At 37.4% G+C, this 144,179-nt stretch overlaps 2 protein-coding genes across 5 annotated transcripts; one reads left to right on the top strand and one right to left on the bottom strand.

The window, feature by feature from the left end:
• Positions 1 to 39,553: 39,553 nt before the first annotated feature.
• Positions 39,554 to 120,055, bottom strand: LIPI (lipase I). Of its 4 annotated transcripts, none has more exons than XM_061429775.1 (10): positions 119,996 to 120,055; positions 97,441 to 97,826; positions 95,041 to 95,149; positions 86,047 to 86,148; positions 74,678 to 74,767; positions 73,324 to 73,491; positions 71,488 to 71,592; positions 63,986 to 64,097; positions 59,259 to 59,435; positions 39,554 to 40,800 (listed from the first exon to the last, which is right to left on the bottom strand). In XM_061429775.1, exons 1-10 carry the CDS (start codon positions 120,024 to 120,026, stop codon positions 40,713 to 40,715), a joined length of 1,368 nt encoding a protein of 455 aa, XP_061285759.1. In that variant the 5' UTR covers positions 120,027 to 120,055; the 3' UTR covers positions 39,554 to 40,712. The 4 variants fall into 4 exon arrangements, with proteins under 4 accessions (XP_061285759.1, XP_061285714.1, XP_061285840.1 ...); XM_061429730.1 differs by lacking the exon at positions 119,996 to 120,055 and adding an exon at positions 111,484 to 111,624; XM_061429809.1 differs by lacking the exons at positions 39,554 to 40,800; positions 119,996 to 120,055 and adding exons at positions 53,065 to 53,696; positions 111,484 to 111,628.
• Positions 120,056 to 120,181: 126 nt separating this feature from the next.
• RBM11 (RNA binding motif protein 11) lies at positions 120,182 to 140,678 on the top strand. The gene is made up of 5 exons (XM_061429901.1): positions 120,182 to 120,277; positions 125,239 to 125,401; positions 126,733 to 126,805; positions 134,837 to 134,933; positions 138,029 to 140,678. The coding sequence occupies exons 1-5, from the start codon at positions 120,182 to 120,184 to the stop codon at positions 138,338 to 138,340; spliced, it is 741 nt and encodes a 246-aa protein (XP_061285885.1). The 3' UTR covers positions 138,341 to 140,678.
• The last annotated feature ends 3,501 nt before the right edge of the window (positions 140,679 to 144,179 follow it).

Here is a 144,179-nt window from a genome sequence, read left to right as displayed (position 1 = left end):
GTGGGTTGGGCAAATGGAACCTGATTCGGTAACACTTGTGCCTTAAATTTTGTGAGTTGCTGATATGATGTTATCTTTTTTTAAATGAAATATCCTTTTTTAAATAAAAAGAGAATGGAGAATATACTATAGTGTTTATATCATCAAAGCTGTAGGAAGGCTATCTGTATGTTCATAAGGCTCCATCACACACCTGTTGGCCATTTACCCAAGTTAAAATTCAAATACCAAAAAAAAAGAAAAAAACCCAGTAAGCAAAATTTGTGTTGTCTTGACTTTACAAGCTTCCAAGCCCAAATCTATAAAATAAGAAACTTTCTAATTACTCACACTTGCTCTGTGAAATCAAAACAGATGGATTATAAAGATGATTCCATGATAAACAACTAAATGTGATTACTACCTTCTGTGCTTTCTTGGTTTATGTTTTTACTGTTTTTTTTTCCCCCCTTTTAAGAAGATAATGCTTTTCTGTAGCCGTGTAAAATTTGCAGCTGCATTGGAAATGCCAGTATATTTTTTTCTTTACTGTAGGTGTCTTTTCAAAAGGTATAGAAGACAAATGGGAAAGTCTGGTGTTGGAAAGGATAACGAAAAACAAAACTTGAAAAAAAGGAAAATTAGTCATTTGAAAACAAAAGTTCTTGAGATAGGGGAGCTAATTACTTAGATTAATGTTCTGTTCCTGTTTTCACTGCTTGCTCCTCTCAGGAGATTTTTCTCTTTTTAAACCTTTCTTTTTTGTCTGCTATCAATAATTGTCTCTTAGGAGAGACAAGGTTTAAAAAGAAAATACCAGGGTGTAATGAGATTGGTAATTTCATAAACATGTTGCAAAAGATGCACTTTTTCTAACAGTACTCAGTGTAATATTACATACATGTACAATGTAGAGAAGAGTTCACACACATTGTTGGATGGGTAATCAGAATCATAAGATTCCATAATCTTAATATCAAAAGCTGAAAATTCAGAAGAGGTTGAATATATTCATGAATATAATCTTTGTAAAATGAAAAATCAATAGCCAGATAAATGTGTTTTGTTTCACAATCGATACTTAAGAACATCATAGATTTAAACAATGTATGTATAGCTAATATAATCCAATATTGGGTGTATAACGTGACATACAAAACATTTTATAAACATGCAAAGTGATTGTTAAAGCTATTGTCATGGTAATTTTGCAGGTAAAAGGGAAGGTGTGGGAAGATAGGAGAAGATGCACCACAGTAGTATAACTCTGACTTTTACTCACAGCAGAGTATCCTGGGGAAGAAGCCACCTTGAGACAGAAAGGGAACAGGACCTTCATAGCAGACACAGATTGGCCAAGGAGACCTAGCAGGCAGAGAGCTTCTGGATAACCCCTGACCATTCTCTCTTCCTTCTCACTGATGTCTTGAACACATATAAAAGTCAAAGAGCAAGGGAGCTCACTGATATATTCAATACAGGTCATTCTACTTGGATGGAAATGGAGTAGAGTGTGAAGTACAACTCAGAATAAGGAGCACATAGAATATCTCACAGGTGCCAGTCCAGATCAGTCATGTCAAAAATACAGATGGAAATTTCGGTTTTTGAGTTCTCCAGTGAAACTTAGATGCATCACTATATTGTATTGCATTCACAGGGATTCCAGATATGGGTATAGGCCGAAGACTGCCCATTGAAGCACATGGTGTCCAAATCTTATACAAAATAGGAATTCTATTAACCAGAGGAATAGAGAATGTCTCTTATGAAAGTAACAAGTATATCCTTAAAGGGCCTCCCCTTGGTGGCTCAGACTGTAAAGAATCTGCCTACAATGCAGGAGACGTGGGTTCAGTCCTGGGTCAGGAAGATCCCCTGAAGAAGGGAATGGCTACCCATTCCAGTATACTTGCCTGGAGAATCCTCAGGGACAGAGGAGCCTGGTGGGCTACAGTCCATGGGGTCGCAAAGAGTCAGACATGACTGAGCGATTAAGCAAAGCACAGCCGGTATTCTTGGGCTTCCCTGGTAGCTCAGACGGTAATGAATCTGCCTGCACTATGGGAGATCCAGGTTCAATCCCTAGGTCAGGAAGATCCCCTGGAGAAGGGAATGACTATCCACATCAGTATTCTTATCTGGAGAATTCCATGGACAGTCCATGGGATCACAGAGTCAGAGAAGACTGACAGCTAATACTTTCACTTTCATCCTCTATGACTTATCACCTATGCATCTCTAATAACCAAATAATTAAAAGTTAGAGCCTCATAACATGAAAGACATTTAATAAGTACTTTGAAACAAAAAATATAGTCTGTGTTTTGAAGTAATTGGCAGTCTGATTGCTAAAGCAAAATAACAGATCTCTTGACAAACAGTAATCAGAAGAGAATGTAAGAAAATCTTCTCTGTTTGTCTGCCATCTGAACTTTTTTTGCTTCCTGTTAAGGCACATTTATATGATCTATAACAGCATAGAACAGCTTAAAGTTTATTATTGTATTTATTTGCCTACCAACATAGATTTCTAGATCAAAAAAGTCAACTATTCTTTCCTCAGAAATCAGCTCTAGAGAAGCTATGGACAGGGGCAGAAGGCAATTGCAGCCTATCTAACTTAACTTTACTCTGAAAATATTCAGGCTGTCAATATCTAAAGTCTACCTTTTTCTATCAGTCAGGTAGTGATGTAAATGAGGTAAGCTTGGCGTGACTCACTCTTAGTGAATCTCTGCTGCCAGCTTTTTATCATAAGTGCTCGCAAAACACCTATTTAATGGACCTTCCTGAAATTGCACTCACAATCAATATGAAGTTTACTGATAGAGCATTTTTGGGATTCACCATTTGCTTCTTCATTAAACCTGGGATACTTAACATATCTTCAGGGTTCTAATAGCCTAAACCCTCTCCTTGAGGCTCTCAAAATCGCCAACACTTTTTCCAGTATGATTCTTAGAAGATGTCTTGATAATGTATTTATCTTCTATTTGAATTATTTTATAGCAAGGAAGAGAGAACACTATCTTTCCCCAACCTAAATTCACAATTACACAGTTTGTATCATCATTGAGGACCTATCCTAAATACCAGAGATCTTGTCTTAGCTCAGCTGGTAAACAATCTGCTTGCAATGCCTGATACCCCCGTTCAATCACCTGGAGAAGGGACAGGCTACCCACTCCACTATTCACAGGCTTCCCTGGTGGCTCAGATTGTAAAAAATCTGCCTGCAGTATGGGAGACCTGGATTTGATTCCTGGGTGGGGAAGATCCCCTAGAAGAGGGTATGGCAACCCACTCCAGTATTCTTGCCTGGAGAATCCCCACGGATGGAGAAGCCAGGTGGGCTACAGTCCATGGGGTCGAAAAGAGTCAGACACAACTGAATGACTAAGTACAGAACTTCTTTTATAAAATTTAGTCTTGTAAATAATTTCTGGCTTCTCTATGAATTTAATCAAAATCCTTTACCTTTACTTGTATTCTGCTATTACGAGAATTATATATATATTATATGTCAAAGACTAAAACCTGCCAAATCTTCTGATTTGATTAATTTGAGAATAGAATTTTTTTTTTCTTTTCTCGTAACTAGGCGAAGATCCTGATTTTTCATGCAAAAATCCAGGCATACTCAATCATTCAAGATCCTAAGAAACTTGCTGCAACAAGTTGGCTTTGAGTAGTTCTAGTTTGTAAAGTATGTTGTTGTGGTTTAGTTGCTAAGTCATGTCCGGCTCTTGTGACCCCATGGACTGTAGCCCACCAGGCTCCTCTGTTGCATGAGATTCCCCAGGCAAGAATACTAGAATGGGTTGTCATTTCCTGCTCCAGGGGATAGTCCTGACCCAGGAATAGAATCTAGGTCTCCTGCATTGCTGGCAGATTCTTTACCAACTGAGCTATGAGGAAAGCTCATTTCTAAATTATAACATGGGCATATAAACATAAAGAGGAAAATCAACGGATTATTTTGTAAACTTCCTGATATCCAAGGGAAACTATGTGTCCATGTGCTTGGGCTCACAAAGCAAGAGATTTCTTTAGCTAGGATGTCACTAATGAAGTTTTTTTTGTAACTATTCATAGGATTTGAATACATTTAAGCTATCTTAGGCTTCACCTGTGGCTCAAACCTTAAAGAATCTACCTACAATGTGGGAGACCTGGATTCAGTCCTTAGGTTGGAAGATCCCCTAGAGAAGAGAATGGCTACTCACTCAAGTATCCTTGCCTGCAGAATCCCATGGACAGAGGCTACAGTCCATGGGGTTTCAAAGAGTTGGACATGACTGAGCAAGAAACACAAGCCATCTTGAAAGTAGGACCCTGGGGAAAAGAACATATGGGAAGCTAATTGTTCTTCGATTTGGCATTTCTCTGGATTAATTTAGCACTTTCTTCTAAACTCTCTTCCTTTGCAGGTGATGTGTAATAAACTTTCTACCTGTACAAGCAGAGCTACTTCCATAGAAAGGAATGGAAAACCCAGTATCAAACAGGGATAATTTGCTTGATACAGCCAAGCTAGAGCAATCTCTAAAGATGTGTCCAAACAATGTTCTTTCAGATTCATTTATTCATCCAAGCACACCCTGAAAATCCTGTTTATAAAGCTAAACTAAGAGGTTACAAGTGTAACATTCACAGACTTCAGCATCTAACAAAAAATAATTCTACCCAGTTCAGATATTATTTTTTTCTTGTCTGTTTTATGCTTCTGCACACAGTCATAATGCTGTTTTGCTAACTGCCCTCTGGAAACAAATTCATACCAGCCACAAATAGAGACCCTAAAAGAGAGATGTTTATTACTCTGCTATGAATTCTATCTCCTATTATGCTTTAAGAATGCTACAAACTTGAGCCATTACTTTGTAGATGACATTTCTAGCAAGTCCCCAAATAATGTTTTATTAGATTTCAAATGTCATGATTATGAGACAGTAAAAGATTTAAGGAAATAAAGGAAAGCACAGTATATATATACATATATATATGATTTATATATACATTTGCAGTTATAAAAACATATAATAAGTAGTAAGCTTTATTTTAAACACCAATTAAATCAGAACCACCCCACAGGTAATAAAAGTGAATATTAAACCACTGTGCCAACAGTAACAAAACTTTCTCCTATGTGATGGAATTTAGCATTTACTAAGGAAAGTCTAAAATTAGATTATCTAAGAATTCATCTATCAAACTTAAGAATTGCATAGCCTGGAAAATAAGTAAATAAAAAGAAATAGAAAATAAGTATTAGTCAACAACTAAATACATTTATTACCTTTATGTTAATAATATGTTAGCATCATTAAGCATTAACATTTCATTCTCTGAGCCAAAACATACGTAACACCAGCCATACACAACAGTAATATACTATTGAGAAAACAAAAGATTACCATCTTCCAGCTCCTTCTAAATCTTGTACATATTATTTCAGGCAATAAATTACAATAAAGCTATGAGGTATACACCAACTTTATACAGAGTACATTGTAATGATGTCCAGATAACCAGTGGCATAGTTGAGGCCTGAAGTCTTAGGAAAGAAATACAAATGATGGATAAAAGTGTGGGTTCTGGATTCAAATTCTAGACCATCTCCCTTAGTATCTGTGTGATTTGGGGGAAAGTTCCCTTACCTCTCTCTGTCTTAGCTTTACATACACATTGTTTGTGCCTCTCCTGTGAGCTGGTGGGTATTATACTAGCTGATGCTTACGGGACACTCAGAGCCGTGCCTGGCTCTTGATAAAGATTAACCACTTGTACCATTTTCTTTACCTTGAATAGTTTATGGCCTGATAGAAATCAATGTCAATATGGATAAATGCTTATAAAGGCAACAGGAGGAAATATAAAACCATATAAACAACTACATTTTACTGGAAAGGCTATTGAAAGCTTGTTAAATTGAGAAGGGGAAGGGAAAGCCTCTAAGGATGAGATCACAGTTGGGAATCAGTGACTGGAAACTGACCAGGCTTGTCTGGAATAATCTCTTAGAGACCCTGAGACTTAAAAGTTTTGACAGAGGAAAAAAGATGATTGAACAGTGTTGGGAAAGGACATTTCTGAAGTCAGCAGATATGACAGTTCAATAACAAGACAAATGCAGTAAAGGGAAACAAGTAATAACATACTTGAAGTGCTTTCTAAAGGGTAACGTGTGCAAAACCTGTTACATGTAAGTTATTATGATTACAGGATCATTTCCTGGCTGATACAGCTACAGCTATGTCACCTAGCCACGTGAGATCAACTGCCTATGCCTCAGAATACCAGTAACATCTAATCAGAGGTATCAGTAATATCTGTCCAGGGCTGAGGAGATCCTTACAGCTAAGGTGAAATCGTCTTTAAATGCCACTTTTAAGATTTAAAAATCTGTTGTCAGTGAGTAAAGTGGGGATTACCACCAACACCTTTACCTTAAGTGGGTTCTCAAGTCATGTGCATGCTAAGTTGCTTCAGTCGTGTCCAGCTCTTTGAGACCCTATGAAATGTAGCCTGCCAGGTTTCTTTGTCCATGGAATTCTCCAGGCAAGAATACTAGAGAGGGTTGCTCTGCCCTCCTCCAGGGGATCTTTCTGACGAGGGATGGAACCCACATCTCTTAAGTCTCCTGCATTGGCAGGGGGGTTCTTTACCACTAGCACCACCTGGAAAGAGCGCTCAGATCACATTACAGTGCATAACAGTGTAACTATTTATCTTCTGTCACGTTCCAGACATTCTTTTTCCTGTGCAAAACGTCTTCTGTGAAGATCATGGCATCTCTACACCTTTTAGGTCTGTCATCACAGACCATCAGCCTCTTGCTTGATCTTCTGTTTAACCCTGAATTCTGTTTGTCCTGTGTCGGTCCTCTCCCCCAAAGCATGTTCTTGACTGTATTTCTCGTAGTGACTGCGGTTACTTGGTTCTGTTTCCCATTCCATTTCCTGAGCTATGTCTTTAAGTATTTCTCTCTGAACTTGACCTCTAAGCCCCTAGAATCAATTTCTTGCTTTCTGACTATACTTTCTTTCCCAGTGTTCCACATATCACCTATTATCTCTTTTACTCCTGCTTTTTACAAATGCAAAATTTATTGACCCTCTAACTTATCACATTTTTTTTATTTACTCCAAGCCATGTGTCCCTACAATGTGTACATGTCCCCAGGAATTATGGCCCCACAATGTATTTATGACAATAGACCCTATATTAGGCATTATAAAGTAAGAATAAATCCTAGCCTCTGCCTATAAGCAGCTAGTTTCCAGTCTAAAATACTGACAAGAAATGAAAATGCAAAATGGTAAGTCTCCAGAAGCTGACGAGCATGTACCCAGTTGAGACTGAGAATATTAAGGAAAAATTCTCAAAAGTGATGATAATGCACTGTGACCAGAATAACAATAAAGACAGAAGTAAATGGAAATAGAGGATTATATGGACATGAGTGTAGGGAAAGGACATCCATGTAGGCCAAAGGATCTTGGAGATGAGACAGGTGTGAGAGCATATAGGAAAGTTCATTAGCATAATATGGCTGGAGAAAAGCTTGTGAAAGGAAAACCACGAGAGGAGGATATACAGATAATTAAATTTTATGACAACAGGGTTTACATAAAATACCAAGCTGTTTGGACTTCTTTATGGCTGTAAGAAGACCTAGAAGAACTTGATATACAAGAAAGCCAAGCTTAGACATGTGTCTTAGAGCACTCACACAGCAGTGTGGAAGATGCTGAGGAAGGAGGAAAAACTTCCAATGATTTGAGATTCTAAAATCAGGTACCCTCAGAGGAGATGGAAAAAACAGGTCATAGAAGCTAAAGAGTTGAAAGAGATGGGCTATGGATAAAGTGCATAGGAGAAGAGGAAAAAATGCTGAGTATGACCGATGGCTAGAGGTGGATAACCGAGTGTCTAGTAGTAACTTTCACAAAAGATAGAGAGGTAACAGCCAGAGAAGTAAGGAGAAAATTATTGGAGTGTTATATTTCCTTTTTAGTGGAAATCTAAGTAAAACTTTTATGTTTTAAAAAGGCCAAATACTTGATCTTTTAACTGATCTTTGCTTATATAGCTTCTGAATTAACATACATTTCAGTCTGAAAAACTTAACAATTTTGGCTAGCAAGTTTGCTATTATATCCACATATTTCTGCTAATACCAGCTGAAATGTAGGTTTACCAAGGATGCCTAACTTGTTCTCTAATATATGCAGTATTTTCTCTTGTCATTGTATGTAGAGATGTATTTAAATATTATGAACAGCAATAACATGAGTATAAATTTAGTTGTAAATACTGTAAAGGTTAAATTGATATTTTTTAAATGGCTGTCACACCCTAGACACTGAGTTTTGAGTATGTGTTTCTAATAAATAGAATGATTACACAAACTATCTGATTTATGACTGTCTATAAGGGAGAGACTCTTGCCTGGAAAATCCAATGGACGGAGGAGCCTGATAGGCTGTAGTCCATGGGGTCGCTAGGAGTCAGACACGACTGAGTGACTTCACTCTCACTTTTCACTTTCATACATTGGAGAAGGAAATGGGAACCCACTCCAGTATTCTCGCCTGGAGAATCTCAGGGATGGGGGAGCCTGGTAGGCTGACATCTATGGGGTCGCACAGAGTCGGACATGGCTGAAGCGACTTAGCAGCAGCAGCAGCAGCATAGGGGAGAGACTTAATATTGCTCTGAAACTTAGGAAACAAAGGACCAGAAAATGAGTAAATGGTGATTAAGAGCCTGTACAACCTTAGCATAAAACACAGTTCACCTAAGTCAAACATTATTGCCTTAGGGATTTACACTCTTTAGTCAGTTCCCAAAATTTACAGTTTCAAAAATTGGACATTGGTCTGGGAAAATTACCATTGTATATATGAAAAGGTGTAGAAATCTTCCTGAACATAGAAATTCTAATTATTTCCTTCATCAGTTGTTTCCAAATGTAAGCCCATGGAAAACATACATAAAGGTTATTTGGAAAGATGTAAAAGAAATACACATCCCCAGCTCCCCAACCCAGAAATCTAGGAGAAAGGCTAAAACCCTGCCCAATCATAGATAGAGATCTCTATGCTATAGTGTTGCTAGTAAAGGCCTCTAACCATGCCTCTTGGTTACACCAAATTTAACAACTGAAATGACTGAAAGACTCTCACAAATGGTACTTAACTATCCACATGATATATCAAAACAACATTCCTCAAATCAAGCATTGTCTTTCATGATAAATAGCCACAAAGTCATGACCCAAGCTTAGTCCATAATGACTGCCAAAACACTCAAGAGAGATCAATGCCTCCTCTGTTTAGAGATTAAAAAGAAAGTGCACACTCTTAAAATGCAAAATTTTATCTTATTTGACAACAGGTAACCATTAGGCAGCAATAGAGAATTCTAGACTGTGTGAGATTCCAGTTTCTCAGGAAGCTGACATTTCAAGAGGAAGCCATGAAGGAAGGAAGAAAGTCAACTCTCATTTCAGGTAATCAGAACTTAGCAAGCACCCTTCCTTTGTTGAATTTGCAATGGGCACTTCAGTGCTATCATTAATTATTTCATTATAAGATAATATTATGGGAACTTTATGGCAAATGGTCACTAGAGGTCCATCACAAATAGAAACAAGGTCTTGTTTATGAGAAGAATCCCCATAAAAGCACAGTTGTAAGATCATATCTCCCAGATATTTCACTTATTACCTCTACTGATAATGAATTGTCTGATCAGCTTTCCTGTATGTTCACCTGTTCACATTTAATTCCATCATTCTGTGAGTTGTTATATAAGCTTCTTACATTAGTGTCCTAACTACTGATTCATGTAATGTCACCATGCCATCTTGAGCAACAAAAAATGGGTCTCACTCATTGATGTGATGCAGGCGCTGGCCAGTGAACTCTTGCTTATATATGACACCATATTCTACCAACGCCAAAGGCAGCCATACCTACAACCACCTAGAGAACACTGAAATGGAAGAGTCCATAGATAAAAACGCAATAATAAAGGGTTCAGTTCACTTCAGTTCAGTAGCTCAGTCATGTCTGACTCCTTGCAACCCCATGAATCACAGCACGCCAGGCCTCCCTGTCCATCACCAACTCCTGGAGTTCACTCAAACTCATGTCCATCGAGTCAGTGATGCCATCCAGCCATCTCATCCTCTTCCATCCCCTTCTCCTCCTGCCCCCAATCCCTCCCAGCATCAGGGTCTTTTCCAATGAGTCAACTCTTCACATGAAGTGGCCAAAGTATTGGAGTTTCAGCTTTAGCATCAGTCCTTCCAATGAACACCTAGGACTGATCTCCTTTAGAATGGACTGGTTGGATCTCCTTGCAGTCCAAGGGACTCTCAAGAGTCTTCTCCAACACCACAGTTCAAAAGCATCAATTCTTCAGCACTCAGCTTTCTTCAGAGTCCAACTCTCACAGCCATACATGACCACTGGAAAAACCATAGCCTTGACTAGACGGACCTTTGTTGGCAAAGTAATGTCTCTGCTTTTGAATATGCTATCTAGGTTGGTCATAACTTTCCTTCCAAGGAGTAAGCGTCTTTTAATTTCATGGCTGCAATCACCATCTGCAGTGATTTTGTAGCCCAAAAAAACAAAGTCTGACACTGTTCAGTGCAGGATAAATAGGCTACCTGGCCTTCTGCTTAATCCAAAGCTAAATAGATGCAAAGTGCTATTGTTATTTATGCCTCGTCAACAGTTCCAGATATATCTGGGCTAAACTTTCCGCTGCTAAAGTTACTAAGTGTAGAGAAAATACTACTGAATTTTGATAACTTCATTCTGTACTTTTGACTGCCCTATCTATAGTTGTGTGTTCCAATTATCTAATTTAGGTTTAAACCCTAACTTTACTTGCCTTGATAAGGAACAGTTGTTAAGATTCTGCTTATTTATTGATTCTTGTTAGATCAATACTTGATTTACTGAATTCAATAGTGAGAATAATACATTTCTTTTGTAACAAATAAATGCGTCTTGTAAGCTGGGCACATCTTAACCAGGCATATTCCTTGGTATTGCTTTGTACAGAAGTGTGCAGAGATAGATAGCCTGCGTTGTTGTATTTGTTGCCTATGAGATCGAAATGCTGGCTACAGAGGTTTGCTTATGCAAGGCACATTTCCCACCAGCAATTTGGAGAGGTTTTACCCACAGTGCATATATCTTTTGATATGTGAATTACTTCTAAGGAAGAAAAACTCTGAACACAAGATCAACTTTACATAGAGCTGGACCTGTCCCAAAGCTTTTGCATAAATTTGCTTATTAAACAACTGTTGTACATGGGCACATTCACACCATCAGACTTCAAAACAAGAGACCAAAATGTATATTTTGTGTTTTATAAAATTTGGTAAAAATATTTTTAAGCTTTGTGGTTGTTGTTCAGTTGCTACGTTGTGTCCACCTCTTGAGACCCCGTGGACTACAGCATGCCAGGCTTCCCTGTCCTTCACTGTCTCCTGTGGTTTGCTCAAATGCATTCATTTTTAAGTTTATACTCTTACAAATGCTGTTATTAGATTTTTATGGCATATTAGGATATGTCAATTGGGAGATTACTTTCAATTTAATTTAACCAGTCCCTGGAGGTGGGCTAGTTAGTATACATCACAGTTATATTGCTGGCCATGGGTCTCACAAAAAGGTCTCATAAATGTTGCTCCACCTACAAGACCATGAATGAATAGACTTAGGAAAATTAATAATTACAAAGGAAGAATTTTTGTAACCTAGCTTTTCACTTGTAAGATCCAATTAAATTTGCCCCTTAATATTTTATTCTGGTAGGCATTCCTCTTAAAAACCTGTAAGAATAGTAGAACTTGAAACTTGCTGAAAATCCAACTATAAGTGTGATATACACTTTGACAGAGGTAGCTGTTTCAAGTTGAGCTTTTGCAAATTAGATATCCCTCGAAAATCGGTTGGGGATATTTTCAGGAGGTCATCACACCACCTATAAATCAAGGTTACTGATTTTAACATAAATATAAATATAACCTAAATATATATTTAACATAAATATAAACATAACTTCATTCACTATCAACCACTTTGAAGAGTCTAATAAACAGTGCTTATTGCTTGTTGCACTGGCATGATCTATATAAAAAGACGAGCCATCTTCTGTGGTATATTCAGAAAGCCCTACCTGGTAAAGTCATTTTGAAGTTACCTTTCCTCTGATAATTTTTTATAAGAACATATCCATTTGGAGGCCTATTTCTGTTTTTCCTCATTTTCACCTCCACCACATCTTTTGCCTCCTGCCTTTACCTCATAATCTGTGCCTTACAGCCTTAAATATTCTGCAAACCCTTCAACATAAACATATTAGATATAGGGAAAAAAGCACTTTATTAAACTCTGTTTTATTCATGGATGTCTGGACATGCTCACCTATAGATAACTATTTAGAGATTCCATATGCTATTTATATGCATTTTGGAAGAATTTCCTTTAATATCAAAAGTTTTACAAAATTTAAATTGCCTGCTATTGTTACTATACAGTGTTTCCACTTGTATTTCAAAGTTTAGAAATTGAAGGAATCAATGTCCAGTTGCATAGGATTTATAATATAGGCACAAAGGTTGCTACAGAAAGCCATCTTCCATATACATGTGCCTAATGACTGTTTATATAATTTCATATATACCAGTAACTCTAGAGGCCTGGACTAGTCAATAATTATATTAAACAAAAGAAAGAAAGATTGCTCAAATTTCAACGACCAGCCAAACTGAAAAGCTTATCCCTTTGACTAAAAATGCTAGACAGCCTTTAAAATTAAATATTTTAACTATTTTAAGAAACTATATAACCATCAGAGGATGAGGGGAAAAAATGAAGTAATCTACTTTAACTTTTTAAATTTCATTAACCAGAGAGTGCTTATACCCTAACTACATTAGTGTCCTTTAGAGTTAAAAATAAAACTTGTTTTTGAAAATTCACACAAATAAATTAATGTTGGCATTCATTTGAGGACTGTTTAACCTCTCAGACATCATTTTGAGAACTCATTAGCCAAATACCACCATAATGCAAGCAAGTAATACATGGAAATAATGATTTAACTGTAAAGTTTAAATCAATGCTAGTATGATCAGGAAATTTCATTAACCCAGAATTCTTAATTAGCTCTAGAGGTGAAAAGAAAGATAAAAATCACTTCACATACTAGTAAAAAAAAACAAATTAGAATATAACTTTATAAACTACTGCTGTTCCTTTGCTATTAAGAATCAATGAAATCTATAATTAGGGACCATTATGAAAAGGTTAAAGATGAGAATACATGCAGTCTATCTACAGGAAATCTAAACTATTTAGGTTAATGAAATGTCTGTAAAAGTCATACTAATTAGCAAGTTCATGGGAACCTAACTTTAATTTTACAAATGCCATGATGGGAAGTATTATGGCTCCATGCACACCTGTGTCCCAACTAGATTACTGCACAGTGCTACCTCGTTCAAATTTCTCTTCATTTCCCCCTCAGTGATCTGGATGCTACTAAGTATAACACCACATTTCTGAAAATTCTCCATGATTTAATGGTATAGATTTTAGATGATGAGAAACAGAAACTTTCTATTTTTTAGATAAGAGGATTGTTGAATTTTCAATGTGGCACTAACATAATAAGATGACATATTTCCTTATTTTCTTTTATTATTTCTAATGTCAACCAAAACCATTTTTTTCAAAAGTGAAAAGTTTGCCCATAAATATCTAGTGTAAACTGGGAAACAAAAAGCTAGAATCGAATCATATGTGAGGGATTGATTATATAATAAGTAGCAGGGATACAAAAAAGAAAAAAACAATGTTACCAAAATCAATCATTACCACAAAAACAATTTCAATCCTGTACCATGAAGTTAACCTCTTGTTCACAGTCACTGAAGACAGAATTCTTGGGTGAAAGTTGGTTATTGTTGTCATTCCAGGTATCAAGTAAAACATTATCTATGAACAATATCTTTTATCACTTTTCTTACTTTCAAATGTATGGGCATATCTGATTAGCTGAGCCTAAGTTTCATGTGCACATCTGCCTCCAAGGGATGTTGGTAATTCAAACCTTGATTATATTTACAGAAGGATTGACAACTTGGAAACTTTTTTAAATTTTAGAAAAATTGTTCAAAATGTTCAAATGTTTAAATTACAATGATGTGGTAGTAGCTCATATCTGACTAACTCAAATGCAGATAAAAAATGATAAACTCTGATCAAACCATTTAAAAAACACATTTGATGCAACAGAATGAAAAAGAAAATAGGTAGAGATCAGTTTAGTCAGTTCAGTTCAGTCACTCAGTCATGTCCAACTCTTTGCGACCCCATGGACTGCAGCACGACAAACCTCCCTGTCCATTACCAATTCCTGGAGTTCACTCAAACTCATGTCCATTGAGTCGGTGATGCCAACCAACCATCTCATCCTCCATCGTCCCCTTCTCCTCTTGCCTTCAATCTTTCCCAGCATGAGTCTTTTCGAATGAGTCAGCTCTTCATACCAGGTGGCCGAGTATTGAAGTTTCAGCTTCAACATCAGCCCTTCCAATGAATATTGAGTACTGATTTCCTTTAGGATGGACTAGTTGGATCTCCTTGCATTCCAAGGGTCTCTCAAGAGTCTTCTCCAACACCACAGTTCAAAAGCATGAATTCTTCGGTGCTCAGCTTTCTTTATAGTCCAATTCTCACATCTATACATGACTACTGGAAAAACCATAACCTTGACTAGATGGACTTTTGCTGGCAAAGTAATGTCTCTGCTTTTTAATACGCTGTCTAGTTTGGTCATAGCTTTTCTTCCAAGGAGTAAGCGTCTTTTAATTTCATGGCTGCAGTCACCATCTACAGTGATTTTTTAGCTCAAAAAAATAAAGTCTGCCACTATTTCCACTGTTTGCCCATTGATTTGCTATGAAGTGACGGGACCAGATGCCATGATCTTAGTTTTCTGAATGTTGAGTTTTAAGCCAACTTTTTCACTATCCTCTTTCACTTTCATCAAGAGGCTCGTTAGTTCTTTTTCACTTTCTGCCATAAGGGTGGTGTCATCTGCACATCTGAGGCTATTGATATTTCTCCCGGCAATCTTGATTTCAGCTTGTGCTTCATCCAGCCCAGCATTTGTCATGATGTACTCTGCATATAAGTTAAATAAACAGGGTGACAATATACAGCCTTGATGTACTCCTTTTCCTATTTGGAACCAGTCTGCTGTTCCATGTCCAGTTCTAACTGTTGCTTCCTGACCTGCATACAGATTTCTCAAGAGGCAGGTCAGGTGGTCTGGTATTCCACCTCTCTAAGAAATTTCACAGCTTTGGCATAGTCAATAAAGAGAAACATGTTTTTATGGAACTCTCTTGCTTTTAATGATCAAAGAGATGTTGGCAATTTGATCTCGGCTCCTCTGCCTTTTCTAAATCCAGCTTGAACATCTGGAAGTTCATGGTCCACGTATCATTGAAGCCTGGATTGGAGAATTTTGAGCATTACTTTACTAGCATGTAAGATGAGTACAATTGTGCAGTAGTTAGGGAATTCTTTGTCATTGCCTTTCTTAGGGATTGGAATGAAAACTGACATATTTGAGTCCTGTGGCCACTGTTGAGTTTTCCAAATTTGCTGGCATATTGAGTGCAGCACTTTCACAGCATCATCTTTTAGGATTTGAAATAGCTCAAGTGGAATTCCATCACCTCCACTAGCTTTGTTTGTAGTGATGCTTCCTAAGGCCCACTTGACTTCACATTCCAGGATGTCTGGCTCTAGGTGAGTGATCATACCATCGTGATTATCTTGGTCGTGAAGATCTTTTTTGTACAGTTCTTCTGTGTATTCTTGCCACCTCTTCTTAATATCTTCTGCTTCTGTTAGGTCCATACCATTTTTGTCATTTATTGTGCCCATCTTCACATGAAATGCTCCTTTGGTATCTCTAATTTTCTTGAAGAGATCTCTAGTCTTTCCCATTCTATTGTTTTCCTCTATTTCTTTGCATTGATCGCTGAGGAAGGCTTCTTATCTCTCCTTGCTATTCTTTGGAACTCCGCATTCACTTCTCTTCTTTTCACAGCTATTTGTAAGGCCTCCTCAGGCAGCCATTTTGCTTTTTTGCATTTCTTTTTCTTAGGGGTGGTCTTTATCCCTGTCTCCTCTACAATGTCATGAACCTTAGTCCACAGTTCATCAGGCACTCTGTCTATCAGATCTAATCCCTTAAATCTATTTCTCACTTCCACTGTATAATCATAAGGGATTTGATTTAGGTCATACCTGAATGGTCTGATTTGACCATATTTTCTTCAATTTAAGTCTGAATTTGGCAATAAGGAGTTCATGATCTGAACCACAGTCAGCCTCCGGTCTTGTTTTTGCTGACTGTATAGAACTCCTCAGAGTACAAAGGGAGATAACCGTGTTGGATAAGTTTGCATTAATTCAGTTTTATCATCTAATGATGCTCTGCAATCTGTGGAGAACTGAATGACTATATGAAGCAGCAATGTTTTTCCAGTTTGAGGAATAAGCACATAGTTCCAGATTAAAGAACAGAAGAGCTGGGAAATTGAATGGGGTGGGAGAGGATACCATGCAAATGAAAGTCACAAAGGAGAATGAAGATTTGAACTATGTATCTAAGCACCATTCAAATTATGAGTAACTTATAAATTGCACACCCATAGAGGAAATGCCATTACACCCCAGCAGAAACCAATAGCTCAGAAATTAGAGCAGAGACTCCAATATTACCCACTACAGAGGAATGAAATCTGATGTTTGAGTACAGATAGATGGACAATACTAGAAAAGGATCACTCTTCAAGGAAAATAACAGAACCCAGAGTCTCTACAATATATAAGCCACAAAATCTAGTATATTATTTAAAATAACCAAATGTAAAAGAAATTGGAAAATATATTTTAACAAAAGCAGACAGTAGAAAGAGACATTGAGATGGTGTACATGTTGGAATTTGAACACAAGAACTTTAAATTAACTATTATAAGTATGTTCAAAATTAAAGGAATGTGTTGTCATACATATACATATATGGGGAATTTCAGGCAAGAAATAAAAACTGTGGAGAAATAAGGAAATATAAGTTCTAAAACTGAGGAATACAATATCTGATATGAAAATTTTACTTGATGGGCTTACCAGAGATATCAGAAGAAAATATCAGTAAACTTGAAGACAAGTCAAGAGCAATTTCCAATATGAAGAATACAGAGGAAAAAATACTAATTAAATTCTACACTTTCTAAGTAATGGAATGTAATTTCTTAAGTCGACTGGAATGTTCATTGTCATATCATTTGCAACTCTCTTCACTTAAAATCCAGTGCTTTTCAAACCACAGCAGATTTGCTTGAAAATTTTAATATATCTGTAAGAACTGAATTAGTCTCTTGGAGGGTAACACCCAGGCTTCTAAATTTTTGTTGTTGTCAGTTCCCCAGTGATTCTACTATGCCGTCTAGCTCTGCCTTATTCAAGCACATGCACCTTATTAATTTTTTCCAAATTCAATTTTCTTTTCTACGTGAAATTCTGTTTCGACCATAAACTTGACCATTTAGTTACTTTGCAACTACAGTACATCCATTTATTCAACCAATATGGACAACTGACTATATTTTCAGTTATATGCTAGACCCAGAAATGTAGTTGAAAATTATCTAAGTTATTTTGTCTTGGTTTAAAGAGACAAAGAGAAGTATACTCAATTATCAAAAAGAAATGTAAAGTTCCAAGAATAGAACTACATTATTCCATGAAATTCCCAACTGCTTTTATAATATGGGCTGAAGTTCTGCTAATATACAAGATTATGACTACACCATGTCACATAGAAATGGTTTAACTTTTAGGTAAATAATCTTCAAGCTTTAAAAAATTTCTATCAATGCCTTTAAAAGATATTTTATTTATAGATGCTTTTTTGGAGTTTGCTTGTCTAAAAATCCTTCAATCATATGTTGATAAATGATTATCTAATTTCAAGTTGTGAAATGCTGCTTAAAGGGGCACAGGCTTGGATTATAAAATAGAGATTTTTAAAAATTAATCAAATTCATAACATACATGATATATACATATTTAAAATTATTATCATTAATAATTCTCTTCTGCTTTAGTCAAATTTGTTCTAGTTTGAGACCAAAGTTGACTGTAGTGATTAGATTAAATGCTTTACATATTTCACAGATATACTATCCAAGATCCCTCATAAATTATATTTTAACTTTCACTTTTACTTCTTCCAGAATTTAATGAGTTTTCCCCCTAATACAAAATAAGTTTAATGAAGCTCAAAATGCATTGAAATATTTATATTTTTGATTGAAAATTGATGAGTTACTATGATTTTTATCATCAGGAGATAAAATGTAGATTTTTAAATCTTAATCGTTTAAATAAGTTCCGCTCTATCTCACATAAAGATTAGCTGTGTACATGGCGTCAATCTTTAGAAGTAAAAAACATCCTGTGCTCTATGCTTACATCTGCCTTGACGAGTATGTAAAGTTTCCCATCATTTTTAAATTTATAAAGGTGAGGGTCACATTATACTCAGAAAGTTATTTTCTCCTGGTGACAAGGCTGAGAATTGCTGTAAATTGCCACCAAATGGTGACAGTGGCTGATGCAAGTACAGTCACGTGCACATAGGAAAATTCATCAATTCGTGTTCTCCTTCACCCTCTCCCCAGAATGGAACATAGATTCCAAGGACCGTGGAAGGTGTTTTCTATATTGTTGAGATTTTGCAGTGGGTGGGAAGTAGTACAAAGTGTTAACCTTCGTACTTATTAAGAGATAGACCTATTCTTACTGGGTTTTCAGTCATTAGTCCATGAAGATCACTGCTGTGTCCACTTTGTTCCAAATGCAACCATAAGACCTCTTCAGACCTGCCAGGTCAGTGGAACACGCATTTCTGAGATCAGGTCCACGGGCTCCTGATGAAGCCCCCTTGTCATTCCACCGACTGCAGCAAGTGCACCAATTTGACTGAGATGCCTCACTTTTTCTTGAGAGCCAGTGTCCAGAATAAGGGCACAAAGTGTCCTCAGGCCAATCTGATTCCACCACATGGCAGATATGTCTCCTGCTCATATAACAGCTGATACAGGGGAACTTCAGGAAGTTTCTGAATTCTCCAAGTCCGTTTCCAACAATCACTCCTGAATACCAGTTTCAATCTGAACTGAAGAGAGTTTCTCACCATCCATTTCTAAGCTATCTTAGAAACTGCTTTCTATGTGGTTTCTCTTCCATCTTTTCTCTTCCTTACCCACAACCTAACTCAGGGAATCAAGGGGAAGACATCTATCACACCAAAATACTTGAGTCCTGACCCAGGTTTTAAAACCCAACAGCCTGACAAAAACTTGACTATTGTATTTTTCCTTCTCTGTGCTCTATGCAGTGTCATCCATATTCAAATTATATAACATTTGCCTTCACAGTTATGCCACATCACCAAACAATTGGTGTTTGTAGTGTATTTCTGTCTCCTATTTTGGAAAAAGTCCATGCCTTGTATTAGTCGCTCAGTCCTATCTGACTCTGTGACTCCATGGGCTGTAACCTTCTAGGCTCCTCTGTCAATGGGATTCTCCAGGCAAGACTTTTGGAGTGGTTAGCCATTCCCTTCTCCAGGGGATCTTCCCAACCCAGGGGTCAAACCCTGGTCTTCTGCATTGCAGGCAGATTCTTTACTGCTGGAGTATAAGTGGTGATAATATTTAGTTTCCTCTCAAGGAATGGATATTTTTTCTGAAATCCTAGAGTAATACTCAAATTCTTTCAAACTGGCTTAGTTGGTATCAAGGTCATCTACAATTTCCACTTGCAATCCAAAAAAGGAACATTAAGAGGAAGAATAGTTCTTCACTAATTAAAGGAAAAAAGAAAAAAAGTTTTCAAAACTCACAAGCCAGTGAGTATAGTTGAGCAATTAAAGATCTATCAGGAAAGAAAAAAATAATTCTTTCCCTCTCCTTTACACTACAATTCCATATATAAGGCAGGCTTATTTCAGTTTGTATTAACCCCAGGAACTATGTAGACTCATGAGCATTATTTTGGAATTTTGTAGGACAGATCTAGTTACTGGGAGACAAGCTAGATAAGGAGGGAAAGGCCTTGCTCTCACGTAAAGTCCACACAAGGAGTAGGTTACATGCTATTACATAGACACGTTCCCCCCCCACCAATCCTCCCCACTTTCAGAGTTGGATTCCCAGGGGACACAGTGGTATAAAGAATCTGTTTGCCAATGCAGGAGATATAAGGGACTTGAGTTCGATCCCTGGGTCAGGAAGATCCCCCTAGAGGAGAAAATGACAACCTACTCCAGTATTCTTGCCTGCAGAATTCCATGAACAGAGGAACCTGGTGGGCTACAGTCCATAGGGTCGCAAAGAGTCGGACACAATTGAGTGACTCAGCATATACACTTTCAGGGTTTGGGAAAGAAGGTCCTCTCTACTGGAAAATGATACAGAGTAAACTAATGAATTACATCCAAGAAAAGTGGATTAGCAACAGTGTCTCAGATGAAAAAGTCTATCTCCCACAAAAGGACATTTAAAGTGACTAATACTTGAAATTCAGAAAGAGTTTAGATCTTTAGGTTGAGTGAAACATGCAGGAAAAAAGCAGAGATCCAGCTTTATAATAAAAGCTAATAAAATTAAAAAAATAAAATTAGACCCTACGAAGATGTATAATTCAAAAATTTAGAAGCAGCCAAGGCAGAAGGCTTTCTGTTGGGCTTCCAGGCAGTGAGAATGACTGGAATACCAAGCCAATTACCAAAACAGGAGTGCAGAAATATAGATTCTTTGGAGACAGAAACTTACTTGCCAAATTATTCAGATAATTATAATTATAAGGTATAAAGTGGTAGAGAGGAAGAGAAGAAGACTGGAAATAAATGGGGCAGCCTAAGAACATCACTGGAAAACTCCATAACTGTCAGAAGTGATGCAGAAATAAAATCCCTGGATTGGTCCTAGAGACAGGGAAAGAGAGAAAACCTATGGACAAGTGTGTATTAGCAGCAGAGACCAGGCTATGGATACATTCAGTTCAGCAGCTCAATCGTGTCTGACTCTCTGTGACCCCATGAACTGCAGCACACCAGGCTTCCCTGTCCATCACCAACTCCTGGAGCTTGCTCAAACTCATGTCCATCAAGTCAGTGATGCCATCCAACCGTCTCATTCCCTGTTGTCCCCTTCTCCTCCTGCCTTCACTCTTTCCCAGCATCAGGGTCTTTTCCAATGAGTCAGTTCTTTGCAACGGGTGGCCAAAGTACTGAACTTTCACTTCAGCATCAGTCCTTCCAAAGAATATTCAGGACTGATCTCCTTTAGGATTGATTGGTTTGATCTCCTTATAGTCCAAGAGACTCTCAAGAGTCTTCTCCAACACCACAATTCAAAAGATTCAGTCCTTCAGCAAAGAATTTGCCAAAGAATTGAGGCTAAGGATAGGAGAAAAGTATTAAGGCTAAAAACTCATGCAGTCTTTAAACCCCACGGGGCTATATGGTCTTTGTTGCTGTCTGCCAGCAGCTTCCAGTAGTTCTCAATCAGAGTTACCTCGAGGGCTTGTGAAACCACAGTTGGCTGGGAGAGTTTCCAGTTCTGTAAGAAGCCCAAATTGGAGCAAGTTGGGGCAAGATGGACATTTATAGCACTGTGGGCTGCTCTTGGAAAGAACACTGACTTTGAGAGAAGTAACTGGTCAGCCTCGGACAGGGTCAGACAGCCTGGGAGAGATGTGACACTGCTGATCTGAGGGTGCCCTCTCTGTGTCTTACAGACAAGACCAGCCATTACCAAGAAAATGTACTTGTTATCAATATGTCCAAATAGCCCTGTGTCTTTACGCAGTTTCTAAGTTAAAAATTAGAAACATACATCCACTGACATTCATTTGCTTGTGGGTAATATATCAGTCTGGATCCTTCCAGCTTGCCCTTTCTTGGTTAGAATTTTGGGTAGCTCAGAGGAGAATTTCACATTTGATCATATGAGATTTTGGTGCATTCAACCCAGCCACTGACCTTCAGTTGATATTTAAAAGATACAACCTATATAAACCCTTATTTCTACATGAAACCATTCAGTTCTTATTTTCCTTGTCGGTTTTAAATATTTTTATTAGTAATAATACAAAAAAAACATGCAGAATGCAAAATATCTGCTTGAATATTTTGTATTGTTTTATCATTATTTGGTTACGTGGATTAAAGTAACTGTCTTAAGTTACCAAGGAATGGCTTCAGGTTGAGGAACAATCCATGTTAAAAGGCTGCCCTCTTGTGACAATGTGTTTTATGTTTTATTGGTAAAACTGACCTTATACCCTTTAGAAATCAACTCATAATAGTATTAAAAAGAATGAGGTGGATGAAACTGGAGCCTATTATACAGAATGAAGTAAGCCAGAAAGAAAAACACCAATACAGTATACTAACGCATATATATGGAATTTAGAAAGATGGTAACAATAACCCTGTGTACAAGACAGCAAAAGAGACACTGATGTATAGAACAGTCTTTTGGACTCTGTGGGAGAGGGAGAGGGTGGGATGATTTGGGAGAATGGCATTGAAATACGTATAATATCATATATGGAACGAGTCGCCAGTCCAGGTTCGATGCATGATACTGGATGATTGGGGCTGATGCACTGGGACGACCCAGAGGGATGGTACGGGGAGGGAGGAGGGAGGAAGGTTCAGGATGGGTAGATTCATGTTGTATATGGCAAAACCAATACAATATTATAAAGTTTAAAAATAAAATAAAATTAAAAAAAATAATTAAACTTGATTGTAGTGGGGGATATTTTAAAAATATTTGTTTATATGGAAATTTTGGATAATGGATAGTTCTGATTACATAGATGTTCCAGGGAACTAAAGGTTTAAACTTCTCTCATTATTTAACTTAACTAATGGATATATGAAAGTGAAAGAGGAGAGTGAAAAAGTTGGCTTAAAGCTCAACATTCAGAAAACGAAGATCATGGCATCCAGTCCCATCACTTCATGGCAAATAGATGGGGAAACAGCGGAAGCAGTGTCAGACTTTATTTTTCTGGGCTCCAAAATCACTGAAGATGGTGACTGCAGCCATGAAATTAAAAAACGCTTACTCCTTGGAAGGAAAGTTATGACCAACCTAGAGAGCATATTCAAAAACAGAGACATTACTTTGCCAACAAAGGTCCATCTAGTCAAGGCTATAGCTTTTCCGGTAGTCATGTATGGATGTGAGAGTTGGACTGTGAAGAAAGCTGAACACCAAAGAATTAATGCTTTTGAACTGTGGTGTTGGAGAAGACTCTTGAGAGTCCCTTGGACTGCAAGGAGATCCAACCAGTCCATTCTAAAGGAGATCAGCCCTGGGATTTCTTTGGAAGGAATGATGCTCAAGCTGAAACTCCAGTACTTGGGCCACCTCATGCGAAGAGTTGACTCATTGGAAAAGACTCTGATGCTGGGAGGGATTGGGGGCAGGAGGAGAAGGGGACGACAGAGGATGAGATGGCTGGATGGCATCACCGACTCGATGGACGTGAGTTTGAGTGAACTCCGGGAGTTGGTGATGGACAGGGAGGCCTGGCGTGCTGCTATTCATGGGGTTGCAAAGAGTCGGACAGGACTGAGCAACTGAACTGACTGAATGGATATATTTCTAACATTGGTAAACCACTCTTCTATTTAAAAACAAATAAATAAATTTCATTCTAGATCATGTATCAGTGGCACACATCATATAATTTAATAACTTATCATCTATTTTACTGTAACTGTAAATACCACCTCCAGATTAAAAAATCAGTTAATCAGTAAACATCACTAATGGAATGGTGAATGGTACCTATCTCCTGGCATAGGTCTTCTTCCCCAGTTCTAGAAGCAAAACTATTTTGGGCTCACTGATTTAGACAAAAAGCAAAGAAGGAAGAATTTCATTGAAAGAAATAAAAGCCTGCAACTCTGTCTTTTGACATCTTGAAGCCTAAGCCTTAGGGAGAATGTAGAAGCATCAAGACACTGGTGGAGATAAGTATTTTGCTGAGTGAGAAAGACTTGTATAAATGTGGAAGGAGAAAGACTGTCCCCAGATTAGGAAAAAAACTCAGTTTTCATATCTCTATATTTTCTCCCCATAGTTCAGATGAGGGAAAACAGAGGGGCCTCTTGATGGACCATAGAGATCTAAGAGTAGCTCTCTAGAAATATCCTAGGATATGTAAAGGTCCCAGGAAAAAAAAAAAAAAAGACAGCAATAAGGTTGAAGGGGTAGGTAGAAGAGGCCATGGGGTGACTCATGGAAGACTTTTGCACTCCAAGTATGATAAACTGAGCTGGTTGTCCTAAATGTCTTGTGCAGGAATGGACAAAGAAAGGCCATCAGACTGTGAGGACAGATGGCCAAGCACTAAATGCCTACCCACCACCCATCTGTTCCCCAAGGCTATGTATGCTCTGCCACCTCATGCCAGCTTCAGGACTAGGGCACCATTCTTCTGGCTCCTGGGAGTGTTGACACCTGACTCCTTGCAATAATAAAAAAAAACTCCAGATAAAAAAAACGATCTCATCTAAGTTCATAGCCCCTTGCCATGGACCACCCATAGCCAAGGACTGGTCACGTGGGCCTAAAAGATGTGACTTCTTTACCCTGATTTGGAAGAAATTTTTGGCCCCCTCAGAGTCAAAAGAGGAGTAAATTAATTTTACCAAAGACTTGATAATTAATCCTAATAGTGTAAATCAAAATTGCAGTTTAACATGGCACTTCATGATTATTGAAATGATTAGCTCTAACTCCAGATACAAGATAGCTTGATATATAAGAAATTGGTAATAGTTTTGTCTCTGGAGCAAGGAATTGTAAATATATGTCCCTTTAGTGCACTTTTATTCTTCATCATATTGAGAGAGAAACCCTTAAATGAGCAATGCAAAATTCCCTATAACATTTCATATAGGTTCCAAAAGTTCTGCAGCTCAGATGACTTAGATAAGACAGAAAAACCATGGCCTAGAGAACCCTGTTAGGTAACGTTAAAGAGGGCCTAATTGATTTAAAAGATATATTTATATAAAAAATGCATGTGAAGAGCTTGGGTAAATTGTTCATAAAATGTGAGAATTTTTAAATTAGCATGTCATTCTACATAATGTATATAATTCATAGATCTTAGATATTAAACTTTTCTGTACAGTGTAACTTCTATATTCAATTTACATATTCAATATTGTTCACATGAAAAACCAGATTTTCTCAGTGGGAAACTTTGGGAGATCTCTAATGCCTCTAATACCCTCCCTTTCCCCACACAGGGACATAAGTGTGTGTGTGTATGTGTGTGTGTGTGATTTTTTAATAGGAAGAAAGAGAAAATAAAAATAACACTTAAAAAACTAGTATAGCCACTATGGAGAACAGTGTGGAGATTTCTTAAAAAACTGGAAATAGAACTGCCTTATGACCCAGCAATCCCACTGCTGGGCATACACACTGAGGAAACCAGAATTGAAAGAGACACGTGTACCCCAATGTTCATCACAGCACTGTTTATAATAGCCAGGACATGGAAACAACCTAGATGTCCATCAGCAGATGAATGGATAAGAAAGCAGTGGTACATATACACAATGGAGTATTACTCAGCCGTTAAAAAGAATACATTTGAATCGGTTCTATTTAGCTGGATGAAACTGGAGCCTATTTTAAAGAGTGAAGTAAGCCAGAAAGAAAAACACCAATACAGTATACTAACACATATATATGGAATTTAGAAAGATGGTAATGACAACCCTGTATGCGAGACAGCAAAAGAGACACTGATGTCTTTTGGACTCTGTGGTGGTGGCAGGGGGTGATGATTTGGGAGAATGGCATTAAAACATGTATAATATCATATAAGAAATGAATTGCCAGTCCAGGTTCGATGCAGGCTACAGGAAGCTTGGGGCTGGTGCACTGGCATGACCCAGAGGGACGGTATGGGGGGGAGGTGGGAGGGGGGCTCAGGATGGGGAACATGTGTACACCTGTGGCAGATGCATGTTGATGTATGGCAAAACCAATACAATATTGTAAAGTAAAAAAAAAAAATAATAATAATAATAATTTTTTAATTAAAAAAAAATTATCAGGATTTCTTTAAAAAACTGAGCAAACAAAAGTTACCCTGTTCTGGAGAAGGAATTGCAGAGATATGATGCAATTTTGACCTAGAGAGTATAGATCTAACTCCTTTGGGATCTCCATGTTGGGCATGTGCCGGGAGCCAGCACGGGAGTTCCCACCCATGACAAAGGTCATGTGGAGAGGACCTGACATGCAAAGGCAAATCAGGACTCAAGGGGCCCCCTGGATCTGCTTAAGCATCTACCCCAAAACCAGAATCTGTCTGTTTTACTATTTTAAGACTTTCACCAACTCCTCTGACATTAACAGAGGGATATCCCCGACCACCTTTCTCTGAAGGAAATCAACTTAGAGCTCTAGTTAATAAGCCTCCTGGGCATAATAGGAGTATTTCAATCCAAACCCCTCAGATGGCTCTCTAACTTGCCTGACAGGTTTATCTGGACTCCTACAGCTATGCATATGATTGTTTACAGCCTCCCAACCACGAGAGGCATGGGAAGCTTAAGATATTCAAATAGTATAGAGCCTCTCGGGGAGTTAGAAATTATTAGAATAGAACTAGTAGAAGATTTCATTGTTGAGCTAATGCTTGCTGCCAAGTTTCCATATCCCTTACCCACTGTGTCCTTGGGAGTATATTAATTAATATAGTTAGTATGTAGAAAATTTAAGTAATGGCCTTGGTGTTAACAACTTTAGACCCTTGAGGTAGTAAATCCTTTCCTTGCTACAGCCCACTGCACCTTTGCCCTATAGGAATGCAACTTTATCTAGTGCTTTCAGAGAGTGGCACCAAACTTCAGAAAAATTACTTTTAGAGAAAATAAGTTTTCTGGTTAACTAACCTTTATCAGAACAAAGAGTCATAAAATGTTAATAGGCCTCCTGGCCAGAAGATGATGTAAATCACCTAAAGCATTTGTATACGTAAGTTTGCAGAAAAGAAAGCCTGGTCTCGATAAGGGTCAAGGACTGCTGACTTTGCATGACTCTGCATCCCCTATTATCCTCTATGTACAACTTAGGGTATAAAAACTCCTTTTGAAAATAAAGCTATGGGCCTTGCTCATCAGTCTTGGTCTCCCCATGTTGTTCTTGTTTCCTTTTCTCTCCTTTTCTTCTCTGTTCTTCCTTCAGGAGGACTAATTTGGAGCGTGGGGGCCCTCTGAGACCACTTACCAGCCCAGGCTTCTAAGACCCACTCGAGAAGGCGCCTAAGGCAGGGCACCTTCAGCTATTCGAGAGGGCTCCTGTGGCCTCCGTGGTCAGAGCAAGTTCGGCGTCACGAATTTTATTGGCTTTCTGGGTAAACCAGTTAGATCAAGCCTCTGTTCTCTCCCCTTTTATCTATCCTCTTTTCATCAACGCTGTCCTCCTGAGGGAATCCCTGGATCCAACCAGGGCTGGACCCTGGTAGGCAGGCATGGATTTTCAAACCACTGCTATTAGTGGCCCTTCAAATAGTAGGTCCCATCCAGACTTTATTATGTAAGTCAACTCAATCTGCCATGTTCCTCAAGTCCCTGCTATTGTCAGGAAAAAAAAGAAAAAAGCCTATGTGCTCTTTCAGATTAAAACCCATACAATTTTCAAGTGGCTGGTATACAGCAATCCTTAATCATTTCTTTTGTTTTTACTCATTACATTTGAGGACATTTAATAGAATTCCCTGGTGGCTCAGATGGTAAAGCATCTGCCTACAATGCGGGAGACCCGGGTTCAATCCCTGGGTCAGGAAGATTCTCTGGAGAAGGAAATGGAAACCCACTCCAGTACTCTTGCCTGGAAAATCCCATGGACGGAGGAGCCTGGTAGGCTACAGTCCATGGGATCATAAGGAGTCGGACACAACTGAGTGACTTCACTGTACACTATCACTGTAATAGAACTCCTACTAGGTTTTCCCTTTGGAGCTCAAAATGGGGGTCTCAATATGTTTTAGAGAAGGGATGAATAAAATTATGTCACATTAAAGGGACGCATCTACACAACATATGAACTTTTGCTTTGTTTTTGCCCGGCTGTTGTAGCAAAACTCAAGTGCATTTCTGTGCTGAGTCTCTCCATCTTATTCCGCTTGTTTACCTAGTGTCTCCTTTTATTATCCTGCCTTGGTATGCTCAGGACACCAGCAGAAGGGTTGGTAACATCCTCTCCAATTAGGCATTTGAGAGATATCTCTTTTTAAAAACACAAGTATGCTCATGCCCTGTTTTCACTTGGTAATCTTAAATAGCTCCTGACTAGAATAACTCCTTTCCACGACATACACAACTTCATATAATTTGACCTACATGTGTCACGTCTGTTCTCCCTTCTTCCTCATACTCAACATCTATAAAAAGCTACATTCTCCTCTCTAGCTCCCTCTTTACATGAGCTAGTCCCTAAACATCCATCCAGAACCAATATCATCTTTATCCAGTCAAACCTTCACACATCTCCACTGCAGCTGATACTCAGCCTCTGTTCCATACCAGCCCTCAGAATCATCATAATTTCTGCAATAATCATGAGGTATGACAATATGTGTTCAACCAGGTAGCTTTCCTAATAGAATATAACTTCATTGAGTCTAAGAATTCAAATTATTCTCTTTTCTATGTTCCACATACCTGTCCTACTTGAGCAAGGCTCATTGTCAAATACACATTAATCTCATTCCTTTTGGACAGGTACATGATGAACACATGAGTGTTTACAAATATTTTAAAGCTGAAAATATAAGTCTTAAGGGGTATACTCTCTCAAACCTGTTTCAAGGAATAGCTAGCACAATACTGAAGGAAATGGACAGCATTGGAGAACTGACTACTCTACTCAGAGACTTACTATCAAAGTGTGAAGTGAAATTCACTCAGTCGTGTCTGACTCTTTGCGGCCCATGGACTATATAGTCCATGGAATTCTCCAGGCCAGAATACTGGAGTGGGTAGCCTTTCCCTTCTCCAGGGGATCTTCCCAACCCCGGGATCGAACCCAGGTCTCCCACATTGCAGGTGGATTCTTTACCAGCTGAGCCACAAGGGAAGCAAAGACTTTTACTATAAATCGACAGTAATCAAGAGGGTGAAGTGAAAGGATGGACAACTAGATTGATGGAATAGGATAGACATCCCAGAAACAGACCCACTTAAATATAGTCTACAGATGTTTGTCAGAGGAGCAAAGGCAATACAATGAGCAAAGGTCAGTTTTTTCAACAACAGTGCTGGGACATTTGGACATCAACATACAAAAGAATTAATTTAGACAAAGACCTTACCCTTCACAAAAATTAACTCAAAATGGATCACAGACCTAGATATAAAAGGCAAAGCTATTAAACTCCTCCAAGATACATAGAAGAAAACCTAGATGACCTTTTTCATGTCCATTACTCCAAAGGTATGATCCATGAAAGAAGTCATTGGTAAGCTGGACTTCGTTAAAATTAAAAACTCTGCTCATCAAAAGACAATGCCAAGAGAATTAGAAAATAAACCACAGACTGGGAGAAAATACTTACAAAAGACACATCTGATAAAAGACTTATCCAAAATATACAGAGAACTCTTAAAACTCAACAATAAGAAAATATGGGGAAAAGGACGTTGACACCTCACCAAAGAAGATACAAGGATGACAAATAAGGGTACTGAAAATGCTCAACATCATATGTCATCAGAAAAATTTAAATTGAAACCATGATGAGATTTTACTACACATCTACAAGAATGGCCCAAATCCAGAACACGGACAACACCAAATGCTGGTAAGATATGTAGCAACAGGAACTCTCATTCATCACTGGTAGCAGTGCAAACTGGTACAGCCACGTCAGAAGGCAGTTTTATGGTTTTCTTACAAAACTAAACACATTCTTACCATATGATCCGGCAATTGTGCTCCTTGATATTTACTCAAAAGAACAGAAAACTTATGTCTACACAAAAACCTACACGTGTATGCTTATAACAGTTTTATTCATAGTTGCCAAAACTTGGAAGCAACCAAGATGTCCCTCAGTAGGTGAATGGATAAATAAACTGTGATATATTCAGACAATATAATATATTTTTGGCACTAAAAGGAAATGAGCTACCAAGCTATGAAAACACATAGAGGAAACATAAATGCATATAACTGAGGGGAAAAGCCAATCCGAAAAGGCTCCATACTGTGTGATTCCAACTGTATAGCATTCTGGAAAAAGTACAGCTATGGAATTTTCCCAAACATAGAATGTACAATGCTAAGATTGAACCACAATGTAAACTACAGGCTTTTGGTGTTTATGACGTGTCAATGTAGATTCATCAACTGTAGCAAATGTTCCACTCTGGTGGGGCGTGTTGATAATGCCGTTGGCTCTGTGAGTACATTAGCAGGGAGCATGTGGAAAATCTCCATACCTTCCTTTCAGTTTTACTGTGAAGCTTGAACTGCTTTTAAAATTTTAAGTCTTAATAAAATTTTCAGGTAATATTCAAATTGAGACCACCCCACTTATGACGAAGCCAAACGACCAGCTTTCAGTGATGTCTGAGCACAATCTCACCCTGACATATATTGACCACTACTCCATAGCTCCTGCAGTAGCTGATACCAATGACCAAAGTCCTGCTTCTGGTCTCTGCTGTGCATACAGGTAACAGTTGTAATAGTTACAATATTTATGTGAATTCTGTCACTCTGTTCTAGACGTTATACTTATTTAATCCTCACACCAACCCTGTGAAGAAAGTATAATTAATACCACCACTTCTCAGTTAAGGAAACTAAGACACAGGGGACTTAAGTAGTCAGGTGAAAAGCACCCAGATGGCAAATGGTAGATCCAAGATGTGAACTCAGGAAGACTATTGCCCAGGCTTGTATTTGAAACCACTCTTGAGCACCACATCCCTGTTGCAGGAACCATCTTCCAACAAAGTCAGATACTCTGGTTCTGCGAAATGCATTCAGAACTGCTCAAGACATGAAGGTCCTGAAGGATGCCCAACATCTTTCTGTAGCTTATTTTGTAAGATGAGATTTCAGGGGAGAAAACAGTGACAATGAGAGAGGCACTGCATTGTTTTCTCCCATACATTTGTTCATCACAAGGTTTTATGGCTAAACACGTATCTGCAGGTTAATTCCATAGACATTTTCCTAATTAAACATCTCTCCTACCCAGTGTTAAAAATAAACATAACATTAAATATTAAAGAATTTTAAAAATGCTTTGAAAACTGATGACAAGTTCCATTGACAAAGTTTCAATGATTTCAGAACCTATGCCTGTGGTAGACTTTATTTTTTTAATCTTCAAATTGTTTATTTTCCCAGAGAATTATTAAGGAAAAGCCTGAAATTTATAATTCATCTGTGTTTAGAATGTTAACATTTTAATACTTTAACAATATATGTAAAAGAAGTTTCAAATTTTATTATAAATGCAAATTATTCTTCAGTACTATATCTGTCTTGACTAAAATCATCTAATATTAAAATCATATCTGGTTTTACTACATTCTTAGAAAATAATGTAAGACAAAGAAAATCTTAAATTTGCTGTACTGTGAGAGCTCTCTGATCTCAAACCAGAACCACCTGAAACATTTTGTTCTTCTAAATAGCCAGCAATCACTGGTATCTGCCCACCCTTCCCCAGCTAAGCCAAAAAAGAGGCTGCTTAATTTTTTTAAATTTGCATTTATCATTCAACAAATGTTTTTGGAGCCCCTGGAATAGTCCAGGCATTAGCTAGACCCTGAAAATACAAAAAAAAAAAATGTATATAATACAAAATTTCTTACTTTCAAGGAGATTATGTTTTAGTGGTGGATACAAACAAGTAAGCAAAGTGCCTTAACAGAGACATGAAATATTATCTTTAAGAAGCAGAGGAGGAGCAAAAGCAAAGTGAGGAATGAGTTTGGGAGAGATAAGTTAACAACAGAAAAGGCCAAGAAAGGGCCGAAGTGGGAAGGAAGTTGGGAGGGCAAACCTGAGTTAAGAACTGTAAGGCGCTGCCAGGGATCCATAGGAAATCTGGAAGAATATTCAATAGAGTCCTGGTGAATCTGGGTGAGTGATCTGTTGCTTTGAATATTCAAACACTTCCTGCAATGTTACGTCCCAGTGAAAGCACTTTAATCATGACTGCTAGTCTACATGCAAACACATTCATCCATGTCCCTGTGAGATACATAATCCTACCCCTAGCCAAGAGACCTACATTCCAGAAACTTAAGTCATGGTACAGAAATCCAAATTCAACTCATCAACACCATCTGCATAACCAGCTGTTCACCTCCCGTATTTCCTTCTTTTTTCATGTAACACATGTTCATAGGGAAAAAAGAAATCATGAATGAAAATGTTATCTGTGCTTCGAAGTCCTACATTTCATAATGCCAACGTCATCCCCAAATGTTCTCTGACAATGTTGCTTATGCCACCTGAAGAGGCAGGGTATATTATCTTGGGGAAATTTTCAGGTATTTGGTAACTGTTAGCAGTGTCTTCATCCTCAGATCCTGCCAGCGCAGAACAGAAAACCAGCACATGTGTCTGAGGACTTGCCAAGATGTTTCCAGGTTACTGCTCCAAGGCTATTGGCAGGCATTCACTAACCACATTACGGTTTCTCAGGGCCAGGGTCTGCCTTTTGTCCTGTGCTTTTTATCCAGAGGAATTGATTTCCTGTTCACCCATCCATCCCTTGATTTATTCGCAAGCATTTGCAGAATGCCTAATATATATCCAATAGATAACTATCAAAACACAACAAACATATCTTTCAGGTATTGAAAGAAATAGTCTGACAGATTTTCTTCTCCACTTCTCCCCTCTGTCACAGAAGGTGGAAAAGCTACATACCTGATGAGGCATTTTTAAGGACTAAATGAAATTTGAAAGTATTGAAAGTCAAAGACTTAAAACACAGATTGGCACATCGTAATTACTCGTTATGTATTTGTTGTTACTGTTATCATTATTATATGAAAAAGCAGGATTAAGGCCATAGATGTTATGACCCACAACAACACTTACATGATTATAGCTGATTATAAGCATTACTACATAATTGTGCCTCTCTGCAGCTTTCTGTATCTGACCCAGAGTTTCTTCAAAGTAGCCTGGTGTAACCCATTTTGTGCGTAATGGCTATCTGTTCATTCTGTTGTCGTACATGATTGCTATAAAATATCTGTGCTTCATCAGTCCTCCAGAAACTGCACTTTTCCCTCTCACTATTATTTTTGATCTATAATTTCTACAAATTTGGAAAAAATGTGATTAAAAACATTGTTTGAAAACTATGAACTTGTGAGTCAGAGGAGTTTACTTCCTCTCATCCTCAAGACAAGTTCCAAAGTCTTCCTTTCATTGTTCATCATGAAAAAAAAAAAAATTAGAGGGAATTAGGACACTGGAGAAGATATTGCAGTATTGTTGTCGTTGTTGAGTTGCTAAGCCGTGTCTGACTTTTTACGACTTCATGAATTGCAGCACACCAGGCTTCTCTGTCCTTCACTATCTCCTGTCGTTTGCTCAAACTTATATCCATTGAGTCAATGATGCCATCCAATCATCTCATCCTCTGCTGTCCCCCTTCTCCTCCTGCCCTCAATCTTTCCCAGCATCAGGGTCTTTTCCAATGAGTCAGCTCTTCCCATTAGGTGGCCAAAGTATTGGAGCCTCAGCTTCAGCATCAGTCCTTCTAATGAATATTCAGTATTGACTTCCTTTAGGATTGACTGGTTTGACCCTTGCAGTCCAAGGACTCTCAAGAGTCTTCTCAGTACCACAGTTCCAAAGCATCAATTCTTCAGTGCTCAGCCTTCTTTGTGGCCCAACCCTCACATCTGTAATGACTGCTAGAAAACCACAGCTTTAACTATATGGACCTTTGTTGGCAAAATGATGTCTCTGCTTTTTAAAACGCTGTTTAGGTTTGACATAGCTTTTCTTAAAAGCAGTGTATTTTAATTTCATGGCTGCAGTCACCATCCACGTTGATTTTGGAGCGAAAGAAAATGAAATCTGACACTGTTTCCACATTTTCCCCATCTGATTGCCCTGAAGTGATAGGACCAGATGCCTTTATCTTAGTTTTTTGAATGTTGAGTTTTAAGCCAGCTTTTTCACTCCCCTCTTTCATCTTCATCAAGAGGCTCATTAATTCCTCTTAACTTTCTGCCATTAAAGTGGTATCATCTGCATATCTGAGGCTGTTGATATTTCTCCCAGATATTGTAGTATGGAAACCTATAAACATTTCATAAGTTTATATCTCCAAGTTATCCTTGAAGGATCCCATCACCTACGACAAGGAAATTTTGTTATGAGAGTTATGGGGTCCTTTAATAAGCTATGAGATGGGTCGGGTACTGTTTCTCTGTTATCCAAAGTCCCTGCTGCTGCTACTGCTAAGTCACTTCAGTCGTCCGACTCTGTTCGACCCCATGGACTGCAGCCTACCAGGCTTCTCCGTCCATGGGATTCTCCAGGTAAGAACACTGGAGTGGGTTGCCATTTCCTTCTCCAATGCATGAAAGTGGAAAGTGAAAGTGAAGTTGCTCAGTTGTGTCTGACTCTTAGTGACCCCATGGACTGCAGCCTACCAGGCTCCTACATCCATGGGATTTTCCGGGCAACAGTACTGGAGTGGGGTGCCATTGCCTTCTCCCTCCAAAGTCCCTAAGCAGTCTCAAATACTGGAATAGGAATTCTCCCTCTAGGAAGATACCTCTAATGCACTTTATTTAATTTTAAATGTCATTAATATCACAAACTAAGATTCAGAATTTCTGGAGCTATCTGGAAAACTAATTGAGGGGTGTTGGAAAAGTGAAATTACAAAAGGGTTTCTAGTTTTGTTTTACAATATGGGAAGTTTGTGAGCAAATGCCTAAGTGACAGAAAGGACAGCAAATGTGTTTCTACTGATTGGAGTCAGAGGCCTATGGACCAAACAGCTGAAGCAGACACTGAAGAAGGAATGTCCGACAGTAGAGATGCAGGGAGACTGCTAAAATCCCTAAGCAAAATGTGGAAAGCCTTCTACAAGTTTCTGCCTGGAACACATATCTAACATATCGAGTCTTCACGTATCAGTTTTTCAGGTAGGTATCAATAAGGGCCCCAGTTCACCTTCAAATGTCACATTAGGCAAAGACTATCATTCCAGTCTTTCATACAGTTCATGACGTTCTCACGGCAAGTATACTGGGGTGGTTTGCCATTTCCTTCTCCAGTGTCTCATATTTTGTCAGAACTCTCTGCTATGACCCGTCCATCTTGGGTGGCCCTGCATGGCATGGCTCTTAGCTTCATTGAGTTATGCAAGCCCCTTCACCATGACAATGCAGTGATCCATGAAGGGGATAAATGCTGAAGAGATCAAGAAGAGACAGAATACATGGAAGGTGAAGGTGAAGTCACTCAGTCATGTCCAACTCTTTGCGACCCCATGGACTGTAGCCCACCAGGCTCCTCCATCCATGGAATTTTCCAGGCAAGAGTGCTGGAGTTGGTTGCCATTTCCTTCTCCAAGAATACATGAAAGAACTGTATAAAAAGACCTTAATGAACCAGACTACTACGATGGTGTGGTTAGTCACCCGGAGCCAGACATTCTGGACTATGAAGTCAAGTGGGCCTTAAGAAGCACAGCAGTTCATAAAGCTAATGGATGTGAAGAAATTCCAGCAGAACTATTCAAATCCCTAAAGGAGGATGCCATCAAGATTTTGCATTCATTATGTCAACAAATGTGGACGACCCAGCAGTGGCCACAGGACTGGAAAAGGCCAATCCTCATCCCAATTCCCAAGAAGGATAATACTAAAGAATATGCTAACCATCAGACAATTGCATTCATCTCCCAGGCTAGTAAGGTTATGCTTAAAATCTTGCAAGTTGGCTTCAGCATTATGCAAAACAAGAACTTCCAGATGTCCAAACTGGGTTTAGAAAAGGAAGAGGAACTAGAAATCAAATTGCCAACATTCACTGGATTATAGAGAAAGCAAGGGATGTCAGAAAAACATCTATCTCAGTTTCACTGACTATGCTAACACCTTTGTAGATCATGAAAAACTGTGGAAAACTTTTAGAGAGATGGGAGTACCAGACCATCTTACCTGTCTCCTGAGAAACCTGTATGCAGGTCAAGAAGCAACAGTTAGAACCCTGTATGGAACAACTGATTGGTTCAAAATTGAGAAAAAAGTACAACAAGGCTGTCTGCTGTCACTGTGTTTGTTTAACCTATACCCTGAGCACATCATGAGGAATGCCAGGCTGGATGAGTTACAAGCTGGAATCAAGATAGGTGGGAGAAACATCAACAACCTCAGATATGCAGATGATACCACTCTAATAGCAGAAAGTGAAGAAGGACACAACATCTTCTTGATTATGGTGAAGGAGAATGAAAGAGCCAGTTTAAGACTAAATATTAAAAAACCTAAGATCATGGCATTCAGCCCCATTCAATTCAGTTCAGTTCAGTTGCTCAGTCATGTCCGACTCTTTGCAACCCCATGAATTGCAGCACGCCAGGCCTCCCTGTCCATCACCAACTCCCGGAGTTCACTCAAACTCACATCCATCGAGTCAGTGATGCCATCTCATCCTCTGTGGTCCCCTTTTCTTCCTGACCCCAATCCCTTCCAGCATCAGAGTCTTTTCCAATGAGTCAACTCTTCACATGAGGTGGCCAAAGTATTGGAGTTTCAGCTTTAGCATCATTCCTTCCAAAGAACACCCAGGGCTGATCTCCTTTAGAATGGACTGGTTGGATCTCCTTGCAGTCCAAGGGACTCTCAAGAATCTTCTCCAACACCACAGTTCAAAAGCATCAATTCTTCGGTGCTCAGCTTTCTTCACTGTCCAACTCTCACATCCATACATGACCACAGGAAAAACCATAGCTTTGACTAGACGAACCTTTGTTGGCAAAGTAATGTCTCTGCTTTTGAATATGCTATCTAGGTTGGTCATAACTTTCCTTCCAAGGAGTAAGTGTCTTTTAATTTCATGGCTGCAGTCACCATCTTCAGTGATTTTGGAGCCCAAAAAAATAAAGTCTGACACTGTTTCCACATCTATTTCTCTTGAAGTGATGGGACCAGATGCCATGATCTTCGTTTTCTGAATGTTGAGCTTTAAGCCAACTTTTTCACTCTCCTCTTTCACTTTCATCAAGAGGCTTTTTAGTTCCTCTTCACTGTCTGCCATAAGGGTGTTGTCATATACATATCTGAGGTTATTGATATTTCTCCCAGCAATTTTGATTCCAGCTTGTGCTTCTTCCAGCCCAGCATTTCTCATTACTTCATGGCAAATAGAAGGGGAAAAGGTGGAAGTAGTGACATAGTTCTTTCTCTTGGACTCCAAAATCACTGCATATGGTGACTGCAGGCACGAAATCAGAAGATGATTGCTTCTTGGCAGGAAAGTGATGACAAACCTAGACAGTGTGTTGAAAAGCAGAGACGTTACTCTGCCAACAAAGGTCCATATAGTCAAGTCTTCCCAGTGGTCATGTACTGTTGTGGAGAGCTGGACCTTAAAGAGGGCAGAACACCAAAGAATTGATGCCTTTGAACTGTGGTGCTAGAGAAGACTCCTGAAGTCTCTTGGACAGCAAGGAGGTCAAACCAGTCAAACTTAAGGGACATCAACCTGAATATTCACTGGAAGGACTGATCCTGAAGTCGAAGCTCCAGCATTTTGGTCATCTGTTGCTCACAGATGATTCACTGGAAAAGTCCCTGATGCTGGAAAAGATCGAGGGCAGAAGGAGAAGAGGGCATCAGATGATGAGCTGGCTGGACGGCATCACTGATGCAATGAACATGAACTAGGGAAAACTCCTCCAGGAGATGGTGAGGGACAGGAAGAGCCAGCCATGCTGCAGTCTGTGGGGTCACAAAGAGTTGGACACAGCTGGGCAACTGAACAACAGCAACAATCATTGTGGTGCTAATGAGTTATGGACAGTATTATGAGATGAATTCCCAGTATCTCAGTATGTGACTTTATTTAGAGACAGGGTCTTTAAAGAAGTTATTAAATTAAAATGAGCTCATTAGAGTAGGCTGTAATCTCATAAGGACACCTGCTGCTGCTAAGTCACTTCAGTTGTGTCCGACTCTGTGCGACCCCATAGACAACAGCCCACCAGGCTCCTCTGTCCCTGGGATTCTCCAGGCAAGAACACTGGAGTGGGTTGCCATTTCCTTCTCCAATGCATGAAAGTGAAAAATGAAAGGGAAGTTGCTCAGTCACGTCCGACTCTTTGTGACCCCATGGACTGCAACCTACCAGCCTCCTCCGTCCATGGGATTTTCCAGGCAAGAGTACTGGAGTGGGGTGCCATCGCCTTCTCCACAAAAGGACACCAGTCAATTCTAATTTTGTATGAAATCCTGGGTAAGTTAAGTCAGCATTTCTATGGCCTCCATTTCTGTATCAGTGGAGATGAAAAGGCTAATCTCATAGGACTTTTATAGGAGATTAAATGAATTGATATATGAGAATTGATATATGAGAACTGATATATGATAATTGATATATACATATATATATACACACATCAATAAACATATATGTATATATACATATAAAGTATTAAACTGTAGCAAGAATACAGTGTTATATGTAAGTGATATTATTAATCCTTAGAAGAAGAGGAAATCAAGACGCACAAAAGAGACACCAAGCACAGAGAAAAGACCATGTTAGGACACAGCAAGGAAGTGGCCATCTGCAACTAAAGAGAGAAGTCTCAGAGAAACCAGACCTGCCAACACCTTGACCTTGGACTTCTAGCCTCCAGAACTGTAAGAAAATAAATTGTGTTGTTTAAGCCATCCTATCAGTGATTTGTTAATGAAAGTTCCAGCAAACTAATATAGCAGGAAATCAAAAGCATAGAGACTGTGACTGTAGTTGACAGATTAGTTTAGAAACACATAAAATAAATCTTAAAAGCTTTCAGACACAAGTGAGAGGGAGCTGAGGACCAGGAATTCCTGGACTGAATGGGTAAATGGGAGAATGCCAAGGACATTTAGATTATTACCATTGACTCTTGAGCAACATAGGTTTGAACTGCATGGGTTCCTCTTACAAAGGGTTTTTTCTCCCAATATATACTATAGCACTATGTAATCTGTGCTTGGTTGAATCCATGCATGTGGAACCACAGATAATGAGAACCAACTATGGGATGTGAGCATTGGTGGATTTTGGTGTTCGTGGTGGGTCCTGGAACCAATCCCCCAAGGATAACTAGGGATGACTGTATTTTGAAAGTGATCATTTATTAATATCACAATTAACATATATTGAACTTTGGAGAAACATGTGAAAGTCACTCAGTCATGTCTGACTCTTTGTGACCCCAAGGACTGTAGCCCACCAGGCTCTATCCATGGGAATTCTCCAGGCAATAATACTGGAGTAGCTTGCCATGCCCTCCTCCAGGGGATCTTCCCAACTCAGGGATCGAATCCAGGTCTCCCGCATTTCAGGCAGATTCTTTACCAACTGATCCACCAGGGAAGCCTGGAGAAACATGAATAGGGATTCAAAGCCACAGACTCAAGAGACTTAGGTTTCAATTTTGGTTTTGTACACAATCCTGGGTAAGTTAGTTAACATTTCTATGTCTCAGTTTATTCATCAGTGGAGACAACAAGGCCAGTCTCAGAAGGTTTCTGTAGGGATTAAATTTGCCCAGTATTAAACTGGGCCAAGAATACAGTGATGCATGTGTTAGCTGTTATTATTTTTATTATCATTATGGGAAGACACTAGTTGAAGTGTAGAATCAATATTCACAGAAACTTTTAGGTGCCTGATATATGGTGAAGTAAAAGTTGTTATTCATGATCACACCATTAGTAAGTGAATAAGTGGTAGACCCTGGATCTGACATTAACGATTATGGGCCCATAGATTATTGTGCTCCATGAAACAAAGCCTTTATTTACAAAGCATTATAAAATGCCAAATGGATCACTAAACAGGTATGTTTGTTTGCGGGATTTACATGAATCCAAGGAACTTCTCAAAATTTACACAGCTTTAAAAAATTCATTTATTTCATTACTGCATTCTGAGTGCAGAACGATACTATTTGGACAGTGTGTTGAAGCAATAAGCTTCTTTTTTTCTAAAGACTTTTTTTGTTAATAATAAGTAAAAAAGGGAAACATTCAAAGAGAAACATTTGATCAAGGTAAACAGAAATAAACAGCTTTAAAATATATTCAGAATGCTTTACCATATGCATCTTAAAATATTCTATATTTTGATTCTTAAAAACTTATATAAGAAGAAGAAATATACAAATTTCAGATTAAACAATGCAGTCTAAATGAAATACTAATTGCATTGTTTCCATTTACAAGTTTTTCAATTCACAACAAGCTGTTACATTTGATGGATGAAGGCATTTTATATTTCACGTGGTTTGCATGTGCTTGGAGTGAGAAATAGTTCCTTGCTTTCTTTAAGTACAAAATTATAGATGCATAGTGGTGGTCTGTGAAGGAGAAAAAGAGAGAAAAAATAACTGTTAGTAAAACAGCAAAGTTTATTTTCTTCTCACAAATATTAGAATATCCTATGCCTATAACTGGCTCAGATGGTAAAGAATCTGCCTGCAATGCATTATTGATCCCTGTGTTCGATCCCTGGGTTGAGAAGATCCCCTGGAGGAGGGCAGGGAAAACCACTCCAGTATTCTTACCTAGAGAATCCCCATGGACAGAGGAGCCTGGCAGGCTACAGTCCATAGGATCACAAAGAGTAGGACATGGACTAAGCATAGCACATGCCTATAACTAACGAGTTCTCTAAAAGCAGGGAGTTGAAAAAAACCTATAGGATCATTTCTGCTCCATCTCATTTGTCTATGTAAAGATGAATAGACATAGTATTTGTGAGAAAGAAAAAATTCTCTGTACTTCAACATCCTCTCTCCTTGCTGCTTCACTGGAATACTTACACTAAATGGGAAATATTTTGGGATACTGAAACAGCAAAAAACTGAACTCAACTCTTAGTGGCTAGGCCACTTCTATCATGATAGCCACCATGGAAGAGTTGGACTGAATTCACAGACAATTTTGCAAAAATGTTTAATCAATTCTCTGTCACCTGCTAAAATGGAAATAATAACATTTAAATCATTCTATGTCTTGGAGAAATTGTGTATTCAGTATTTCAAGATTTCTGAGAATTCAAGTCACAGTAGTGAATCATGTTCAGTATTTTATCTTCTTGTTAATCTCTTGAAACCCTCAAAAAAGTAATCAACTAAAATAAACAAAGATTGGTCAAAGTTGAGGAAAGGAGCTAAAGGAAAAAATGGTAGAAATAAATGGAAATTCCCAGTATCAGCCATACTAATTTAATCAAGGAAAAGGGGACAATTCAACTGCACAGGAGCTGGTCAGTCAGTCAGTTCAGTCGCTTAGTCATGTCCGACTCTTTGTGACCCCATGAACCGCAGCACGCCAGGCTTCCCTGTCCATCACCAACTCCCAGAGTTTACCCAAACTCATGTCCATTGAGTTGGTGATGCCATCTAACCATCTCATCCTCTGTCATCCCTTCTCCTCCTGCCTTCATCTTTCCCAACATCAGGGGATTTTCAAATGAGTCAGCTCTTCACATCAGGTGGCCAAAATATTGGAGTTTCAGCTTCAATTCAGTTCAGTCCTTCCAATGAACACCCAGGACTGATCTCCTTTAGGACAGACTCTTGGATCTCCTTGTAGTCCAAGGGACTCTCAAGAGTCTGCTCCAACACCACAGTTCAAAAGCATCAATTCTTCTGTGCTCAGCTTTCTTTATACTCCAACTCTCACATCCATACATAACTACTGGAAAAACCATAGCCTTGACTAGATGGACCTTTGTTGACAAAGTAATGTCTCTGCTGGTAGCTCACCCTTATTTGACATGTGCACTGCTCTAGATCAAGAGATACATTGCTCCCCATCTTCTTCTAACTTGAGACATGACTAAACACATTTTAAAATATTCAACAATATTGTTAGGTTAAATTCTTCCATTTTAAATCAACTTCCTACATCTGATAATATTTGAAAAGTAATAAAATATGGACACATTTATCTTTAACTATAAAAACTGATACAGAATATTACAGTATTTTTCCACTTGAACTAATAAATGCATTTGAAAATTTAATAGTATAGAAGTGTGAAATATCAGTACTTCAATCTTAAAAGATTCTTAGATATTAGCAGAAGTAGCTTTATGGTAAATTGTCAGAGACCAGAATGTAACTGAAAAATCAGACATAATCCTTTCTCCATTATTAAGTGGAAGAATGACTTTAACACTTTCCCTAACAAATGCATATATTTTTATGTCAATTTTTAATTTAGCCTGCTAAATTAAAGACTTTCTTCACTTAGTGAGCCTTCAATGGTCTGGATGTCCCTAATTCACCTCAGTTTTAAGTTGTCAGAGTCAGAAAAGGGTGTCAGATTTATTATCAGGTGAAAATGTATTATTGGTTATAATTATAAATGTATTATTGGTGAAAATGTAACTGTGGATTCAGACTGTGAATTTTAAATCACTGTAACTAGGCTCAAACAAATCTTTACTAAACAAAATAGGAACTATTAAAATCAACACACTTTTGCCAATGAGAAATAAGTTTGTTTACTCCTGTAGCATAAAAACCCATGCTTCAGTATTCGATGAACTCTTGGAAAGCATTTCCTGTCTCCTGCTGGTGTGGAAGTATCTTTCCCGTAAAAAGTTATTGAGACACTTGAAGAAGTGGCAGTCGGTTGGCGAGAGGTCAGGTGCATATAGTGGGTGAGGCGAAACTTGTGTAACCCAGTTCCTTCAGCTTTTGAAGCATTTGTTGTGTGATGTGTGGTCAGGCGTTGTCGTGGAGAAGAACTGGCCCTTCCAGTTGACCACTGCTGGCTGCAGGCACTGCCGTTGTCAGTGCTTCTCATCCACTGGCTGAGCAGACTTCTCACATGTAATGCTTTCACTGGGATTCAGAAACCTTTAGTGGATCAGACAGGCAGCAGACCACCAAACAGACCATTTTTGGTGAAAATTTGGCTTTGGGAAGTGCTTTGGAGCTTCTTCTTGGTCTAAACACTGAGCTGATAGTCACTGGTTGTCATATAAAATCCACTTTTCATTGCATGTCAAAATCTGACTAAGAAATGGTTCATTATTGCATAGAATAAGAGAAGACAGCACTCAAAGGACGATTTTTTTGATCTTCAGTCAGCTTGAGGCATCCACTTATTGAGCTTTTTCACCATTTCAATTTGCTTCAAAAGCCAAACGACCATAGAACAGTCAACATTGAGTTCTTCAGCAACTTCTTGTGCAGTTGTAAGTAGATCAGCTTTGATGATGGCTCTCAATTGGTTGTTGTCAACTTCCTATGGTTGGCCACTATGCTCCTCCTGTTCAAGGCTCTCATCTCCTTTGCAAAGCTTCTTGAACCACCACTGCACTGTTTGTTCCTTAGCAGTTCGTGGGCCAAACATGTTGTTGATGTTGCTGCTTTCTGACCCATTTTGAACTCAAATCACTCAAATTGCTTTCTAACATAATTTCCCTAGTCTAAAATAAATATAAAATAAACAGGAAGTATTAAGTAATTAGCAAAAATATAAATAAATAAGGTGAGAAATGAGCATTAAAATGATGTGTAACATAATTACATTTATTTAAGAATGTATTCCAATATCAAATGGCAAAGTTCAACAATGCAAAACTGCAATTACTTTTGCACCAACCTAATAATAAATTGTATCTGTCATCAAGTAATTGTCCTACTAACATATTTTTAATACAACCTTAAAGCAAGTGTGTTTCATTTATTTTCTACAATAAAATGAAAGCTCACAATCCTATTATGATTGACATATTTTCAATATATTCAATACATATCTTTTATTAAATATTCCACATTTTACAAAGCTTCCACAAGCATTATGGTCAGGCTCATTACAGCTTCCAAAGTTAAATTTTACCAAAATATATTAGGAAAACTAATTTTCTTGTTTTTACATTGTGAAAGCCTATATAGTTCTATTGCCAGGAGACTCTAATATTGAGATCATTAATCCTATGTTATTAATAGCTCCTTATCCCCAGGATAAAAAAAAATTTAAACTGTATAATTAGAAAATATATGTGATATATGTTGAAATATTATAGGAATAAGAATATTTAGTGTTTTTTTAAATAAAAAAAGCATTGGATGTTGCATTTCTAAAGCTTTGTTTACCACAAATTAGCAGAAATGAGTATGGTACATTGATAAACTTTAGTAAAAATACAGAAGAAACCCAAGGATTAAAAAATATCTCTAAAATTCAAATATAATTAGTTTTTAATTTTAATCCATATATATTTCATGAAATACAAAAAATATACACATTCTTCATTTCTAAAATATCTCCCATAAGCTTTTGTACAACTTATCACATTTACGCATCTAGTGTTCTTTTAAATAGTTACTTAGGATAAGGTTCCTAGCACTAACAAAGGTATCTGTTCCTACTTGTAGGTAACTGAGTAAAGAGAATAGAATGATCTTGCCTTTCGGTAGTGGGGATTATTACCCATAAAGTTAGCATGATTCCAGTCCTACCTAAAAAACTTTGAAAGTAGAACCTGAAAGAACCAATCTTCCTAAAAGTAACTAAATAGTATCTTAAGAATAAAAGAAGAATATTTATAAGAATACAAAACTATGGAGGACCTAACATGATAAAATACACAGTGTCTGGCATCTAATCAAGAATGACCAAGCATGCAAAAAAGCAGGAAAATTGACCCATATGAAGGCAACCAATTGAAATCAACCAAGAGCTAGCACAGATGTGAGAATCAGCAAAGACATTATTGTTGTTGATGTTGTTCAGTTGCTAAGTTGTGTCCGACTCTTGGCAACCCCATGGATTGCAGCACACCAGGCTTTCCTGGCTTTCATTATCTCCTGGAGCATGCTTAAACTCATGTCCATTGAAAAAGTGATGCCATCCAACCATCTCATCCTCTGTTGTCCCCTTCTCCTCCTGCCTTCAGTCTTTCCCAGATCACGATCTTTTCCAGTGAGTCAGGTCTTCCCTTCAGGTGGCCAAAGTATTGGAGCTTCAGCTTCAGCCTCAGTCCTTTCAATGAATATTCAGAGTTGATTTCCTCTAGGATTCACTGGTTGGATCTCCTTGCAGTCCAAGGGACTCGAAAGAGTCTTCTCCAACACCACAGTTCAAAGCATCAATTTGTCATTGCTCAGCTTTCTATATGGTCCAACTCTCACATCCATACATGACTACTGCAAAAACCATAGCTTTGACTATATGAACCTTTGTCGATGAAGTAATATCTCTGCTTTGTAATATGCTGTCTAGGTTTGTCATAGTTTTTCTTCCAAGATGCAAGTGTCTTTTAATTTCATGGCTGCAGTCAACATCTGCAGTGATTTTGGAGCCCAAGAAAATAAAGTCTGTCACTGTTTCTGTTGTTTCCCCTTCTATTTGCCATGAAGTGATAGGACCTGATGCCATGATCTCAAATTTTTGGATGCTGCCTTTTAAGGCAACTTTTTCACTCTCCTTTTTCACTTTCATCAAGAGGCTCTTTAATTCCTCTTTGCTTTCTGCCACAAGGGTGATATCATCTGCATACCTGAGGTTATTGATATTTCCCCCAGCAATCTTGATTCCAGGCGGTGCTACATCCAGCCTGGCATTTTGCATGATGTATTCTGCATATATGTTAAACAAGCAGAGTGACAATACAGCCTTGATATCAGTTCAGTTCAGTCACTCAGTCATGTCCAACTCTTTGTGACCCAATGGACTGCAGCACGCCAGATTTCCCTGTCCATCACCAACTCCCTGAGTTTACTCAACTCATGTCCATTGAGTCAGTGATGCCATCTAACCACCTCATCCTGTGTCATCCCCTTCTCTTCCTGCCTTAAATCTTTCCCAGCATCAGGTCTTTTCCAGTGATTGAGTTTTGCGCATCAGGTGGCCAAAGTATTGGAGTTTCAGCTTCAACATCAGTCCTTCCAATGAAACATTCAGGTCTGATCTCCTTTAGGATTGACTGGTTGGATCTCCTTGCAGTCCAAGGGACTCGAAAGAGTCTTCTCCAACACCACAGTTCAAAAACATCAATTCTTTGGTGCTCAGCTTTCTTTATAGTCCAACTCTCACATCCATACATGACTACTGGAAAAACCATAGCCTTGACTAGATGGACCTTTGTTGGCAAAGTAATATTTCTGCTTTTTAATATGCTGTCTAGTTTGGTCATAACTTGTCTTCCAATGAGTAAGCGTTTTTTTATTTCATGGCTGCAGTCACCATCTGCAGTGATTTTAGAGCCCAAGAAAATAAAGTCTGCAACTGTTTCCACTGTTTCCCCATCTATTTGCCATGAAGTGATGGGACTGGATGCCATGATCTTAGTTTTCTGAATGTTGAGATTTAAGCCAACTTTTTTTTCACTTTTATCAAGAGGCTCTTTAGTTCCTCTTCACTTTCTGCCATAAGGGTGGTGTCATCTGCATATCTGAGGTTATTGATATTTCTCCCAGCAGTCTTGATTCCAGCTTGTGCTTCCTCCAGCCCAGCATTCCTCACGATCTACTCCGCATATAAGTTAAATAAGCAGGGTGACAATATACAGCCTTGATGTACTCCTTTTCCTATTTGGAACCAGTCTGTTGTTCCATGTCCAGTTCTAACTGTTGCTTCCTGACCTGCATACAGATTTCTCAATATGCAGATCAGTTGGTCTGGCATTCCCATCTCTTTCAGAATTTTCCACAGATTATTGTGATCCACACAAAGGCTTTGGCATAGTCAATAAAGCAGAAATAGATGTTTTTCTGGAACTCTCTTGCTTTTTCGATGATCCAGTGGATGTCGGCAATTTGATCTCTGGTTCCTCTGACTTTTCTAAAACCAGCTTGGACATCTGGAAGTTCACAGTTCGTATACTGCTGAAGCCTGGCTTGGAGAATTTTGAGCATTACTTTGCTAGCATGTGAGATGAGTGCAGTAGTTTAAGCATTCTTTGGCATTGCCTTTCTTAGGGCTTGGGATGAAAACTGACCTTTTTGAGTCCTGTGGCCACTGTTGAGTATTCCAAATTTGCTGGCATATTGAGTGAAGCACTTTCACAGTATCATCTTTTAGGATTTGAAATAGCTCAACTGGAATTCCATCCCTTCCACTAGTTTGTTCGTAGTGATGCTTCCTAAGGCCCACTTGACTTCACATTCCAGGATGACTGGAGTCGGAAATGCAGTATTTGGATGCAATCTCAAAAATGACAGAATGATCTCTATTCGTTTCTGCGGCAAACCATTCAGTACCATGGTAATCCAAGTCTATACCCCGATGAGTAATGCTGAAGGAGCTGAAGTTGAACAGTTCTATCAAGACCTACAAGATCTTCTAGAACTAACACCCAAAAAAGATGTCCTTTACATTACAGGCAACTGGAATGTAAAAGTAAGAAGTCAAGAAACACCTGGAGTAACAGGCAATTTTGGCCTTGGAGTACAGAATGAAGCAGGGCAAAGGCTAATAGAGTTCTGCCAAGAGAATGCACTGGTCATAGCAAACATTCTCTTCCAACAACACAAGACTCTACACATGGACATCACCAGATGGTCAACAGCAAAATCTGATTATATTCTTTTCATCCTTGACATACTCCTTTACCAATTTGGGAGCAGTCTGTTTTTCCAAATCCAGTTCAAACTCTTGCTTTTTGATTTGCATACAGGTTTCACAGAAGGGTAAGGTGGTCTGGTATTCCCATCTCTTTAAGAATTTTCCAGTTTGTTGTGATCTACACAGTCAAAGGCTTTAGCATAGTCAATGAAGCAGAAGTACATGTTTTTCTAGAATTCTCTTGCTTTTTCTATGATCCAACAGATGGCAATTCCCTGGTGGCTCTGATGGTAAAGGTATTGAAAGAGTTACTATAATTGTATTTCATGTGTTCAAATAGGTAAGTAGAGACATGAAACATACTCAAAGATTAAAACGAAACATCCATGGGTGAAAAGTACAATATCTGAGATGAAAAATGCCCTATAATGGTTAAATAGCAGCTTAGACATGGCAGAAGGAAAGAATAATGAACTTGAAGACAAAGCAAGAGAAACATTCAAAATGAAATGCAGGGAGAAAATTAAATTTAAAAATTCACAGAACATCAGTTAATAGTGGGACACCTTCAAATAACCTAATAAATTCGAAATTAGAGTCCTCAAAGAGATACTAGAGAGTAGGGACACAGCAAGAGATATTTCAAAATAAGTGAAAAGGTTAGATAAAATCTGATGAAATCTACAAACCCATGGATCCAAAAAAAGTCAACAAACACTAATCACAAGAGGTATGTAAAAAATTTCAAAAAGTCACATAAAATTAAACTGCTTAAAATCTGTGATAAGGAGAAAATCTTAAAACCAGTCACAGAAAAGAGTTTTAGTTTGTTCATAGCAACAAAGGAAGGATAGTAATAAATTTCTCATTAAACTCAATGCATGGTTTAGGACAGCACAGTAACATCCCTAAAGTACTGAAAGTAAAAGAACAACTGTCAAACTAGAATTCTATACCCAGAGAAATTCTCTTTAAAAATAAAGACATCATAAAAATGAACAGAAGTTGAAAGCATTCACAACTGTCAGATCTTACAAAAAAATCTTAAAGGAGCTCCTTTTGTCTTAAGGTAAATTGTACCAAATGAAAATATGCATCTAATAAGGGTTAGAAGTACACCAGAAACGGTAAACGTATGGGGAAAATATGTAAGACTTTCTAATTATTCATGTATTTTAATAGAAATATCTCTTTAAAGAAAAGTGATGCACTTTATAGAGATTTTAGCACATGTATAATTAAAATATATGCCAAGAACAGCACAAGAGAGAAATGGAAGTATACTACTGTAAGGTCCTCATGTTATATGTGAAGTGGTAAAATTCACTTGAGGTAGACTGTGATTGCAGGCTTCTCTGGTGGCTCAGACGGTAAAGCATCTGCCTGCAATGCGGGAGACCCGGGTTCCATCACTGGGTCGGGAAGATCCCCTGGAGAAGGAAATGGCACCCCACTCCAGTACTCTTGCCTGGAAAATCCCATGGACAGAAGAGCCTGGTAGGTTACAGTCCATGGGGTCACAAAGAGTTGGACATGACTGAGCGACTTCACTTTCACTTTAAGACTGTGATAAAATGAAGATTATAATATAACTCCATAGAAACAACTAATAATCAACTTCCGTTGATAAAGAAGCTTAAATGGAATCATAAGCAGGCATGCTAAGTTGCTTCTGTCATGTCTGACTCTGAGTAACCCTGTGGACTATAGTCTGCCAGGCTCCTCTGTTCTTGGGATTCTCCAGGCAAGAATATTATAGTGGGTTGCCATGTCCTCCTCTGGATGGAATCATAGACTCCTCAATTTATCCAAAAGGCAGACAATGAGAAAATGGGAACAAAGAAAATATGGGACAAACAGAAAATAAAATAGCAAGATGGCAGATTTAAACCCAACTGGAGAAGGCAATGGCACCCCACTCCAGTACTCTTGCCTGGAAAATCCCATGGATGGAGGAGCCTGGTAGGCTGCACTCCATGGGGTGGCTAAGAGTCAGACACGACTGAGCAACTTGACTTTTACTTTTCATTTTCATGCACTGGAGAAGGAAATGGCAACCCACTCCAGTGTTCTTGCCTGGAGAATCCCAGAGACGGGGGAGCCTGGTGGGCTGCCGTCTCTGGAGTCGCACAGAGTCGGACATGACTGAAGCGACTTAGCAGCAGCAGCAGCAGCAATACCTACAATTACATTAAATTTAAAGATGCAGATACCCTCAATTAAATGGCAGAAGTCATCAATATCATTTGTCGTTTGAGAAATACAAGTTAAAAGCATAGTGAACAGAAGTGTTTTTGTTTTCTACACAAGTATTAGAATAGCAAAAACAACAACAAAAAACTGGTGAAGTTGCAGTTTTGGGTGTAAGAGAGCAATGGAACTCTGGTAAGTGCCAGTGGGGATGCAAAATGTACAGTTATTTTGGAAAACAGCCTGGCAGTTGCTTATAAGGTTAAACATACACTCACAATGAAAGTGAAAAGTGAATATGTTAGTCGCTCCATCATGTCTGGCTCTTTGTTACCTCATGGACTGTAGCCCACCAGGCTTCTTTTCCATGGAATTCTCCAGGTAAGAATACTGGAGTGGGTAGCCATTCCCTTCTCCAGGAGATCTTCCCAACCCGAGGATCAAACCTGGGTCTCCTGCATTGCTGGCAGATTCTTACCATCTGAGCCACCAGGGAAGCCCTGACATTCACAATATGACCTTACAATCTCTAGGAACTTAAGATAAATGAAAACTTAGGTTCACATAAAAAGCTGTAGGTAAATATTTATTTTGGCTTTATCCTGGACAGATATAAAAAATTATGAACAAATTATATTTTTGCTCCAACTAGGATAAAGGATGGAGAAGGCAATGGCACCCCACTCCAGTACTCTTGCCTGGAAAATCCCATGGGCGGAGGAGCCTGGTAGGCTGCCGTCCATGGGGTTGCTAAGAGTCGAACACGACTGAGGGACTTCACTTTGACTTTTCCCTTTCATGCATTGGAGAAGGAAATGGCAACCCACTCCAGTGTTCTGGCCTGGAGAATCCCAGGGACGGGGGAGCCTGGTGGGCTGCCGTCTCTGGGGTAGCACAGAGTCGAACACGACTGAAGTGACTTAGCAGCAGCAGGATAAAGGAACTGTGGTATATACATACAATGAAATACTATGTATCAATAACATTCCATTGATATAAGCAACAACATGGGTGAGTTTTAAATGTCTAAAGGTAAGTGAAATAAATGATATTTAAAAGGCAATATACCATATGATTCCATTTATATAAAGTTCTTGAAAAGGCAAATCTAGGTGCAGAGGTTGCCAGAGAGTAGGTGTGGGTGGTTGGAAATAAAGGGACAGCACAAGGCAGTTTTTGTGATTGATGGAGATGTTCTGTATATTAATTGTGGTGGTGGTTACATGACTCTATGTGCTTACTGACACTCATAGAACTATATGCCGAAAAAAGTACATTTTACTTATTAAGGAAACATTTTTAAAGTAGATTTAATTCAACTTTTCTCAAGAAGTCACCCAGGTACCTCCACTACAAATATTCCTCTCAGTCCCTACGTTTGAATGGCTAGTCTACTGGAAATGCTCAGAAGAACTATATTGTTTGTGTAGTCTCCATCATTGTTTGTTACAGACAGCTAATTATTGACTGAGTTAGATACACAGTTTATTCTGGACCATAAGGCATCACATTTTTATCACTCACACTCCCAATAGTTTGGCAGTGCTAATTCTCATTAATTGCACATTATCTGTATGGACAGATCTAAACAGGAAAAGCAACTAAACGGTTACTGCAATTATCTAGGTAATTAAACTTAAAGCATGAATTTCATTCAAGCATCTGTTAGCATCCACAGCCAACAGGGAATGTTAAGAGTTCTGTTAACCACCCACAAAATGTATTTTAGTTTTTTCCCTGAGTACAAGTAACTGCATCTAAATTTTATAAATTTAACAAATTTTCATAGTCTATCTATTTAGATAGATTTTACATAAAAATTCTGCTTAGATTTTACATAAAAATTAAAATTACACACATGCTTATTTTTTTCCTCTGTGGCATATCCTAATGACTTTCTGTTTAGAATTTACATAAAACTTAAAACGACACTATTTAGAGTGTGGATTTTAGATTTTACATAAAAATTAAAATTATTTATATTTTACATAAAAATTAAATTTTTATGTAAAAAAAATAGATTAGATCTTTCCATAAAAATTAAAATGACACATATGCTTATTTTTTCCTCTATGGCATATCCTAATGACTTTACCCTATTTCTACTTAACCAGCAATGGAGTTGTATCTAACACTTGTCTATGTAAAACACGATTAAGAAGACAGTGAATCAAATAATTAAATTCATGATTCCACTGTAGCATGTGTGATTATATGTAAACATGACAAAATATTAACGGTGTTATCTCTTAGTTACAGGACTACATGTGAATTAATTTCCCAAATGTCCCACAATGAGAATAACTGACTATATTAATTAGTGAAAAACTTTATTCCTATAAAAATAGCAGCAACTAAAAATAAAGGAAACAACAAATGAATAAAACCAAGAAAAGTCTGGCTTCCTGTCATAACGAAGGCAATTCTCAGCTAAGAGACCTTAGACATGTTATTTTAAACCTCTGAGTTTCTCTTTCTTTACTAACAAAACAAAGAAAATACTTAACTCATAGAGTTGTTGCAAAGATTGTAAAAATAGCATTTGAGATGTAGTAGATGCTAAATAAATTTAAAGAAGACTGAACGCTGAAGAATTAATGCTTTGAACTATGGTGTTGGAGAAGACTCTTGAGAGTCTGTGGACTGCAAGGAGATCCAACCAGTCCATCCTAAAGGAAATCAACTCTGAATATTCATTAGAAGGACTGATGCTGAAGCTGAAGCTCCCATTCTTTGGCCACCTGAAAGGAAGAGCTGACTCACTGACCCTGATGCTGGGAAAGACTGAAGGCTGGAGGAGAAGGGGACAACAGAGGCAAGATGGTTGGATGGCATCACTGACTCAAGGGACATGAGTTTGAGCAAGCTCTGGGAGATGAGGAAAGACAGGGAAGCCTGACATGCTGCAGTCCATGGGGTCACAAGGACTGAGATACTGAACAACAACCAAAAATAAATTTAACCACTATTATTCTTATAAGAATTTCTTATAAACTTCTTATAAGAAGTTCACTAATAGTAAAACAAGCCAAACTTCTCTGGTATTCCCTTTAATGCCTAAATCTTGAATTAAGTCATCAATCCTTTACATACAATAATTTTTCCTTAAATCATATACATCATCCAAAAAATACACCTTGGTGAAAAAAATTAAAAATCTTCCTTAGTTCAGTTCAGTTGCTCAGTCATGTCCGACTCTTTGCGACTCCATGGACTGCAGCACACCAGGCATTCCTGTCCATCACCAACTCCCGGAGCTTGCTGAAAGTCATGTCCATCAAGTTGGTGATGCCATCCAACCATCTTGTCCTCTGTTGTCTCCTTCTCCCCCTGAATTCAGTCTTTCCCAGCATCAGGGTCTCCAAGGACTCAGTTTTTCGCATCAGGTGGCCAAAATATTGGAGTTTCAGCTTCAGCATCAGTTCTTCCAATGAATATTCAGGACTAATTTCCTTTAGGATTGACTGATTTGATCTCCTTGCAGTTCAAGGGACTGTCAAGTGTCTTGTCCAACACTTTTTAAAATATTCATTCCCTAAAAGAGAAGCTTGAATTGAATTTAGGGCAAATAACTCACAAGATAAATTCCATTTTATCAGCTAAATTTGCAACCAATGCAGATTTCTTTTTCTGAAGTTCTTAACTCTGCTCAGAGTCTTCCTATATCCCCAACAACTCTGATGGATGAGGATTATTCTGATCACTAAATTAAGAGTGAGAAGTGTGGTAGAAGTGAATATAGTGTTTGGATAAGAAGTTTACAAATTAGCAATGAATGAAACTTTTACAAGAAGGTAGAGGTGTTTATCGGAGAAGGCAATGGCACCCCACTCCAGTACTCTTGCCTGGAAAATCCCATGGACAGAGGAGCCTGGTGCTGCAGTCCCTGGGGTCCCTGGGAGTCGAACACGATTGATCGGCTTAGCTTTCCCTTTTCACTTTCATCGTTGGAGAAGGAAATGGCACACTCCAATGTTCTTGCCTGGAGAATCCCAGGGACAGGGGAGCCTGGTGGGCTGCCGTTTATGGGGTCGCACAGAGTCAGACACGACTGAAGTGACTTAGCAGAGGTGTTTATGAGGTTGCAGAATGAGACATAGCTTCACAGAATTTGGGGGAACAAAGCATTTTATTGATGAATTATTTTGGCAAAACAGACCAATATTTTTCATATAATTATTGACTTGTCCAGTCTGTTGCTTGAAAAATATGTGTATAGATAAAATGAGTATAAGAAAAGTTAAATTGGGGACCAACAAGATAAGGGAATGAAAATGAAAAGAAAGGACTGCTATAAATTGAGCATCTGTGCATGAATGCTAAGTCACTTCAGTTGTGTCCGACTCTTTGCAACCCTATGGATGTAGCCCACAGGGCTCCTCTGTCCACGGGATTCTCCAGGCAAGAATACTGAATTCCCCATGCCTTCTTACAGGGCTCTTCCCAACCCAGGGATCGAACCTGCATCTCTCCTGCATTGCCAGGCGGATTCTTTACCACTAGCACCACCCGGGAAGCCCCTAGTCGAGCATCTGCTAGGAGTCAAATATATATTTTACAAATGACACTGAAAAGCTATGGAACATATTACAAGGCAAAAATATAAAGAAAAGCAACTATTTTATGAATGAGGATTGATTGTAAAATACATTTATATTTAGTTACTATTTTATTTATATATTTATATAATGTACTTTTAATCAAATTTTGTTAAGATGTGTATTGATTACTTGGTATTTATATAATTGCATCTTACAGCATTGCATTCTTAGTTGCTCAGTTGTGTCTGACTCTTTGCTACCCTTTGGATTATAGCCCACTAGGCTCCTCTGTCCATGGGATTTTTCAAGCAAGAATACTGCAATGGGTTGCCATTCCCTCTTCCAGGGGATCTTCCTGACTCAGGGACTGAACCTGTGTCACCCAGGTTTCCTATATTGCAAGTGGATTCTTTACCTACTGAGCCATTGGGTAAGCATAGTTATTGAAAATATATGTGCTGTAGTTTTTAGAATTTTAACCTGAAACTTCCTGCTTACATTGTCCAATTATACAATTATCAGGTAAAATTATGTGATAATTTTAGACAATTTAAAAAGATAATCACTTATCCTAATTATCAAACTTTTTCAAAAATCGTACACAACTGCAACAAAACTTTAACCTAAAACAATTTTAGACGTAGAAAATAATATCTTGTCCCTTAATATGGTAATTAAAATACTGGATTTCTAAAAACATTTAGGTATAATAACCTTCATGTTCAATACTCTAATGGTATGAAAAAAAACTCATATCCAGTCATCCTGCTGCTGCTGCTGCTGCTAAGTCGCGTCAGTCATGTCCAACTCTGTGCGACCCCATGGACTGCAGCCCACCAGGCTCCCCCGTCCCTGGGATTCTCCAGGCAAGAACACTGGAGTGGGTTGCCATTGCCTTCTCCTAGCCATCCTAAAACCACATAATTCATATATGAGGCACAGCTTACGTTGCATATATAGACAGAAACACACAGTGACTGTTCACACTGTTGACATTGTTTATAGAGTTCTTAATCTGTATCACCTGTCGACATTACACTGACCTAGAACATCATTTGAGGATCCAGAAGAAAATGGGGTGTGGATAGTGAAGACGGTGGACAAGTCTCAGAATGAATGAACAAACTTTGTTAAAAATGTAAAATAGTTTTGCCAAAATTGCTTCCTTTAAACACCCTTCAGAATTCTAGAGTTTCAATTCCCACATTCTCCCAGGGTACCTTGGACTTTTAATTGGGAAGTTTAAAAGACAAAATGAAGTATTAATGACTTCAGCACAAATAGCATAACTGTGAATTGGTTTTCTGTGGTTACTCTCTGAAGATAGTTTTTGGATCTTCTTAGCCAAATACTGAACCTCATTAAATCTAAGCTTCATTTATAATGTTTTCAATATTTTTATATTTTTATATTTTTATATTTTTCAAAAGAACCTTGAAAATATTTAATGAAACCAATACTGAATTAACAAGAGAAGTTATCCTAAAGTAAGTAAAACATAGAGGCCAAAGCTACAAAATTAGAGATTTAAATGTTTAATTAATTTGAAAAAAGAAAAATGTCTAAATTTGTATATAAACCCTCTATGTCACTGGAGTAAATTATTTGAGGAGTTACTTCAATGTTTATTCTTACCTGTCTTATCAGTCAAAATATTAAATTATAGCCATGCAGGAACATAAACATACCTATTTAAGAAACCTAACCCCCAACTGTTTGAAGTACCCAGATCTTAAATGATCTTAATTTGCATTCTCTAGCTTAACTATTCATTTATTGCTTTCATTCACAAGTTAACTGTGTCAGCCAGTCAAAATAATGGTTTATAGTAAAATCAATATTTAACTTTAGTAGGATATATTGGGCTTCCCCGGTGGCTCAGATGATAAAGAACCTGCCTGCAATACAGGAGACCTCAATTTGATCCCTGGGTTGGGAAGATCCCTGGAGAAAGGAATGGTAACCCACTACAGTATTCTTGCCTGGAAAATCCAATGGACAGAGGAGCCTGGTGGGCTATAGTCCATGAGGTTGCAGAGTCAGACACGGCTAAGTGACTAACACACACACAGGATATATTACAAGGAGGACAATCTATGTTTAATTAATGTTTTGCCTGATATCAAAATATTTTCAGTCTCTCTGTAGTGGCCTGTGATTTTTGTCACCAACCATCTATCCCTTTCATGTAATAATACCCTCATCTTTCTTTACTCTACCCTCAGTCTATATAAACTTTGGATAAATTTGATCCCATCTTGTCTCAAAGTTAAGCATAAACCAATGAAGGAACTTATTTCCCTGGACAATCAGAAGAATTGAATTCCCTGAACACAGTGTGAGGTTCAGAGACATGAATTTGCCCAATGAAAACCAGTGAGATGCAGTGGGATCTTTAAACTTTATTTCTTTTCCTGTGGGAGTTGAACTTGGAATCAAGTAGGTATGGGCAACTGACTTAATACCATGAAGACTGAGAATGAAGCAATGTTAATGCCTGAGCCAAGAGATACCACGCAAAAATCCTTCATGCTTTGAATGCAGCCAAGCCAGAAGCCACATCTTCCATGGAATTTCAATTACAACTGGCTACATAGCCCGCTGGGCTTCCCAGGTAGCCCCAATGATAAAGAACTCATCTGCCAATGCAGGAGACAAAAGAGATGCAGGTTTGATCCGTGGGTCAGGAAGATTCCCTGGAGAAGAAAACGGCAACACACTCCAGTGTTCTTGCCTAGAGAATCCCATGAACAGAGGAGCCTAGCTGGCTACAGTCCACTGGGTCACAGAATCAGACATGACTGAAGCAACTTAGCATGCACATATCTCCTTTATCTTTAGGAATTTATGCTTGGATTTTCTGTCTTTTGTAAGTTTTTTTCTTTTTTTGAACCCTCATCCCCTGCAGTGGAAGTGCAGTCTTTTTTTAAAAAAAAAAAAAAAATCGTATTTACTAATGTCTGTGCTGGGTCTTTGTTGCTGCACATGATTTTCTCTGGTTGTGGCAAACAAGGGCTACTCTCTAGTTGCCCTATGCAGGCTTTTCATTGCAGTGGCATCTCTTGTTGCAGAGCATGGATTCTAGGGCTTCAGTAGTTGCATGGGCTCAGTAGTTGTGGCTCCTAAGCTCTAGGGCACAGGCTCAGTATTTGTGGCATACAGACTTAGTTGCTCCAGGCATGTGGAATCCCATGGGATCAGGGATCAGGGATTGAACCTATGTCTCCTGCACTGGTAGGCAGATTCTTTACTACCGAGCTACCAGGAAAGCCCTGTAAGAGGTTTTTGTTTGCTTGTTTTTGCCTGCTGTAAACCTCGTGACTATTACAAACACTATTGTGCACTTAAAACTTTGCCAAGAAAGTAGATCTCACTTTAAGTTTTCTTACCACGATGACAACAATGAATAAGTTAGTTAGACAAAGGGGGCAGAGGGAGGGAGCTGGCCTCTTGCTTTACCTTTGAAGAGTGGGAGATCCTTAATGAGCAAGTTATTTGGTGAAATCTGTACAGTGGGTATGTATTGATACCATTTAAGTGCCAGAAACAGAGCATGTAAAATTACAGCAACTACACTTCTTTACTTATATTTACCATCCTGAGGCTCAGAGAGGTATTAATGGAGGAGACCAGGGGAATATGATGGTGCAATAAACTTGACCTAAGATCTATTTTTTGAGCACTATAAATATAGTTTCTACTCTTATGTTTAGTATAGACTTTACATAGTTAAAATAATAGATACAGAGATCAGTTGAAGGTTAAAAATCTTGCAGCTCTAGTCCTTTATATATGACTGCTCTCCCCGCCACCAAAGTTTCTTTCTGTCTCTGATATACTTGTCGGGCAATGGTGTTGCTAATATTCCTAACTGATGATGCCCATATATTTGATATTTTTGTAAGTATTTCAGTCAATGGCAAAAGTAAAATTACCCTTTGACTTTTTTCCATTACAATAACTTATCACTCATTAACTTTTGAATGACTAAATATTCTCATGCCAAAAGCTTACAAAATAATTTATAAATTATTTCAAAGAATTTTCCAGCCCCTCTCTGTGAATATATACCTCATCTAAATGAATATTCTTACCACTTACCATTTTTATCATTTTTATTCTCCAAAATTTCGTATTTTCTATGTTCAACATTCACAAAAAGGTAATTGGGAAATCAAGTATATAAATACAGGAACATAAAGAGAAATAAAGATAAAGTGTTGCAGTCAACAAAGGAAGAGACATTTTTAGCAATCCAGAACTCTATTGAAATAACTTAAAATTCTAAGGCAGACATTTATTTAACTTTTTTCATGTTTACTGTATCTCATGAAGTAATTATATATCTTTTTTCTCTGCTTGGATAATGTGATTCCAAAATAAATCTCATTTAAGCCAAAAAATTGTATATACTTTTTAGATTGTCTACTGTCTTTATAAATATAATCTAAAATATACAATAAACATTTGAGTACATGAATTTTTAAACCACTCCTTAGCAAAGGAATATTTTCAAGTTAAAAGATAACATTGGAATTAGAATTTAGTTTTCTTACCTTTCTGGATATGTAAGTGATTTTAGCTTGAGAAGCTGAATAGTGTATTTGCACCTGGAACATTGTTGATTTGAGCTTTGAAAATATGCCAAACCGATGCTTGAAATATTTGCAACATCATTTAAAAATTGACCAAGAATCTTGAATTCTTGAAGTTTATAAAATATTTTGTGCCTCCTAAATATAAAATTTGATATCTCATCATATTAGTAATTTGAAATGTAATACAACTTTAAAATCAATATAACCGTATCAATGTTAGGTAGAAATACCAATCTTACAGTGAAAAGGCCAAACAAATAAAATATGTGACATTTATTAAAATAGTATAAACTAATTAAAAACAAGATAAAGTAAAAAGATATGTAACGCCCACACTCAAATATTTGGGGAAAATATTTTGGAGAAAAATTGGGACATCTTGTCTTTCCGCCTCGGTGTCTAGATTCTACACTTGTCTAAGATTAGAGAATCCATGTTTTGCTACTTTTTATAAGCCCCTGAACAGCTATCACCATTCTGTGAATAGACTGGACCCACAAATAATAATCCTTTCCTGTTCTGTGCCACTTTATCATATCATGGGTCTGTCTGCCTCTAAAGGAAAGAACAAGGGAGGAGGAGGAAAAATAGGAAGAAAGAGGAGAAGGAAAGAAAGGGAAGGAGGAGGGGAGAGAAGATGGTGGGAGATATGAAGGAAAGAAGGAAGGAATGAAGGAAGAAGAGAAAAGAAGGAAAAGGAGGGGGAGGGAAGGGAAAGGAAAAGTAGAGGACAAGAAATTTTTTAAAAAATGTGTTAAATAATTTCTTTGTTTGAGGCACCTGTCACACACAGAATGGCTGAAAAGCAACCTGCGGTACACCCAGCACTTGTGCCATCTTATATTTGGCCTGTTCCCTTCTCCTTTGGATTCTCCAAAGCATCTAGACCCCAAAGAGGTTGTTATCACTCCCCTCAAAACCCATCCCTGTCAGAGTGACTACCTCCTCTTTCACAGAACATAATGTCATTGGTCACATCTCTAACTTCTGTCCAAGAACTTATCTAGATTTCTCAGAGATACTTCAAAGTCAGGTATCCAGATGGAAACATTGTTGTCTTCCCCACAAAACTCGTATCTACTCCATTCATTCCAAATACCAACTGTTTGCTCCTGATCACCATGTCTCTACCTCCAGATGAGCCCTGTCTAATGAGACCCAGACAACTGTTATTCACCATGTCTACTTGGATATCTCAAGAATGCCTAAAGCTCAGTAAGTTCAAATTTAATGACATGTTCCCCAACACTCACCTCTCACCAAAAGCCCTGTAGCTCAGAAACTTCCTTATAATTTTACATGGAACCACAATGCACTGTCCATACCAGACAACTAGACTTCACCCTTCAGATCATCCTCTCTTTCAACTCCTACATCTAATCTATGCTATGTGCCTACACTCTTTGGGATATCTTGAATCTTCTTTACATCCATCCTCATCCTCATTTTTTCATTTCCACTGAAAACACCTTATCTCAGGGCACCATTGTTCTGTGCCTTTATTCTTGCAACAGCATCCTGTCTTTTCACTCTCCAATCCACTCTGGTCAAACTGTTTTTCCAAAACAAAACCCCAGTCCTGGCTCTATCTAGACTGCCCCAAAGCAAATACTTTATTGGTTTTCACTTGCTCAGTGACTAAAATAAAAACCCTTGAACATGTCCTACAAATTCTAATTCCTACAAAATCTAGGTGCTTTCTACCTGTCTCATCATTCTCTTCCTTCCCCTGACTCTGTTCTCAGACATATCAAAGTTCCTTCAGCTCCTGAAATGGACTACACTTCCTCCTGCTTCAGGAGTTTTGCCTTTGTTGGCCCCTCTACCTGGAATCAGCAGAGCAGATTAACTTCTGCTCCTCAGTTTTGTCTCAACAAATATAAAAAGTCCTTAGAAAAAGCTTTAGTGACTCCACTATTTTATGTTCCCATACGTTCTGTGGTTTGCCTCTAGACATTTTTCACAGACAGATCTTATTTACATAATTTTATCACTACTTGTTTATTTTATATCCTTTATTAGACTATACATTTAATGAGGGTAGTATCATGTTTTTCTCATCCTAGTATATTCAGCTTCTAGTACAGTGCCTAGCTCAATATGGTGGTGGTGGTTTAGTCACTAAGTCATGTCTAATTCTTGTGACCCCATGGACTGTAGCCACCAGGCTCCTTGGTCCATGGGATTCTCCAGGGAAGAATACTGGTGTGCATTGCCCTTTCCTTCTCCAGAGCTCAATATAGATATTAAAAGTTGCTTGGGGAAAAAAAAGTTGCTTGGAAACAGAAATAGTGAATATCATTATTTTATTTGTATTATGCACAGGAAGTTCCCCACATACAAATCTTCAAGTTGTGAAGTTTCAAAGATGTGAACATGTGTTCTCATGTCCAGTCACATGTTAGTCCTTGTGTCTGGTGTACACTACGACATGCATTAATCTTCTACAAGTAGCTGCGCACAGTAAAGTACACAAAAGCACTGTGTAGAGTACAGTAGCACGGCTTCGCTATCTCAAGCGGGATGTCCGAAAGCAAGTGGACAAGCAGCAGAGACATAGCTGGTACTACGGTACTTTTCAAAGTACTGTACTGTAAGATTGAAAATGTCTTCCTTATTTTTTTTTGTCTGTTTGCGTTTTATGTATTATTTGTGTTAAAAGTATTATAAACCTTACAGTACAGTCCTAGGTAGCCGATTGTGTTAGTTGGGTACCTAGGCTAACTTTGTTGGACTTATGAACATACTCTCGGAACTCATCCATATGTAGGGAACTTACTGTGTTTGTAAACTCTATCTGCTCACTAGACTAAAAGTATGAAGGAACAGAAATCTAATTTTCCCTAAATTTGTCCTTAATTTCTAGTACAGTTCAAGACATGTTATTGAATGGTTAAATTGGTTCCTCTCTTTGTATCTCCTAGCTCAGTGAATAACACCATAATTCAAATAGGCACCAAATTTAAAGCTCAAAGTCACTCCTAGTCACTTTTCCCTTCACTTTCACATTTAATTAATCACAAAAACAAATCTATTCTAAATCCTAAAATCCCACTTCCACTGACTTGATGCAAGCCCCCATTATCTTTCATATAAATTATCATGATAGCCACCACTCTGCACCTGTTTCACACTAATCTCCCCATTACTCATCATGTGAGGAGTCATTCTATCCTGAATACACAATATTGACACTCGGTTTTAAATCCTATATTGGCATATCAATATATTTGGCATCATATTACAATGTGTAAGTGATTTTTAGTGACATAGTACAAAGAAAAAAACAAAACGCTATAGCATTCAGTATAAACATCAGAAAGCAGAACACATTTGCAAAAATATCCTAATTTTGCTAAGTGAAAAAATAACACATGCATGCACAGGGGCATGTATAAGAGAAAGAAAGAGTAGGAAGAGGAAGAGGTGGGGGTGGAAGGGAAGGAGAAATAGGAGGAGGAGAAGGAGAAAGAGGGATGGTTATAAACTAACGTAAATGGGAATATCCCTGCATGATGTAATTATAGATTATTCTCACTTTCTACTGTATAGCACATTTTCTCCAGCAAGAAAATAGTCCTATTTTAATTTTGAAAAGGGAAATAAAAGATCACTTAGAAGTCTCTCACTCCCATGGCATCTAAAACAGTTAATATCCCAAAGCATGACTAAATTCATTAGCAAAGAATTATTAATAGAAAAACATGAAGGCCATCGGCCAGACTTAGATGGACAGATTTACCTTGTATATGGGTTTCATATTTTTACATTTTTCATGAAAAATGTACTCATCAGGTATTTGAATAAAATGCATCAGTATTTAAAATAGTATTCTGCACAGAACATGATTCTTTGAAATCAAGACTCATAATTTGTTTGCCTTCTGAACAAGCTTGAAACAACTGCTCTAGGACCACAGTCTGTGTGCTATTACTGAACTCAGCCACTTTCTATCTCCATGCCTTTGAAAGCACCCTCATCCATTCCCTGATGATAATACCATCCTTTTGAACATTTCCTTTCTTCTCTTTCTGGATTCCCATAGTTCATGAGTGTTTTGTTTCTCTAAGACTTATTACTCAAACGTGTAATTATGCATTAGTCTCCTCCAGTACTCTGTGACCTCCTCGAGAATGGTAACATTGCTATTTTAGTTTGGATCCCCATTATTTAGTGAAACACCTGAATACATTTGGTTGTGCTAAATAACACTTGAATAAGTAAATTTAAAAGCTAACAAAGCATGTGTCTGATAAGAATAAGTAATGAATCACAAATATATGTGTGCATGGGTATATACATTTATACACAATTTTAAGCAGTTTAAAGTAATAAACTATTGGGTTGGTCAAAAAAGTTCATTTGGGTTTTTCCACAAGATGTTACAGAAAAATGTGGAAGAACTTTTTTGGCCAAATCAATATTATGGAATAATATCAATAGTTATTATAACAAATCCTAGGAGTGCTCAAAATTAGGTGGAAAGTTTTTTTCTTTTAACTCTTGCAGTAGCTAGATGTATAACATCAACAAATTATTTAGTTATATGACAATCAGAGATCCATTTAATATTTAACAATTTAAGACTCACTGCATAGAAAATTTATACTGTTTGGATTATCTTGAAAAGTGGATGCTTGAGAAAATATATCTTACGAAAGAAAGAGACACTAAATTATACTTACTCATAGAGCCTTGGCTCTTCAACGATTCCAAGTTGGTTTAATAATTTAAATGTAACATAGCCATCCTTCATATTTTTATCCAGAACAATTATACTGAGAACAAAATAATAGGCTACAAAACAAAAATGTGGAATGCAATTCATGTTATTTTTAAACTTTATTTTGGTGCAAATATGCATGTAAATATATATTTATGTAATCTAGGCACATACTATATCTGCAAATAATATTGAGAGGCACTCATTTGGTACACAGGTAATAGATTTTCCCTTTTGTTAAATTTTCACTAGTCTTGAAAAAATGAAAGCTTGCCAGTCAGTCATGAGTATGCTGAAAAGTTGGTCAAATAATTAGTAAATACTAACTGGTCTCAAAACCAAAAAATAGCAGAATTTAGGTTAATTAATTTTTCTCCATCAGTACATCTAAGGTAAATATTATAAGGTTCCTTAATTATATGATTAATAGTCCTACCTATATTTGCTTGACAAATATAATTCCCAATTTCACTGGCTATTTAGGAATGACAGTTATTTAGTCACTAAGTCATGTCCAGTTCTTTTGTGACTCCATGGACGATGGCCTGCCAGGCTCCTCTGTCCATGGGATTTTCCAAGCAAGAAGACTGGAGTGGGTTGCCATTTCATTCTCCAGGGAATCTTCCCAAGCCAAGGATGGAACCCTCATCTCCTGCACTGACAGATGGATTCTTTACCACTGAGCCACCAGGGAAGCCAGACAATAAAATTAGACAATCCTATATAGAGTGAGATCATAGTATCTCTTTTTCAAAATGTCATTGCAAAAATTGATATAACTTTCAGAGGAAAAGATACTGAACTCATCCCTTTACCCATTATTGCCTGGGCTACACAGAAATTTCCTACTCTCTGTGAATATTCCCAAGTATTATGCAAAACTCTTGGAAGACAATGTATAGAAACAGAATGTGGAATAGATGAACTTTTCTTCTGAGATACACATGTACAAAAATTGAGCATGTTAGCTGTTAAATGTTTCTGTTAAACAGCTAAGAGTACTTAGATCCTTAGGACACCTCAAAGTAACTGGCCCTTATCAACTGATAGCACAAAAGACATAAAGGAACACTTTTTACTTTGCAGTGACTACCCAGCATTAGATAAAATATCTTCGTCCCCTCACCCAAAAAAGTGGGTGCTCATATTGCTCAGATGATTCCTGGAAGTATGATATATTGAGATGTTACATAATTACCCTGACTCCTGGTATAACTACATAGAAATTCTGGGTTAAAATTCATAAATTAGGTATATAACCAAGCACAGATGAAGAAAGACCAAATACTAGGAGGCAGCAATGAAGAGAAATTAAAGGCAAGTCTTAAGAACTGAAGCCCTGGGTCTCTAAAGGACGTGAGAACTGGTTGTAGCATGGAGACAGAGACTGAAGTGTCAACTTCCATGCAGCACTGAGTGATGGAGCCAAAATGAAAAACCCTGCACAGAGTCAGGGACCTTAGCGCTCTGCTTTGTCATTGAAAGAGAAACTTGGAAAATTCTTCCTAGTGGTTGTGTATTAGTCTTAAGTGGAAAAAAAAAAAAATTCCCTGAGACTAAAATAAACTCCAGGTAACACAGAATTTAAATTTACAAGTCCCTATTGGTTAAGGACCTCCATAAATTTACATGAAATATCCTCCAGGGTTATGGTACATAAATTCTGGAAAAAACAAAATCCACCTTGTTCTGAAGGGAGAATTTTGAAGAGCAGAGTGACGACAGTTTTCTATGATAAAATGTGGCATGAATATTTATTTTGAAATAACAAACATTTTTCATTTAATTTTAATAGAGACTTGGATTGAACATTGAGACTAGAAAATGATAACAATAAATCATGACTAAATTATTAGATGAATAAATAAATATATATACACATATATAAGTTTAACCAGAAGAAAACAATAGATTATTTAAATTAACAGATTAATAAATAAATGCATATATACATATATAAGTTTAACAAGAATAAAACTGTAGATTATCTCCATTAGATTACTAATAAATGAAAATATAAATTTATATTAAAACAAGAGAATTAATATCTTTTAAGTACTCAATGAAAATGACTCTCAGTGTAGAATTCTATTCTGGAGTAAAATTGCACTCCAGAGTAAGAAAACGATAAGGATATTTTCAGGGAAACAAACTGAGAGACATTACTTAGTGAAAAGTTATTAAGGATCTATTTTAGCAAGATAAAGATTAAGTCCAAAAGGAAGGAGATGAGGAGGGAAAAAAGGACAAGTTAAAATGTAGAAAACTGAAACTGGTAAATATAAGTGAGCATCTGATTAATGATAATATTCATAATAATTATTCATTGTTAAATAAGTGAAAATAATACAGAATATAATATTAAAGATAGAAAAAAAGGCACAAGATTTAAAGGCTCTATGAAATAAATTGTTGTTGTGTCAGAATCTGATAAATGTCTGTGAGGCAAAAAATGATGCATTTCTAATCATGAAGCAAAAAAAAAAAGCAAGTCACCAGGAAAATATGAAAATCCTGAAACTATATAGCTAAAACTCACAGCTTCAGAATACATAAAGCTAAAACCTAAACAATATAACTCCTGCTAAAATAAAAGATTTAAACATCATTTGAATTGTCACATAGAGAAAATGTCCAAGATGTGACTGAAAATTATCTGTTATACCAAGAACAAAGAAAATCACAACTCTGGTGAGAAAAGACAATCAACTAATGCCAGCACTGAGATGAATTAGATGCTGGGAAAATCCGACAAGGATTTTAAAGCAACCATCATAAAAATGCTTCAGAGTCAGAGGCTGTTGAAAAAAGATGAAGAAGTAGAAAAGTCTCAGCCAAGAAATAGACACTATAAAAGGAAATAAAGTAGACCTTACATAAATGACAACTACCATAATGGACACAGAACTTATGGGATAGTCTCAGTAGTAGAGTGGAAATAATAGAGGACAGAAACCAGTGAACTGGATGACAGATCAATCTGCCACTCAATCTGAAAACAGAGAAAAAACAGACAGAAAAAAAATGGACAGAACCCCAGGGACCTGTCAGACTATAGCAAAAAAAAATTATAATCGAGCTTCAGAACACTAAAAGAAAAATATCCTGAAAGCGGCCAAAGAGAAATGATGTGTTAGCTACAGGAGAACAACCAATTGAGTTACAATGAATCTGAAACCACAGAGGCCAAAAGGAAGTAAGTGATAACAACACTTTTTAAGTGCGAAAAGAAAGAACTCAACTCTATTTCTTATACACAGAAAAACTATACTTTGAGAATAACGGAGGAATAGAGACATTTTCAAAGAAAACAAAGAATTTCTCTTTAGCAGACTCATTCTTACATGTTGTAAGAAGGAACACAGAGGAATTGATGAAGTAAATAATTCTGGAGTATTCAGAAATAAAATGGAGAAGGCAGTGGCACTCCACTCCAGTACTCTTGCCTGGAAAATCCCATGGATGGAGGAGTCTGGTGGGCTGCAGTCCATGGGGTCGCTAAAAGTTGGATACGACTGATCAACTTCACTTTCACTTTTCACTTTCCTGCATTGGAGAAGGAAATGGCAACCCACTCCAGTGTTCTTGCCTGGAAAATCCCAGGGATGGGAGAGCCTGGTGGCTGCCGTCTATGGGGTCGCACAGAGTTGGACACGACTGAAGCGATGCAGCAGCAACAAAATAAAAAGGGGAAATGGGAAAAGAAAAAAATATGGCTACACACAATAAAGTGGGCTTCCCTGTTGGCTCAGACGGTAAAGAATCTGCGTGCAATGAGGGAGGCCTGGGTTCGATCCCTGGATTGGGAAGATCCCCTGAAGAAGGGAATGGCAGCCCACTTATTCTTGCCTGGAGAATTCCATGAACAGAGGAGCCTGGCAGGCTACAGACCATGGGGTCACAGAGGACTGAGTGACTAACACTTTCACAATAAATTATCCTTACCCTTGTGAACTGATAAATCATATTTGATAATTGAAATAAAATTATCACATAATCTGATATTTGAGACAGTAATATTAAAAAGTGGAGAACGTAAAGTAACCTAAATGGAAGTGAAGTTCTCACATTTCACTTGAAGTGGTAAATACTGATACCAGTGGACTGTGAAAACTCACATGTATATATTTAACTGTAGCAGACCTCCCCAAATATGTCCATGTCCTAATCTCCGGAACTTGTGAATATGTTACCTGAAATGGCAAAGAATAATTAAGAATTCAAATGTAATTAAGGTTGCTAATAAGCTGCCCTTAGAAGAGAGAGGTTGTCTTGAATTACTCACGTGGGCATAATACAGTTCCAAAGATTGTAATCACAAAGCCGTAAAGGTGAAAGAGGAGGACGGAAGAAGAGAATCAGAAAAAAAGTTGCAATGCAGAAGGAGGTCAAAGTGATTGTTTCTTCTTTATTCTTTGTAATAATTATTTTAGATATTCTAAGATATGTGCTTTTCAATATAAATTTGAAACAAGATTGTGTATGTTTAAAGGAACACATATAATTATAAAACTGTTAGAAAAAAATTTGAATGGAAATCTTCAGGACTGAGGGCTCATCAAAGAGTTCTTAGATATCAAAAGAATGTTCCTTGAAAAGAAAAGGCGATAAATTAGACTTCATCAAAAGTAAACCCTTTTGCCCTTGTGAAAGCCCTTGTGAGGAAGATGAAAAGACTCAAGTTTCAAACTAGGAAAAAATATTTGCAGACCAAATCTTCAACAAGGCAAGAAGGACTACCAATAAAAATATATGAAGAACCCTCAAAAGCCAATAGTTTAAAAAATCCAATTGGAAAATGAGCAAAAGACACAAACACACGGTTCACCATACAGAGAAGATATGCAAACTCATAAGCCATTAGGGTGACAAAAATTAAAACCTTAACAAGATATCACTATATACTATCAGGAAGGATAATTTTTTAAAAAAAATAATGACCAACACCAAATGCTAGTAAGAAATCACTCATTAGATCACTCATACTTTGCTGTGGGTAATATAAGATGGTCAGCCACGCTAAAAATTTCTCAATTTCTTATAAGGCTAAATGTGAAATTAACTTCTGATTCTGTATTTATATTCCTGAGACTTTATATCAGAGAAATGATAAGTTCACATGAAAACATGTATACAAATATCCAAAGTAGCTTTAATATAACAGCCCAATCTAAAAACATCCCTAATGTTCTACAACATATGAATGATTAAACAAACTTTGGTGCATACATACCATGGAATACTATTCAGCAATAAAACGAATGAATTATTGATACATGCTGCTGCTGCTGCTGCTGCTAAGTCACTTCAATCGTGTCCGACTCTGTGCGACCCCATAGACGACAGCCCACCAGGCTCCCCCATCCCTGGGATTCTCCAGGCAAGAACACTGGAGTGGGTTGCCGTTTCCTTCTCCAATGCGTGAAAGTGAAAAGTGAAAGTAAAGTCACTCAGTTGTGTCCGACTCTTCTCGACCCCATGGACTGCAGCCTACCAGGCTCCTCCGTCCATGGGATTTTCCAGGCAAGAGTACTGGAGTGGGGTGCCATTGCCTTCTCCAAACATAGTGAATAATTCCCTTTATATAAAATTTTTCAAAATTACAAATTTTTAGGAATATATTAATGGATGTTAAGAATTAGAAACAGTAGGATATGAAGGTGGTATTAATATATATAGCTATAAAAGTGCCACCCAAGAGGTCTGATAGTGATGGAACAGTTCAATATATTCACTGGGGTGATAGATACAGAGCTCTATATATGATGATTAAGTTATAGAGAACTAGACACACACACACACACCAGTGAGGAAATATAAATAAGATGGATTGATTGTAGCAATATCGTGTAATATTTGGACACGACTGAGTGACTGAACTGAGTGATATTATATTTATTCTATAGTGTTACAAAATTTTACCACTGAATAAAGTGCACACTGGATCCCTCTGCATTGGTTCTTACATCTGCATGTGAATCTAAATTTAATTCAATAAAAATTTTAATGAAAAAATGGATGAGCCCAATTCTGAATTCTGAAAGAGCCTCTTGAGGAGGGCGGAAAAGGAAAGTGAAAAAGCTGTCCTAAATTTCAACATTCAGAAAAACTAAGATCATGGCATTTGGTCCCATCACTTTATGGCATATAAATGGGGGAAAAGTGGAAATAGTGGCAGATTTTATATTCTTGGGCTCCAAAATCACTGTTGACAGTAACTGCAGCTACAAAATTAAAAGACACTTGCTCTTTGGAAGAAAAGCTATGACAAACCTAACAATGTATCAAAAAGCAAAGACCACTTTGATGACAAAGCTCCACATAGTCAAAGCTATGGTTTTCCCAGTAGTCATGTCTGGATGAGAAAGCTGCACCATAAAGAAGGCTGGTCGCTGAAGAACTGATACTTTTGAACTCTAGTGTTGGAGAAGACTCTTGAGCAGCCCTTGGATAGCAAGGATATCAAACCAGTCAATCCTAACAAAGAACAACCCTAAATATTCATAGAAGGACTGATGATGAAGATGAAGCTTCAGTACTTTGGCCACCTGATGGGAAGAGCCAACTCATTGGAAAAAATCCTGATGCTGGGAAAGATCAAGGGTAGGAGGAGAAAGGGGCGACAAAGGATGAGATAGTTGGATGGCATCACTGATTCAATGCACATGAGTTTGAGCAAACTCCAGGATATAGTGAAGGACAGGGAAGCCTGGTATGCTGCAGCCCATGGGGTTGCAGAGTCAGACACGACTTAGCGACTGAACAATTCTAAATGACAGGACACCTCACAAACATTTAAAGAATATCTTAAAAATTGGTAACAACTTTGACTGCAAAATATCTACAGTAACTGACCAAAAATATCTTATTGGGTCTATTTCAAATATTTATTCCTCAGGAACCAGAATCAATGGCAAACCTATGGAAATGTATTTCATAATATTTTCATATAATAGGATTTGCTTTATTTAAACCACTTTAAGCTCCTGATCACTAAACAGAATAATTTTACTTTTTTTAATACTTCCTCATAAATCTAATTCGTTAATAAGTTTCTGAGATTTTCTCCTGTTCTCCAAATTTTCTCTTCTTGTTTAACTCTAAATAAATTGGCAAGATTATTATTTACTTGCGCATTTTGTATTTATATAATTTAGCTTGTTTCCAAAGGGGCGCTAATAGTGTAGATAGATGTCTTAAACTCTGTGAGTTGTTATATGCTGACATAACACTAAACATGGGAGAATAATCATGGAAATTGAGGGGGAAAACAAAAGACATCGATTGTTTTTTGGAAGAATATTACCCAAAGCATATGCTCATTTTATTTGAATTTGTACAACTGACCCTCTAGCAAATTTTAAAGTTCCTTGAAAGCACATAATGAAATTTGAATTTTGGATAAAAATTGAATTAGTATATAAAACTAATAATTAGTTCATTTGTTAACAAATATTAACTTACTACAGAATGGATTTGTTCCAACAGTATCCAAAAATACAGTCGTCCTGAGAGTTGTGTTTTCTATCCTTTCTTTTAAAATATCTTTCCATAGCTCAGTTTGATAACCTGAGATTTGAGAAATAGAATATTAGTCATTGAACTTGCATCAAATAGCATACAAAAATACCTAATTACTGAAAAGAACTAAAGGATTGATGTACTATAATAATAATTACAATTTATGGATTTTTATAACTTAAAATCACTTTTCAAATAATTTCACATCCTATTTATTTCAACTATAACAACTCTTACATTGAAGATTCACAAATAAATCTACACTGTGGAAATCATATCAGATCATTGCATACTCCATATGGTTAAAGTCCATTTGCCAAAGTCTTTATTTATAAATTGGTAATTTTACTTGAAACTCCTTTTACTGAATTCAGCAAAATAAACTAATTAAATAAAACTTGAACATAACATTTAACTCCATGAGCACAGCCTCCAATTCTCTTATATACATATTCATGCTGATACAGCATGTATATGTACACATTATACACACAAGGTATATAGTATAATATCACCTCTATTATATATGAAATATATATATAATCTCTGCTATATATATATATACACACAATACTATATACTGTATGTATAATATACATTTCAGATATAAACCTTATTTGTACATATAGAATATGTAATATACACACACATATCTAAGATGCTTCCTACTTCCTGTATGTGTCTATTTCTACTTTGCTACCTCCAAATTTGAAATCTGAATGCAATAGACAGAATATTAAATTGAAAATTCAGAGATTTAACTCTAGTTTTCACTTGTGCCCTTAAGCAATCCACATGTTCACACTGGGTCACAATTGACTTTGGAAAAGCAACAGAACCAGAAAAGCAATCCCCAACATGAGGGCTGAAGAAAACCAATCCCACTAAGATATATTATATAAACTAAAATATATTCTAGACAGAGGGGTCTATGAGGAAATAAGTCTAGCAAAGCCTGCAGATTGCTTGCCTCTTCTAGTGATTCTCTACATATGTTAGTATATACCGCCTATGAAAGAAAATCACAGGAGGCTGTTTAATTCAGACTTTGTCATTGCTACCCATTTAATTGAAGCTACTTGGCTTTGGAAACATTTCTAGTAGACCTGTCATGATACGATTAGATGTCTACATGCTCATGACATACTTGGGGTCTGGTATTGTCTTTGGCAAACACTGAACAAGCAGCCTCTGAGATTCATTTCCAGCTTTAAAATTCTATTTTTATGTGGATTCTTTTTTCTCTATAATTTCCCACCGTCAGATTTCAGTTAATCAAAAGTTGCAATATTTAACTGTTCTTACCAAGTTTATTGATTTAGAAAGTATAAACCATGTGTGATTCATATCTACTTGCTAATAATAAATGCAAAGCTAACCATGGCTCATACCTCTTCACTTCTTAAGACTGCCCTTAAAAATACAAACTAACAGCAAAGAAAACCCTTAATATCACTAAAAATGAATAAGTTTCTTTCTTTAGTGGAAATATAGATGGATGATAGATCCTTCTGTATATTAAGAACAAGAATCATCAAGAGGCCTCCACATGCATATACTACATGCAGCATGGAAAAGAGGTTGACCAAGTTCCTCTCACTAAGAACCTTAAAAACATTTACTAGGAAATGAATTATTTTCCCTGTCCCACAGAAGACTTTTCCCAAAAGTGTTAGTATATTAACAAGTAAACATGAAAGCTTGCAGCAGAAAATAATAACACAATTATGTTGTTCACTTTCCGCAAAGAATTAGAGTAATCATAACAATCTCTCTTACCTAGTTTGGGACATGATTTTCCTTTAAAGTCAGCACAATCCGCACATAGACCAGTCTTATAATCTTTGTATGAACGACAAGAAAATGAAATAAAATTGCAGCTCGTTTCCAAAGCTGCCATGAATAAGTAAACTGCTCTCTGGTGGTCGCATTTAATAAATTCAAGTCCTTAAGTGTTAAAAATCAAGCAGTTAGATGTATTAAGCCAAGTTCAAGTAAATTAGAAAAAAAAATTTAAAGATTAAATTCTACCTAATGCTGTGTACTTTATGAATATCACAATGCTGACTACAATGCAGTTTTATCTCAGGCAACTTAATAAACGGTACCATTGGAAGCTTAAATATAGTATGCCTTTTACATGAGATATAGAAGAAATTTTTCTAAAGTAATAAAGTAGCAAAAATGTTTAATTTCAGTACTTTGACAAATTACACACACAGTGCTACCATATTTAATTATTAGTGTACACATAACTCCCTTCTAAACTCTCACCCCTAACATTCCTACTCAATGCCAAAGATACCTGTGCAAACAGGTGACATTAAAGATTTATCATGTCCCTTTCCTTTCCTAACTTCTCACATTCCTGTCCCTTTGATTAAACTACTCTAGTTTTTTGTGGCCTTTAAAGATGTGGTTCTTGGCCAGTTCCCACTGTAGATCTCAGGACATTTCTCACCGTGGCTCTAAAGTAAGCCAAATTCCACACAGAGAGCAGTTGTTTAGCTCTTTATGCATAGAATGACCAAGTGCAAGAGTTCATAATCTGTGAATAACACACAATAATACTGCGGTAATGGTTGGAGAAGAAAACGGCAACCCACTCCAGTATTTTTGCCTGGGAAACCCCATGGACAGAGGAGCCTGGTGGGCTATAGTCTATGGAGTCACAAAATAGTCAGTCACAACTTAGCAACTAAACAACAACAACAATGGTAAAAATTAAATCCTGAAACCAAACTTGTGTTATATGATACTTCGGCTACACATGCTTCTTCACTGACATAACTTCTGTTTAAACTTATAAACTAAAAATGATAAACCTATAAGATAATAGATTTCATCCATAATCAAATGAGATGTCTACTTCTGTTTAAACTTCTGTTTAAACTGATAAACTAAAAATGATAAACCTATAGGATAGTAGGTTTCATCCATAATCAAATGAGATGTCTACTGGTAACATTTATGAACTCAGAAGGATCAAATTAGATCATTTCCACCAATAACTCCTGAATGATCAGCAGTGGTGAAAAAACTGTTGACCACATATTAAAAAGGAAAAAAAAAACTGATTTTCTTTCATTCTTTTGAAGCATGCACAATTTATTCTAAAATATTTTTTGTATACCTGAAAAAATTGATTTGGGACAGCCAGGTTGCTTTTTCCCTCCATTTGGATAAAAATCAATATGTCCCAAGGGTTGTTTAATGCCTAGACCTGAGAAGAAAAGACCCAAGAATCACAAAGTATATATAATCAGTTCAGCAACACATATAAAACAAAGTTTCCTATAAAATTCATGGACAGTAATTCAAAATGTGAATTGAAAAAAAAATTCTCTTTTTCAAAAGAGAATTTTTGGGGTATTATTTCCTCAATTTAACTTCTCATGCAAATTACATTTCATTAATTTAATACATTTACATGTGATCAGTGTATTATGGGCCCATAACAGTTATTTGTGCTATGAATATATCAATACAATTGAAAAAGGAAGAGCAAAAAATCCTCATTGTAGTGGAAATTACATCCTAGTGGAAGAGAGACATCATAAACAAGTAAAAATGCAGTATGTCAGATAATAAGTGCTGCAGAGAAAAATTAAGCAGAATAAGGGACAGTGAATGTGGTAGGCGGACTTTTAAATAGTTTGGGAAATTTCTTTTTTTTAGTTTGGGAAATTTTTTACTGAGGAGGTGAGAATTGAACAAAGATGTGAAGTGTGAAGGATGTGAGTGAGGCAGAATCAAGCAGGTATCTGTGTGCATACAGGCTATTTAAAGAATCCAGTTTATCTGGTATAACATGTGAGAGAGAGAGCACTGGAGGAAATGAAGCTAAGTCATTTAGGACTTTTTAGGTGTGATCATTCACTCTCATTCTGGATAATAATGAATAGCATTTGATGACTCACTAACTGGAAAAATCAAAAGATGCTACTTCAACTGGAACAAGTTGGGCCAGAGTGACATGAAACATGTAGCTATGATTTAAAAACTTCTGTATACACTCATCCATTGGCATCCATGGGGTATTGGTTCCAGGAACTCCCCTCCATCTCCCACTCTCCCACAGAGACATGAAAATTTGAGGATGCTCAAGTCCGTTATATAAAATGGTACAGCACAGTCATCGCCCCTTGCCCACAAGTTCCACATTCATGGATATGGACAGCCAACTGTATCTGTAGAACCTTGGGACATTAGGGGAGGCGCAATTTCTAGGTACATTAACCAATATGGGGTCTGTAACCTAGGGGAGCCATAGAAATTGAAAAAAAAAAAAAGGTAGCAAGCTCAGAATATTTGGGACTGTGATCTCACTGCCAAGTAAGATAACAATGCTTTGGCTTGGGTTTCAAGAAATTTCTTACAACATAATGAACTCTTGAGAGAGATCAGCAATAGATTGAGCACAGCAAAGATAAGTACTTGAGTCTGACAGTAAGGATCAAGATGCAGCTACTTGATTTAGTTCTAGTTAGTATCAAAACAAGATAACAGCTGGTGAGGCATTACCAGGGCATGGGGACACTGGGCATGAGGATTACAGGAAAGGGGGTACAGGGTATAAGGAGAGACAAAAGGCAACTTGGGTGACTTCCTCAGAATTCCCTGGAATCCAGGGAAGTGCATATAGGATTTGATTGTGTCAGTGGTAAGGATAAACTAACCAACTCCTCCTTCCATTCCACCCCCCACTTAGCCTGTGGAATTTTAGTAAGGATGAACAGTCTTCTAAATATAACCCCCATGAAGCCCAATAATTTTGGAGATCTTTAAAAATTCCTCATATTTGAACTCATCATAAGAGTTCTAAAACTAGGGAGTTTCAGGTTTAGAGCCATCATTTTCTCCAATCTGCATCTGAAGTAGAATCAAAACTAAGAAGACTGCTCAGGAACCATGAAGAAGCAAAAGATATTTATTATTAACTTACAAGTAGCCCTTGATTCAGGCATGTCATTTCCCTTTTATCAGATGGAAGGGGCAGGGCAGTTGAGTCTGCTTGGGCCATTCATTCTCTTGGTTTCAAGAAGGGTGGGGAGAGCAGATATTTTTTTTAATTTTCTTTTTATTGTAAAATATAACACATCCATGCAGAAAAGAACATAAGACATAAAACTAAAGATTAATTAATGAATATAAAGCAAGCAGCCACTTAGCTACCAAACCAATGTCAGGAAATAACCCAATAACCAGCACCTTACTTTTCTATAAAAATAAAAACCACTTTTTCTTGAAAAAGAAGCTTCCAAAACAATATATTTTATTTTAGCTCATTGTGGAAATACATATAAATTGACTCATATTTCAAGCATGCTTTTGTGTCTGGCTTCTTTCAATTATCAGTATATTTGTGATATTAGACCACATTGTCAGGTATAAATGTAGTCACTCATTTGTAATCATTCATTGCTATACACTATTTCATTGACACACATACCACAACTTATTTATCCATTCTTCTGTTGATGGACATATGTTGTTTCAAATTTAAGGTTAATATGTGTTAATACTATGAACATCCTTGAACACACACATTAATGCATATTTGAAAGCACATGTGTTGGTCACATACCTAGGAATAGAATTGCTGGTTATAGAATATGAGTATATTCAATTTAATAAATGATCCTAAATAAATTGCCAAAGAGGTTGTACCAATTTATACCACTACCAAACAACACACAAGTATCTCTGCTGTTTTACATATCCTCCAATAGATGGTCTTATTAGGCTTTTTAATTTTAGTCATTCTGGTAGGCATGTGGTATTACATGAGGTTTTAATTTAAATGTTTCTGCTTACTGAAGATTTTAAGAACTTTCCAGTGCCTAGTTAGAATTTCCCTTTTGTAAAATGTCTGATCAAGTCTTGATTTAATTAAGTTCCATTTTTCTTTATTACTGATGTACACGACTTACTTACCAGTTTTCCTGTTTTGGCTTGCTGTTAGCTTTCATGAAGGGTTCTTTAATGAGTTCTTAATTTTAATACAATCAGACATCTTAATGTTTCAATTTGGGTTACGGATTTTCATGCACACTTTAGAAAAATGTTATGAATATTTTTAAAATAATAGTTCATAATATGTTTATTGCTTTTCCTTTCACTATTGGAAAAGAATTTTCCTATATATTTCCGATATTTTCCTATTTTGTGTTTTATGGGCATTAAAGACGTATTATTTCATTTAGAGTTTTCAATTGACTGACTCAGAACCACTGACCAAAAAGTCTATAAATAACAAATGCTGGAGATGACATTAAGAAAAGGGAACCCTCATACACTATTGTAGGGAATATAAATTGGCGCAGCCGCTATGGAAAACAGCATGAAAGTTCCTTAAAAAAACTAAAAACAGAACTACCATTGATCCAGCAGTTCCATTCCTGGGTATATATCTGGAGTAAATTAAAACACTAATTTAAAAAGATACATGCTCCCCTGTGTTCATGATAATACTATGTACAAGAGCCATGACAGGAAGCAACTAAAGTGCCCATCAACAGATTACTGGATTAAGAAGTGAATAAAGTGAAATATTGCCATTTGCAGCAACGTGGATAGAGCTAGAGAATATGCATAGTGAAATAAGTCAAAGAAAAAACAAATACTATATGATATTACTTATAGGTGCAATCTAAAATATAATTCAAATAAATGTATATAAAAAACAGAAACAGAGTCACAGATATAGAAAACAAAACTACCAAAGGGGCTAGCTACCAAAGGGGAGAAAATAGGGGGAGGGACAACTAGGAGCATGGGATTAATACATTAAACAGACAAGCAACAAGGCTTTACTGCATAGCATGGGGAATGATATCCAATATCTTATAATAACCTATTGTGGAATATAATCTATAAAACAAACAAACAGAAACACTATGATGTGTATCTGAAACTTACACAGTATTGTAAATCAACTATTCTTCAATTTAAAAAATGAAACCCAGAAAAAATGAGAATCATTTTCATACTGTCCAGCAGTATCAAAATCATAATAAATCTAATAAGTTTCATAACTCTGTATTTTACTTTACTGACTTTTTTGTCTACCCTTACGCTAATATGCTTTTGAACTGTGGTGTTGGAGAAGACTCTTGAGAGTCCCTTGGACTGCAAGGAGATCCAACCAGTCCATTCTGAAGGAGATCAGTCCTGGGTGTTCATTGGAAGGACTGATGCTAAAGCTGAAACTCCAATACTTTGGCCACCTCATTCGAAGAGTTGACTCATTGGAAAGGACTCTGATGCTGGGAGGGATTGGGGGCAGGAGTAGAAGAGGACAACAGAGGATGAGATGGCTGGATGGCATCACTGACTCAGTGGACAGGAGTTTGAGTGAACTCCGGGAGTTGGTGATGGACAGGGAGGCCTGGCATGTTGTGATTCATGGGGTCACAAAGAGTCGGACACGACTGAGCAACTGAACTGACTGAACTGAACTGAACACTAATATGACACTGTCTTCATTACTACCATAAGATTTAATAACTAGAAGGACAAGTCTTTGTGCTTTTTTTCTTCAAGAATACTTCAATGGTACTTGACCCTTTTCATTCCACATTAATCTTATAATTAGCTTGTAAGGTTATTTTTTTTTAATGATTGGCTTTTAATAAAGATTGCACTAGGGCTGCAAGTTAGCTTGCAAAAAATTGACATGTATATAATATTCATGTTTGTATATGTGGTTTACTATCTTTTGATCAGTATTTTGGTCTGCAATGTTTAGCGCTTTTCTGCATAATGCGTTTATGCAATTTATTGAGTTATTAGGACATAAGCCCTGGGATTTCTTTGGAAGGAATGATGCTAAAGCTGAAACTCCAGTACTTTGGCCACCTCATGCGAAGAGTTGATTCATTGGAAAAGACCCTGATGCTGGGACGGATTGGGGGCAGGAGGAGAAGGGGACGACAGAGGATGAGATGGTTGGATGGCATCACTGACTCGATGGACGTGAGTCTGAGTGAACTCCGGGAGTTGGTGATGGACAGGGAGGCCCGGCGTGCTGTGATTCATGGGGTCGCAAAGAGTCGGACACGACTGAGCGACTGATCTGATCTGATCTGATCTGATGCTATATTACAACGGCATAATTCTAGAATTTTATTTGCTAAGTCCTATAGCTGGTTTCACGGAGAAGGCAATGGCACCCCACTCCAGTACTCTTGCCTGGGAAATCCCATGGACAGAGGAGCCTGGTAGGCTGCAGTCCATGGGGTCGCTAGGAGTCGGACACGACTGAGCGACTTCACTTTCACTTTTCACTTTCATGCATTGGAGAAGGAAATGGCAACCCACTCCAGTGTTCTTGCCTGGAGAATCCCAGGGACAGGGGAGCCTGGTGGGCTGCTGTCTATGGGGTCGCACAGAGTCGGACATGACTGAAGCGACTTAGCAGCAGCAGCAGCATAGCTGGTTTCTAGAAAGAATTGAATTTTGTATATATAACTTATATTCAACAACCTTGCTAATTTTTCCTGTGAATTCTAATTAATTATCTAGAGATTCTTTGGGGTTATCTATTTATGCAAAATATCATCTGGAAATGATTTTATATTCATATCTTTTAATACATTTCTCCCCTTACTGCACTGAAGACATACAATTAAATGTTGCTGCAGAATGACAAGGACGGTATCCTTGTCCAGTCCCCAGTCTCAAAAAGAAAGTCGTCCATATTCCATTGGCAATATGACATTTTCTATTGATTTTTGGATAGATATGCTTTACCAGATTGTGGACTTTTACTTTTGTTTCCAATTTGTCAATTTTTCCCATACATAAATCCTCCCTAGAGCTTTTTCTGCATTTACATGAGATCACTAAATGAATTTTCTCTTCTTTTGATGAGATGAATTAAGAAGTTGATTTTTGAATGGTAAACTAAATTAACTTCTTAATAATAAATCCAAGTTGGATGTGATTTGATACCAACTTTATATGTTGCTGGTTTACTAGTGTGATACTTGATACAGAATTTTTGCATCTTTGTTTTTAACAGAGAATGTCTAGCAAACTATCTTTTCTTCAGTGTCTTTCTTTTGATGTTAAGTTTGTGATGGCCTTCTCAAACATTTACAAACCATTTCCTATTTATTTTTTATTATCTGAAAGTGTGTGTAAAAGTGGTCTTATTTATCACTTATTTATTTAGTAGAAAACAAAAATTTGCCTGAGTATTTAGTTGGAAGGATTTAAATTGAAGTGTCTCATCAATAATTATAAAACTCTTCAAATTTTCCCTTTTCATTTGTCAGAAAATGCTTTTGCTTTTTCATAAGAATTTTTCTACTTTATATATCATAGCATATGGTAATATATTTTCATATTTATCTTAAATGTCACTCATTATATTGTATTACAATGATTTTAATACCTATAGTATCTATAACACTATTTCCTTTACTTGTATTGATACTGTTTTCTCCCCTCATCCTATTTTTTCTCTACAAGGACCACTTAATCTGGAAGTAAAGTACAAATTTTTGGCTTTTTGAATCATTTCTAATTGACTTTTTATTCCATTTTTATACATTTTTATTAGTTTCTTTCTCAATATCTATAGGTGTGCTTTTTGATTAATTCTTAATTTCTGAAGATAGATGCTTTTTGTTGTTGTTGTTCAGTCTTTAAGTCATGACCAACTCTGCAACCCCATGGACTGCAGCATGCCAGGCTTCCCTGTCCTTCACTGTCTCCCAGAGTTGCTCAGATTCATGTCCATTGAGTCAGTGATGCTATCTAAACATCTGTTGTCCCCTTCTCCTTTTGCCTTTAATCTTTCTCAGCATCAGGGTCTTTTTCAATGAGTCAACTCTTCCCATCAGGTGGCCAAAGTATTGAAGCTCCAGCTTCAGGATTAGTCCTTCCAATGCATATTAAGGCTTGATTTCCTTTAGGATCCACTAGTCTGATCTCCTTGCTGTTCAAAGAACTCTTAAGAGTCTTCTCCAGCACCACCGTTGGAAAGCATCAATTCTTGGGGACTCAGCCTTCTTTATGGTCCAACTCTCACATCCATATATGACTACTGGACAAACTATAGCTTTGACTATATGGGCCTTTGTCACCAAAGTGATGTCTCTGCTTTTTACCACACTGTCTAGGTTTGATAGATGCTTAGATTATTGATTTTTTTAGTCTTTTAAAATATCTGTATTAAAAGCTGGACATTTACTTCTAGTCATGATTCCAACAAATTTTAATATGTAGTAACTTTAATATCATTGAATTAAAATATTTTATATTTCCATTATTTATTCTTCCCTCATTAGTTATCTAAAACTATGTTTGTTCTATAAATATATGGATTATCAACTTATATTTGTCTTATCTATTTATAGTTTAATTTGATTATAGAGAATATTACTCTTTATGCTTCCAGCTCTATGAAATACTTACATTTAATGGTATAGCTCAGTTTAGTGTTCCCATTATTTACTTTTATTTACTTGCCTGCTTTATGTGATTCTTTCTCTCCTTGCCTTCTTTTGGACTTAAACACAACTGTTTCACTTTTGTCCTCCATTAGCATGGAAGTCATGTATCCTTATATACTTTTTTATCTTTTTAAATACCTAGAGATTTAACAGAAAGCCTTGATTTATGAACACCAAATGTTGACAATTACTTTTAAACTTTCTTACATATAATTAAGGAACAAAGAATGCTTGAACTTCATTTAACAGCCCTAACTATATACTATTTTTGTATTTTAATTCTCTATACATTCCAAATTCTATAAAACAATGACAATGTTTTATGCCATCAATATTCATTTAAACTGAAGTATGTTTTACCATTTTCAGTGCTCTTCCTTCCTGAATAGCCCTAAAAGGATAATTTTCCTTCTTTTGATGATAATTTATCTCAGTGTATACTTGTCTGAAACTGTATAGTTTCATTTTTTTCCTGAAACACACTGCAATACTAGGAAGCTATTTTCTTTCAACATATTGAAAATATAACTCTACTCTTTCTTAACTTTCATTGTTTCTCTTGAGAAATTAGTTGTAATTTAGATCTTTATTGATTTAATATTTTTAAATTTAAATTTATTTATTTTAACAGAGGCTAATTACTTTACAATATTGTATTGGTTTTGCCATACATCAACATGAATCTGCCACCGGTGTACATATTCATTTAATTTTATGTTATATGCTTTGATGTGGTCTTTTCTATAAATTTATCATCATATGTCTCAATGAGTTTGTCTATTTATTCACACTGGAATTAACTATGCATTTCAATTTTGTGATTGATTATAATTCCTGAGTTTTTAGAAATTCTGAGATATTATCCTTAAATATCACTTCTGTTGCATTTTTCTCTCTTTTTATTTGGAATCTGAATGAAATATGATTGACCTTCTTGCTATTTATCCTATGAACCTCTTACCTCTCTGTATTGTCTATTGTATTTGCTTTTTGCTCTGTATTCGATCTTTTTTCTTCATTCTAGAAATAGACTTATCACCAATTTTCCAAGTCACATGCTTTATCTTTGTACCTGATTCAAATTTTTTGTTAAACCCACTCAAAAATTGTCAATTAACTTACTTCTTAGGTTAAAAACTATTATTATTTTTATCAAATAGAATAGGTCATATTTATACTTAAATATCATTCTCTGCTGATATTTCCAATCTTATCTATCTCTTTGAAAATAAGCACATTTTAGCCAGTGTAGAATTATTCCAATAGTCAAATACCTATGAGTCTGTTTCTATTAACTATTTTTTTTTCTATTAACTATTGTTTCTTGGTTCTCATATGTGTTTCTTGCTTCAAGTGTACCTGGCTATCTCCAATGGATGCTGGACATTTTAAAATATATTTATAAAAATAATTTGAGGCCACAGATGACATGATCCTTGTACATAAAGGACTATCATTTGCTTCTATCAGATACCTAGAAGGTCTGATAATGTAAGAACTCCTTAAACACAACTTAATATGTGAGGTTTTTCTGGATAACATTGAATTACTAAAAGCTTGCTATATAAACCAGACTATAAAAAGTCTGGTTTGTTTCAAGCTTATTGTTACTTCTACAGTGCTACCCCGGAGAAGGCAATGGCACCCCACTCCAGTACTCTTGGCTGGAAAATCCCATGGACGGAAGAGCCTGATGGGCTGCAGTCCATGGGGTCGTGGAGAGTTGGACACAACTGAGCAACTTCACTTTCACTTTTCACTTTCATGCATTGGAGAAGGAAATGGCAACCCACTCCAGCGTTCTTGCCTGGAGAATACCAGGGACGGGGGAGCCTGGTGGGCTGCCGTCTATGGGGTCACACAGAGTCAGACACGACTGAAGCGATTTAGCAGCAGCAGCATAGTGCTACCCTTTGGGGTCTAAAAAGATAGCATAAGATGTTTTACAACATCTTATGAGGGTTTCAAAAACACTTTTCATACTCTCTACATCAGAAAAACTATCCATGAGACAAGTGACTCCAAATGACCAGTTCACCTCCCTGGAGTGTTGTTTTTTTTAATGTTCTGGATATTGAACTCATAATTTTTTTCCTGATATCCCAGAAAGAATATTTATTCAGATTATCTAATCAACAATTATTAAAGGCAACATAGCTTCTTTAACATAAACATCTGAATAAAGACAAGAATTACTGGCAAGTAGAAAATGCACTCATGGGTTAGTATTTCAGGAAAGAGAAATCTGTCAGGTTATGTGCTGACCTCAAGTATCTTATTCAGGGATTCCTTGAAACCAGTGAATATGTAGTATCAAAAATCTGTGTTCCTCACTGGTGATAGCCATAAAAAGATCAATTAAAGGTGCCAATTTATGGCACCTAGTAGCAAGTCATATTTGATGAACTGAGTCATCAAAAGATATTAAGAATATGCTATGCTGTGCTAAGTCACTTCAGTCGTGTCCGACTCTGTGCGACCCCATAGACGGCAGGCCACCAGGCTTCCCGGTCCCTGGGATTCTCCAGGCAAGAACACTGGAGTGGGTTGCCATTTCCTTCTCCAATGCATGAAAGTGAAAAGTGAAAGTGAAGTCGCTCAGTCGTGTCCAACCCTTCGCAACCCCATGGACTGCAGCCTACCAGGCTCCTCCCTCCATGGGATTTTCCAGGCAAGAGTACTGGAGTGGGGTGCCATTGCCTTCTCCGATTATAAGACAATCCAAAAATTTTATTAAGAAAACTAAAAAATGCAAACAAAAAGCAATAAAATGTATGAAACATTAATTCAAAAGGCCATAAGCAGAACTGAAGCTGGAATTTCAAAAGAACTGCAGAGTACCTGGTGCTGTCCTGTGTGGAAATGTTAAGGTGATATCAAGGGCTCAAGATTAGGAACACATAAAAGGCTGAGGGTGTCGTATTAGAATTACGAAACTTTAGACAATGACCCTGTATGATGTAGATGAACTTACATTCCAAATAAAGAGCATAATTGTTCTGATTATAGGCTCAGCACACTGGCATGTAGACAAAGAAGTTGAAAACTTGTCACCTATTGCATTAATGGTATTTATATCTCACAAAATCACTGATATCGATTCTCCCAGAGTAAACTCAGGATAATATAGGAGCAAATAAATTACCTAGGTCAAAGAGAAAACAGACCTGAAGAAACAGCGAATTGGGAACCATCTTTGGGTTACTTTCTCCTGTCTGTATCATGGCACTATATCTTTCCCATGCCACCAACCATAACACATGTAAATTACTAGTTAATCTGAGAAACATACTGGTGAAGTGAAGATATCGGAATCAAAAGACACTATTTCAAATTGTAACTCTGCCTCTTACTGACTTTGTCACTTTGACCCAAGCCTCTCCGTCAGCAAAAAGGTGATGAAAATGTTTACTTATTTCATGGGGATTTAGGAGCATTCCAAAATTAATCCACATAAGTAATTTAAAGAGATTAGTATATACGAAGTACTCAATATCAGTTTCAATACAGGAAGGAGATCAGGGCCATCTAAAATATTTCCGGAAAGTGTTTGTCCAAGGTACTCTGGCCAAAACTGTTAATATTGAGTTAGACATTTAGAGGAAAATAATTTAAAATCTTTAGGGAAAATTATTCTTTCTCTGTGCTTCAATATATGCGCTCAGTTTGAGTTGATATACAACAAAGTGATAAAATGAGAAGAGAGAAGAGTAACCTAAATATATCAGGAACATTAAGCATGGGGGAAATTGTGATCAAATCAATAAAACTGTTAATAGAATGAAAGGATGAAGTATAATTTTTTATCAAATTTCTGTTTTTTAGGATGATGTGACAGTTCCTAAAAACTAAGTGCAGGGTGTCATTTTACACCACAGAATAAACTAACTCTAAGAAATGTGTTGCTTGTGGGAAATATAATAATCATATAATTTCAGACTTAACACTTCATCCACTACTGTTTCCTTTTCCTCTTCCCCAGTGTCCATGTCTCTTTTTGCATTTTCAAATAAGTAAGAAATAAATCCTGCATTGTTACCATTGGTATCAGTATGGATGACATCCACAAAATCTGCATCAGTGTAATCTAATCTGCCAGTTGATGGTTTTCCAGAGAACTGTGGCCCAGCAGGATCAAGACCTGAAATTCAAGAAATTATTAATATATTAAACAAGTTATATTACAGAGTTATTATCACACGCTTGCATTATTATTAATTATAAACATAACAAGTTTAAACCTGTCCAAAAATATATCTAAAGATAAATTAAATTAGATGAATAGCAAGTTATCTGTTTTATTTGAATAACATTATTCCCAATCTTGAGTTTATCAGTGATGCAATGTCAAGCCACACTACACATACCTTGACAAAATATTGTGGCTTTCTTTAGGACATTCATTTAACAAGTAATTACGAATATGCTGGTAGTAAAATTCTATTTAATAGAAAGTAACTACTCCTCCTCCTGAGGGTGGAAAATAATAAATATTATCCTGGTCCTATCTTCAACCTCATTCCATACCAGCTCATCCTGGGTATACTGAAAGGTCTAAAATGATTTTAAGTGCAATTTGAGCTGTGGAATAAAACATATTTATTATTAGCTTATCATTCATTTCTCAGAAAAGTTTACTGCACACAAAAAAGAAAAAATATATTAAAAATGTTATAAAAGATAATAATATTTCTAGTGTATTCAGAATTCTGAATAAAATTCTAAGCTCATGATCTACTGCAGAGTATCAAAAAATGCTGAGGAAGAGATGAAATGAAATGCGTTGAGAACATCTATTCAATAGGGCAATAATTATCTTAAAAAGATATTTTAAAAATAAAATATAATGTTGCTTATCTCAGTCTTCTATTAACCCTAGTTTATTTGGCCCACATGACTGAATAGTTGTTGCTCAGTCACTCAGTCATGTCCAACTCTATGTGACAAAATGGATTGCAGCACAGCAGGCATCCCTGTCCTTCACCATCTCTGGGAGCTTGCTCAAACTCATGTTCATTGAGTATGTGATACAATCCAACCATCTCGTCCTCTGTCATCCCCTTATCCTCCTGCCTTCAATCTTTTCCAGAATCAGAATCTTTTCTAGTGAGTCAGCTCTTCATATCTTGTGGCCAAAGTATTGAAGCTTCAGCTTCAGCATCAGTCCTTCCAATGAATATTGAGGGCTGATTTCCTTTAGGAAATCAAAAAATAAAGTCTCTGTTTCCATTGTTTCCCCATCTATTTGCCATGAAGTAATGGGATCGGATCACAACAAGTAATGGGAAACAATGGAAACAGTGAGAGATTTTATTTTTTTTTTGGGGGGGGGCTCCAAAATCATTGCAGATGGGGACTGCAGCCATGAAATTAAGACGCTTATTCCTTGAAAGAAAAGCTATGACCAACCTAAACAGGCTTTTAAAAAGCAGAGACATTACTTTGCTGACCAAGGTCTCTAGTCAAAGCTATAGTTTTTCTACTAGTCATGTATGGATGTGAGAGTTGGACTATAAAGAAAGCTGAGTGTTGAAGAATTGATGCTTTTGAACTGTGGTGTTGGAGGGTCCCTTGGACTACAAGGAGATCAAAGCAGTCAATCCTAAAGGAAACAAACCTTCAATATTCATTGGAAGGACTGATGCTGAAGCTGAAACTCCAATACTCTGGCCACCTGATGTGAAGAACTGACTCATTGGAAAAAACCCTGATACTGGGAAAGACTGAAGGCAGGAGGAGAAGGGGATGACAGAGGATGAGATGGTTGGATGGTATCACCAACTTGATGGGCATGAGTTGAGCAAACTTGGAAGTTGGTGATGGACAGGGAGCCCTGGTGTGCTTCAGTCCATGGGGTCACAAAGAGTCAGACATAACTGAGCGACTAAACTGAACTGAAATGATGGGACCATATGCCATAATCTTAGTTTTTTGAATGTTGAGTTTTGTTGTTTTTTTTTTTTTTAATTTTATTTTATTTTTAAACTTTACATAATTCTATTAGTTTTGCCAAATATCAAAATGAATCCACCACAGGTATACATGTGTTCCCCATCCTGAACCCTCCTCCCTCCTCCCTCCCCATACCATCCCTCTGGGTGGTCCCAGTGCACTAGCCCCAAGCATCCAGTATCGTGCATCAAACCTGGACTGGCAATTCGTTTCTTACATGATATTTTACATGTTTCAATGTCATTCTCCCAAATCTTCCCACCCTCTCCCTCTCCCACAGAGTCCATAAGACTGTTCTATACATCAGTGTCTCTTTTGCTGTCTCGTACACAGGGTTGTTGTTACCATCTTTCTAAATTCCATATATATGCGTTAGTATACTGTATTTATGTTTTTCCTTCTGGCTTACTTCACTCTGTATAATAGGCTCCAGTTTCATCCACCTCATTAGAACTGATTCAAATGTATTCTTTTTAATGGCTGAGTAATACTCCATTGTGTATATGTACCACTGCTTTCTTATCCATTCATCTGCTGATGGACATCTAGGTTGCTTCCATGTCCTGGCTATTATAAACAGTGCTGTGATGAACATTGGGGTACACGTGTCTCTTTCCCTTCTGGTTTCCTCAGTGTGTGTGCCCAGCAGTGGGATTGCTGGATCATAAGGCAGGTCTATTTCCAGTTTTTTAAGGGATCTCCACACTGTTCTCCATAGTGGCTGTACTAGTTTGCATTCCCACCAACAGTGTAAGAGGGTTCCCTTTTCTCCACACCCTCTCCAGCATTTATTGCTTATAGACTTTTGGATCGCAGCCATTCTGACTGGCGTGAAATGGTACCTCATAGTGGTTTTGATTTGCATTTCTCTGATAATGAGTGATGTTGAGCATCTTTTCATGTGTTTGTTAGCCATCTGTATGTCTTCTTTGGAGAAATGTCTATTTAGTTCTTTGGCCCATTTTTTGATTGGGTCATTTATTTTTCTGGAGTTGAGCTATAGGAGTTGCTTGTATATTTTTGAGATTAGTTGTTTGTCGGTTGCTTCATTTGCTATTATTTTCTCCCATTCTGAAGGCTGTCTTTTCACCTTGCTAATAGTTTCCTTTGATGTGCAGAAGCTTTTAAGGTTAATTAGGTCCCATTTGTTTATTTTTGTTTTTATTTCCAATATTCTGGGAGGTGGGTCATAGAGGATCCTGCTGTGATGTATGTTGGAGAGTGTTTTGCCTATGTTCTCCTCTAGGAGTTTTATAGTTTCTGGTCTTACGTTGAGATCTTTAATCCATTTTGAGTTTATTTTTGTGTATGGTGTTAGTAAGTGTTCTAGTTTCATTCTTTTACAAGTGGTTGACCAGTTTTCCCAGCACCACTTGTTAAAGAGATTGTCTTTAATCCATTGTATATTCTTGCCTCCTTTGTCAAAGATAAGGTGTCCATATGTGCGTGGATTTATCTCTGGGCTTTCTATTTTATTCCATTGATCAATATTTCTGTCTTTGTGCCAGTACCATACTGTCTTGATAACTGTGGCTTTGTAGTAGAGCCTGAAGTCAGGTAGGTTGATTCCTCCAGTTCTATTCTTCTTTCTCAAGATCGCTTTGGCTATTCGAGGTTTTTTGTCTTTCCATACAAATTGTGAAATTATTTGTTCTAGCTCTGTGAAGAATACTGTTGGTAGCTTGATAGGGATTGCGTTGAATCTATAAATTGCTTTGGGTAGTATACTCATTTTCACTATATTGATTCTTCCAATCCATGAACATGGTATATTTCTCCATCTATTAGTGTCCTCTTTGATTTCTTTCACCAGTGCTTTATAGTTTTCTATATATAGGTCTTTAGTTTCTTTAGGTAGATATATTTCTAAGTATTTTATTCTTTCCGTTGCAATGGTGAATGGAATTGTTTCCTTAATTTCTCTTTCTGTTTTCTCATTAATAGTGTATAGGAATGCAAGGGATTTCTGTGTGTTGATTTTATATCCTGCAACTTTACTATAATCATTGATTAGTTCTAGTAATTTTCTGGTGGAATCTTTAGGGTTTTCTCTGTAGAGGATCATGTCATCTGCAAATAGTGAGAGTTTTACTTCTTCTTTTCCAATTTGGATTCCTTTTATTTCTTTTTCTGCTCTGATTGCTGTGGCCAAAACTTCCAAAACTATGTTGAATAGTAATGGTGAAAGTGGGCACCCTTGTATTGTTCCTGACTTTAGAGGAAATGCTTTCAATTTTTCACCATTGAGGATAATGTTTGCTGTGGGTTTGTCATATATAGCTTTTATTATGTTGAGGTATGTTCCTTCTATTCCTGCTTTCTGGAGAGTTTTTATCATAAATGGGTGTTGAATTTTGTCAAAGGCTTTCTCTGCATCTATTGAGGTAATCATATGGTTTTTATTTTTCAATTTGTTAATGTGGTGTATTACATTGATTGATTTGCGGGTATTGAAGAATCCTTGCATCCCTGGGATAAAGCCCAGGGATGGTGTATGATCTTTTTAATGTGTTGTTGGATTCTGTTTGCTAGAATTTTGTTAAGGATTTTTGCATCTATGTTCATCAGTGATATTGGCCTGTAGTTTTCTTTTTTTGTGGGATCTTTGTCAGGTTTTGGTATTAGGGTGATGGTGGCCTCATAGAATGAGTTTGGAAGTTTACCTTCCTCTGCAATTTTCTGGAAGAGTTTGAGCAGGATAGGTGTTAGCTCTTCTCTAAATTTTTGGTAGAATTCAGCTGTGAAGCCGTCTGGACCTGGGCTTTTGTTTGCTGGAAGATTTTTGATTACAGTTTCAATTTCCGTGCTTGTGATGGGTCTGTTAAGATTTTCTATTTCTTCCTGGTCGAGTTTTGGAAAGTTGTACTTTTCTAAGAATTTGTCCATTTCTTCCATGTTGTCCATTTTATTGGCATATAATTGTTGATAGTAGTCTCTTATGATCCTTTGTATTTCTGTGTTGTCTGTTGTGATCTCTCCATTTTCATTTCTAATTTTGTTGATTTGATTTTTCTCCATTTGTTTCTTGATGAGTCTGGCTAATGGTTTGTCAATTTTATTTATCCTTTCAAAGAACCAGCTTTTGGTTTTGTTGATTTTTGCTATGGTCTCTTTTGTTTCTTTTGCATTTATTTCTGCCCTAATTTTTAAGATTTCTTTCCTTCTACTAACCATGGGATTCTTCATTTCTTCCTTTTTTATTTGCTTTAGGGGTAGAGTTAGGTTATTTATTTGACTTTTTTCTTGTTTCTTGAGGTGTGCCTGTATTGCTATGAACTTTCCCCTTAGGACTGCTTTTACCGTGTCCCACAGGTTTTGGGTTGTTGTGTTTTCATTTTCATTCGTTTCTATGCAAATTTTGATTTCTTTTTTGATTTCTTCTGTGATTTGTTGGTTATTCAGCAGCGTGTTGTTCAGCCTCCATATGTTGGAATTTTTAATAGTTTTGCTCCTGTAATTGAGATCTAATCTTACTGCATTGTGGTCAGAAAAGATGCTTGGAATGATTTCTATTTTTTTGAATTTACCAAGGCTAGCTTTATGGCCCAGGATGTGATCTATCCTGGAGAAGGTTCCATGTGCGCTTGAGAAAAAGGTGAAATTCATTGTTTTGGGATGAAATGTCCTATAGATATCAATTAGGTCTAACTGGTCTATTGTATTGTTTAAAGTTTGTGTTTCCTTGTTAATTTTCTGTTTAGTTGATGTATCCATAGGTGTAAGTGGGGTATTAAAGTCTCCCACTATTATTGTGTTATTTTTAATTTCTCCGTTCATACTTGTTAGCATTTGTATTACGTACTGTGGTGCTCCCGTGTTGGGTGCATATATATTTATAATTGTTATATCTTCTTCTTGGATTGATCCTTTGATCATTATGTAGTGACCTTCTTTGTCTCTTTTCACAGCCTTTGTTTTAAAGTCTATTTTATCTGATATGAGTATTGCTACTCCTGCTTTCTTTTGGTCCCTATTTGCATGGAAAATCTTTTTCCAGCCCTTCACTTTCAGTCTGTATGTGTCCCCTGTTTTGAGGTGGGTCTCTTGTAGACAACATATGTAGGGGTCTTGTTTTTGTATCCATTCAGCCAGTCTTTGTCTTTTGGTTGGGGCATTCAACCCATTTACGTTTAAGGTAATTACTGATAAGTATGATCCCGTTGCCATTTACTTTATTGTTTTGGGTTTGAGTTTATACACTGTTTTTTGTGTTTCCTGTCTACAGAGTATCCTTTAGTATTTGTTGGAGAGCTGGTTTGGTGGTGCAGAATTCTCTCAGCTTTTGCTTGTCTGAAAAGCTTTTGACTTCTCCTTCATACTTGAATGAGATCCTTGCTGGGTACAATAATCTGGGCTGTAGGTTATTTTCTTTCATCATTTTAAGTATGTCTTGCCATTCCCTCCTGGCTTGAAGAGTTTCTATTGAAAGATCAGCTGTTATCCTTATGGGAATTCCCTTGTGTGTTATTTGTTGTTTTTCCCTTGCTGCTTTTAATATTTGTTCTTTGTGTTTGATCTTTGTTAATTTGATTAATATGTGTCTTGGGGTGTTTCTCCTTGGGTTTATCCTGTTTGGGACGCTCTGGGTTTCTTGGACTTGGGTGATTATTTCCTTCCCCATTTTAGGGAAGTTTTCCACTATTATCTCTTCAAGTATTTTCTCATGGTCTTTCTTTTTGTCTTCTTCTTCTGGAACCCCTATGATTCAAATGTTGTAGCGTTTAATATTGTCCTGGAGGTCTCTGAGATTGTCCTCATTTCTTTTAATTCATTTTTCTTTTATCCTCTCTGATTCATTTATTTCTACCATTCTATCTTCTAATTCACTAATACTATCTTCTGCCTCTGTTATTCTACTATTTGTTGCCTCCAGAGTGTTTTTAATTTCATTTATTGCATTATTCATTATATATTGACTCTTTTTTATTTCTTCTAGGTCCTTGTTAAACCTTTCTTGCATCTTCTCAATCCTTGTCTCCAGGCTATTTATCTGTGATTCCATTTTAGTTTCAAGATTTTGGATCAATTTCACTATCATTATTCGGAATTCTTTATCAGGTAGATTCCCTATCTCTTCCTCTTTTGTTTGGTTTGGTGGGCATTTATCCTGTTCCTTTATCTGCTGAGTATTCCTCTGTCTCTTCATCTTGTTTAAATTGCTGAGTTTGGGGTGTCCTTTCTGTATTCTGGCAGTTTGTGGAGTTCTCTTTATTGTGGCATTTCCTCACTGTGTGTGGGTTTGTACAGGTGGCTTGTCAAGGTTTCCTGGTTAGGGAAGCTTGTGTCGGTGTTCTGGTGGGTGGAGCTGTATTTCTTCTCTCTCCTTTCGAAGAGTTAGGTTGCTTTTCTGGGTGCCTGGTGTCCTCTGCCGGCATTCAGAAGTTGTTTTGTGGAATTTACTCAACGTTTAAATGCTCTTTTGATGAATTTGTGGGGGAGAAAGTGTTCTCCCCGTCCTACTCCTCCGCCATGTTGAGTTTTAAGCCAGCTTTTCCACTCTCCTCTTTCACTTTTATCAAGTGGCTCTTTACTTCCTCTGTGCTTTCTGCCATAAGGGTGGTGTCATCTGTATATCTGAGGTTGCTGATATTTCTCATGGAAATCTTGATTCCACCTTGTGATTCATCCAGCCCAGCATTTCGCGTGATGTACTCTACATATAAGTTAAATAAGCAGGATGACCATATGCAGCCTTCACATTCTCCTTTCCCAATTTTGAACCAATCTGTTGTTCCGTGTCTGGTTTTAACTGCTGCTTCTTGACTTGCATACAGGTTTCACAAGAGGCAGGCAAGGTGGTCTGGTATTCCCATCTCTTTAAGAATTTTCCACAGTTTGTTGTGATCCATCCAGACAAAGGATTTTGCATATTCAGTGAAGCAGAAGTACATGTTTTTCTGGAATTCTCTTGCTTTTTCTGTGATCCAGTGGTTGTTAGATCCGACATAACTGAATGAAGCAGAAATTTCTCTCTTCCTGTAAATTGCCCTGATGTAGATCCAACATGTTTGCTGGCTTTTAAACTCTGATGATTGCTTGGCATGTGGAGCCATTCTAACAAGTCTAACATGTGAATAAACACACCTTAAAATAAAGTAGGCTGATCAACAGTTCAAACTGAGCTAGTATGGTGGTTGAAAGAGAATAGGCTTTGGATGCCAGAGATCTTTGTATAAATCCTGGCTTAGATGTTACTAAATTTTTGACCCTCCTGAATTTATTCAGTTATCCTCAATTTTCACATCCTTTATAAGGAAGATAAAATTAAGACTGATCAAAGAAAGTAAGGTATACTTAAGGTCTTTAAAGACTCTAAATATCTATAAACATTTTATTCACTTCTCCCCTCCCCCCTTTGCTTAAGACTCTAGTATTAACATTTTAAATAATTATAATTCTTCTTGGAATAGATCTCAATAATTCTAGAAAGTTAAATTAACTGGGAAAAGATACTATCCTTCTAGTTTTAAAATCACTGCCATTCCTAAAGGGAGGCCTGAAAATCCATGTCAGCATTATTTGGTTACTAAGCTTTATGAAGTCAGTAACTTTGTTAAGGAAATACAATGAGAACTGGGGTCCAGAATCTCCCAGGTATAAATACCAACTCCTGTTTCTCTCTTCACGTGTTCAATTAAAAATTTCAAAATAATTAAATTATATCAAAGTTTCTAAAAATTAAATATATGATAACAGGTTATATTATTGGTTAATACATGAAAAAAGTTTTGCATGTGTAAAAGTTCTAATGGGTAAAACTTTCCTCAGGATTGTTACAATAAGGTCTCCTTAAAATTCACATGCACAATTAATTCACATGCAAAAATAAATCATTCCCCTTCCATTTCTGTATGGGTCACTTAAGTTTGGTTAAGGAATAAGTAAGACTTCAGAGTCTAACTAAAACAAAGACCAGTCTTTGAATATAATATAGAAAAATGATGAACGTTTGTGCATTGTTTCCATTGCTTAAATATTGCCCGTTAAATAAAGTAACAATTTCTGAAACTTAAAAGTATATAAACCATTAATTTTATCAAAAACACTTAAAATAAATAAATATAATTTAAAAATATTTTACCTGTTATTCTTCCAACTCGACCATGAAATATCTTTCCAACAAATCCACTAATATGAGCCCCTAAGCTCACACCTATGAAATGAAAATTATCAAGAGATGCTCCATGCTTCTGCAATTCAAAATGCAGTGTTACAATTTTCATTTCAGAAAGTCATAAATTATGCCTCGTTGCATCAGTGTTCTAAAAATCATTATTTTTTCTGGTTTAGTCCACTTCTGGGAGACAGGGAATACAATTTTATAATTTTAAACAACTATATCTTCGTTCAACTTTTTAAATAAAATATCTGATTTTTATTTACATATTAATACCATTAAATTTTTATCTAGAAAAGCATATGTAAAATAATATATTTAATTATTTTGTAATAATAAAAATAAAACATATTTGGATACTTTGTGCTAGTGACCTTGATAAGTGCTATATAAATCTCATATTTAATATTCACAAAGTTCTATGAGCTATTTATTTTTATCCATTGCCTAAAACTTTCCCTAGCACCTATTAAATGCTTAATAAATATGGTTTTAGAGTGAATTGCCCAAAGTCATATATACTTATTACTATAAGGGAAAAAGATAGATTTCAAGTCCAGGTCTGTTTAACTTCAAATATAACCTAACCTGCCTCCTTGTTTTATCTGTAAATTGTGTCCAAACTTGAGGAAGACTGAACAATGTGAATATCCACCCTTACTTTAGAGATGATAAAATGAGATGCAGGGATTTTAAGTGACTTTTCCTGATTACAAGCTGGAGAGCTGCTGCTGCTACTAAGTTGCTTCAGTCGTGTCCAACTCTGTGCGACCCTATAGACTCTGTGCAGCCCACCTGCCTCCTCCCTCCTGCTGGAGAGCAATGGAGTCAAATTTTCAAAGCCCAAGTTTTGATCACGGGTATGGTAACATTAGGAGCTTAAACAAGGGAGAATTTCTCTTATTATATTCTCTTACACTCTCGGGAAGCAGGTCATGGTCCAGTCTACACAGTCACACATCTGATGGCTGATAGAAAGATGTGGAACATTTATTCTAAGGAGAAACTAGATTCTGATTTCCCAGGCATGGGGTGATAATTTTCTTCAAAATTTCTCAGACCAGTACCTGCAACCTCCAGGGAATATCACTCTCAACTATAGTGCTACTGAATTTTTCATCCTTCATTATTAATATGGAGCCATTGCAAGGAAAAGCACTGTTAGAAATTTATCTAACATTAGACTTTTCCTAAACTTCTGTATTTAATATTCACAAGTTCCACACTTTGACATACATATGTATTAAGTATAGAAAAGACCACTGCAAAAAGGAAAAATTACTTATGCAATTTTCAGGCTATCAATAAGAACAAGTGAATCAATAGCCCTCTGTTTCCAGAGGGATGGTTTGGTTTTGTCCAAATTTGTGGATGTAAAAATAATAATGATAGCTGATTTCATTCAATGGTTATTACATAACAAACACTGGTTAAGAATTAATTTCCCATAACACTTAAATAAAATATTGTTATAAAGTTTTGTTATCCCAAATGAATAGACAGAAACGAGGCAGAATGGTTAAGCTATTGCTCAGACTCACACTGACGGTGTGGATTTGGTGGTCTTTCAATCCCTCTAGTCTGACTTCTAACAACTACGTACAACTGTTTCTTGGATCTATGATGCTTGCTGAATTTCAGCAGAGGCTTGGAAGTTCATCATAACACAACTCGAAGGTGGATTTCAAGCTCAAGAATGACCCCGAGTCTTTTATCACCTTTCTTTCTCTCGAGCACCATTACTACGACCTCTCTCTAGAAAAGACATAGATCTCTAGATCTCTATATACACTGACTTAAAGATCATTTGAAACACAGGTGGACCTAGAACTGGCCTGAAATTATTTAACCGGACTTCATTTAAACTGGATAAGCCTAAAAGGAACTGAGACCTGCTTCCAAGGTGGCAAAAGTATGCTACTCTTCAAGTTGTTTCTCACTTTGACCAATGTACACTTTGTCATTTTAGACATATCTTAGAAAATATATCGAAAAAGTCTAATGATTAAATAGTTTATTTCCTCTCTCCACATAAAATCACCCACTAATCCTGAAGTCAGCATAGGCAGAATTTAAAAAAACAAAAATCTTGAAATATTTTAAGATAAAATATGATAATTGAGTCTTTAAGATAACTTTAAAAAATAAGATAGGCCATGTCTAGGTATAGAATTATCCATTAACACAAAAGAATCATGGCTGCATATGTGAAGCACATCAACACAGTAATTCTTCACACTTGTGCAGTAATTCTTGATTAACAAAGTCTTAAAGGAAATAGTATTTACTTTATCACCTTTTTGTAGTATTATAAAACCACCATTTATTATATAACATATACAACCCATAAAATTCCAGACTTACCAAAAGATTCTGAATGTACCTACTCAAACTGACAGCAACTTTCCTGGTATTTTTAACTGCCCTAACGTAAAGAAAAGTTGTAGCTCCTCGGTTCCAGTCTACTACAATTATATTCATATCATCTTGGTTCAACAAAATCCTGACAAAGTTCTGAAGCCATGAAGGAGTGGAGCCCAGTGGTCTGTACCCATGAATCAGCCAGACTGCTTTCTTGCTTGTGTTGAAATTAATGTTAAGTGAGTCATTCTTCTCAAACAGTGATTCAGCACAAGTCGGGTTCTTCCTTGTATACAACATCAAAGATATCTCCATTTGGGGATTAAACAGATCTCTGAAGGAATCCTTTAAACTTAGATGAGAGAATTCAAGGCATGGTGACTTATTCTCTGAAATTAAAAAAAAAAAAAAGTCAGTCAAGCTAAGTATTGGGATAGTATTTATTTGATTCTATTCTTGTCACTGCTGCAAAGGAAATACTTGAACTTGGAGGGTATGGAGGATTTTATTTTATTAGCAGTTTAACATAATATACTGAGCAACTGCAATGTTGAAAGTAATTCATTGATTACTTAAGTAGACTTTTTGAACTAGATGTATTCAAAATTTACAATAAAATATAGAAATGAATGTGGCTGGTTAAAAATTAAGAATTAGTTTTATCAGTACAAAATAGCAATGATGTGATTGAAATCATTAATATTGTTAATAAGGAAAGTGTTATATACAGCAATAAAAGTCCACAAGTTGATATGAACTTTAACAATTTTGCAGAAGAATATCAAGATATAGATAATAAGCATTGGGAAAAAATATATTTTATCTGACTAGTGATCAAATAAAAACAAAAATATATCAATTTCTTCCTATCAAATTAAACACAATGAAAAAATAATTTTAATATGTAATACTTATAAGGGTAAATGTTACAAAGATTCATATATATATGGATGCTCAGAGCAAAAGTTGATACTTCATTTTGAAATTGTATATGTGTGTATGTGTATACCACACATACAGAATATTAAAAATATTTAGTCTTCTTGATTTTCTTGCCTAGAGTTACACTAATGAAATGAGCACTGTGTTAAATATAAATATATTAATTATAGGGTTATGCATATTCACACAAAAATTTAAAACACCTTAGTTATCATCACATGTAATTTCATCAATGTGTGCATCCTATCTATCTATCTATCATCTATATACCTACATATCTACCCAGCCATCCATCCTAGATGAAAGCAGAGCAGAAAATGAAATATCTAAGCCAAACCAAAGCAATGGTCATTACTAGGCAGTGAAACATGGCTGTTTTTTCTTTTCATAGTTTTTAAGAATTGTAATTTTTTTAAAATGAGGATACAATCTCAAAATATTTTTTAATGACAGCATATGCTTGTACTACTTCTGAAAATTTAACTTGGTAAGAAGAGTTGGGAAAAAATTTGTCAATACATAGCAAAAATCACAAAAGTGTTAGTAAAGTTTATGCAGTAATTACACTTCTAAGAATTTACACCAAGAAAATAGTCTGAAAACACATAAAAAATGAATATACATTATTTGAATATTGGAGAAATAGAGGTAATTTAAAGGCCCAGAAATAATGTGCTCAAGTCATTACATACATTTATATGTATTTGATAAATATAAGTATCTATTTAACATATATAAACACACATTTAAAACTATACATCTTTTTATATGCAAATATATTCAGAAAATACATAATAATATGCACTAGTTGCAATCATTCTAGTTGGGAAATTATATATGTGATATTATAATTATTCAGAAGGAGACAAAGAAGGAAGGAAGTGAAATTGAATTCCCAGATTAATAGCTGAGAGACACTTGGACAAGTGAAAAACTTTGATACTTCATTTGTTCTAAGTACAAAGGAATGAGGAAGTGGAGAGGAGGAATAAATTAAACCTCAAGGCAATATCAATGCTTAACAGAGTACAAATAGGGTAGACAATTGTGCTTATCCACCTTCCCACCAGCTGGAACTCTGAGAAGTCAAAATGCAATTGATATATCCAAACTGCTGGCCCACTAAAAGCCAAGGTAGATTTTACCTGGCTCTGGAATGAGAAATGAATAAACACAATCCCTGTGATGAAATAAGGGAAAGAAATCACCTATAACAAACAACAGAAAAGTCTATTGTCTATTACCAAATGCAGAAGTAATTGCAGGAAACTCTTTAGAACTCCATTAGAATGCAAGGAAAAAACACATCTCAAAAACAGGAGGGTATTAAGAGAAAATTTATTGAGTCAAAAACAATAGCTTAAGGTTAAAATGGAATAAAAATATACTCCAATTCACAAAAAGGAAAAATGCAATTGCAGAATAAAAATTCATTTTACAGATGCAAAAACATGAAAATCTCACCTTATATATAGTAAGAAATGAAGGAGAAAAGATATTTAAATTATGAAGGTAAACATAGATATGGGATAGAAAATAAAGATTCAAATTAAAAATCATTATTCCCTTGGCAGGTAGGGAGGAAATGAGGAGAGAGGGGATAGCAGTTAAAACAATTAAGGAAATAACTTCACACCACGGTATACAAACTGAAAAAGGTTCACCAGTATCTGGAGAAATTCAGTTCATCAGACTCACTAAGAGACCTCCTAGAATCAGTTTTGGTTTCAATGAAAAATAAAAATATCCTAAAAATATTAAGGCAGAAAATCCAGGTTGCAGATAGAAGAATGAATTTATGATGACTTCATATTTGTCTTCCAAAATAATACATCAGACATATAAAAGTGTAATAAATGAAGACTATAAGTACAAAAGTTTGTGGCCCAATAATTTTATATTTTTCCTAAAGTATACCACCCAAAGTTGACTAAGTAAAGTTCCTGACATCATCACTATTAAATAAGTGAGAGCTTTATTGAAGACAAAATCCATAGAAACTCACAGTAAAAAAAAAAAAAAAAAGTGAGCATAGAAACAAGTTAGATACCAATGTAAGTGTAAACAGTGTAAAACTGAGTAAAACATAAATGCAATATCAGAAATTATTCTTATTCAAATGTTTAACAAGAATGTTTAGTATAAGTCAATATATACTAATAAGATGGTTCCTCTTTCCATGGAATTCTGTAGGCAAGAAAATTGGAGTAGGAAGCCTTCTCTTGAGGGGATCTTCTTGACCCAGGGATTGAATGTGGGTCTCCTGCAATGCAGGAAAATTCTTTACTGTGTGAGCCCCAGGGAAGCCTCAACGTATACTAATATAAGATGGAAATTTCGGTTAAAAGGGGTATAGATAAAGTGGTACGAAAATTCCTTAACTGGGGGATTCAGAATATGTCAATTTAAAAAATGTTAATAAATAGATAAGTATGGGTTTTAAAAAATATCGATTACCTTAACAGTTAACCATTATACTATGTAAAACAATAGACATAACTCTCTACACACTAAAACATATGAAACGTGTATATATACAAAAGATACAAAGAAAATGAAAAATATAGAAAGTAGAAAGCACAAAATGATAAACTTACACAAAACAAAGTATTGTAACTGTAATAAAGTCTTCCTATTAAAAAAAAATCAGCTTCATAAAAAAGAAACTTAGCTACAAAATAAAGAAGTGCACTGCTGCTGCTGCTGCTGCTGCTGCTAAGTCGCTTCAGTCGTGTCCGACTCTGTGCGACCCCATAGACGGCAGCCCACCAGGCTCCCCCGTCCCTGGGATTCTCCAGGCAAGAACACTGGAGTGGGTTGCCATTTCCTTCTCCAATGCATCAAAGTGAAAAGTGAAAGTGAAGTTGCTCAGTCATGTCTGACCCTCAGGGACCCCATGGACTGCAGCCTACCAGGCTCCTCCATCCATGGGATTTTCCAGGCAAGAGTACTGGAGTGGGGTGCCATTGCCTTCTCCAAAGAAGTGCACAGGAAATTTTAAATAAATGGATAGGTAGGTATATTCTACACAAGTAAAATAAAGACAAACTAGGTTGATATATTAGATGCAATCATGGCTCCAATACCTCACTGTTTCCTGAATCTATGCCATTCAGCTTGTAACTCTGAGGTATTCTCCCATCATAAGTGGGATGACTTGCCCCAATTTTTGATATGGGTACAAGTATTACAGCTTGTAATATTGGAAAATAGGGCCTTGGTGATGTAATGCAAACAGATGCTGAAGTGGGCTTGCACGTTAGAGCTGGGCATCCCACATTTCTGCCATCACAGTGAGAATATCCCAGGTCTGGCCTGCTAGAAAAGGAGAGACAGGTGTAAAAGAGCTAAGTTGTATTAGTCTCCCTAGTTGATTGACACCCAATTAAAAGCCAAACACGCCAGCAAACCTAACAAAGAAGAGCACTGCCTATACAATTCCCACCTGAATCCATAAATGTAGCAGCTACATTACATTAACCACCACCGAGGGTCTGTGTTTTTTGTTTTGTTTTGTTTAGCTTTTTTGTGACATTGTATAGTCAATTTGGGGCTTCCCAGGTGGTGCTAGTGGTAAAGAACCTGCTTGCCGATGCAGGAGACATAAGACAGGCTGGTTCAATCCCTGGGTTGGTAAGATCCAAGGGAGGAGGGCATGGCAACCACTCCAGTATTCTTGCCTGGAGAATTCCATGGACAGCGGGCCTGGCGGGCTACCGTCCATAAGGTTGTAAGAGCCAGAAACAACTGAAGCAACTCAACGTGTAAGCACACATAGTCAATTTCATTAATAATATTAATATCAGATAAAGTAAAACAAAACTTTTCAAATGATACAAAAAAGTCAAACTAGTGTACTGTAAAGCTCTTAAAGAATATCAAACTGACTCAACTCTGGTAGATTATAGAAAAAGAAAAAAATAATAAAGTTCTAGAAATCAAATATTTAACAGTTCAGTTCAGTTGCTCAGTCGTGTCCGACTCTTTGCGACCCCATGGACTGCAGCATGCCAGGCTTCCCTGTCTATCACCAATTCCTGGAGCTTGCTTAAACTCATGTCCATGGAGTCATTGATACCATCCAACCATCTCATCCTCTGTCATCCCCTTCTCCTGCCTTCAGTCTTTCCCAGCATCAGGGTCTTTTCCAATGAGTCAGTTCTTCACATCAGGTGGCCAAAGTATTGGAGTTTCGGCTTCAGTGTCCTGTTCCATGGACAGAGGAGCCTTGGTGGGCTACCGCCCATGGGGTTGCAAAGAGTCAGACACGACTGAGCGACTAACACATTTTGTGTGTGAATGAGACAAACAAGAGCTGAGAAAATTCATTAACACTATAACTGCTCTACATGAAGTGCAAATGGGAGCCCTTCAAGTTGAAATGAAAGAGTGTTATACAATAACTTGAAATCATATAAAATGTAAAATTTTCTGGTAAAGGTGAATTATGAACAAATATAAAAAATACTATTGAAATTTTGATTTGTAACTCCACTTTTTATTTTCCATAGGATTTAAAAGACAAATGCATAGAAATAATTACAAATCTATGTCAATGGGTATGCAATATGTAAAGATATAACTGTGTCATCAATAACATAAAATGAGTGAAGTAGAGCTTAATGGAGTAGAGTATTTTAACTGAGAGTTTTTACTGAAGTCTTTATTACCATTATTGGAGCTAAATTAGTATCAATTTAAGATAGACCGTCATAACTTCAGATGTTATACATAATCCCTGTGATAAATACAATATATAGAATATACAGCAAAAAAAGATAGAGAGATCAAAATGTGTCAGCACAAAACAATCAACTAAAAACAAAGGAAGACGTGATACTTCAAACCCATTTGGATGGCTACTATTAAAAAAGAAAAACAGGAAATAATTGTTGACAAGAATGTAGAGAAATTGGAACTTGTGTGCACTGCTGAAAGCTGCAGCTGCTGTGTTCATTGTAGCATTATTCACAAAAGCCAAAAGGTGGAAGCAACCCAAGTGTCCAGTAAAGGGGAATGGATAAACAAAACCTGGGGTACATATCCAGTGGAATATTATGCAGCCTTTAAAAGGAAGGAAAATCTTATACATGAAACAATGTGGAATAACTTTAAATATGTTATATTACATGAAATAAGATAGTCACAAAAATATTAATATAAATGCTATATGATTCATTAAAATGAGGTACCTAAGGAGTCAAATTTATCAAGGCATAAAGTAGAACAAGGGTTGCCAAGGGCTGGGAAAAAAGTGGTAAATGTGGAGTTGATGGGGTGCAGATTTTCAGTTTGGGAAGATGAAAATGTTCTAGAGATGGGTGATGGTGATGGTGGCACAACAGTGTGAACGCACTTAATAACACTGAACTATACACTTAAAATGGGAATTTTTAATATATGTCTTACCAAAATAGAAAAGGCTTCCCTGGTATCTCAGATAGTAAAGAATCTGTCTCCAATGTAGGAGACCTGGGTTTGACCCCTAGGTTGGGAAGATTCCCTGGAGAAGGAAATGGCAACCCATTCCAGTATTCTTGCCTGGGAAATACCATAGACAGAGGAGCCTGGAGGGCTACATTGGGGTCAATGAAGCCCAATAGGGTCACAGTGAGTGACCTACCATGGGGTTACAATGAGCTGGACATGACTATGTGACCACATACACACACACACACACAACAATAAAACAAAAACAAACATCTTACAGAATCCAATTCCCATCATTATATTATGGATATCTGATTCCACACTTACTTTACCTCTGTAAACAGCTAGAACACTTGACAAAATATATGAAGAAAAAGTTTACACATTGGACAACAAAAAGCACACAGCTATGGTATCTTTACAAAGGTAAACAAATGATTTGAACCCTATATCTAATACCTTTCTACCTGGAGGCAGTTTCCAGACTTCAGTGCAGGAGGGTTGAACCCAACAAAACATGGCGGTTTTGCCAAGTTGGAGACAAAGACTGAAGTTTGAAAAAGTTGAATCTACTAGAATTTGTATCACAGCGTACCACAAAGGAGGGAGCTATGCAGCGGCAGAGCTCCAAACTCTGAGAGGAGTCCCTTCGAATCCACTGCTGAAGACAAACTGGTGCCTGCGTAGGGTGAAACTCCAAAAGAGCTGTCAGCTCAGCAACCTCGAAGGCCACGGCTTGCTGGGAGGCACTGCAGTTCTGACCAGCCAGGGTAGAGAAAACTCAATGAACATCACAGGCATTCAAGAGAGACTCTAGAAGGGTCAGACTTTACGGCAATGGAGCTAAATTAGCTCTAGAGTGAAAAAGAACTAAGGCCCATCCTTTCTCCTCATTCTCTCAGCTCTGCTTGCTTTGATTTGGCTTCATTCTCTGGCAGACAACACGTGTGAAATATTGAGAGACAATATTAACAATCTTGAGGTAAGCAAAGATTTTTCAGATATGATATAGTAAGCACAAAACATAAAGATAATAAATTGGAAACTGCCATAGTGAAAATGTCTGCTCCTAAAAAGACACTGATAAGAATCTGAATGTTCAGGTTTGCAAAATGTACATATGAAAAAGTACCATATCCCAAATACATATATGTATGTATGTGTGTGTGTATGTGTGTATATATATATATATTATATATAATATATATATTATGTGTATATGTTTTATATGTGTATACACACATGTGCTGTGTATGCTCAGTCACTCAGTCATACTGGACTTTTTGCAACCCCATGATCTGTAGCTTGCCAGGCTCCTCTGTCCATGGAATTTTCCAGGCAGGAATCCTGAAGTGGGTTGCCATTTTCTACTCTAGGGGATCTTCCCTACCCAAGGATCGAAACTGCATCTCTTATGTCTCCTGCATTGGCAGGCAGATTCTTTACCACTGCACTGCCTAGGAAGCCCTGTATACACATATACAGTCATGTCCAACTCTTTGCGACCGCATGGACTGTAGCCCACCAGGCTCCTCCATCCATGGGATCTTCCAGGCAAGAATAATGGAGTGGGTTGGCATTTCCTTCTCCAGTACACTTATACATATATGTAAAATTAAAAAGTTACTTTCAAAAAAATGACAAAAGAATTGAAGGCACTTCACAAGAGAGTTGTCTAATGGCCACTAGGCTCAAAACTGATGGTCAACATCATTAGTTGTCAAAGGTAATGGGTTTTTAAATATAATAATTACTACAATAATTATTTGATTTGAGTTAGATAAAAACATTCCGTTTAAAAGTAAAATTATGTGAACTAGAAGAAGAATACAATTAATGTATACATATACCATCTCAGATTGAGGAGTGACTTTTTAGCATTAAAAAAAGGAAGAAACCATAAAGTATCAGACCAACAGATTTCACAGCAGGTGAATTTAAAACTTCTGTACATAAACACTAAGGGTTTCCCTGGTGATTCAGTGGTAAAGAATCCACCTGCCAATGTAGGAGATTCACGTTTGATCCCTGGGTTGGGAAGATCCCCTGGAGAAGAAAATGGCAACCCATTGCAGTATTCTTGCCTGGAAAACCCCAGGCTATAGTTTGTGGGGTCACAAAAGAGTTGGACGTGACTTAGCAACTAAACAACAACAACACAAACACTATAAACTAGCCAAATGACAAAAAAAAAAAAAACTTAGGACAATATTTTCAATACAAAGTAGAAGAGGAATTAATATACATAAAGAACTATTAATGAAGAAAAAGAATGCCCCAAGTGAACACCAAGTGACGACTATAAAGACATTTTACAAAATTAAATATTCAAACATAAATGTATCAAAATGTGCTCAATATTCTTAATAACTAGTAAAGATTAATTAAAATAATATCATTGTATCATTTTTACTATTATACCATGACCATTAACACTGATACATATCACATCAGTTTTAAAGTGGTTATTTAGGAATAAACTAAATACATGGCAGAGTCTATAAATTATGATGTATCCATAGTAATGCAGCAAGTAAGAAATCTATATAGTCTATAAATATACACATATAGTCCTAATTTTAGCTATAATACATAGTATATATGCAGTAAACTCTAACTCATATTTGTTCACATACACACATATTTACTGTATTAGAACTGGTAGGAAATAGACCACTATCATAATTGTAGTTTGTGGTGATGGTAATATTCGATATTTTGTCTATCTTTTTATATTTTCTCTGTGTTTCTCCCTCCTGAATTTTAATATTTTCTCAATGTTTTAAATCTAACATACTTTTTGTTATAAGGAGTGTTATAAGGAGGAGAAATGGTTTAAATAAACTTGAATTGATTTAAAAAAATGATAAATAATGTTATTGGCTGAAAGATAAAGATATTTAGAACAGAAAAATAAGTATTGATGTTGTTTGAAAATTTAACAAATTGAGGTTCTTCGGACTGGTCTAAATTACTCTGATTAGAAATTCAGTAGCAAGAACACAATACTGGATTTCATTATCAAATATGTAGAAAGATAATGACTCTAGCAATAATCTCAACAGAGCAGTGCACTGAGAAAGAAGTGTGAAAAACTTCCTAGATTTAAAATTATAGAAGCAGTAAACTTTTAAAAAATATCAAAGACATATGACATCAGGAACAATGATTCTAGGCTGCTCAGCTCTAACTGAAGTATATTTCCATTATAGTTGCAATGGTTGTGAAGAAGAGAACAAGGAGATCCAAACCAACAAGAGTTCAGAGGTGTGAACAGCACCCTGGACATGGATGACTGAGACCCAAATGTCTTTAATTTCTTTCAAACTTCTCTTGTGAATTTGAGCAAATGTTTTTCTGCTCTCATTTCTAGGCCTTGGTTTCTTTAAATGGAAGGAGTTGAAATAAATGGTCCCCTATGACTTCTATTATTCTAATATTCTTTGATTTCAAACCCACTTACACACAAATTATTCTGTCTTGCTACTTTAAGCACTGACAAAATGAATAACAGAGAGTCCTCAAAATCCAGTCATAAAAAATTACCAATCCTAACACACTCTATAAAGATTTACTTCTTCCTCTGATAATCCTCTGAAATCCACATTCATCCCAAAGAGCCTGCATGAAAACCTCCTTCGTTCCCTTTCTTCATTTCTAAAAGAAAAATGTACTTCCTTCTCTTTCTTCATTTCTAAAAGCAAAATTGTACTTGTTAACAGCAATAACATCAATAATATTAATGATGGTTTATGATTATTTAGCAATCACTCCCGGAGAAGGCAATGGCACCCCACTCCAGTACTCTTGCCTGGAAAATCCCATGGATGGAGGAGCCTGGAAGGCTGCAGTCCATGGGGTTGCAGAGAGTCGGACACTGAGTGACTTCACTTTCACTTTTCACTTTCACTCATTGGAGAAGGAAATGGCAACCCACTCGTGTTCTTGCCTGGAGAATACCAGGGACGGGGGAGCCTGTTGGGCTGCCGTCTATGGGGTCGCACAGAGTCAGACATGACTGAAGTGACTTCACTTAGCAATCACTCCATGCCAGGCACTGTACTGTTTTATATTTGCTACCTTTTTCCTCAAGAAAGTGAAATTTTAAAAGATTAAATAACCTGAAAATACATTTATTTAGCATGTAATAAGAAATCAAGATATTCAATCAGTAACTTTTCAACTGTGCAAATATTTGAAAAGCTGTTGAAAATACACTGACAGTTGACCAAACAAGCAAAATATAGTAAGTGACTGATAAGACTTTGATCAGGAATTCTTTGTTTAAAAAAAAAAAGGAATTCTTAAGCATGAGTTTAAAAATGGGTATAAAAAATGACAAGGAGAGTTTATTCAAATGTGGTTTCTTGAGCCATGCCCAGAGATTCTGATTGGAAGGTACATCTACATTTTTAAAGGCACAACTCAGGGAATTCTGATATACGTAGTACATACAAGTCTACCATAACTGTACATGGGTAGATACAGCGTGAGGTCCTATAGCTGAAAATCAATCTTAGAGAATTAAAGAGAAAATGCATCTGGAAGAAAACAGCGGATTACTCTAACCTAATTTATATTGCTTTAGAATTGACCAAATCACTCATTTATGTTATCTCCTTTGAGCCTGAAAATGCACTGAAATGGTATTATAAATTTTACTTCCACTTAAAAATGAAGAAACTGATGCTCAGGGAGGTTAAATGATTTGGCCTGGGAGAACAGCCACCAGACTTGAATCTGCATCTTTTAACTGTAAATCCCAGCTTCTTTCATAACACCCTTAAAGTAACTTTGGTATAATAAATTACAAAGTTGTTTGTGGACATTTGATGTTAGTAAATCAATAGAAATAGATTACTAGTCACATCAGAAAGATTTTTATAAAGTTTAGAGAAAAATAATGATGACTTTGTTGAGTCTGTGGGCTCAGAATTCCATGGCTTTTGGAATGACTATTGCCCTATAGACAGTCCACTCAGTAAGGTTCTACAAATATACTCTTACTACTAAAAGTGTGGTCTGCATACATATGAGCATCAACTGGGAGTGAATTAAAATTGCAGAATCTTGGGCTTCACCCTCCATCCTGTGAAGAAGAATCTGCATTTTTTAAAATTTTATTTAATTTTTAAACTTTACATAATTGTAGAATCTGCATTTTAAACACAATGCCCAGGAGTCCAGAAGTCCAGGGCTGTAAGCTCTATCACCTTAACAAAAATGACTCCATCTTTCCGAATCTCATTTTCCTCACCTGTGAAATGAGAAAGATGAACTAATCTATCTTTAACATCTCTTCTATTAGTTACTTACTGGAGCATAGGAGTTGACAAACTATGGCCTGTGGGCTAAATCTGACCAGCACGCTAAGAATGATTTTACAATTTTAAAAAATTTAAAAAAAAGAATATTTCGTGACATGAAAATTTTGGTAATTCAGCTTTTAGTGTCCATTGTGCATATGTGCTCAGTCACTTCAGTCGTGTTCAACTCTTTGTGACTCCATGGACTGTAGCCCGCCAGACTCCTCTGTCCATGGGATTCTCCAGGCAAGAATACTGGAGTGGGTTGCCATGCTCTCCTCCCAGGGGATCTTCCCAACCCAGGGATCAAAACTGTGCCTTCTGCCTCTCCTGCATTGCAGGCAAATTCTTTACCCACTGAGCCACTTGGGAAGCCCTTAGTGTCCATCAATACATTTAAATTAGAACACAGCCAGACTCATTGGTTTATGAACTGTCTATGGCTATTTTCATGCCATGATAGCAGAGTTGAAAGGATGTAATCAAGACTGTAGGGCCCTCAAAGCCTAAAACATTCACTATCTGGCCCTTTACAGAAATATTTGCTGACACTTGCTATAGTAATAATGGTAACAGCCACAACCACCATTTCAGCAGATATTAGGACTCAAAAGTATACTAAGAACACATGTGCATATAATTTAAATATATATGCATATACATATATTTGTATATACAGTAGTTTGTTCAGCTACTTCTCTACTTCTATTGATTCTATTTAAAAGTTTTGAAATGATCTGACTAATCCCAGTTTTTCAGGATGTTTTTCCATTTTTGAAGGCAGATGTAATTATTCTCATGTTGAGTGTAAGAAATGCTTCTGAAAAATATATTTCAGAACCTCTAGTGGAGAAGGGAAGAGCATGTATAATTTTAATAAAAACATATTTATCTGAAATAAATTACTGAAATTTCAACAAAATATCCTAGGTAGGTAAGAACTTATGTAAAATGAGAGAACACTTGCATGGGTTAAGTATGATTCTAATACTCAGCCAATCTTTTAATTTTTCTTATTTTTTATTTATTGTTATTAATATCTAAAACGTCTGATATTTTATTTCTGTTGACAGAGCCAGAAACACACTTTATAATCATATCTGTGTTTTATCAATTGAGAACAACTTCCTATCTACTAATCAAAGCAACAAATTGAGAAAGTCTACCATAATATTGATGTAGAATGATGTCAACTATGATATAACACAAAGGATAGGAGTCTATACTTTAGAATTCTTTCAAATTAAGGTACCACTACTGTACATTGTGGCTCAGCTGGCTCTCCTGCAATTAGGGAGACCTGGGTTCGATCCCTGGGTAGGGAAGATCCCCTGAGGAAGGGAAAGATTACCCACTCCAGTATTCTGGCCTAGAGAATTCCATGGACTGTATAGTCCACGGGGTCACAAAGACTTGGACATGAGTGACTTTCACTTTCACATTCACTGTACATTACAAAACCATAAAATACCTATCAAAAGAATTCCAAGTAAGTAAAATATAAATGATGAACTGTATATTATTACCATTCAAAGTCTGTATTTGAATATAGAACAAACATTTCCAGAACTTATTTTTAAGCTCACATATACAATTGAAAAGAAACAAGAAATAATTTGAATTTTTAGTTGATATTTTAAGGTTATTCAAGTATGCATTCAAGAAATTTTTAAAAAGATTTTAAAACAAAGGAAATGGCCTTCTTTTGGAAAATCTCTACAGAAAACTATTCATTATGATTGTAAAATTGCTACTTATTATCATAAAGTAGAACAAGAAGTTCTACTGAACTGTTTATTACCATAAAGTAGTAAATGATATTACTTAAATTAGTAAATTTTATTACCGTAAGCCAGTAAACCAGGACAATTTCAATATTATTATCATAAACTTGTTCTGGTTTCTGTTTTGTTGTAAAGTGATAGGACAAAGCAAAACATTGTAGAATATGTTTCTATTGTTTCTTTTGCAACTGACAATTTACCTATGAAAAAGTTGTCCTCAAAAGTAGGGTTATTTAAACAAACAAACAAACAAACAAAAACCAAGATGTTTATTAAGCCATGATTTCCAATACTGAAGAAAATTCCCTAGCACTAAATTATTCTAAATTTCTCGTGAATATTTGTATTTGTTCTATTTATATCTCCTTGAAAAAAAAATTTCTAGTAAGTAAAATAAAATACAGAACATACAATGTACCAAACACACACACACACAAACATTTATAATAATCTGTTTGCACATGAATACCCATAATTACAGTATATTTTTATACCATAATGTTATATCATTCTTTATCCAAGAATTCAAACCATACTGAATATTTAATACATATTTTAATATAAATCATATTATCAGTTCTTACCAGATCTTGCCCAGCACATCAAACAGAGAAAAATGTATACTCTCATTTGGAATCTGATAAAAGTAAAAGAAGCACTCAGATTCACCAAAAAAGAAATTCTAAAATTCATTATGGTTTCTCTTTGGTAGGACTGTCACAGTCTGGTAGGTTTTAATGTTAAAGGTTTTATCCTTGGCTTTTGCTCCTCCCTGTTTGTTGAAAAGGTGAGGCAGTTCGTTTTCTCCCATTTAGCTTGTACTTGTGAGAAGGTTTTATAAGTTAAACACTGTAATAAGTCACAAACATTCAGCTACACGAGGTGAATTTAAGGGAAAGAAAAAGATAATTATATCTTTCTTTATTCCTCTTAACCTCAGGATTTCAGAAATGGTTGGGAAGAAGATGTTTGTTGAAACCTTAAAGCAAATGTGATGTTAGAAAACGCTAGAAATAAAGAGAGTCAGAAAAAGTTGTGGTTTATGTTCATTCTGATTACAAACTAAGTTGTCTTTATAACCATGAAATCAATAATAAAATTCATATCCACCAAGATTCCTTTTTATATATATGTCATTTTGCAACCCAAACTCAGTGGCTATTTTGAAATTGAAAATGCTAGCCTGTCTCTTGAGATCTACTATTTGAAGATTTTAAAAATATTTTTGTTTTTAACATAGCAGACATTTTAAAATTATTACAAGATTTCAACTATGTACTTCATTTTTCCCTTATTTTCCTTCTAACAATGGATGTTGGTAGGCAAGGAAAAGAGAGAATCGCTATTCTCTATGTATGTGCATTGTAAGTTCAAAAATTAAATTTGTTTGGAAATTCAAGTCTCTGTAAACTTCAAAAGATACTTTAAGAACAGACCTGTTTAATTCACATCAGTCAGTACAAACTATGCTGAGGTCTGGGGAGGTGCTTCAGAGGAACCACAAACAAAATGAGGTATTCATTTAAAAATCATGAAAAATGTAACTGCTGCTGAGATGTCATCATTATTTTGACCTATTCGGTCTCTGGGAATTTTATGTGAGACTTCAGTTTTAAAAGGGTGCCAACATGATAATTTGGAGACCAACAAATAATCATTTAGCTGTAACAAGTGTACCTTTCTAACAAAGATATAAGCAAACCACATATTTTCAGAATGTGGGAAGAAAGATAAATGTCATACATTTAAGAGAAACTCTAAACAAGTTTAGAGTCAAATTAACAGATAAGTCTTTCTTCACATATCGTTTTCCTTTTGCTCTGTGCTTTTGATGTCACATTTAAATATGAATCCTGCACATTATTTTCATCTTAACCATCCTAAAGAGCTCATATTGAAAATACCAAGTTGGCATTTAGGACAAAACAATTCATGGAAAAATTTCAAAATATAAAATTATGCTTCATTTTCATACATTTCACTTACTGTAAATTGTGAGAAATTTGAGACCATTAATGTCCACTGCATCAAATAGCAAAACTAGTGGGAAGATAAAATATTATATAAAAGGAGTATATTTTACTAAGATAATATATATGTACTAATTAGTCTCCTTGTATTTAAAAGAATGATTTTAAGATCTGCCAGACATGTATACAGTATAAATCATACTATAAGAGTGAAAATGAGGATGATGATGAAGAAGATAAAAAATTGATGAAGCCCTATACACCAAGTAAGTTTCTAGGCATGTTATAGTTAGTTATAGAAGGTAGTTGAGTAGACTTATTGAGATGAAGGAGTTATTTTTTTGTCAGAATATATTTTGGGACAAAAAGTTGTGTAATTTAGCAATATGTGTCAAAATGCTTAATGTCCTCACCCTTTGGTTCTATAATTAAATATCCCAGATACTTTGCCAAAGAAGTACAATCATACCCATGCACAAAGATATATGAGCCAGGAAGTTCATCTCAGCATATTTATAATAGCCAAAAAAAGTGGAAACAACACAAATGCTGACCAGTGGAGGATTCATCTAATTATATATATTGTGTTGCTGTTTGTTTAGTTGCTAAATTGTGTGGACTCTTTGTAATCCCATAAACTGTAACCCACCAGGATCCTCTGTCCATGGGATTTCCCAGGCAAGAATACTGAAGTGGGTTGCCACTTCCTTCCCCAGGGTATCTTCCCAACCCAGGGAGAGAACCTATATCTCCTGCATTGGCAGGTGGGTTCTTTATTGCTGAGCTACTTTTATATATTAATACATACTGTGAATTAAAATTAATGATGCAGAGAAATCAATATTTATTGGTGTAGAAAGCCTTCATTACATGGTTTTGGGGTGATCAGTTCAGTCACTCAGTCATGTCCAACTCTTTGCAACCCCATAGAATACGGCAAAAAAGGCTTCCCTGTCCATCACCAACCCTTGGAGATTGCTCATACTGATGTCCATCGAGTCAATGATGCCATCCAACCATCTCATCCTCTGTCATCCCCTTCTTCTCCTGCCTTCCATCTTTCCCAGCATCAAGGTCTTTTCCAAAGAGTCAGTTCTTCAAGTCAGGTGGCCAAAGTGTTGGAGCTTCAGCATCAATCCTTCCCATGAATATTCAGGACTGATTTCTTTAGGATTGACTGGTTGGATCTTCTTGCTGTCCAAGTGACTCTCAAGAGTCTTCTCCAACACCACAGTTCAAAAGCATCAGTTCTTCAGTGCTCAGCTTTCTTTATGGTTAAACATTTCCCTCATAGCTCAGTTGGTAAACAATCTGCCTGCAATGCAGGAGACCCTGGTTCAATTCCTGGGTTGGGAAGATCTGCTGAAGAAGGGATAGACTACCCACTCCAGTATTTTTGGGCTTCCCTTGTGGCTCAGCTGGTAAAGAATCCACCTGCAATGTGGAAGACCTGGGTTCGATCCCTGGATTGGGAAGATCCCTTGGAGAAGGGGAAGGCTACCTACTCCAGTATTCTGGCCTGGAGAATTCCATGGACTGCATAGTCCATGGGGTCACAAAGAGTTGGACACGACTGAGTGACTTTCACTTTCACTCACATCCATACATGACTACTGCAAAAACCATAGCCTTGACTATATGGACCTCTGTCACGCAAAGTAATGTCTCTGCTTTTAAATATGCTGTCTAGGCTTGTCAGCCTTTCTCCAAGGAGCAAGCGTCTTTTAATTTCATGGCTGCAGTCACCATCTGCAGTGATTTGGAGCCCAAGAAAATAAAGTTGGTCACTGTTTCCATTGTTTCCCCATCTATTTGCTATGAAGTGATGGGATCGCATGCCATGATCTTAGTTTCTTGAATGTTGAGTTTAAAGCCAGCTTTTTCCCTCTCCTCTTTTACTTTCATCAAGAGGCTCTTTAGTTCCTCTTCACTTTCTGCCATAAGGGTAGTGTCATCTGCATATGTGAGGTCATTGATATTTCTCCCACCAATCTTGATTACAGCTTTTGCTTCATCAAGCGTGGCATTTTGCACGATGTACTCTGCATATAAGTTAAACAAGCAGGGTGACAATATAGACTTGACATACTCCTTTCCCAATTTAGAACCAGTCCACTGTTCCATGTCTGGTTCTAACTGTTGCTTCTTGACCTGCATACAGATTTCTCAGGAGGCAGGTAAGGTAGTCTCATATTCTCATGTCTTTAAGAATTTTCCACAGTTTTTTGTGACCCATACAGTCAAAGGCTTTAGAATAGTCAATGAAGCAGAAATAGATGTTTTTTAAATAGATTTTTTTTTTCTGGAATTCTCTTGCTTTTTCTATGATCCAACAGATGTTGGCATTTTGATAAAAGGCAAGCTAAAGATAAAATGTATAGTAAGGTACATAGTAAGATACACATGTATTTTCCTTAAAAATGTTTTATGTTATGTATACGCTAAGTCACTTCAGTAGTGTCCGATTCTTTTTGACCCTATGGACCATAACTTGCCAAGATCCTCTGTCCACAGGATTCTCCAGGAAAAAATACTGGAGTGGGTTACCATTTCCTCCTCTAGGGGATCTTCCCATCCGAAGGATCAAACACATGTCTCTTATATCTCCTGCATTGGCAGGTGGGCTCTTTACCACTAGCACCCTGGGAAGCTCTCTAAAATCACAGAACTATCTACAAAAGCAGGCTTCTTGTCAGAACACTCTTGGCTGCAGAAGCAGACACACACCCAGGCATGCCAGCTCTGCACACTGCTCTAACACCACACATGTGTGGGCACTCAATCCCTGCTCCAAGGAGGACCAGCCTGACCAGCTCATGGGAAGACCTGGTGAACATTGCAGGAGTGGGGTCTCCTAACATAAGAAAACCTTCCTTACATATATACAAGTCAGGATGCATGTCCTGGGGAAAGGACATGCATCCTGACTTGTATATATGTATGTTAGGAAGGTTTTCCTCCAGAATATTTATATCTGCATGGTAGACTCCTTGATGAATTCACTGTCTTAGTTATCTCTTTAATATTACAAATATTTCTTTTAATAAATATCTAATGCAAGTAAAACAACACAACAAGTTATATTTACTTGGGACAAATATGATTAAGGAAATCAAAACAAAGAAAAACTGAGAGTAAGAAAAATAATGAAGACAGGTGAGGTTAATTTTTCAAAGATATTCAGTGCACACCCTTAACATTAATTCCACAAGTTTCTCCATTCACTCATTCATGTGTTCATTCATTTATGCAACTTTTATTAAGCATCTACTGATTTCCAGGTTTAACTTGGTTGCTGAACATTAAAATAGAGACATTCATTTAGTCAAACTGTATTACTTCAGCAACTATTTATGATATATCTACAGAGGTATCAGGGATTGTTCTAGATATCGAAATATATTACCTTATAGTATTTCACAGAGAAGAGGGATTGGAAAAGATATGTCTAGAAAACTATGGAACCAGACAGGTGGAGCAACCAGCTAATCTACAGTACTGAATGGCAAGCCTTGCAAGAAATGCTATTTGGGCTGAACTACAAAAGAGAATAAGTCATCTGGACAAAGAAGGGGAGAAAGGAACTCTGGAGCTCTAGTTATATATATACATATATGGGCTTCCCTGGTGGCTCAGCAGGAAGGAACCTGCCTGTCAATGCAGGAGACATGGGTTCAATCCCTAGGTTGGGAAGATCTCTTGGGAAAGGAAATGGCAACCCACTCCAGTATTCTTGCCTAGGAAGTCCCATGGACAGAGGAGCCTGGCAGGCTACAGTCCATGAGGTCTCAGGAGTTGGACACAACTTAGCAACTAAACCACCATCACCATATATATGTGAGCATGTGTGCATGCTTAGTCACTTCATTGTGTCGGACTCTGTGTGACCCTATGGACTATATAGCCCATCAGGCTCCTCAGTCCATGGGATTCTCCAGGCAAGAAAACGGAGGTGGGCTGCCTGTACCCTCCTCCAGATGATCTTCCCGACCCAGGGATCAAACTCGCATCTCCTTCATTGCAGGCAGATTCTTTACTGCTGAGCCATCAGGGAAGTGCATGCGTGCACACACATGTGCACGTGCGCACGCGCACACACACACACACATTTTTGATGTCTTTATGCAGTTATGGGTATAAGGCATCCTGATATGAGTGAGAAAAGACTAATTATTTATCCATGCATCTAACCCATTAGATCTTATATGTGATTATATGTGACTGATGGTGCAAGAAATGGTGAGAATAAAAGGGATTCTTTTTAAGCTACCACTAGGTTTATCACTATTCATTCACTCAGTATCAATTAGGAAATACAAAGAGAGGCCAAATTCTGAGCAAACAGCTAACTGCTTTGAGCTGACTTTCAAACCTTAAAACATTAAATAATTATTCTAGAGGTACACATGCCATAAACTTATGTACTTTCAAAATAAAAGATGTGATAAGAACACCAAAATCATACACACCATAGACAAAAAAAAAAAATAATGCAAATTTCAGTCCAGCAAGAAAACATGATGACTTATATGCACTACATATTTTACAGTCAAACCTGAAGTTACAGCTCCCAGATAAGCAATGTCTGAGGAGTTAAAGAGAAAATATCTTGGTTTGGATAAAAATTTGGAGGTAAATGAATTTAAAAATCAATAGATCTACTCATAATAGAGACCTGCAAGTATCCACTTATTTGATCAACATGTATTTGCTATCTGCTTGTAATGTGCAGAGTTTCCCTTGTGGCTCAGACAGTAAAAAATATGCCTGCGATGTGAGAGACCTGGGTTCTGTCCCTGGGTTGGGAAGATCCTCTGGAGGAGGTAATGGCAACCCACTTCGGTATTCTTGCTGGAGAGTTCCCATGGACAGAGGAGCCTTGAGGGCTATACAGTTCATGGGGTTGCAGAGTCGGACATGACTGAGCGACTGATCACACACACACACAGTGTGCATGTTTTCACAACCCCCTCCCACTATGCTACAATACTGATGAAAGAAGAAAGAAGAAATGGAGACAGGACTTAAAAGACATGATATATCGACTGAAGGTAACTACTGAAGTCATTGACACATAATTTTCTATTTACGTGTTCAAGAAATCTGCTTCTCCCATTAACACTCTAAGGTGATTTAGAAGGGCATATCTTTATAGGCACCTTTGTTTTCCAAGGATTAAAAATAGCGCCTGGCACATAGTGAGCACTCAGAAAATATCTATTAAATGAGGTAATTATATTAGTCCAATACAATCCTTAAGAAATAGATCTTGAATTCTAAAAAGTGAAATTACTTAAAGTTATAAAATTAAGTAATGTCAGAATTCAGTTAGAAATCTGGATTCCAAAGATGTGTCCTTTCCATCAAAAAAGATGATTTCTTTGGTCCAGTAACCATGTAAAAGAAAACTTTTCTTTGGTCCATGTAAAAGAATACTTTTTCAACTCAAATGAACTATCACCACATTTCTATGCAGACATATGGTATCAGAAAGGAAGCCAAGTTAACAGTTGACAATATTTTGTTTAATATATCAAAATATTGAGATTCTGAGTAAGTTTTCTTCCTCCTTTCAGGAATTTTTTTTTTTCAATCCTCCTCAAGTAAGGATTAATTTTTCACCTTGGTCCATAGTTTACAAAGTACAGCCCTGGAGCCTATTATACAGAGTGAAGTAAGCCAGAAAGAAAAACACCAATACAGTATACTAACGCATATATATGGAATTTAGAAAGATGGTAACGACAACCCTGTATGCGAGATAGCAAGAGACACGGATGTATAGAACAGTCTTTTGGACTCTGTGGGAGAGGGAGAGGGGGATGATTTGGAAGAATGGCATTAAAACATGTATAATATCATATAAGAAACGAATCGCCAGTCCAGGTTCAATGCAGGATACAGGAAGCTTGGGGCTGGTGCACTGGGATGACCCAGAGGGATGGTATGGGGAGGGCGGTGGGAGGGGGGTTCAGGATGGGGAACACATGTACACCCGTGGTGGATGCATGTTGATGTATGGCAAAACCAATACAATATTGTAAAGTAAAAAAAAAGAAAAAACAAAGTACAGCCCTGATGTAAAATACAAACACGAGATCCTACTACAGTCACCCAGCATGCCTGTGTGCTCAGTCACTTCAGTCCTATCGGAGTCTCTGCGACACTATGGACGTAACCCACCAGTTTCCTCTATTCATGGGATTCTCCAAGCAAGAATACTCCAGTGGGTTGCCACGCCCTCCTCCAAGGGATCCTCCCAAACCAGGGACCCAACTCCTGTCTCCTGTGTCTCCTGCATTACAAGCAGATACTTTACCCACTGAGCCAGGTGGGAAGCCCATAGTCACCCAGCAGCCATCCTCAAAAGTTCTGTCTTCAGTAACAAAACTTGCTATAGTCTTTCCAGTATTCTTTGGTATAGTCTATTTTCTCAAGTGCAAATGCCTTCTGCAGTCTACCTAAAACCTGTGTCCATTTTCAAAGACTTCAACTAGGTAACACTTCCTGGCTAAATTAATTCTAGTACTCTATCCACATCCATGCACGTATGCACTCATTCTTTCAAAACGAGTTTTATGAAAAACACCAATTTTAGACCCCAATTATTTATTCGTTTACTCTTTGGAAACAAAAAAATTAGTCTTCCCCCATTAGCCTGTGAGCTTCGGTAATGAAGTTAGTATGTCTTATATCTCATCTCTATGGAGAAGGCGATGGCACCCCACTCCAGTACTCTTGCCTGGAAAATCCCATGGAGGGAGGAACCTGGTAGGCTGCAGTCCCTGGGGTCGCTAAGAGTCGGACACGACTGAGCGACTTCACTTTCACTTTTCACTTTCATGTATTGGAGAAGGCAATGGCAACCCACTCCAGTGTTCTTGCTTGGAGAATCCCAAGGACGGGGGAGCCTGGTGGGCTGCCATCTATGGGGTCGCACAGAGTCGGACACGATTGAAGCGACTTAGCTTAGCTTAGCTTATATCTCATCCCTATAGTCATTTTATTTAAAATGTTTGTTGAACACATCCAAAATGAATTAATAATGTCGTGCCCTGAAGAAATGAACGGATCTCCACAAGCAAGATGTCAAGGCCCCTTGCAGACTAATCTTAGTTTCACTCACTCTCCCATGGTCCTGGTCGGATACGGGACATGGCGAAGGTGCGGTGGGCGGTTACCACGAGGTGCTGGGGGCGTGGCCCCGCAGCATCGCTCCGCCCCTGCCGCTCTTACTCTCTTCGTCGGCTCCGCCAGCAAGGAGAGAGGGCGTGGTCTCGGAGCCTCCTCCATTCTGGATCGAGCCGGAGAGATGTTGCCTGCTCAGGAGGAAGCCGACAGGACGGTGTTTGTGGGAAATTTAGAGGCTCGAGTGCGGGAAGAAATTCTTTACGAGCTGTTCCTTCAGGTACGGTCGGCAGGGAAGGGGTATCAGAGGGGCGGAGCGCGTCGAGCCGGAAGCGCCGCAGGAGGGGCGGGGCGCACCTGAATCACCCGGAGTCCGGCTCCCTTTCCCTCCGCATCCTTTGCTCTGCTTTTAATTTAGTTCCGCTTTGGCTCAGCTGTCTCCAGGTTAGCAAGTGGGTAGTCCGGTGTTCTTGCCTGGAGAATCCCAGGGACGGGGGAGCCTGGTGGGCAGCCGTCTATGGGGTTGCACAGAGTCCGACACGACTGAAGCGACTTAGCAGCAGCAGTGAAGTGACAAAAAGTGCGCCTCATTCCCTGCCCTTCCCCTTCCCATCCTCATTGCAGAGTCCTGGGGTGTGCAGTGACGAGGATACCCCCAACCCCCAACCCTGAGTCAGAGCTTTGCAGAGGCTGCCTGGGCCTTGGTGTGCTCAGGCAAAACAGAAAACAGCTCTGTCACTGTCTTCCTTCAGATAATAAGCACCCTGACGCCCTACATCCCGCGAAATGAGAAGAATATATTTTAAAATGCTTCCCGTATACGTTACTTACTCTCGCAAGCCCTTTTATACAGGAGATGATTTTACTCCAGAATAAATGAGATTTCCGCATAATCTGGGCAGCCAAATCATGACTGAGACCGATTGATACCCTGATTGCTGCTGCTGCTGCTAAGTCGCTTCAGTCGTGTCCGACTCTGTGCGACCCCATAGATGGCAGCCCACCAGGTTCCCCCGTCCCTGGGATTCTCCAGGCAAGAACACTGGAGTGGGTTGCCATTTCCTTCTCCAGTACCCTGACTAGTTCCCTTTATTTCATACCAAGAGGGTCTTACGAAAACTTTTTCAGACGTGATAACTTATGTCTCCTGTATACACCTACTGTATACACATAGATCTTACATGCTAAAGAGATATCCACATTCAGCCGTTCATTTAACCGTTTAATGATCAATAATTACAATGACAGTAAGTAAGGTGCTAGGCATACACATTTGAGACAGTCCTTGGCCTTTCTAAAAGGAGAAATTTAAAATTAATTATCATGTTTTAAAATAATGTGCAAAAAAGAGGGACATTTAGTACAGCAAAGTTGTTTCAAGTGTGAATTCTGGTATCTGCAGTGTGATTTTGGCCAAGTACATAAATAGCTCAGCACCACAGTTTCCTCAAATGTCAGTGGGAGTCATAGTATCTACAGTATGATGTGGTGTGAAGATTGAGGAAACTCATCCAAATCAGACAGAACTGAACCTGGTACTTCCTAAGTGTTTGCTGCTGCTGCTGCTGCTGAACAATACTACTATTACTATTAATAATAGTACTGATGCTTATATCAAGAGAAATCAAAAGTGACTTTCCTCTATCAGAATAAGAGCAAGTTCCAAGGGAGACGATAGCAAAACTAAATTCTAAGGGCTAAGCATGAGCATCAGAGGTGAACGGGGTTCTTTATGTAGTTTCTGAAAGGCTCTTCATTTGTGTTTGAACTAAATTGCCCCTCTATTAATTATGAAGTGGAAGTGTTAGTTGCTCAGTCCTGTCCGACTCTTTGCAGCACCATAGAGGGTAGCCCGCGAGGCTCCTCTGTCCATAGGATTCTCCAGGCAAGAAAACTGGAGTGGGTTGACATTTCCTTCTCCAGGGGATCTTCCCAAACCAGGGATCAAACCTGGGTCTCTTGCATTGCAGACAGACTCTACCATCTGAGCCACCAACAGATGCACACAATTTGATAGAATTTTCTGCAGGAACACAGTTTCACTTCCTGGACATAAAACATTACTTGAAAAATATTGTGGATTTTAAGGCTTTAATGCTTATTCTTCTAACTTGCCATCCTTTTAAACCTGCCATTTTTAATCTACTCTAATACTTGTCTTTTCCTGCAGTTATTTTTCATCCTAGTATTATTTGGAATTTATCATTCTAACTTAAAAAAAAAAAAAGAAGGAAAGAAGAAGAGGAGGGATGGAGGGAGGTAGAAAGATAATTTATAGTTCTTTTTCTCCAGAAAGCTTCTCTCATGTTGAGCCAACAAAAAAGAGGGGGGCGGGAATGATGAGGTCATGGGATGGATAGACCTGAATGCCCCCATGCACACATGTTATTTCTAGTCAATAGGAACTGGATCTGTACCAGTTGTATGTGAAACTACAAGATACATTAGATAGATTGATAGTCTCATTTTTTTTTTATAATTTCTAGCTAAATATTCATCTGTATTAGATCATGCAGCAAAGCATTTGTTTTTATTTTTGCCTATGCTCTCCTGTATTCTGGGAGGATTTACTAAAGTGAGGTGTCTTTTAGAAAGGCTTCAACCCAGAAAAACTTAGCAAATCTTTGACAACTGGCAGCACTATTTATGTGTTTGACTCTGGTTTAAAAGTACTAAAAACTTATGATGTGATTTTTACTACCAGCAAGTCTTCTTGTTGAATATCATCTTTTAAAATGCATGGGTATATTTTTGAATTTGTAAAATTCAAAGCATATAAGCATATTTTGTCCATTTGTGATTTCTTTTTTTTTTTTTTTTTTTTTTATTTTTTATTTTTTATTCTTCCAATTTTATTTTATTTTTAAACTTTACATAATTGTATTAGTTTTGCCAAATATCAAAATGAATCCGCCACAGGTATACATGTGTTCCCCATCCCGAACCCTCCTCCCTCCTCCCTCCCCATACCATCCCTCTGGGCCGTCCCAGTGCACCAGCCCCAAGCATCCAGCATCATGCATCGAACCTGGACTGGCAACTCGTTTCCTACATGATATTTTACATGTTTCATTGCCATTCTCCCACATCTTCCCACCCTCTCCCTCTCCCACAGAGTCCATAAGACTGTTCTATACATCAGTGTCTCTTTTGCTGTCTCGTACATCGGGTTATTGTTACCATCTTTCTAAATTCCATATATATGCGTTAGTATACTGTATATTTAATATCACTTGTGGAGAAACACTGATTAAAATTGATTTCTTTTATTACTATTTGGTTCTCCTTGTTACTGCTGCTGCTGCTGCTAAGTCTCTTCAGTCGCGTCCAACTCTGTGCAACCCCATGGACTGCAGCCTACCAGGCTTTTCTGTCCATGGGATTCTCCAGGCAAGAACACTGGAGTGGGTTGCCATTTCCTTCTCCAATGCATGAAAGTGGAAAGTGAAAGGGAAGTCGCTCAGTCGTGTCTGACTCTTAGCGACCCCATGAACTGCAGCATACCAGGCTCCTCCATCCATTGGATTTTCCAGGCAACAGTACTGGAGTGGGGTGCCATTGCCTTCTCCACTCCTTGTTACTAGTTTCTTTCAAATTTCTGATTATCCTTGGAAGAGTGAAAATCAGGTTTAGTATATTTGTACTTTTAACCAAGAAATCTGGGCCATGAAGATCCAGAGAAGAAAATAGCAACCCACTCCAGTATTCTTGCCTGAAAAATCCCATGGACAGAGGAGCCTGGTGGACTATAATCCAAAGGATCACAGTCTCACAACTGAGAGACGAATCACAGCACAGTACAGAGATCTCAAGGGGAAAGATAATGAATTTAGGTTCAAATGTGTTGAGTTTGAAGTATAATCACATGGAGCTCTCAAGGAGACTGTCTGCATGAAGGAGGCATGAGTGGGAAAAAAATAGATTCGTTGATAAGGTGGTTCTTGAACCCAGAAGGGAGGATGAGCTATTCCCTGGGAAAGTAGAGAATAAAGAAAGAAAGATTGAATCTTAAATACAGTATCATTTTAAAGATGATAATTAACATTTTTCTTTAGATTAAAAACAATTCCTTAATATACTTATCCAACTCAACAGAGAAAAGCAATCAGTCATTAAAGAGCAATGAATAAGTATGAGCCATCTACCTCTAAATCTATATGAGGCTTGGTAAGTACTTCCTGTAATCATTGTCATGATGGAAATGTGACATTTGAGGGTGTAATTAGCACTCTTTTACAATATTTGACTCTGATTTTGTACTCTGTATTGCTAATTACAGGTTTTAATCACAATAAAATCTGAATATTTTCAATTTTCTTTTATCTTATTTTAATAATATACCATGGAATAATATTCCCCAGTTGTTAGACTTAGACCCTTACTAATTTTTCATTCTTACAGATAGTGTACCTACTTAAAAATCTTAAACATATTAAAACACTTTTCCCTTTGAGAATATTTACCAAATGGGCTTACCATATTAAAATACAGTTTCTGTATAAATCAGAAATTTAATTTCTCTTGTGAAAACGTTTTAATCTTGTCAGAAAAAAAAAATAGGCTTTGATGTGATGTTACCAGTTTCTTTCAGTTCAGTTCAGTCACTCAAAGTGTCCGACTCTTTGCAACTCCATGAATTGCAGCACACCAGGCCTCCCTGTCCATCACCAACTCCAAGATTTCACTCAAACTCACGTCCATCAAGTCGGTGATGCCATCCAGCCATCTCATCCTCTGTCGTCCCCTTCTCCTCCTGCCCCCAATCCCTCCCAGCATCAGAGTCTTTTCCAATGAGTCAACTCTTCACATGAGGTGGCCAAAGTACTGGAGTTGCTTTATGGTAACATAAACCCAACATCTCAAGGAATGCTGGGTTTATCATTTCAATTATTTTTGAGTTAAACATGGTCTATATGTGTGGAGGCAAAGTAGTATTTTAATCTTAGATTTAAATGCACTCTAAATTGTTTTGTTAGGCCTATCTTTCTTTTTAAGATTTGGAACTATTACCTAAAATTTCCTGACCTTAACAACATAAGTGTTTTTTGATGAGCCAGAAAATGCCAAGAAAGTGTGATGAAGTATGATATTTATTGTTAGGAAAGTACATGATCAAAAGAACTATGTAAAGCTGTTATTGCTAACAGATTTGGAATTTTAGCCTAAATTGAATATAGTTGATTTTCTGTGTGTAAAAAAATCTTTAGATTTATGACAAAATAATTTTTAAGTTTCTTGCAGGCTGGGCCATTAACCAAAGTGACTATATGCAAAGACAGAGAAGGAAAGCCGAAATCTTTTGGATTTGTCTGCTTTAAACACCCAGAATCGGTGTCTTATGCCATAGCTTTGCTGAATGGAATTCGTTTATATGGAAGACCAATTAATGTGCAGTATCGATTTGGTAGGTTGTCTCACTGATGAAATCTTCAAAGTGTGTTTTGTTTGTGGTGTTGTTCCCAGAGGTGTAAACTTTTTTTTTTTTTCTCCTATGTTTTTTATGTTATAGCCTAAGACCAAAAAAGTGCTCCTGCAGCCTCTTAAAATTTCTCAGAACACATTCATAATGTTATGTAATTAGTTAATACAACCAATGACATTGCCAAATCCATAGCATCATTTCTATATTAAAATTTAAAGTGGTCTCTTCTAATGTCAGCCAGCAAATAGCCATGATGGTTGCTATTGGCTGTTAAAAATTAAACAAATCTAAGTGAACTGGGGATACCCAACTCTAGCTTTTATGAACCAAGGCTATTTGCTGATCTTCCTGTCAATGGTATCAAATATCTACCATTTGGAAGATAGGGTGGGTGCCTTAGTCTTTGTCCTGGGTTTACCATGTTATACATATCACCCTGGATCTGAGCCCTGTAAAAGCAGCTGGCCAAAGGCTGAGCCTTCATAGCCACAGAGAAAAGCTTCCTAACATGAATGGCCTCAAACAACTTCTCCTGTGTTCTTCTTCTCAAACAACACATCAACACTGTTCATCATTGATTAGATGTCCAGAGAACAGGCACTATTACTCTAGCCCTTTTATAGTTTGAGGGACTCATAGAGGCAGTGCTTATACTTATGTTGTGATGCTTATGGTACTTATGTTCCTTCCCTCCTCAATGATTCAGGTTTATGAATGTACCCCTTGTTTGGTTCTTATGCTTCTCGCTGTACTAAAAAAGACATAAGAATAAGAAAACACTGTTGTCTTGTTGCAAAGGAAAAGGGCCACTTCACATTTCATTTGATTTTGTCTTAACAAAGATAATTAGTTGGCTGCATCATGCTCTCAAGTACCATCCGATTAACTCATACCGACAGTAAAACAGGCCAGGCCGTGTCGTGTCCTGACACGTCCCCAGCCAGCTGCTCAGTGGCCTCTGTCAGGTTACTTTTACATTTGTCAGTGCAGTTTAGAGAACTCATGCCTTCCACACAGAAGGCGAATAACACTGATCATTTGCCATCTTTAGTTTACAGGTATGTATTAGCAAGCAGCATTATATACTTTGTATGGCCCCATGTCAGCCTAATTCTTTTTTTCTACAGTCATTGCTTTGGACAAAGCTTGGTTATAATTCACACTCTTATACGTGATATAAGCAACCCTGTAAGTAGTACTTGGGAGGTCAGAAACATCTTGTGTATTTTATATGGAGTTTTTGAAAATGGCTTAATGTGAGAACTCCAAAAAGATGTACCTTGAAATAATCTGTTATTCTTTTTCTTTTGAAGGGAGCTCTCGCTCTTGTGAACCTGCTAACCAAAGTTTTGAAAGCTGTGTTAAGATAAATTCACACAGCTACAGGTAATTAAAAATATTTTTTTTTCATAACGGTAAGGCAAATAAATATGGTCTTAATACCAGGAAGGGTTTTCATATATTCTATAAAACCTTTCTATTTAGACATAGGTTAATATTAAAGAATTCATTTTTCCTGAAGGCACGAAAAGTGACAGAAAGTATTTTCATTTAAAATTCAGTCAATATTTTCTGCAGTACGTGGGAGAGATTTATATTTGTAGCATTGTTTATAGATTACCGTGTACTTTTCATTACTGTGAAATCACTTAAGTGTGCAAAGTCTCACTGTGATGGATCGTAGAAATACTGTTATCCATATTTTATACTTGAATAAATATAGAGATGCAAAAGTTAACTAATTGCCAAGGGCACAAAGATGAAAAGGTGATAGTTTCTAGGCTTGAAATTAAGCATTTGAACATTAAGTCACTCTACTATCTATTTTACTAATTTTTAGAATTTCTCTATGGTAATTTTCAAAATATTCTCATATTTGATGTAGGCTTATTTCTTGATGCAACCATAGCCTGCAGGGATGCTCTCAGTTTAGCTATACCAAAGGTCATGGGACAGAAAGTCTCCCAAACCAGACTAAGGTGCTCAAGTCACAGCATTTATTAAACCAATTTAAAAGATACAGTGAAAAGCAAAAGGAAAGCTTTGGGTATTGGATAATTTAACATTTGGACGCAAGGGACCTTACTAGCCGAGTTCTGGTTACACTGATATTCATACAACCTGTTTCTCTCTCTATTGCATCAGCCTTCCCCACTGATTGTGTGGTTATTAGCCCTAGAGTGGGCTTCCCAGGTGGCTCTAGTGGTAAAGAACCATCTCCCAGTGCAGGAGACTTAGGAGAGGCAGGTTCCATCCCTAGGTCAGGAAGATCCCCTGGAGAAGGCATGGCAACCCACTCCAATATTCTTGCCTGGAGAATCTCTGGACAGTGTACAAGCCTGGCAGGCTATAGTCCATCAGATCAGATCAGATCAGTCACTCAGTTGTGTCTGACTTTTGCGACCCCATGAATCGCAGCATGCCAGGCCTCCCTGTCCATCACCAACTCCCGGAGTTCACTCAGACTCACGTCCATCGAGTCAGTGATGCCATCCAGCCATCTCATCCTCTGTCGTCCCCTTCTCCTCTTGCCCCCAATCCCTCCCAGCATCAGAGTCTTTTCCAATGAGTCAACTCTTCGCATGAGGTGGCCAAAGTACTGGAGTTTCAGCTTTAGCATCATTCCTTCCAAAGAAATCCCAGGGCTGATCTCCTTCAGAATGGACTGGTTGGATCTCCTTGCAGTCCAAGGGACTATCAAGAGTCTTCTCCAACACCACAGTTCAAAAGCATCAATTCTTCGGCGCTTAGCCTTCTTTACAGTCCAACTCTCACATCCATACATGACCACAGGAAAAACCATAGCCTTGACTAGATGAACCTTTGTTGGCAAAGTAATGTCTCTGCTTTTGAATATGCTCTCTAGGTTGGTCGTAACTTTGCTTCCAAGGAGTAAGCATCTTTTAATTTCATGGCTGCAGTCACCATCTGCAGTGATTTTGGAGCCCCGAAAAATAAAGTCTGACACTGTTTCCACTGTTTCCCCATCTATTTCCCATGAAGTATTGGGACCGGATGCCATGATCTTTGTTTTCTGAATGTTGAGCTTTAGGCCAACTTTTTCACTCTCCAGTTTCACTTTCATCAAGAGGCTTTTGAGTTCCTCTTCACTTTCTGCCATAAGGGTGGTGTCATCTGCATATCTGAGGTTATTGATATTTCTCCCAGCAATCTAGATTCCAGCTTGTGTTTCTTCCAGTCCAGCGTTTCTCATATAAGTTAAATAAGCAGGGTGACAATATACAGCCTTGACGTACTCCTTTTCCTATTTGGAACCAGAAGGGTCACACAGAATCAGACACACCTGAAGCAACTTAGCAAGCATGCACGCACAAGCACTAGAGCTGAGGTTAGAGTAAGAGATTCCATTCAGATAGAAAGTTCCTAGAGCTAATCTCACTTACTTGCTTTCTCAAAGAGACAGAGGGGCAAATATACCTGGCCACAGAAGGAGCTACATACTCACAGGTCTACCTGAGTTTCTTAGGCAGAGCAGACATAAGAACAGCATAACTTAGCCCAGTGGCACCATGATAATGACTTGGTCTTTCCTTCCCTTTCTACCCATGACTAACAGTCTTATTTGTTCCATCATATTTTCTACTGAATCTATCCGTGGCATCTCTTAACACATGCTAAATTATTTATTTTGAATATTTAATATATGTTGTGAATACTGCCTATGTCTTCCAAATCACTTGCTTGTTCTAATTACAGTATCATCACTATCTCATAAATCTGTATTAGCTGAGTTCTAGCTACACTAATGTTCATAGCCCCTGTTTCTCTCTGCTGCTGCATCAGATCCATCAATGTATCTTTCATAAAGGCTACCACATTCTTCTGAGTTTTATCCATGCTGGTTGTTTTCTTGTTTTCTGTAGCAGAACTGAATGTTCTCAAGTAATCTAACAGCATTGAACCTCCCATGCCTGCTAATTATATCTACCCTCCTAAGCATAGAAGAGTGACCTCTTAGGACTGGCAGTTACCCAGACTCATCTTTTGAAGAAGTACTGCGCCCCACGCATAACACAGTGTGCTCCGCGTCCTCATTGTCCCCCACATTTCTAAATCAATGAAATCGGGACAAAGTAGGTCCTGAAATCAGACTATCTGGATCTGAATCCTGCCTGTGTCACTATATGAACAGTATAACCCTGGACAAATGATCACACTGTACCTCATGTCTACAATGAGGACAATTATTGTCAGAGTCAAATTTTATAGTTTCAGGGTATTTAAAATGGCATATAGCAAGTATCCAGTGAGTACTTTCAGCAAATGTTGGCAGGAGGTGGTGGTAATTCACTTCCTTGGTATGAAAGGAACTGTGGACTCATGAATTGAGCCATTTAGGTTACATAAAAACTTTCCTTATTCTTCTAATGGGAAAAGATACCTCTTTTTCCTTATGAGTTTGGACAGAAACAAGGTATTGCTAGGTGTGGGGCAGAAGAAGACTAGATAAACAAGTAGAAGACAGCAGTAACTCATACATGTTCTACTTCTATTTGATATGCACTTCATTATCACAAATTCTAGGCTAAAAGATCAGAGACAGGTATATATTCCATACTACTCCACCTCACTGGTGATACCTTCTTCTTCTAGTATGTGCTGCATTATAAAGGAAGGATGAGAAAAGGTCATAGTGTCCTAGAAGTGTTGTGCAGAGAATGCTGCTCTTCTCATACCCTCGTCTTTCACTAGTGTTCCTTGGAAATGTGTTTTTGTGCTTGTTATTACCTCTTATACTTTCTGCTTTTAGTAAATAGTTCCTGTATTAGTGTGCTTGTGTTAGTCACTCAGTTGTGTCGGACTCTTTGCAACCCCATGGACTATAGCCCTCCAGGCTTCCCTGTCCATGGGATTCTTCAGGAAAAAATACTGGAATGTGTTGCTATTCCCTTCTCCAGGAGATCTTTGCAACCCAAGAAACAAAACCTGGTCTCCAGCCTTGCAAGCAGATTCTTTACCGTCTCAGCCAGCAGTGCTAGTTCAGTTCAGTTCAGTTCAGGTGCTCAGTCGTGTCCGATTCTTTGCAAGCCCATGGACTGAAGCACCCCAGGCTTCCCTGTCCATCACCAACTTCCGGAGCTTGCTCAAACTCATGTCCATCAAGTCAGTGATGCCTTCCAACCATCTCATCCTCTGTCGTCCCCTTCTCCTCCTGCCTTCAATCTTTCCCAGCATCAGGGTCTTTTCCAATGAGTCAGTTCTTTGCATCAGGTAGCCAAAGTTTCAGCTTCAGCATCAGTCCTTCCAATGAATATTCAGGACTGATTTCCTTTAGGATGGACTGGTTCGATCTCCTTGCAGTCCAAGGGACACTCAAGAGTCTTCTCCAACACCACAGTTCAAAAGCATCAATTCTTCAGTGCTCAACTTTCTTTATAGTCCAACTCTCACATCCATACATGACTACTGGAAAAACCATAGCTTTGACTATATGGACCTCTGTTGGCAAAGTAATGTCTCTACTTTTTAATATGCTATCTAGGTTGGTTATAGCTTTTCTTCCAAGGAGCAAGTGTCTTTTAATTTCATGGCTGCAGTCACCATCTGCAGTGATTTTTGAGTCCCAGAAAATAAAGTCAGTCACTGTTAACATTGTTTCCCCATCTGTTTCCCATGAAGTGATGGGACCAGAAGCCATGATCTTAGATTTCTGAATGTTTAGTTTTAAACCAACTTTCTCTCTCTCCTCTTTCACTTTCATCCAGAGGCTTTTTAGTTGTTCTTCACTTTCTGCCATAAGGGTGGTGTCATCTGCATGTCTGAGGTTATTGATATTTCTCCTGGCAATTTGACTCCAGCTTGTGCTTCATCCAGCCCAGCATTTCTCATGATGTATTCTGCATATAAGTTAAATAAGCAGAATGACAATATACAGCCTTGACATACACCTTTCCCGATTAGGAGCCAGCCTGTTGTCCATGTACAGTTCTAACTGTTGCTTCTTGACCTACATATAGATTTCTCAGGAGGCAAGTAAGGTGGTCTGGTATTCCCATCTCTTTCAGAATTTTCCAGTTTGTTGTGATCCAAACAGTCAAAGGCTTTGGCATAGTCAATAAAGCAGAAGTAGATGTTTTTCTGGAACTCTCTTGCTTTTTTGATAATCCAACAGATGTTGGCAACTTGATCTCTGGTTCCTCTGCCTTTTCTAAAACCAGCTTGAACATCTGGAAGTTCACTATTCATGTACTGTTGAATCCTGGATTGGAGAATTTTGAGCATTACTTTGCTAGCGTGTGAGATGAGTGCAATTGTATGGTAGTTTGAATATTCTTTGGTATTGCCTTTCTTACGGATTGGAATAAAAACTGACCTTTTCCAGTTCTATGGCCACTGCTGAGTTTTCCAAATTTGCTGGCATATTGAGTGCAGCGCTTTCACAGCAGATTTGAAATAGCTCAACTAGAATTCCATCACCTCCACTAGCTTTGTCTGTAGTGATGCTTCCTAAGGCCCACTTGACTTTGCATTCCAGGATGTCTGGCTGTAGGTAAGTGATCACACCATCGTGATTATCTGGGTCATGCAGATCTTTTTTGCATAGTTCTTATGTGTATTCTTGCCACCTCTTAATATCTTCTGCTTCTGCTAGGTCCATTTGACTTCTGTCATTTATTGTGCCCATCTTTGCATGAAGTGTTCCCTTGGTATCTCTAACTTTCTTGAAGAGATCTCTAGTCTTTCCCATTCTATTATTCTCCTGTATTTCTTTGATCACTGATCACTGAGGAAGGCTTTCTCATCTCCCCTTGCTGTTCTTTGGAACTCCACATTCGAATGGATATATCTTTCCTTTTCTCCTTTGCCTTTAGCTTCTCAGTGCTAAAGCCACCATAAAAAGTATCACAAACGAAATTAAACACAGAAGTGTATTGTCTCACAGCTCAAAATCCAAAATCAAGGTGTCTGCTAGAGTTCCTTTTGAGGGCGATGAGAAAGAATCTGTTCTGTGCCTCTGTCGTATATGCTGTGCTGTACTCGGTTGCTCAGTCATGTTTGACTCTGTGAAACCCCATAGACTGTAGCCCGCCAGGCTCCTCTGTCCATGGGATTCTCCAGGCAAGGATACTAGAGTGGGTTGCCATGCCCTCCTCCAGGGGATCTTCCCAACCCAGGGACTGAAACCAGTTCTCCCACATTACAGGTGGATTCTTTACCATTTGAACCACCAGGGAATCCAGTGCCTCTCTCATAGCTTCTTCCGCTCATTTGTTGGCAATCATTGATATTCCTTGACATGTACAAGCATCACCCAATTCTCTGCCTTCATCTCCATATGATGTTCTCCCTGTGTGCATCTGTCTCCACAAGTTTCCCCTTTGACTATAATAAGGAAGGATGCCTGTTTAGCACCTCCTACTCCAGTATGACCTCCTCTTAGCTAATTACATCTGCAGCAACCTTATTTCCAAATAAGGTCACAGTTCAGTTCAGTTGCTCAGTCATATCTGACTCTCTGCGACCCCATGGACTGCAGCACACCAGGCTTCCCTGTTGGTCCATCACCAGTAGGAGCTTGCTCAAACTCATGTCTGTTGAGTCAGTGATGCCATCCAACCATCTCATCCTCTGTCGTCCCCTTCTCCTCCTGCCTTCTATCTTTCCAGCATCAGGGTCTTTTCCAGTGAGTCAGTTCTTCACATCAGGTGGCCAAAGTATTGGAGTTTCAACTTCAGCATCAGTCCTTCCAATGAATATTCAGGACTGATTTTCTTTAGGATGGACTGGTTGGATCTCCTTGCAGTCCAAGGGACTCTGAAGAGTCTTCTCCAACACCACAGTTCAAAAGCATCAATTCTTTGGTGCTAAGCTTTCTTTTCAGCCTAACTCTCACATATAAGGTCACATTCTGAACTATTTGGTGTTAGGACTACAACATGTAACTTTTGAGTTGACACAGTTCAACTTGTGACTTCCCAATTTACATGTGACTCCTCTATGGAGAAACATATGCACGCCCTGAAATTCTCATGGGAAAGATAGTGGTTTTAGAAATTTTGCAGCTATTTTTATAATGATGCTAATCTTACCACCTCTGCTACTGGGTCACATCTTCCCCAGTCTATAACCTCACTGTGCTTTTTATCTTGTTTCTTTACTATCACTTACTGCAAACACATGTTCACGTCTCCTTGAACTTTGTCTCCAAATCAGTCTATTATATTTTCCCCTTCTTCTCACTGAAAAATTATCCTTCACATCTTTACTTCCTATTCACTTCTTAACCCCACTGTTGTTTGGAAGCTGTTCTTTGAACAGTTTGTTGTCAGGAATCTTCTGATCAATGATAGAGTAGCTCTAATGCTTATCCAGTTTACTCTAACAACCAACACTAAGTATTTCCTCGCTGAAACCCACTTCTCCACTGGCTTCTGTGATCCTGCTCTCACCATGAACCAACACCTATCCGTCTGACAGCTTCTTGTTGTTCTCCTGCCCTTGTCTTTGCCTCCATCTGCCTGTTTTAATTCACCCTTCCCACAGTAAACTTCCTGTCCTAAGATTAGCAGTATTAGTGTTAAAATTGTGGCATACTGTGGAGCAAGTAGAGTGAAGACTAGCTATAATGAGGACTAGCTGAGAATCCAGCCAGTACATATAACATTGGAATTTACTAGAGATCTCCATAGATGCAAACATTACATATATAAATGAAATTTTTGGACACTTCTGATGTTAATCAGGGATTGTGCATGTGTGCAAAATCACTTCAGTCGTGTCTGTCTCTTTGCAACCCTGTGAACCACAACCCCCCCAGGCTCCTCTGTCCATGGAATTCTCCAGGCAAGAATACTGAAGTGGGTTGCCATACCCTCCTCCGGGGGTTTTCCCAACCCAGAAATCAAACCCGAGTCTCTCACATCTTCTGCATTGGCAGGCAGGTTCTTTACCACTATCACCGTGTGGAAGAAATCAGCAAATATGTGTTCATGCTAATATCAGCAGCTTGTTTAACAAAGAGCATAATTTTTTTAGTTTAACAGTGAAAGTACCTTCAAAAATGAATTGAAAAAATTCCTATTTTTTCACCTATATTATTTGTAGAAGATTGAGTGTATGCTTGGTGATTATTATTGACTTACTTTGCTTTCTTCATATCTGAGTGTTCTATGCCTTTATACAACTATAACATTGATTAACATTTTCCTATCAGAAAGCCAAATGTGACTCTAAATATTAAGATTTCAGTATGTGGTAATTAATAAGACTTGAGATACTGCTATGTCACTACATTATCAGTGTAATATGTTTAAAGTTAATTTATCTTAATTGAGCTTTTAGAGAAGTTCTTTAATTATGAAGCTGTCTCTTTTTTTTTTTTTCTTTCTAAGACTAGAGTACCTCTGTCCATAGGAATTTTAACTTCATATTACTTCTTCTTTTACCTCCCTCAAGAAATGAAGAAGCCATGGGCAGATCTTCCTTTTCCATGCAGTTCTCTCCAATTAATAATGCATCTTTATCTCAAGAATATTTTCTCTTTCAGAAGATGGTAAGTTTAATATGCCTTTGGTTGAAAATATAACATGATAATACAAACTATAAAGGATATGAAAACTGCTTGGAACTTAAGCTCAACTCTAAGCCTAGAGTGAAGGCAGAATATGCCTTGAGCACTGTGCCCCAGTGGCGATCTGCTCTTTTATCTGAAATTGATCATCTGAAATCCCATACATGTTATGTCCACAAACAGCCAGTGTATGAATGAAAAATGGCAGATGCAAGTGATAATGCACTGTGGTAAAATAAAATTTGAATCACTTGAATGACTATATTTTTAAAATTTAAAAGGTATGTTTCTAAAATTGAATACTGTTTAATGAAGCATTTTGATAGAATGTAGTCATCAATCACCATATACTGCTTTTGTACATAGATTTTTATTTTAACTAAACACAAAGTTTCTCAATTGGTAGAGTAAACTACCTTATTTCCAAAGACTCTCAAAAATGTGGTTCTGGCCTAGAAATCACAGTGGTGGACTATATTGTTAAAGGGGAACTTAGGAAATGTTTTCTTCTAACTTCTCATTTTATACATAATAAAACTGAGGTTCAGAGATTAATCAGCAAGCCCAAGATTATACAATTTGTTAATGACAGCTGTGGGACTATAACACAGGTATTCTGATTAACACGAGATTTCTTACAAACATCCAACATACATATGATCTTCAGATTTTTCAAATAGCCATTTTCACTTTGTAAACATAATGAAAGTTGATAATTTAATTTTTGGAAAAAACTTCTTGGTTATACAGTCTGTGCTTAGTTGTTTCTGACTCGTTTATGACCCTGTGGACTGTAGCCCACCAGGCTTCCCTGTCCATGGGATTTCCCAGGCAAGAATACTGGAGTAGGTAGCCATTTCCTTCTCCAGAGGATCTTCCCAACCCAGGGATCAAACCCAAGTCTCCTGCATTACAGGCAGAATCTTTACCCACTGAGCCGTCAGGAAAGCCCTTTCCTTGTTTATGGTGAGATAGTAATAAACAGCCAGTTCTCATCTAAAACCATCAATATCTTCTTTGTGGCATTATTTTTCTCTTTGATGAGATGAGCCATACATACATACACATACACACACACGAGAGCTTGTTTTCCCTATTAATCTTTTTTAATGGAAGTAAATAACTTTATGATCACGTTGTCCACAGTCTACTATTTATACTTTCATTCAAAAATATTAATAAGTATTAATGTTGCCCCATTCCGCATTACTGGTTACTAATTTTATTTTATTTTATTTTATTTTTTTTGGCTTAGCCATGACAGTTTTTTTTTTTTTCTTTTTTTTTTCTAATTTTATTTTATTTTTAAACTTTACATAATTGTATTAGTTTTGCCAAATATCAAAATGAATCCACCACAGGTATACATGTGTTCCCCATCCCGAACCCTCCTCCCTCCTCCCTCCCCATACCATCCCTCTGGGCCGTCCCAGTGCTTAAAAATGTTGTGTTGGTTTCTGCTACACAACAACGTGATCAGTCCTAAGTCTACACATACGCCCTCCCTCTTGAGCCTCTCTCCTGCCCACCGAATCCGAGCCCTCTAGGTCATCACAGAGCACTGAGGTGAACTCAGCTCCCTGTGTTTTGTAGCAGCTTCCCCTCTAGCTGTCTATTTGACACATGGTAATGTATTATTTTCTATTACTACTCTCTCAATGCTACTCTCAATTTGTCCCACCCTCTCCTTCTTCTCCCATGTCCACAAGTCTGCCCTCTGTGTCTGTGTCTCTATTCCTGCCCTGCAAATAGGTCCTTAATCTACTTTAAATAGCTAGAAATTTGAGTTAATCTATCTTAAGAATTGACTGCGGTGCTGCAAAATATGGTGACTATCAGCCATCCATAAGGAGTGATTATTTTCATTTTACTTAATTTTAATTTAAGTTTAGGAACAGAAACTTGATGCAATTATTGCAAAACTTTGAAGTATGTTTGCAAAAAAAAAAAATTTGGGTATGTATAGCTACTATTTCAACTAAATTTTATATAATCTAAATTCTGATTAAATATTTTCAATGAAAATTTAGTATCCAAATTGAATATGCTTTTGAATATAAGTATAAATATGTAAATATATAGGGCTTCCCTGGTAGCTCCCTTGGAGAAGGAAATGGCAACTCACTCCAGTATTCTTGCCTGGAAAACCCCATGGATGGAGGAGACTAGTGGCTACACAGTCCCTGGGGTCGCAAAGAATCAGGCACGACTGAGCGACTTCACTTTCTTTCTTTCTTTCCCTGGTAGCTCAGTCAGTAAAGAATCTACCTGTAGTGCAGGAGACCTGGATTCAACCCCTGGGTTGGGAAGATCCCCTGGAAAAGGAAATTGCAGCCGACTCCAGTATTTTTGCCTGGGAAATCCTATGGACAGAGGAGCCTGGTGGGCTACCATCCATGGGGTCACAAAAGTCAGACACAACTTAGCTACTAAACCACATCCATAAGTATAAAAGGCACAGCAGATTTTAAAGACTTAGTATAAAAAAGTAAAATATCTCATGAGTAATTTTTATATTGGTTACATGTTGAAATGACAATATTTTGGATATTTGGGAATAAAATATATTAGGGCTTTCCAAGTGACTCAGTGATAAATAATCCACCTGCCAATGCAGGAGACACAGGAGATATGGGTTCAATCCCTGGGTCAGGAAGAGCCCCTGGAGTAGGAAATGGCAACTCACTCCAGTATTCTTGCCTGGGAAATTCCATGGACAGAGAAGCCTGGTGGGCTACAGTCCATGGGATGGCAAAGAATCAGACACAACTGAGAAAATGAGCACACTCACAATATATATTATTTAAATTGCACCTGTTTCATTGTTATTTTCGTCCTGTGACTATTAGAAGATTTAAAACTACCCATGTGGCTTACATTATATTTCTTTAGGACAGCACTGATCTGTACTGTAGTACGCTATACACCAGCTGGAATCTTTGTTAATCGTTTAAAGAAACTACTGCATCCCTGTCCTTCTTACTGACACATGGTTTGGTTTGCTCATAGTTACTTGTATAATAAATGTAAACTCTTAACTTTGTCTTTTTTTTTCCTTTGTGGGCTTGCTTTGGTAGGTGAATATGTGTGGGTTTTTCCCACAGCAGTGGCCTACATATTACCCAGCACTGCAGCTTCCTTACTACGAGATGACAGCACCACTTCCTAACAGCACTTCTGCATCTTCCTCACTGAATCATGTTTCAGATCTGGAGGCTGGACCCAGCTCTTATGAATGGACTCAGCAGCAACCAAGTGACTCAGACCTTTATCAGACAAATAAACGAAAGAGGCAGAAACAAAGCAGTGATAGCGACAGTAGCACAGAAAACAGCAGAGGAAATGAATATAACCCAAAGTTCCAAAAGTGTAAGAAAAAACGATACTAGTATGTACATTCAAATGAAATGTATCTCTACTAGTCTTCATTCTGTTAAAAGAAAAATCTGTATTCTACTAAAGGACCAATTCCATGGCTTTCTTGTCTTCTTTGAAGTATATAGCAATATGCTGATTTGTATTTAATTTTTGTCTTGAATGACAAAAATCTTAAAAACAATATAATGTGCTTTTTGTATTTGTAATGGTGTTGTTAACAAGAAATACACTTTTGAGTTGTTATGTTTTAGTATCAGTGATGAACTTACACTAAACCATTAATCAAAAGTCACTGAGCACTCATGGAGAATGCACCATGATCGCCTATATTGTTGCCTGTAACCCGCAGCTGAAGTCAGAAGTGGAATGGTCAGTTTTCTGAATGAAACTAACACAAATCTTTGAGTTGTATGTTTTTCCTAAGAAGAGAGAATAAGCAGAGTTTAGTTTCCTTTATTACTAATACTTTTTTATGTCTAAATATCTTGTCTCAGCCTTACTCTCATACATATATACTTCATATACAAGGATACACAACAGTGATACCAAAGGAAAGATGATTATCATGTGGCTAGCTTTTGGTTCCTTCCCTTTTCATATGATTATATATAATTAGGAATACATGGCTCTTGACTTCTATTTATTAATTGTATTTTATAAAAATTAGTTGGCTATGTCAGTATTCATTGTCCACCTCTTTCGCCATCCAGGTTGGAAAGCATATATCGGACACATTTAGATCTTGATAATGAACAATAATTTCGGTAGAAAGTTTCACTATTGTATGGTACTTAATGTTTATTGTAAAATCAGCTTTCCTACTTCTGGACCGTTTATTTGCAGGGATAAACAGACTACATGTAAAATTAATGATTTATGTGGACAATCTTGTTAACTTTGTAGCTCATCATAAACTAGAATGCTGAAAATATTTATTTATTGAATCCAATTGAAAGGATCACACACCTTCATTAGGAACTAACCACCCAATTTTAACCATTCTTTGATATTTCTTTTGTGTATTGCATAGCACCTTATAGATATTTATTATTATTTAAAATAATAAAATATTTGTAGCAAAATTAGTAGCTGAATTTAACTTCTGGTTATGATTATACAATGCAGTCATGTTTTAAATGTAAATATTAGTCTGTTTTGATCTGACAAATGTGAAAATGTAAATTCTGCTTAATGTAGCTTGATCTATAAAACTTCATATTGCTGAATATTCAAACTAAAAATGCTGACCTTTTTTTAAATTAACATTTTTGCAATTTAGAATCATACCAAACGGGAAATATCTTTCTATGTAAATAGGAAGTGATATATATCTAAAACACATTAACTTCACCTCTGCATTTTCGTCAATTCTTAGACCTTGCAAATTTCCTAAGCCCCAGATTATTTCATTGTAATTGGCATTAAAGGAAATATATACACATAAGAAATATCTTAACAAGTACCAGATTAAGAAAATTATCTTGAAATATTGTTACATGAGTTAAAATCTTTGAACTGCAAGGAATTCTTGAAATTTCTTTCATCACAGGCTGGAATTATCTGGATATCAATTTTACCAAGTCAACCAACCAAAAGGCAAATTCACCTGTTTACACTGGTGTCTTCGTGACATAGCTCAGTTGGTAAAGAATCTGCCTGCAATGCAGGAGACCCCTATTTCCTGGTTGACAACAGTCATATGAACGACGACTACCTTATGTTTTAAAGTCAGTTTTTTAAAAGCCTCTCATAATTATTGTAAAGAAAGGGAAGTTAAAGCAGGTGGTTAGGTGGTCAAGAGATTTTCTGGGGAAGCCATAGAAGTTTGAGAGATTAAAAGAATTGGTTGAGGAAATGGAGCTGGATTCAGAGAAGGTGGATCTAAAAGATATTCTGGGGAGTCAGGAATAAGGAGCTGGAGGTAAAAGTGAGTATAAGAAGGAGGCAGAGGAGAATTTATAGTAAATCAAATTTTTGGTCTAAGTCTGACTTCTGCTCTTGAATTTTGTTAGGGAGATATTTTCTTTTTGTTTAGTCACTCGGTCGCTCAGTTGTGTCTGACTCTTTTGCAGCCCCATGAACTGTACCCCACCAAGCTCCTCTGTCCTTGAGATTTCCCCAGGCAAGAATACTGGAGTGAGTTGCCATTTCTTTATCCAGAAGATCTTGCCAACCCAGGGATCAAAGTATCCCCTGCAGGCAGATTCTTTACCAGCTGGGAAACCCAAGGGAACATTTTAGGCCAGTTTTAATATGTTTTGTGCCCTTCTTGCTATCTGATCGTCCCAGAGTACCAAGAGGGTATTTGTGTAGGATGAGAGCATTCTATAAGTCCCTTAAATATAAAAGCTTTTATAAATTTTATGATCCATTGTCTGTCCTTTCACAGTTAGGATCTGCATGAGTATATATATTCAAATGTAACACAAACTACTGTCTCTTTTGGGGAAGACCTGGAGGTAAACTTCCAGGCTTAGAATATAATTTAACTATGTGCATGAGACGTGTCCCTGAACAGGACACAGAAAATGCAGCCTCCATAATCCAAAGGAACTCCCAAAGATAGCTGAAAAAAAGGAGAACAAGTTGCCACAGGCAGTGAGGATGGTACTCCACTCTCCCACAAATCCATCTGACCTATCTCCCATCTAATCCATGATTCCTGGTGGACAATACTAAGAAAGGAATTCTCAACACTACAAAGATAGTGAGATAGGAAGGGTTGTGGATTAGACAGTCACCTGAGAGCCAATAATGGTTCTTCGTGTCTCAGAACCTTGACCTGACAGCCAGCCTCATCCAGGCACAGACCCTATGATCTGCACCCCCAGTAGGCACAAAACGGGAGATGATGCTCTTTCTGCAGCTAAGCCAAGCTCTCAGAACCCAAAATCAAGATGGTTGTCTTTTCACCATGTTTATAGTTTATTTTGCTGTGCAAAAGCTTTAAGTTGAATTAGGTCCCATTTGCTTATTTTTGTTTTTATTTCCATTACTCTAGGAGGTGGGTCATAAAGGATCTTGCTGTGATTTATGCCATAGAGTGTTCTGCCTAAATTCTAAGAGTTTTATAGTTTCTGGCCTTACTTTTAGGTCTTTAATCCATTTTGAGTTTATCTTTATGTATGGTGTTAGGAGGAGTTCAACAGCATTCTCAGAAAGAGAAAAACAGAAATCACATATTAATGCATGTATATGGAAGCTAGGAAGATGCTACTGATGAACCTATTTGCAGGACAGCAGTGGAGACACAGACACAGTTCATTTCAGTTGCTCAGTCGTGTCCAACTCTGTGACCCCATGAACTGCAGCACGCCAGGCCTCCCTGTCCATCACCAACTCCTGGAGCCTACCCAAACCCATGTCCAGTGAGTCAGTGATGCCATCCAACCATCTCATCCTCTGTCGTCCCCTTCTCCTCCTGCCTTCTATTTTTCCCAGCATTAGGGTCTTTTCCAATGAGTCACCTCTTCACATCAGGTGGCCAAAGTATTGGAGTTTCAACTTCAGCATCAGTCCTTCCAATGAATATTCAGGACTGATTTCCTTTAGGATGGACTGGTTTGATCTCCTTGCAGTCCAAGGAACTCTCAACAGTCTTCTCCAACATCACAGTTCAAAAGCATCAATTCTTCGGTGCTCAGCTTTCTTTATAGTCCAACTCTCACATCCGTACATGACCACTGGAAAAATCATAGCCTTGACTAGATGGACCTTTGTTGGCAAACTAGTGTCTCTGCTTTTTAATATGCTATCTAGGTTGGTCATCGCTTTTCTTCCAAGGAGCAAGTGTCTTTTAATGTCATGGCTGCAGTTACCATCTGCAATGATTTTGGAGCCCCCCAAAAATAAAATCTCTCACTGTTTCCATTGTTTCCCCCATCTACTTGCCATGAAGTGGTGAGTCTGGACAGACATAGAGAACAGACTTATAGACAGTGGAGGAAGGAGAGGGTGGGATGAATGAAGAGAGTAGCATGGAAACATACATTAGCATATGTAAAATAGTGGGAATTTTCTCTGTGACACAGGAACTGAAACAGGTGTTCTGTGACAACCTAGAGGGGTGGGATAGGGTGGGATGTGGGAGAAGTTCAAGAGGGAGGGGATATACGTATGCTTACAGCTGATTCATGTTGATATATGACAGACACCAATGCAATATTGTAAAGCAATTATCAATTAAAATTAAAAATACAAAAAAAATTCAAAATACAATTAAAAATTTTAAAAACCAATTTAAAAAATCAAGATGAATGAAGCACCTCATTCAGTTTTATAGGTGACTCACAACAAAGTTTGTTCAAGTGAACAGCAGTCCAGTGAGAATCTCAAATTCACTGGTCTCTGAGGCCAATTCAAACAACAGATATATAGAACCCATGCCTGTATATTCTGTCTACCCTATGATTCTCATTCTTATCAAAAACACTTATAGACAGCACAATACAAAACAATAACACAAAAGACAAGGATAAATGGACACAATGACTATCTCTGGAAAAGTGAAGGTGTTAGGTACACAGTCATGTTCAAATCTTTGTCTAGAGGAACTAAAAAGCCTCTTGATGAAAGTGAAAGAGGAGAGTGAAAAAGTTGGCTTAAAGCTCAACATTCAGAAAACAAAGATCATGGCATTTTGTCCCATCAGTTCATGGGAAATAGAAGGGGAAACAGTGGAAACAGTGTCAGACTTTATTTTGGGGGGCTCCAAAATTACTACAGCCATGGTGCAGCAGGTTTCATGGTGACTGCAGCCATGAAATGAAAAAGATGCTTACTCCTTGGAAGGAAAGTTATGACCAACCTAGATAGCATACTGAAAAGCAGAGACATTACTTTGCCAACAAAGGTTCATCTAGTCAAGGCTATGGTTTTTCCTGTGGTCATGTATGGATGTGAGAGTTGGACTGTGAAGAAAGCTGAGCACCGAAGAATTGATGTTTTTAAACTGTGGTGTTGGAGAAGACTCTTGAGAGTCCCCTGGACTGCAAGGAGATCCAACAAGTCCACTCTAAAGGAGATTAGTCCTGGGTGTTCTTTGGAAGGAATGATGCTAAAGCTGAAACTCCAGTACTTTGGCCACCTCATGAGAAGAGTTGACTCATTGGAAAAGACTCTGATGCTGGGAGGGATTGGGGGCAAGAGGAGAAGGGGATGACAGAGGATGAGATGGCTGGATGGCATCACTGACTCGATGGACGTGAGTCTCAGTGAATTCCAGGAGTTGATGATGGACAGGGAGGCCTGGTGTGCTGCGATTCATGGGGTCACAAAGAGTCAGACACGACTGAGCGACTGAACTGAACTGAACTGAGGCTCCTTTTAGTGATGGATTTTCCAGGCAAGAGTACTGGAGTGGGTCACCATTCCCTTCTCCAGAGAATCTTCCTGAATAAGGGTTCAAACCTGGGTCTCCTACATTGCAGGTAGAATCTTTACCATCTGATCCACTAGGAAAATCTGTTACCTCTGGGAAGGACTAATTTAAACCAAGAATCACAATACCTAGAGAACTAGTTCTAACCCCAAATTTTTTCTTGTATATCTAAACTATGAGTGTTTCCATTTTTAAAAAGGGAAATTTCTTATCACCCTCATTTAATTGAACGTGTGACAGAGACCCAAGACTCAGACTGGTAAGAAAGTTGACTTTTTCTGGCATTGTTGCAGGTTTCAAAATCATTGCACCCTCCAGAGTGAGTGGGGAGTCCTGAATACCCCATCCTCATTATCAAAACTCTTGGGAGGAAAACTTTTCCTCAATCAACTTGTATCCAGGTGGCTGGAGACCTGTGAACTAATTAACAACATGCAGATCAACAAGATGTATTAGAGTTCTCTGGAGAA

Source organism: Bos javanicus, chromosome 1, assembly GCF_032452875.1.
Source record: "Bos javanicus breed banteng chromosome 1, ARS-OSU_banteng_1.0, whole genome shotgun sequence".
Classification (NCBI taxonomy): Eukaryota; Metazoa; Chordata; class Mammalia; order Artiodactyla; family Bovidae; genus Bos; species Bos javanicus.
The sequence above is the reverse complement of the archived record's forward strand: the minus strand, read 5'-3'. Positions and strand labels throughout refer to the sequence as shown.

Bases quoted from the DNA above. Each gene is read 5' to 3' on its own strand.
- RBM11 (XM_061429901.1), top strand. From the start codon at position 120,182: ATGTTGCCTGCTCAGGAGGAAGCCGACAGGACGGTGTTTGTGGGAAAT. The intron at 125,402-126,732 runs GTAGGTTGTCTC...TTTCTTTTGAAG, and splicing joins TAATGTGCAGTATCGATTTG to GGAGCTCTCGCTCTTGTGAA. The intron at 126,806-134,836 runs GTAATTAAAAAT...ACCTCCCTCAAG, and splicing joins ATAAATTCACACAGCTACAG to AAATGAAGAAGCCATGGGCA.
- LIPI (XM_061429730.1), bottom strand. From the start codon at position 111,592: ATGAATTTTAGAATTTCTTTTTTGGTGAATCTGAGTGCTTCTTTTACT. The intron at 86,149-95,040 runs GTAAAATATTTT...CTTGAATTTCAG, and splicing joins TCGAGTTGGAAGAATAACAG to GTCTTGATCCTGCTGGGCCA. The intron at 73,492-74,677 runs GTATACAAAAAA...TTAACACTTAAG, and splicing joins TCCCAAATCAATTTTTTCAG to GACTTGAATTTATTAAATGC.